We start from the raw sequence: 144,179 nt of genomic DNA on the forward strand, positions 1-144,179 counted from the left end.
AACTGAAATTGCCATGCTGTCCATTAGCTTCCTGGCTTCTGGAATTCATTCAGCTGGCATGCTATATATATAGATTTACATCAATAAATGCATCCGTAAATGGAGTGAGGAACCATATTCTTAAAGTAAGTTGAGGCAAGTTTATCTTTGGATAGAAGAATCTTTCTCTTGTCTGATTGGTTTTGTGCAGGTTTTATTTTGTTGGGTTTTTTTCCCCCCATTTTATCCCCCTGCTGTTCACATAAGCTGTATTTTCTTACTTAGGATTGCTCTGGCAACTGCTTTATGGTAATAAAATCTGTGCTTTCCAGAGGATTTTAGGAAAGTGGACCATGGAATGGTTAGCAATTTTTGTGTACACCCCAGCGAATATAAACTGAAGATCACTCTGAATTCTCTTCCTGTTGGACTGGCAGAAAGATTGAGAGAGGACAGTCTTGAGTGGGGATGAGTAATGAGATATGAAGTCTTTGCATCAAGGAAAGTATGTGTGAAGACCAACAAAGCCAAGTGGAGTTTAATGTGGGGCTCAAACCCACAAGCCTGAGATTAAGACTCTCATTATACTGTTGTGGTTTTAGCTGAGATAGACTTAATCTTAGGTGGTACAAATGCTGTGTTTTCGATTTATTATGAACATAACGTTGCTAACCTCCAATGTTCTCATTGCCAAGTAATGCTTACCTGAAGTCAAGGACTTTTCAATGCTCTGCCAGTGAGGAGGAGCACAAGATGGGGAGGGCTTCAGGCTTACCGGAGCTGTGCTACTGAAATAACAATGCACTGATAAGCTACTAGATAGCAGACTGAAGGCCTGAAGAAGGAGACTTGGGATTTTGAAGTATATACATACAGACAGACATTTTCTTCAGAAGGCAGTAGATTTTGCAGACCTCAAACAGAAGCTTAGTCACTCTTCCCAGCGTGTTTGCATTTGCTACTGCAAAAGTGTCCTAAAACTTATTGTGCGGAAAAATGGTCCTTAAAAAGTTTCCCAAAGAGTACTTAATCCCAGTAGCATTAATTTGCATGATCTTCTCATCTACATATCATGTATCCTACAAGTCATACCATCCATGACTTTGATCTCCCTAAAACGTAGCAAGCTTTTCCTAAGTCTGTCCTAACAGAACAAACAATGAGAACGTTGTTTGCCTGTGTATTTCTAAATTACTATATAATAACAGCATAGACTCAATTGTTGCTTGCTCCAGAAACTGTGGACACCTGAAACTGAACAGTGGAAGTCACAGTAGTGGCCTGTCTTTTCTCTTCTCTAGCCTTGGAGGATGTTGATGCACTTGGTGTTACTTCTGAATATTGACTTGTTATTCAAGACATTTCAGCCATCGGCCACTCTCTGAAAGTGTCAGGGGACAACAGGGCATACACCATGTCCTCTTCCTTTGCTTTCCTGAAAGGAAGGACATGCTTAGGAAACACAAGCTTGAAATAAGGTAACTTGTGTTTAAAGGAAATGTGTTAGCTTGAAAGAACTGTGCACTGAGGTCATAGAGGAGTTCTGAAGATAACAAATTTCACAGCTCACGGTTTGTGATCTAACAGGGCACCCAGGGATGTACATGGTCACTTGGCATGGCAAGGGTAGCTGCTTAGGTGACAGAAATCACATTGGTTTTTATTAAGAGGAATAGCAGCCTGCCTTTCAAAATGTACTGGTTAATCCCCACCGAGCCAATCCATCTCTTCAGTAGCACACGAGACAGGTTTGCAGTTGTGTTTTTACTGTGCTGTTACAGTTCACCTGTTTGTGATGGGTATGTTGGTAGTGAACAAGCCATGTGAGTGAAGTCCTATCTTCTGATGCATTGCAAATCTTACTGGTTTCAGATGCATTAAACAACACCGATGGCACCATCTGCAAGTGGAATATAACCCTAGGCTCAGGGCAGGGTGGCTCATTCAGTGTACTTCTTTGTTTTATTGTGTGACAGCCTGGACATTGAGTTTGTCTTAAACATGGCTTACGTTGTATATAGTGTGAAAGCCAGGAAACTGAGCTTGTCTCAGGCACCATTTACATTCTACCATGGGAGGCCTTGCAAGAATTAGTACAAATGAAACAAACATTAAGGACGTTAGCTCCAAATAGTGCATAGACAGGATTGTTGTGACCCCTTGATTTGAAGCTGATAAGCCTCCTTTCAGATCATGACATATTGCTATAGGAAAATTCAAGTATTGTATGTATTTTCTTGTATGTCACTGGTCTTGGCAGAATTACGGCCACAGAGAATGGTACTTTTAATACCAGCTTTGTTCTGTGTCTGTCGGTTCAACTCATTTAATAAAAAGCCTTTCTGCTATCCTTCCACATTTGATTTGTAAGAGGCCTCCACTGGCTCTTTGTCAGGATCCTGATTGAAACATTTTAAACAAGCTTTCAAGTTTGATGGTCATTTGCACAAGGTTTGCATAAATGTCCTTAAGTCTTCATTAGTCAGTGCCCGAAACTCAAATATTTATCTGTGTGATTGCACTCCTGCCTTTACCTTTGCACCCCCTTCCAGCCTGGATTTCAGAGGCCAGTTTCAGCAGGTGGAAGCTGCTTGGGCAGACTTTTATCAAAACCACTGTTAAAGGAACTGTTTCCAGAGGGGTTGCTCTTGCTGAAGGAGTTGACAAGTCCCAATGGGCATAGCAGCCTTCCAGTATCTGAAGGGTGGCTATAAGGATGCTGGGGAGGGACTCTTCATTAGGGACCGTAGTGATAGGACAAGGTGTAATGGGTTGAAACTTACACAGGGGAAGTTTAGATTGGATATAAGGAGGAAATTCTTTCCTGTTAGGGTGGTGAGGCACTGGAATGGGTTGCCCAGGGAGGTTGTGAGTGCTCCATTCCTGGCGGTGTTCAAGGCCAGGCTGGACAGAGCCTTGGGTGGGATGGTTTAGTGTGAGGTGTCCCTGCCCATGGCAGGGGGGTTGGAACTGGATGATCATAAGGTCCTTTCCCACCCTATTCTATGATTCTATGTGATCAGAGGAGGAACTGCCGCAGCCCATCAGCAGCCTCAGATTTTAGTGCTGCTAAACCAGTTGGTGAACTGGGCTCTGGTGGTTCTCCTGTTTAATGTTCACAGAGAATGTGCTCTCTGAAAACATGTGTAGGACATTTGTGTGAATGATCCTCCAGTCTCTCTCTTGGCAATAGCAGCAGCTACATGCAGCTGATGCTTAAGGGCAGCTCAGAGGAGTCCGCATAGCGAAGTCTGTGTAAACCCGGGCTAGCCATCAGGGAAGGGCTGGTGAAAAGCCATTAGCAGCGTGGACGGCAGCAGCACCTCCAGCTGCTCTGGGAGCGGCGTGTTCCATAAGCTGACAAATCAAGGCTCCAGTTGCTCTTCTGTTCCCGCAGCAACAAAGAAACCAAACTCAACCACCTCAGACCCAGCGCCGCCCCTCCAGGCAGGGACGGGACGGGACAGCGGCGGCGGCGCAGGCCGGGCGGAGCTGCCCTCCCTCAGCCGCCAGGCGGCGCCCCGGCCCCACCACCGGCTCTCCGTCCGTGCGCCGGCTGCGGCCATGAGCCCGCCGCGGGCAGCGGCCCGCCTGCTGTCAGTCCCGCAGCGGGCCGGGGCCGCTCTCCAGCCGAGGCGAGCGGCTGTGCGGGCCGCGGGGCAGGTGAGGAGCGGGGCACGGCCGGGAGCCGGAAGGCGGGAGGGACGGACGGACGGACGCTTGGGGCGCTCGGCCCCTTCCTGCGCGCCCCGGGGCGGGTGCCTCTCGGCGGGCCCGGGCCCGTACGGCAGCCCGGGGGAGTGCCGGGTGAGGCAGCGGCCTCCCCTCTCCTTCCCTTCCCTCCTCTCCCTGGGCGGGGCCGAGGTTCCGTCTGCGGGCTGAGGGCGACGCTTGTCGGCGTGCTCCGGAGGAGGGGGTGGCTAGGGAGGCCTGGCCTCGGGGGTGCTCCCCCGCCCGGTCGTTACCTCTGTGGGTTTCGAGAGCTCTTCTATCCCCGTGCTGCGTTCGCCGCCGCGCCCGGTACCAGGGCCGGGGCATCGCGGCCGTCCCCTGCAGGAGGTGCTCGGTGCTGGAGAGGGGAACATCGGCCCCACACGCGCACTGTGGTGTCGGGCTGAGGAAGAAGACAGCAGCAGCAGCCGCTCGGGGCTTGGCAGCTCCTTCGGGAGCACCCGCTGCGCGGTGTTCGTGCTCTGAGGGGAGCGGCGCTGCGCCGGACGGGGAGCAGGGAAAGCACGGGGGGGGGGGGGGGGGAGGCAGCTTTGGGGTGGTCCTTCTGAGCAGCACAAGTTTGCTTAGAAACGAAAACCTCTTTTCTTCCCCCCTCAAATTAAGTTGTCATAGGCTAAATATGTATATATGTATATATAGTTCATTCCCCCCCCCTTACTCCCGGCATGTATTCCAGTGCTTTGCAGGCAACTAACTCCCCCTGACTTCCACAATGATTCACATTAACGTCTTTCTTTTAGTTAAGCACACGGGTGCATCTTGGCAGAGGTGATTATAGTGCATGGTCATAATTACGCCTTGCTTATTTTGTATGTCAAGAGTCCTGGCAACCACTGTATTAGTGGCATATTGGATACGGAGAAAGAGTAGTATCGACAAGCTTTGAAAGACCTCGTTGGACGTGGGGAAGAAGAGAGAAGAATAACTTGTTTGTTCTCTGAAACTTTATGTGTGATGTGACCTTGGTATTTGAGCATCCTAATACCATGGGTACTAAATCATAGAATCATAGAATAGTCAGGGTTGGAAAGGGCCTCAAGATCATCCAGTTCCAAGCCCCCTGCCATGGGCAGGGACACCTCACACTAAACCATCCCACCCAAGGCTTGGTCCAACCTGGCCTTGAACACTGCCAGGGATGGAGCACTCACAACCTCCCTGGGCAACCCATTCCAGTGCCTCACCACCCTCACAGGAAAGAATTTCCTCCTTATATCCAATCTAAAATGGATTTAAATGCCTAAAATATCCTGGCAATTCTGATGCAAACTAGGGAGGGTTTAATTTGCTTTTATTGCCTTTATTTTTTTTTTCTCCCTTCTCTGAAGGTGGAAAGTAAAACAAAAGGGAAACCTCAGAAGCAGATTTGTCAAGTTGTCCTGGATCATTTTGAGGAGCAGTACACAGCGGAACTGGGAGATGCCTGGGCTGGTGTCAGGTCTGTTGTTTTGGGGAGGGAGGGGAGGTTTTGTTACTTTTTCAGGTGCTTCTTAAAATAGCTTTGAAAAGAGCCATGGACTGTTAACAGCTGCTTCAGTTTATTTTCAGTTTAGAACTAGCATCAGAGCGTGAAATAGCAAAAGATTAAAACTTGGAATTTTTAATTTTTTTTTCCTGGATGTGATTCTTGTGGTGTGATTTTGCTGTTCTCCTGTATGCATATACGCTACAAGGAGACTGACATCTTATGTATGTGTTGACTGCTTGTAACCACAGGGTCCAAAAAGCATCCATTTATATATTTATATTATATATACTTATATATATACTTGACTGCTTGTAACAGCAGGGTCCAAAAAACATCCCTTTATATACCCTAACAGCTGGTGTTAGGTTTGGTTTTGAGGTTTTTTTCTACAGCTTTATAATATCTGGAGAGACTGGGACAAAGTGGTAGGAGATAATTCCTATAAATACAAATCCACTGATTTATTTCCTTAGAAGAAACTGAACATTAACAATGTGTACAGAAAAGGGCATCACCTGATTTGGGCCTTGATCACGCAGAATCTGCTAAAGAACGGGCTGTGGTATTGAGAGGAGAGGTGTTCTCTTCCCTGCTGACTGGTGGTTGTTGCCCATGGGGACAACAGCAGAAGAGCCCTTCTGGAGAAGTTACTGCTTAGCTTACATACTTTTCAATGGGAGCTTGTTCAGAAGCTGCTATTGTGATCAGAGCCACAGTTACTTTGAGTGGAAAAGCATCTTACATGTTCAGAGTCGTAGAAGCCATGTGGTTCCTCTGAGTGCTCTCTCTGGTTTAGCCTCTTTGGATTAAAAAGTAGTTTAAAATAAGTGTCTCCATTGTTTTGTTTTGGTTTTATTTTAAAATAGATGTATAACATTCATTTAAGTGAATTAACTTTTAAACTTTTTAAGGTTGGGTCAATGTGTATTTCTCTTTTAGGCAGTGAATATTCTTGAGGAGTGTTTTTTGAGGTTAAATGGGGAAAAAAAGTACTGAGAGGAGTTCAAATAGAACATGAAGGAAATTCATGTAACAGAGGGCTGAGAAACAGAACTGAAATACAAACAATATATTCCTACTGTATAAGCACTGCTTTTTGGTTCTCTTCCAGGAATATCTATTTGTTTAAGTTTTTCTGGCCAGATGTTTGCAGAATAGAAAAGGAAATTTAGAAAAGAACGTTTGTAAAACCCGCATTTTATGGTGTTGGCTGGAATAACCTTTGCAGAGCCAATGTGATTCTTTCTGTTGTGAAATTTACAACTAATATTACGGTTGTTCTTTGAACTTAGGGCAGTACTTTATAGTCAGAAAGAGCACTATGCTTCTACAATCATTTGTTAAAGAATTAGCTAAAATAGAGAACATATTATTTCAGGACAAGTTAGTGCTTTAAGTGCAGTCATTAAGGGAAACGCTGGCTTGATTTCCTATTAAAACTATTTTCCTGCGTACGTTTCTTAATCATATCTAATCAAAATGTTTCCTTTTTGAATATACCAGAATGATCCAAGTTATTACCCTTGGTAAGAAAAGGCTTGCTACACTATGGAAAGCTCATTTTGTTTGTCAAGTTATTAAATAGCTTTTTCTCTCTCCAATCTAGAGATGTGCTCACGTACCCATTGTGCTGGCAGTACGCGGTTCTGCTTAACAAGTTCAGCCAGTCCCCGGAACTGGAGAGCACCTTGGCTGTGAAGGGATATCATCCTGCCTTTCATGGAATTTTGCCCTATCTTCCATCCTCATTCAAGTGTTACATTAGGAGAACTCCTGGGAGATTCCCTGCACAGAAACACCAGGCTGGGAAGCTGAAAGAGTATTATCTGCTGAATGCCGCTTCGCTGTTGCCAGTGTTGGCATTAGAAGTGAAAGATGGGGAAGATGTTTTGGATCTCTGTGCTGCACCAGGGGGTAAATCAGTAGCTATACTGCAGTGTGCCTGTCCAGGTAATGTATCAAGGTGCTGTTAGAAACCAGTTCCTGGCTCTGTGCCTGGGCTGTTTCAGTTTTGCCTGTTTTCTGTGCAAGATTTGCACTGGGGTCAAAATCCCAAACAATGTATATTCTGAGTAGTTCCATGCTCTTTAGTAAGATTTTTATGAAGTCTGTTTACCTAAAAGAGGGTGAAAAATACAGTAGTTATTTAAATGTAGGTTGCTGCAGACAAACAGGCAAAAGTGGAATAGTTCTATGTTTTTCTTCCTCCACTGGTTCCCTTATTGTTACTTGTGAAGAAGTTACTTAAAATCATGCAGACTTGTTGGCACGGGGCGGCAAGTAATCTGCAATCTACCTCTCTGGCCAGTGCTATGCAAATAGTATTAGTAAACCTGTAAGTGTACTGATGTAAAATGGAGCATAACAAATTAAAAGTGCTACTGCAAAAGCTTATGATGAGGAATTGTTCTGTATCGGTACTTAGCTCTGTGTCACAATCCACTTAGGTGTTGCAGAAGAGCGCTAAGATAATCACAGTGTTTGGAAGGCAACAGCAAGCAGCAGCTCAGTTCTTCCAGGCGAGGGAGTAAAAGCAAGCTGTGATTGGTGTTTCCAAGTTTATACATTAGCTTGGATAGTAATTGTCTCAGAATGTTCACAGCACCTTATGTTCTTACTGATGAGGCCATCGCTATAACTGCCTGCACTTGTTGATTACAGCTGGTTCTCCCTCCCTCTTCTAGAGGCATGAGGTGATGCCATTAAGATGATTAAATATGGACTGCCCTTTCAAGAGGTTTGGGGAAAGAAACCTACACTTTCATCCCATGACTGCTTCTGAAGATAGATACAAATTGTTGCTGAAAACGTAAGGTGTAGGAAAACTTCTTAATATACCTCAGTGAATGCTAAGATGTACCTTACTCTGTGTGGCAAACATGGTGTGGGACAATGTGTGGAGACATAACATAGAAATATTATTAAATTAGAAAACAGGACTAAGAGGAAAAAATGCCTTGCTGTGTTTCTGTTCTGGGTACAAGCAAGAGCAGTGTTTCTTCTGAGGAGGTAACTACTCTGGCCACATTGTTAAAATAAGTGCAACCAGAAGGCTTTTGCTAAAAGCTTCTAGCTTAAATTTCAGATAAATAAGGCGTTGGGCTGCTCAGCTTAGGATACACAAAACTGATGTTTTATTTATTTAAAAGACAATAAGGGGCATGTACGCCTTTTAGACAATCACTCAAGGAGCATAGAAAGGCACTGGCCTAGCACTGGTCTTTGGGTCTGGATCATGTTTAAAGTTAGTTTTACTAGGGAGGTCTATTGCTACAGCAAGTATTTGCTAGTAAATATTTATGGATGGCTTTGTTAGGAGCATGTGGAAATTTGCTCGGGCCTATAACATTTCAGCAGTGTTCTAAAATGTGCAATAGCATAAACAGAAGGTGTAAACTCTGTGGCAGTCATGGCAAAACAGTAGAACTTCTGAAATTGGTATAGTTACTTATATTTGGGGAAAAAAAGCCAAAACCAACAACCAAACATAAAGACTTCTCTTAGGGTGTTTACTTTTTTTTTTCTTATTCTTTTCTAAGGTCAGTTTCACTGTAATGAATATGATGATTTGAGGTCAAGATGGTTGAAACAGACAATAGAATCCTTCATCCCAGAACCTTTGGTTAACTTGATAGTGGTCTCTAAACTGGATGGTAGACAGATTGGAGATCTTAAGCCTGAATTATATGATAAGGTAAAAATATTATTTGTTTGCAAATTATGTTTCTGCATTCTGCTGCTTTTTTTCTTCCTATGCTTCTCTTTCTTTAATTCTTTTTTCTGTCCTCCTCCCTACTCCCCATTTATCTGAGCTATCGAAGGAAACCACTGTCACATACAGGAGGATGTGCAGAGCCTCAGGAATTACTGTATGAAGTATGTTGTGCATTTAATCACCTGTTAGATGATGTTACCCATTTGGCCGTGGTAGTGAATTCTGAAGACCTTGTAGCTATGTTCTTCCAATGATGTGTAATTATGAAGAGGGGAGCAAGCAAGTGAGAGCTGTTCAGATAGAGGGTACTTCTTGAGCAGTAATTTTTTATTTCCTTTGAATAACCTCATAAAAACATTTCAAAATAGTAATTAAATTATTTCTGCCTCTAAAAACCAAGAAAATTAAAGGGTATTGTAAGTGAAAAAGTATGTTGAGTAGATTTTTTTGGCATACAATATTCAGAAATTGAATATCTTTAATGTGAATTGTCTTATTTGCTCTTATTTGTTGTATAGGTACTAGTTGATGCTCCTTGTTCGAATGACAGAAATTGGCTATTCTCTTCTGATACTCAGCAAGCCACACTTAGGCTAATACAAAGGAAAGAGTTATCATCTCTGCAATTCCAGCTGCTAAGGTGAGAAGTGAAAAGGAAACCTGTTAAGGACCTTTTCTTAATAAAAATGACATGGGAGCAAGATTTATCATATTTAATAATCAAAATCAGGTTTCACTGTGTGAAAAGAATGTGAAGAGTATGTTGCTGCAATGCTGGTTAGAATAAACAGTTGACTGAGGTTAATGTGAATATGGGAATTTGTATGGGGCAGTATGAGCAGTGAAGCTTAGATCCTGAAGCTTCTAAACATCTAAACCAAAACATTTTTCTGCAGTCCTCATCTCGCATATATATCCTTTTTCAGATGACTCGTAACAGTTTGGTACCATATCAAAGTGTTTGTGGTGGACACAGCTAACATGGTCGCGGATACATTCCTCAGCTGAAGCAAAAACTTGCATATCATTTTTAATAGCATTTGTTTTAACATTTTAACATTTATCTGTGAAAATAGTCTATAAACCTGGCAAGCTGGGTTTTTTTTCCTAAATTCCCTTTGTTGTTGTTCGTGTTGTTTTACAGAATTGTCCCTTATCGTTCTTTATCACCCTTTTTTGATAACTGAGCTGTAATTCAGGACTTAACAAATGACCGACCATCATTAGGTGATGCTGGCCATTAGTTAATGTTGCTTCAGAATTTGCTTTCTGGGCTATTTATATGAAAAGATTGAGTCCACTGTTGCACATCCTTGCGTGTTCCTTGAATTTGAGTATTTGTAGCACAGGAAGACTACTGGTCATGATTGCTAAGGTAAAAAAGTAAAAGCATGTGGGGTTTGGTGGGGAAGAGAAGACTGTTGGTTTATTTTTCAAGCACATCTACCCAGTAATCCAAATGAAGGTTGTCATGTATTACACTTTTTAATGATACCAGCCATAGGCTGGCATTTGTGAAGCATTTCAGACCCTACAGTTTTTCTCATTGGGCAAAAAAAAAGTGGCTTCCCAATAATACCTTCTAGACTTGAATGTTTCTTCAGAAGTAACAGTCATGCCTGAAGTCCATATGTCAAGGCAAATTGAGGGAAAAATAACATATTATAAGAAAGAGAAAGAAAGTTTTTATGGAAAGTTCCCATTGCAGCAGTTCAAGATAGTTTTGCATGACTTCCCATTGAAAAAGGCCTAGCGGAAGCCTATGATTTATAACAGGAATATGAGTATCTTATTGCAGTAATGCATCATGTCACCCATTTCCTTTGAAGAAATCAATCACATTTAAAACACTGACCTGTTTCAGTTTTCCCTTTTCAGTATTTGACATATGAAATCCAATTTGTGAACCCCTACCAAAAGAAAGCATATATCATGCAGAGAAATTTGGAGAATTTGCATAAATCACTCCAGATTGTAATCCTGAAGTGGAGAACTCATGACAGCAGGAACCTTGTTTTTAAAAAAAGGAGACATTTCTGTCAACCCAAATAAGATTTAATTGAATTATTCTTAAATCAAGAAGAGAACTGTGCTTCCATTGAAAGCATAATTTACTGAAGCAACAGCAACAGGAATTAGATGGTAAGGACAAAATACTTCTGATACGTAAATTGGAGTAAAAGGATGGTAATTTCAGTTTTGTTGCTCAACATAGGTCCGAGTAGTTCTGTCAAATGACCAATCTATTGTTATGGGCACTGGAATTTTTTTCTGGTTTGGGGGTTTTTTTGAGCGTATGTAATAAATGACGAAGTTCAAGAGTTGGAGATTACAACCGTTATTGGGTAAAATATTTGACATATGCTTAGTTAATGTTATAGCTATCCGCTGCAGTTTTATTGTTCCTTTTATCTGATCTTTTATGATGAATGAATTTTCAATACTAAAGACATCTCAGATCCTGTGTGAAAAGGAAAAAGGAAATGGTAAAATGAGACCAGGAAAGATGTAGCTGTACTGCATCTTGTGTGAGTCAGTTCATGCAGAGCTACCTCTGGTTTATCTGTTCAGATTACCTGGTACTTTGTGCTTGTGGGTGTTTCTCACCTTGGTTCCTGTATCTGTAAAACAAAAACCAAGTATAAAGCTGGATGACAGCAATTTTTTTGAGGGAGTGTGGGCAATACCATGTAATTTGAAGATGAAGCTTAAAGTGTAAGGACCAAGCATTATTTCAGTTTAGCAGTAGTATTAAGTGCAAGGATAACACACACGTGCGAAGAATGAAATGCAAAGGGGAGTTGTGTTTTCATTTCTGTCAAGTGGCACTCTGCCCAAAACTTAAGATTCCTTCTTTCTTAATTGAGAGGAAGTGAAGGAAGGAAAAGTATTTTTTGCAGTACAGTGCAATTTGTTAAGTACACAGAAGCTTCAGAGAATGAAGAGCTGGGACAAGTGCTGAAACTGATGCAGTGCTCTTTCTACTTCAGTCTGAACAAAATCTGAAATGTAAATAAGTGGCAGAAATGCTGAACATCAGATTTCATAAGCGGTGAGGGCACCATTGATTTGAAGGAAATTGAGACTGTAATGATTGTTAATACCGAAACCAAAGCATCCCTGCTGAGTGCTATAATCCAAGAACACATTGCAAATCTTGTTATTATTTGGATTGTTCATGCAGAAAACAAATCGCAAAGTAAGGAAGGAATGTTCATTTCCTGATACTGAATGCTAGCACAAAATACAGCGATTGCTGTAAGTGAATTTACCAGTGTTATCAGTTCTTAGCTAGAAATTAAATTTTGGGTTAAGCTGGAGTGCATAACAACTTAGTGGTGAAACTATTGCAGATGTTGTGATTATTCCTAGACCAGTTACTGCCTTTGAAAGAAACTGTGGTAGGGTTTAGCTGAAACTAAATCCAACAGAACACAGTTTAGAAAGTGCAGCAAAGGCTTTCAGACTACTGCAACTATTCTCTCCACATCTCTTGGTAGTTAAATAGTTCTAATTGGTGTTTAATAGAGTTCTGGTCCACAGGAGCTCAGACTAGAAGATACATATTGGCGGAGTTTCCTTCTTCACCTCTTTTTCTCCCTAGTAGTTAGCTTAAAGGGAGATTGTTTTGAATACATAAGACATGCACATGCGAAATCAAGAGTTTTGGGGGAATTCAGGGTACGTGAGAGGTTTGAAGTGTGTTTGGGATTACTGGCAGCAAGATAAGTCACACAAAATGCTTATGTTCCTAGTTGTTCTCTTTTGTGTTGTATGCGTTCTCTTTTTTCAGAACTCAGGATGAAGCCTTAAACTGGGCTTGAGAAAACCAGAAAAGCCTTTATGCTTCCTAGTTAAGGAAATGTTTCAGTATCTGTTTTGCTTATAATGATTTTTAAGGAACTGTTCCTGGTTCTGTATAACATACATACCTCCTCTTACAAACATTATGCAGCTGGCATGCAATAGCCAGATAAAATGAATGTTTCCCTCTGTACAAGGAACTTTTTTGCTTTGGTTATCAGTCAGAACAGGGTATTTGAAATTGGTGATCTTTTTTAAAGGAAAGATTTCCGGAAGTTTTGAGGTTACTGTTTTTGCTTTCTCATTGAATAGTTTAGGGGGTAGCAGGGTTGTGCACATGCTTATACTTGGAAGGAAAAAGAAAAAGAATAAAAACCTTAACTCAAATATTCTGAACCTAGTCTAACTAACCATTAGTTAATGCTGTGTGTAAGTAACCAGGTGTTGCACAAACAGCTTCATAAAACTGTTGTTCTGTCTTTGTCTTCCCGGAACAGAGGCTGCTGATCGTGCAGCCGCTCTGCATAGTGGTTTACCAGTCTCCACACATGGGCTGTAAAATGTTCATCCTAAGTCATCAGGTAGAACTGGCAACCTTAGGTCTTTATAGGCTAATCTACGTGCCACAGGACCAGCTTTATTTTCTCTAGTCCAAACCTTTGAAAGTGTGCCTTGCCTTACTTAGAATAAATGTTAAAGGTTGTGACGAAAGTGTAGGCCACAGATATAACAAACCTCACATTACAAACTTCTCTTTTTTTCTCTGGTATGTGAAAAGTAGTGGTGTGGTTTCATGGAATTACATATAGTTGTAGATTTATTTGTTGAAAAAGTCTTTTTCACATAGTGTGTAGTAGATAGTGTGATTTACTGGAAAAAGTCCTGGTGCTTCTCCTCCCGCATTCAGTGTCACCTCTATGTTTTCACTGAAATGTAGTTTTCTACACGTACCTAGAATAGGAATTGCGTACTCTTAATTGTGGGGGGTTGTGTTGTTGTAGAGTGAAGGTAAAATCTGGTTTTGTAAATATACCATCATAGAAGATGGTACCACTGTGCTATTTCTGCTTTGTTTAAGACAAAAGCTTTTATAGCACATGGGCATGTAATGATGAAGTACAAAGGAAGACACTTGGAATTAGCTCGTTGTTCTCTTTCAGTCAAAGCAATCCAGTTTCATTTGTGATTTGCTACTGACAAACCAGATTCGTAGCCTTTAATGTTCATTGTAAAGGTAAGGAGAGCCAGTGTCTTGAAACCTTACAAAAAGTTACTGTCATAGAAGTTGCTTGAGTTTCAGTGTTGTGCATTAAGAGGATGGCAGGGATGATCATGGGGTAAGGAGAAGTGCAAAGGAGTTCCTCCAGAAATGCAGCAGCTCTCTTGTGCCACAGATTTATGTTTTGTGATGTCCTGGGCTCCTGCACAGCAGCTCCCTGGGTGGAATTCGGGGGTGGTTTGGAGTGACCTCAGGGAATTCCAAATCATGGTACCAGATGGAGAGAAGTAAGCTGAGGAAAGAAATGAAGTGGGTGCTGTTTTCTGTGGACAAGGGAAAGAAAGAACATGGGAAAGTGGACAAAACTATGGTGAGGATTGCTTCATCACACTGCTTCAGCTCTTTCCCTGGAATTTTTCTCCTTGCTCTTCAGTAGCTGCCTATTTAATCTACTTGTTATCCATAACCATCTAGTCAGTTTATCTGGGAATTTTTTAGAATTGCAACTGCTGGACCAACAAGTCTGTAGGTTGTGTGGATGATTCCTTCTTAAACCACTTTCTACCTTAGAAATGAGATGTTAAACGGTTTCAGATTTTAGCTACTTCCTGGTTCCTTAAGTTGTTGGTAGTGCCCTGGGAGTAATATATGGATCAAGTCCCTTTTGACATGTTGCAAAACAAAGTTTATTGAATCAATAAATAACTTGAATTAATTGAGTTAATAAATGCATGAATAACTAAATAAGATACCCAGCAGCTAGCCAGTTGTTTTGAGATTGTGGATCTACATTCAAACACAAATTTTACTTTAATTCCACTTTCAGTCCTTTCAATGAATATGTGTGTTTCATAAGCTGTAAGGAAATAACACTAAAGCTGTATGGGAAAGTCTGTAGTAGGCTTCAAAGGTCTCTTGTTCTCCCTTCTGTAGATGAGAAGGACCTGCTTGGGCTAGATATGTTTTTCTTCTTGTAAACAGTAAGTTTAAGTTGGGAAGAGGGATGGAGCTCTGAGAGTGTATAAGGTAAGAAAGTAATCCCGGGGTGACTAAAGTGACGGAAGGATTGAAGGTTTGTCACAGGGGACTACCTCTGGCTGCTGGAGGCTAGCCAGCTATGAACAACCTTGCTGTTGGTGATACTGAGCATGCAGAAACCCAGCACATGAGTGTGCAAGGCAGCTGCAATGTTGGGAGTGGGAGCAAAACTCTTGAGCGTTGCACTTGTGGCTCTTGAATCTGAGAACAGGATGTAAACCAGTCTGTTACCATTACTGAGGACTGCAGTTCTGGTAATGCAAAGGATATCTCATCACCCTGTCTTAACAGGATGACTATTTCAGAAGTCACTGTGCCTTAGAGGAGAAAGCTCAATAAACTGAAGGTTTGGTCGTTGCTTTAGAAGAATTTGAAATTATTTGCTAAACCAATGTTACTTCTCACAATTCTGGGGACAGATTTTGGCTAGAGCTGAACAGGTTGGGGTTGGGGTTTGTGGTGTTTGGTTATTGGGGTTTTTTTGGTGGCTACGTCTGCTTTTCTTTGTAGTTCAGTCTAATGCCAAAAATAAGCAGTTCACTTCAAGTTTTTCCTGTTGTTACCATGCTATTCTGAATTGTAATGTCTTTCCACAATAGCAAAGCTTACTTAGAGAGGAACAGAGGGAGTATATGCTTGGGATATGGAGAGAATATTTGAACTAGTGTCTCTGTCACCTGTGCACTTCTGTCAGTGCCTGTCACAAAGTATTATAATAATGGTATTTTGACAGAGGAGGAATTTCCTTATCATTTTCAGTTGGTTTGGAGAAATAAAAGGAAAACCTTTAACATGCAGGCCATGTTACCATGATTTAGATGCACTCTTGTAAGAGGAAGAAGAAAATGTGTGATATGTGTAGTCAATAAAAAGAATAGGATTGAGGGTGAAAGCAAATACATCTTGACAGGCTTTGTCTCTTGAATAGCTGATTAAAGGGTTGGCTGTTTTTATTCTGATCAGACTTTTATCTTGCATATTGAGCAGAAATACATCCCAGTTGCCAAAAGATGGCACTGTTGAAGTGTTGTATTATTTTTAAATTGCCCTAAAATATACATAATCTTTTTACTTTAATAGTGATAATGGTTGAATGATTAACATAATTAATGCTGACCCTTCTAATGGCATGCAACATAAACCCAAGCACAGGAGGAATAGGTTGGACATGCAGGTACTAGCTACAGTGTGAAATATATATTTATTGCTTGCCTATTTTTAAAAGGATGTTTGAGACATCAGGACTTTTAGAGTGAACAAAATGTCAGCCTTTCATGTGTATTTTTCTCTAATTTTGAATATCCTCTTTTTGAGCTCTGGCTAGCTAAGTTTTAGAGGATATAAGTGTTTCTTGGTTTTTGAGTTGTCATGTGACTCTAGAATGGTCTTTTTACCCGTAGATATTAAATAATAATACTGTTATGTTTTCCCCTAGTTTATTGTTATCTCCTCCGTTGTTAGATTTAAAGTAAATCTTGAGAAATAAACTAAATAATACTGGTTTTAAAAGAATATATTTCTTTAAAAACCTTATCCAGTACTCCTGTAATGTGAGGGGTTAGGGCAGACCCTGCAAAAATATGAAGTATTGCTAATTGATTTTTTTAAACCTCATTTAGAATGAGGAGGGGAGCAATCTGCATCTATTAAATTGTTTTAGAGTACTTCCTGAATGGGGTGGACATCAACCACCCTCTTGTTTGGATTGCAGAGGTGCCTTGTGCTAATGTGCTGGAAGGATTTAAGTGTGGATACGGTGGCTGTAAAGCGATAATGTCAGTAGTTCAAGTGTGGAGAAGCATCAGGCTAGTATCTGTAGAATGATGTGCCAATGATCTTCAGTCTATCCTGCAGTTATGTAATTACTTCTTTTGAGTACTGTTTTATATCATCTCCTGGCAGATCTAACATTGGAGATCTTGTATACAGGCCTTACCTGGTAAATATGACGTTAATGGATTGTCGCGTATTTCACTTAGTCTTTTCTGCTGTGCCTTGACTATCTTATGGCCCTAAAACAATAACCTCGCGCTTCTGCAGTGGTGTAGTATGACAGCATGTAGCATAAAAGATTGAGTTACACATATCAGCTGCCAGCAGTGGTGCTGCTTCTTTAGGGCCTTGATTGCAGGTACTAAGGGGTTACCATGTTACTAAAGCAAAACCGGTTGTAGGGAAAGATGAACAAGCTATGAGCCTCAAGGAAAAGTTTCCTATGCTTTTAATATGTGTTCTTACATTTCTCTATATGAACCTTGAAACTTTGCAGTATTAGTGCCCGCAACATGTAAAATTCATTATGGTAAATGTATCTAGCTGAATTTAAAATTATGAAATCGAGTATAACTAGGTTTATATTGAGACTGAAAGTTCTAGTTCTTTAATAAACATTGTACCACTGAAAGAAAAATAACTGCAGATTAATTATATTGAAGTGATGTATTTTATTTTTAAACAATGTATTGTAATAAGAAGAAGGTGAGGAAATATTTTAGGGTCTTTTGCCCTAGCATCCTTTCAATCATTCTAGGTTTGGAGCCCACATTTGGAAGTTACAAAGTACCTTATAGTAGGCACCAAATTGCTTCAGCTAAGAGTTGAGCTTTAAGTAGGAATTTGAGGGATAATCAAGATGTCTAATACAAAAGGAATCTTGCATTCTGGACCATGGAGTCATTTTAGCAGTAGTGGGTTCTGCTCGATGTCTGCAACTTATACTCTAGCTCCAACCTATCCCTTGGATAAGCTTGTTTTCATCCATTGCTTATGAAGGAAGACCGGTTTCTCAGTTTTATTTGAACAGATTCTGTTATGAATGAATCCTCTGTCATGCTGATGATGAGGGGATCAAACTCCCTGAATCTGCTTAGCCCAGCACAGTGTCACCTTTATGACTTTGAGCCCAGCACTTCTTCACTTTGAATTTTGCAGCTCAGTGCAGGTTTATCAAAAGCCAAACACAGCTTAATCAGGGATGGCGGTTGGTTGACTTTGAACACAGCCAGTGAAACAACTGTTGCTGAACTTGACAAGATGGATAGATACATTGATTAACCTTGCAGTGTAAAGTAATCCTCCTTAGATAGTTTAATTCACCACTTGGGTTCAGAATAAAGATAATTGCACTGAACAGCCTGACCTTTCTGGGTCATGGCCAGTGAAGATTCCCAGGCTAAGGAGGCTTAGAGTAGGGGGTTTTGATGTGAGATTTTGGGGATTTTGTCTAGAAACCCGTGCTGCTCTTTCCTCTGAATCACTGCCTCAGTGACTCAGCTGTCGGAGCATGGTGCCTTTGAAAGTGTTATCTTGAATGGTTGTTACTTTATATATGGTAAGAATAGGACTCATAGTGAGTGTCCAGGCTTTTAACCCTGTAAGCTATAGCGATATCTACTTTGGTATATACCTTTTACCTTTCCCACTTTTACATGGTAAAAATACTGTCTTTCTTGTTTCATGTAGTATCCCTCTTATAGGTAAGAAAGCAGTTGCTGTTACCGGCTTCTGTGAGTAAAGTTACCAGGTATGCTAAAAGTACTTCTTGACTGTATTGCAAAAGCATTTTCACGTTTTCAAGCCAACTGGCCGCTCTCTCGTGGCTCAGCATTCCTGTATGCATAGAAAACGTGTAGCTGCAGGGGATAGTCTATCAAAATCAGTAAAGAAGGTGGTTTCTAATAATACTGTGCAGATCAGCTCAACTTTGAGAGCACATTTAGACTTCAGGTCTGGTCTTTTTGAGTTCTAATGTGAAAGTTAAAAAGCAAGCGACATGGGGAAAAAAATGCTTTTATGTTTTCCAGAGCCGATATGAGGTCAAGGAGACAAGGAATCAGTGCACAGTTCTCCTGCTAGCTTGTTAAATGGGCAGCTGCAGCCACAGCAGGACAGCTGCAGACAAGGAGGCAGCTAGAGAGACAGTGGAGACAGTTGCGGTCCTCAGGTCCAGTTCTTTTGCTTTTGTAGCCTGCTAAGAAGTATATGTGTGTTGGGATACAGAGGGGAAGAAGGGTGAGTATCTGGAGCTGGGCAGTTCAAATGAATGCTGGCAACTGCAGAATTTTAGGAAATAAGATCTGGAAGTGATTTTGGAACGACACACGCTCTGGTTTACTGTCTCAAGGTGGCATTGTAATGTCCTGTATCAGCCTGTGTCTAAAACATTCTTAAACATCTTCTCAGGCTCTCAAAAAGCTACTTAGGGGTCTGAGATAAGCTTGCAGTTTTGTGAAGGTATTCAGACTACCTGAGTACTGTGTAACCTGTTCTTCACCTGTAACAGGCTGTACTTGAGCAGCTCACTCACTTTAGCTAAATGTGCTAGCCATCTGCTCGCAATCCAGTACAACAAAGGCATTAAACACTGATTTTTCTTTGAACATTGCAAGTTGAAAGAGTTCTGTTCTTTTATGCTAACTAAAATTGGAGTAGTATAGACTGCAGTAAAATATGTACTTGGCTTGCTGGTTAACGTAACCAGGACTCAGAAGAAATGTGCAAGATAACGTGTGCACTCCACAGAGAAACAAATTTGGTATAATACATAGGAGTTCACCCGGGGAAAGTGAAGAGAGTTGTATTATATCTGTCTGAAAGAGTCATTTTTCCTGGTATTTCCTTCTTACTTTGGACAAGACTTTCAGAGTAGCTTTGATCTGTGATCTGCTTTGGTCCTGCTTCTGATGAGGTTTTTCTTTATCGATCCTTTTCCTGAAAAGGCCCAATCCTGTTGAAAGGAGTTATCTCTTTCCCCTTGTATTTTCTCCTTTCCTTTCTCAATTGTTCTTGTTGAGATATCACAGTTGGCAAGTTCTCAGCATGAGGAGCTACTGGTTTCTTTTTCCCTTAGATTTTTTTTTTTTTCCTTTTTTTTTTTGAGAGGGGAAAACAATGATGCAGTATTATCAGTAATACATAGCAATCCAAGATTATTCAGTGTCTGGCCATACAGCTTGATTATGTGTCACTGTGCTCCACGAGTCCGGGCTTCCAGTATCTGCCTTGCCCTCACGCACTTACTAAATTCCCGGTGACACACTTGCAGTCCCCTGAGCGCCCACCTTGTTGTCTCTCTGCTATTTACAAGCTGAGTAACATCATTCACTTGATCAGATTCTCTTGGTTTTTAAACAAAAGAAGTTTTGGGTTGGGAACAGTTGTATTTTAATGTGATACCTGCTTTAATATGATACTGGAAAACAGTAGTATCTGTTTTCCAGGAGCAGGGAGGTGATCTGTTTAGCTTACAATTCATTCTTTGAGTCACTATGTCCCTGAGGGCTCCAAAATGTCTGATTAAAAGAGATTATCTTAAGAGAGCATTTCTGTAGCAAATGAACTTTTAGTGGAGCTTCCCCTTTCAGTTACGTGGTGGTACCAGAATTGAAGAATGTTCTTCTGCGGTACAAGATCTTGGGATTTTTCTCCTTACTCTTTTAGAAGTTGCAGTAGTTGAATATGGACTGCACGTCTTGTTTCTGTACTCTCATAGGTTGTATTTTATCTGTCTGAAAATGGACCTTGCAGATCTGCTTTAATGGAAAGTAAGCAGTCTGCTTAAACTCGCTTTCGGTGAGGAAGTGGAAAAAAACACTCTGTTCTGTCTGTCTGTCCGCCAGTCATGAAGCTTTCAGGATACTTAAAATCTTAAGCCACTGTTTTGCTTTTGTTTAGTCAAAATTTGTCAACAGGTTAATAGGTGAAAGGCAAATAAGAAGACAGTGTGATCTGGTAAATCATATTTCCGTAGGAAATCGGGTCGAAAAGCAGTGGCTCAGTGAAACCCCCGAGTCCTCTTACCTGCTATATAAGTTGCAGCATTTGCAGAAATGGTTGTAAAGGTACAGCCCAGTAATGAGTTCAGGCTACTACTTCAACTGTGCATTCTGAGATTTGTTCACACAAGGAGCTAGCTTGTGTGATCTGATTAGCACTTTTGATGTGGTGGAACCCATTTTGTATGCACCAGTTGCAGCATTTTTACAGTTGTGCTGTGCATATAAATGTTTGAAGTCTATTTTGCAACTCTGAATGGATGCTGCTTTCTGCTTGTCACTGTTGTATATAAAAATACCTTCAGTTAACTGAAATTACATTAATAAAGGGGAAAGCAAAAATGCATTGCGGGTAGTTTTCTGAACTGTCAATTATATACTGTAAAAACATTTTCATAGAATCAAAGAATGGTTTGGATTGGAAAGGACTTTAAGATTATCCAGTTTCAACTCCCCTGCCATTGGCAGGGACACCTTACACTAGACCATGTCACCCAAGACTCCATCCAACCTGGTCTTGAACACTGCCAGGGCTGAAGCCTTTGTCACTTCTTTGGGCAACGTGATGTTTGTCAGTCACTTATACCTATTTATAACTCTAGATTTATAAATCTTTAGATGTTCCCCCCCCCTTCCCAGTGCTGTCCTAGGACCATTGCACATTCCGTTCTCGCTGTATATCACCAGTATGTCACATCTTGTGTTGATCTGATTTTTTTTTTTTCCCATTATTTGCAGGTCTGCTATTAAAGCCTTGCGTCCTGGTGGATCGTTGGTCTATTCTACGTGCACGCTCTCAAAGGCAGAAAACAGTGATGTAATAAATCTCATTCTGAACTCCTGCAGTAATGTTATGCCTGTAGATATAAGTGAAATGGCCAAAGCTGTTTCTCACGAATTCAGTTTTCTCAGTGGTACGCAACAGCATGAACTTCTGGTTCTCCCAGAGAAAGGGAGAGCATGGGGTCCAATGTACGTAGCTAAATTAAAGAAAGTGTAGTCCATCTGGTGCCTGTTAGTTTTTATAAGGGATATGTGATAAATGAACGTTGATTTCTAATATAATATGTGTATATGAGCATGTCCAAGGCAACTGAATTTAGAGCATTGCCGTTTTGTATCAGCTGGTGCCTAATAAAAGGATAGCTAGACACTTAGTTTAGCTAAAAATGCTGAATGTGTCTTCCAGTGTGGACCTGTGGGCCTTTGTGAAGTCCTTATGAAGTCAACAGAGCTTTGTATTATTTTCAAGGTGGTGCTTTTAAATGGATTTGTATTCCAAGAACAGGAGCCTGATGTGGTGGGGTTTTGCACTTGGCTTTGTTTTCTGCATTTGGGTATTTTTAATTACTTGATTTTAATACATCATGTTTTAAAATAAATGGTTTCAACGGTCTGAAGTCACGGAAATCCTGCATTCTCTCTCAAACACATCTAGAAACCTGTTTTTCTGTAAGAACTGATTTGTATGCAGAGTCTGTCATCTTAAGCACTGACTATTCCAAGCACAGGTTTCATATTTGCTAAGTTGTTTACTGGTTAAAAACTGTCTTTTGCTCACAGTTGCAAAGGTCAGCAGCTGTATCGACAACAGCTTTTTCTGGGTTTTTTTTATATTTTTGAGCTTACAAAAGAACATAAATTGAAGAGTAAATTATGTTGACATGTCCTTAAAACAGTGGATTTAGGTGTGTTTAGCTTTGGTACCCATTTCATAGAATTTCGTGGCATAATGCAGTATATCCAGCAGTCTCTAGAGCACGTATTTGAAACAGAAGCAGAATGATTAATAACCACAATAATAGCACAGTATGCAGAGAGTTTTGTTACACAATTACAGTCACGACGAGCAGAACAGGCAGCCTGGAGAAGTGGCTTATCCACCGAGCTAGGACATGACGAATTCACTAGCATTTATCTGTGGTGTGTGAGGAAAAGGAGTCCCACTGCAAACATGTTCTGATGTTTATGGGTTCCCTCAATTCTGCTACATAATGATGTGAATAAATATGTAGACATATTCATGTGTATCCACATGCCTGTGGTTTAGATGTAAGAACTTTTGATCCAGCAGTGCTTGAGTTATGCCTGTGAGTGGATTGTGTAATGGTGTATGTATCATGTCAGATGCGTGTCTTGAAGTAGAATGGAGCCCTTTCATCCTTTTGGGAGCGAAGAGGAGGCCTTTCTCTGGTTGAAGCTTATACAGATTGTTTTTAAGGAATGATGTTTTAAGGAGTAGTTTGGGGTTTTTTTTCTGGCAGATGAGTTGTTTGTGTGGAAATGCGTGAGGCTGTGCACGTTTATACATTTCATGATTTGGGTGTACATCTCTGTATATGTAATTATGTATTTTTGCAATCACAAATGAGACTTGTTAATGCATATTTGATTTTTTTTTTTTTTCCTGAATGCAAAAGAACATCAACTTGTAAGTACTGGAAAAACTACCAAACAGGTGATTCTGCACCTCATTAACAAAGGCAGGAATGAAGCTGACTACATGAGGTCTCCTGTAAGTACCTCCATGTAACCACCCCGGAAATGCAGTAGTTCTACATTAGTTTCTCCAGTGATTCTTTTGCTGTGAGCTCACAAATACTTGTTACAGCTGTGACTGAGCTGCCTTTTATCTCTGAAAAATTCAGTTGACTTTTCACTGTCTTTATTCTCTGCTCACTTCATTACATTGCTGAGCCTCGACTTTGCATTCACAGTAGTACTTTGTCAGTACACCCATGGTCATGGAGCGCTCAGCATTTGTTCCTCCTCTGAGCATTGTGGCTGCTGGGAAGATCTTGTCCATAGTGACTAGGGCAATGAGAGGGTACTGTTTAGAGGCATAGCACCTGCGCTGAGGAAGACTTTAGTTGCCTAAAAGCAGATGCTGATCCTAAGCAGTAGCTTTGGTTCTTCAGGCTTCTGGGACTAGGAAGAGGATGGGTTGGAGGGTTGGCTCTCACAATGGTGTCCTGCTGGTCCACATTTTACTGAAGGAAATCAATGGATAAGGTACTCTGCCCCAGCTTCCCTGGTTATTCGTTCCCCTACTTTGTGATGAAAATCTTTGAGGTGTCTCTGTAGTAACAGTCAGCAGTGTTTCTGAAAACTTGAGGATATAAAGCACATGCAATTTGAGGCACAGAAGTTACTAATGTATGCAGGTGATATTGTGTTCCTATGAAAAGACCTAACAAACAGCATCTGTCCCAGAAACGTTGAATGTAATATCCAGGTTTGGAGTCATCTCAGGCTGCGGGATGAAATAACAATACCTTTGTCAGAATGCTCTCCATCAGTTTTATTTGCCCTGTGGAAATTGAAATGGAAAGCCAAGAATGTAACTTGCTCAGGGATGGAATTAAAATATGTAGTTAAACTGAATGGCTGAGGAGAACGTGGTCTAGGTAATCACAGAAAGAACAAAGGGGTCTTTGAAAATGGAACTTTGCTCAATTTCAGCATATGGTTGAGTCCCTGTGAACTGTACTGCATGAGACCTAAATTAGGCAGCAAAGCCTCCCAGTGTATGTAAAAGCTGCACTGTGTTCTGCGTAACCCCTTGCTGATCTCCTGGAGTTTCTTTTTAACTAGTCTGAAAATTCACCCAAAAGGGAGGTAAAAATGAGGCTAATTAAGGAGTGATTTCTTTTGCCTTGCAGCAGGTGAATGCTAGTCCAGAGTACTGTGGAGTTCTTCTGTTCTAATCAATTTTGGCTGATGCTGGTGGTATGGTAAGTGCATGTCAGAGAAGAGGGGTGAGAAGTGAAAAGCAGAAAGGATGGGTGGCATACCTGTAGAAGTAAGGGGCAAAGTTTGCTCATGTTGGGAAGCAGCGTCTACTCAAGGGTACTTCTTGAAATGGTTTGTGTCTGTTCAGGCACCTCTTAGATGCTTCTGATGTCCTAAGGTGACTTCTGCTCACCTTAAGGACTAGGCGGTAACATTTTCCCTTTTTACACCTTTCTTCCAGGGAATTGTAGTTGAATTCCTTACTATGTCCAGTCTCCTCTTTGACAAGCAGCACTGATGGAAATGGGGTAGCAAATAAGTCAATCTGGCTTAGAGGAAATTGCAGCCCCAGGGTAAGCAAGATGAGGGAAAAAATGACTATTTTTGTTGGATTTAAGTACTGCTTAAATACTCTCCATCATATGTATCGCACTCATCAGTGCCAGTGTACTTCAGAGGCAGCAGAGAGAATTGGAGCTGAAATACTATCCTGCTTTTCTGCCATTCCCTTTTCAAACATTCCAAAAGCCATTTCCCTGTTAGTTTTTTGGAGGTGGCACAGTAACAAATAGAGGCCTTCTCTAAAGGCAGCTTCCGTATGTGCCAGATTTTATCATTTATTCAGTTACATCTGACACAATTCGATTACGGCTTGCCAAAAGCATTCTCCCCTGTGGAACAGAGTGGAAAAACAGATTACACACAAATGGCTGTGGACTGTTACAGTCAAGTAGGGGACTAATGAACACTTGGCTTTCTTAGTAAGATGTGCAAAGAGAACTTGAAGCACACGCAGAAAGATCAAAGCTACACCAGTGGAAGAAAAATGTGTATTACTGGGGAAGAGATGTCGTGGCTTTAAACCTGGAAGAGCAGCAATGATGCATCCTGCACAGGGAAAGGTCTGTGAGTGTCTGGGTGGAAACGAGCATTCCTTGGGCAGAGAGTCTGTTACCTGTGCTGGGATGAGAGATGCCCCTTAGTTCGTCTGGATATCTTAGGAGGAAAATGTCTTCTGAGAACATCAATCATGAAACTGCAGGGTGCTCGCTTTAAATTTGCAGGGTGTTTAAATTTTCTGTGAGCATTTAAATAGAGCATGGCTACCTGTTTCTTGCAAAATGAATGGCAGTGTTCCTATCGGAAACATTGGTTTTCTGAGAGGAAAGATTGACAATCTGATCTGGCTTAAATAGTCTGTTCTGTAGTAGAATATGGCTTACTGGTAAGATAGTTGAACTTGATGCAATATTGGCTACAAATGAGACTCTTCCAGGGTGATCTTGAGCAGCAGCTATTGGTCGTCTCTTAGCTTCCAGGTAAAAGCGAAACTTAAAGTTCTCAGTTATGAATTTGTCAAACTTGAATCAGAGAGCACAGGGCACACACAGTCACTTGTCTTAGCTTTTAGATGGTGCTGCTGTGTCCCCACCATATGTTTCTTGGCTAAAGATAGGTTTTTATAAGATAGATCATAGCAATCATGAGACATTTGTCAGAAAATGCTTTCATTGGCTGATCTTCCTGGCTGCCTCTTAAGATTTGAGGTCGAGGTCTAATAGTCTTAGAAGGTTTTTCTTTTCTTAGTAGTTGTACATAGCTTTCACCAGGGGCAAGCATCATAGAGCTCCCATGGCTCCATTTAAAAGATGTGTTTCAGGTGGTACCAAAATAACATGCTTCAGCCAGAAAGTCACAACTACTGTTGCAAGGAAGGGATGGAACATAAACCAGGGTTTTGTGTTGGTCTTTGTATTTCACTGAAGAATTTCCACTCCCTACAGCTGTGTTTGAGGCTGGTAATCCACGTAAACATTTTCTTACTGTTTCACTGTGTGATGTTCCTACAGACATTGCAGTACCATTATGACTTACCAGTGTGTCAGGGTGATGTAACCCTTCATGGTCTCAGAGGAAGAGGAAATGGATCTGCTACTCTAAATCCACAGGTAATAATAAATTCCATAGAAAGAAGTTCTCCAAAAGTTGTTGCAGAAATAAGTCTTGTTACAGGAGATAGAAGCACTAGAAGGCAGCACAAATTCAAATGAATCTAGTGCTTCAGCTGATTAGCAATGTTGTTACCTTGTCCTTTCCAAAATGATGCTTCCCTGATGGATGGCTTTCATCTTTAGTGACCATAACTGTTTGGCCTGACCTTACTCTGACAAGGCTAATCAAATAAAGCAGTCAAAATAAGCAAGAGGCATGCAGCATCTTGAGTAGCTCTCCCAGGGAGTCAAAAGAGATTTGAGTTAACTGTCTCTTGGTCACCATAGTATTCTGGTGTAATACTTTTATAGCAGTACCTGTGCCAGATGGGCCCTGATGCAACTCCTGATACTCCCTTTATCTCCATTAACTTTCTTTGCTGGTGGGAAGATCTCTAGAAATGCATGCCTTTTTCCAGTGAGAATCTGTGAATAAATGGCTTTCAAACCATCTTTTGATGTACTTCAGTATGGCACAGACTAACAAGGCAAAAATTCCATCTCTGAGTAGATGCTCTTGCAGCATCTTAACCTGCACAATGTCCCTTGATTTGAAGGCGCATAAAAATGTAGCATGTATTTTTTTGATGACCTTTTTGCCTTTTCTAACATACTCAGTGCTTATTAAACATCCTACTCTAAAAGAGGAAGGAGGTTGGTGCTCTCCACTCTAAGACAAGGTAAAAAGCCCAGAAGTGTGCTAAGAAGGCAATAAGCACAAGGAATGACATGAAAGTAATAATGTAGTGATAGCTTCATTTTTTAATGAATTTAGCCTTATTGAGAACTGTTAGACAAGCATGTGTGTATTACTGGGAATTAAATGGTGGTTTCTACAGTAAACATTTCATTGGATTTTGCCTGGAAACAACTGTGCCCCCGAACTCCTCATTCTGTCTGGCTGACAAAATAAGGACTGCCTGTATCAAAGGATGTGGTGTTGTGTGTCAGCCTTGTGAACGTACTATTGGAAAGGGTCTCCCATATTGTCAGTTCCCTGCTTTGGTGAGTTTCCATTATGCCTGCCATAAACTGCAAGCTTCACCTCAAAGATTTCAGGTTATTTGTCTCCACTGGAATGCAGTTCTGGAATTACACTACTTAAGATTCCAAGAACTAACTGAGAGTTCATCTCCCTGCCTGCTTCTGGTGTGAGACGAATGAGCAGGTACTATTGCCTGCATTTGGATGTGGTGGGCTCTGAAAAGCAGGGGAATGGGTAACTGATAGGGTTCTCAAAAAGTGTATATCTAGTTGTCCCAAAATGAAGTGAGAGGAAATTCTGAGTGATACATCATGGGCTTTTGGTAGAGTTTGGGGTTTTTTTTTCACTTTTGTTGATTTATTTTGTAGGAAAAATCCAGCTTGGCAGAGTGTGTGATTAAGTAGCTGATGGAATAACTCTTTACAGGGAGGAAGAGATGCCAGAACATTTGAGTGGTGTAGAAGTTGACTGCACAGAGGATTAGAAAAGGTACAGGGAGGAATAATTTTGTGTTGGCAGGAGGTAGACTTAATAATACTTTTTTATCTGTAATTCTTGTGATTCTATGGGTAACCAGGGAAATGTTTAATGTTCCTGGTACAGAAACTGAAGGTAGAAAAAGGAAGATTGACATACCCAGTACTGTTATAATTCATTTCAATACTTCACACAGGGCTTTTATATTGTCACGCCCATAAAACGCCAGTGTGTGCGCTTATAGCCAATTCATCTTTATATACTGCTGCTGATCCCATTGAAGTGAATGGCAAAACTCCCATCAATTTTAATGGCAGTGGGATATGGCCCATTTTGTAGATATACAATGTGTATTTCCTGCACACACTATTTTTCCTGTATGACGTGCCTTTCATCTGAGGTTCAGAGAACATTTTATAAAGCCGCTAAGTCACAACCATTGATGTAGTCTCCAGCTGATGAGATAACATGGTCTGTCTTCAAAATGAGATTTAAAGGTTGACATTTATTTATCTGCTTATTTATTTATTTTTGGCACTGTCTGCCTGTAGAAGGTCTCCATGTGTAAAGTACTGTCTTTAGAAAATTTGCCCAAATAAATTGCAGGAGGTAACTATGTCAGAAATAGATACTGCACTTGCAAGGTTAACATTATGCTTCGGAGTGTGAAAAATAGTAGGCATCAAAGAAAATTGAAGGCAGCGTGGATCAGTGGGTTAGTACATTACACCACTGTCTGCAGCACCAGAGGCTAAGAAAGGTCTCTTTCAGAAAGCATCTGTTTGGATAGCGACTCACTCTATTAGCAAAGTACAAACCAAATAAACCCCATTTAAGTATTGATTCTTTGGATATTTTAGCTTATTGAGAGATGTTTTAAACAGTGGTAAGGTATCTCTTTCCTCCAGAACCCATCATCCTTGACCCTATTTAAAGAAAATGTGCAATGCATGAGTCACATTTTAGTAGCTGTAAACCCTTTTGGTTATACATTGGAAGATCTGGATTCATAACAGCATTCAGCATGTGCATACTGGAAATAGAATTGCTTGACAGGCTCATGTCTTAACTCGAGAAGCTTCCTTTCTTCACAGTGGTGTATGCTGGAGAGCAGTCACATTCCCAGCTTAATGAGAGAAGAGGGTTTGTAAAGGACTCAGATAGGAAGTTTGCAGTTTAACTAAAACTCTTAGAAAGTAAGTTATGAACCAGTAGAGGCTAAATAATTCAGCAGGCTGCACTGCAGGTGGCGGATCATTGAGCCTTACTGTACAATGCACGCATCCAGTTAGTGCTTGAGGCAGTCATAGGTCCTGGAGTTGGATTATGCAGAGACTTACAAACTCCCTCCTTGACTGGACGTATGCAAGAGTTTAACCAGCTTGCTGAAGTACGCTCGCCTTTAGTCAGCGCTGTGACATTGAAAAGTATCTCTTTAGGAATGTGTTGCTTCAAATAGCTGTGCTGTGTTGAGGTTGTACAGTACTTGAATAAACACCACCCTTCAGAAGGATATCGGCATCACCTAAATGTACAAGCAGGCCGCTTGCATCCACTCCCTTAGAGCTGCTCTTGGAAACCAGTGGTTATCGTACAGATTAAATGGGTTGGGTTGGCTGGTTTTCACTGTCTTCTATTTTCAGATATTTGTTTGGGTTTTTTAAAATATGTAAGTATTTTAAAGTTGTTGTATATATTAAAGTTTTTTTTTTTATAAATTATAGTTACAAAGTTGACTTGAACTCTTAGGCTGGGTTATATCCCTGTGTGGTTCTCAAGAGAATACACAACTTGAACTCAAGTGCTGAAAGAACAGAGTAAGCGCTGAAAGCAGTTTCACGCAGAGCTATGCCTCCGTGTCTTGGGAAATTGTAAAGCACTTATAAAGCCACAAAGCCACCGCTATGGCTTTGTGGAGAGGATGGCATTGTGGTTAAAGTACTAGCCCGAAGGTCAGGAGGTCAGAGTTCAGTTCCTGCTTTTTCTGTTGATTTCCTTTGGGCAATTTGCTTCTGGTGTGATTTTTAGAAACATTTAGTGTAGGTCTAGCTCCACTGTCAAAATAAAAAGTTCTTCTTGACTTACCTGAAAACAGAGTTAACACTTTTTGAAGGACGTGCTATTTTGTCCTCGGCATCTCCAGGTCTCATTTTTCTGCCTGCCTACTGAGAATTATGTGTTTTAGTCACAGAAATGATGTGAGGATGAAGTCACATATATACAGAAGCCACAGAGAGCGACAAAAGCCAAGCTTGGCCCAGTAGCATTTATTTACTCTGTAAAGGTCTGACTGAGACCCCACCAATTTCCAGAAGCTAAGCTGGGAATTTACACTTAAATTCTGAAGCTACTTTTTAATGAGAAGGATTTGTTCTTTTTGCTGAGATTGTGCAATGCTTTAATAGCAGAGGGTGGGGATGAGGAAAGCTTTTTGCCACTAATTTTCTTCCCATGTCCTCTGTTTAAACACAGAGTATTGCAATCTGCAGCCACTGTCAGTAGCCCGCAAATTATTTCTGCCCTCCTTAGCAGATGTCACGGTAGCGGTTGGCAGTATTCTGTGAACTCCAGAGATGTCAAAGATTAAAGTAAGTGAAAGCTGTTAAACAAAAACAATATAAAGTGTTCATTCTTAGATGAAAAGACATCAAAGTCTTGAGTTCTGACAAAAGCCTGTCTCCCTTACGTTTTCCTTTTGCAGAATACAAAGTGCTCTAACTTCTAAACTCAGCTTTGCTTTAGTCTGAGATATGCTGCTGCTGCTTTAAATTCTTCATCCAAGAAACACAAAGGGCATGCTTTATTTTTCTTGAAGTTGCATCATGCAGAGTGTCTCCCAATGCAGAAGAGAGAGTGTTCTGGAAAAGCCTTTACAGCTTTGGGGTTGCAGAGGCTCTATGTCCAAAAGGGACATTATCAAAGTTCCTTCTCTGAAGGGTAATCTTTGGTTACAGGGATGCAAATATTGCATCTTTGGAGTTGATTTGTAAAGAATTTCCTCCTTATATCCAATTTAAACTTCCCCTGTTTAAGTTTTAACCCGTTACCCCTTGTCCTGTCACTACAGTCCAGACTTAATGTTAGATGTAATTACTATAGTTAAAAGAACTACACAGGAGCTACAATTGGAATGAGTATTACATGTACTGTTAAAAGACAAACGTGCATACGATGGATTTGTAGCCCCGAATTTCCCATGCTGGAACCAGAATACTGCAGAGTGCACTATTTGGAAGAATGAGTAAAACTAATATTAAGATGATTATCCTAATGACTGGAATACCATTGTGACAGTTATTTTCAGGTGTTTTCAAGTAACAGATAACTTGAATCACTGGCTTCAACTGAAAAAGGGTTTCAGGAACAAAACAGAACTCTTAACTGCTGGTTTGTTCCCTTTCTGTGCTCTGATTTGCGTAAATTCATAGATAAGGACCTTCTTAAGCTATACAAGCAGCAAGATCTGTATCATTAAAACTTCAGAAGCTCCAGGTTCAGGAAGCTGAAATTCAATGCCTGTGTTTGAACTGGAACCTCGTTTTCATAAGGTGTGTCTGAGAATGAGGGCGTAATATGCAGTGATTCCGAATAGACAGCATTATTACTGGTGGCCAATTTTGGATGAGATGTTTTAACCTCATGCTTTGGGCAGTCTTTTGGAGAACCATAGGGAAGATAACATGGCAGAGCTGCTCTCTGCCAGCTCTACTGAGTGGATCCACATTTTTCTCTGAAGCGATTGACAGTGACTCTTTGCAGAGATTCAAGGTTGGACTGTATTGGCTTTGTTTGATGCCAAAAGGAAAGATGTGTGTTCCTGTGAAAAATGGTCCAAACGGTAAGCTTTCTACTACACACGTATGTCCACACATGCAAAGCCTTTTAGTTTAGGCTCTTCTGCCTGAAAGATACTTACAAATAGCTAGACTGTGATTAGGTTGATGGGATCAGAGATAAGGCAGTGAAAGCTGATTAAATCCATTGAGGTGTTTTGTTTTGGCTGTTTTATTGAACCTGTTGTATTATTGATTTCTTTTATATATTTTGAATAGTAACATTTGGAAGGGGGGGAAAAAACCCACCCTTTGCTAGGGAGAAATGCCTTAAAAATCTTAAGCCTTCCAGAGTTTTGGTTGGTTGAGTTTTTTTCCTCCTGTTAAAGAAAAGAAGGTGGCAAAATTGCTATTTCTGATGTAGGCTATAAAACAAGGGGAATACAGGAAGCTTTCCAAGAAAGCACATCCTATACTGAATTCTACGTTAAAAAGAAAACAAGAACTCTCACTCTTTACATGATACTTTTAGTCTGTCTGAAATGGAGTAAGGTTAACGGTGGCTAAGTGACCTATGTGTCAAAGTCATATTCACTTCCTTGGAGACTTCAGCTTTCAAAATCACTTCAGCACTTTGAAAACACTAACTTAAAGCTCAAAATAGACAGAGTTTCAGTTAGTTCTGTAAGGCAGCTCCTCCTCCTGCTGTCCTGATTACCTTAGATATACAACTACTACTGCTGATGGTGGATGGGAATTGATCTGCCATAGGGGATTTGAATAAAAATGTAGTGTAGGCTTGTTTTGGAAAAGAAAAGGTAAGGCTTTGTTGGAATATCTGCAACTGGTTTACACCATTTACTTGAACAATGCTATGATGAATAAAGCAGCACCAGGTGTGAGTGGGTAAGACATTTTGGAGTAGCAACTGTAGTGCAGGAAGAACATAGAAATTGCATCATGCCAGCTCATCACTAACAGTCTGTATGTCCACGTTTAATATGAAGTATGTGACAGGGTGTGAAGCGCAGCCCAGCGCAAAGGTCACTCACTTCTCCAGGGCATTTCCACTGTTCTCCTTGGAGTGAGCACACGGGGAAGCTCAGCCAGCCTAAGTCATCTGGTTCCTGCAGCTGGTGCTTGCGGCTCTGCAGCACGCTGCACTTGTGCAGCACCCTGCTTATTTGTAAAGAGAACTGGTTTGTTTCTTTCTAACAGAATCTGTAGGGGAGGTAAAAAGAAAAAACACAAGAACTGTAGGAGAGGCAAAAGCAACTCTGGATGGAGGTGAGCAGGATGGTTTGTTGAGAGGGAGGAGTGCTTTAGGTGATTACATTGGCATCCAGGATAAATTCATTCAATCAGAAGCACTAGCAAGGATCACTCATATGATTGTAAGGAAACTGGAAAACATATTAAATGGTTCTCTCTCTTGCACCTTCTCTCCTAGCAGTCGCTTTTTGCTGTACTGGGAGGCAGGGTATTGGACTAGCTATGTCTCTGGTCTGATGGCTTTAGTTCTCACAGTGGGATGGCTCACTTCACAAGCTACTTCCCCCAGAAAGGTAGCCTTTAAAGAAAATTCAAGGACCACTGAAAACTAGCATCGTTATTGAATTTATAGTAATCTCATGATCCCAGGAAGCTTTTGGGTTTCAAATTTCTGTGGGTAAGTAGTACACATAAAGATTTTCCTTCAAAATGGCAGTGGTGCTTCTAGATCAACAAAATGTATACCTGGTCTTTGTTCTTCTTTCTGCGTTGTACTCCTTTTTTAAATCAGTGTTCAGGGCATTGATAAAGCTGAAAAAGCCAGACCCAAGCACAGCCAGTTTGGCAGCAACATATCCTGGAGAAAGAAATTAAACAAATTTAGCAAGTAATATTAGAATATCACTGTGTTAATGCTTCCTTATGTTTTCTGCCATATGTTTGTTCAGTGAGAGTGAGATCCGATTCTTTCCCCTTTCTGTCTTTAACTCATATGCTGTAATGACAAGCCTATGATGATTTCTTTGAACTTTTGCTCTTTTACTCAGGTCAGGACGTGCATAACCAATGTTAGCATTTTGTCACTCATGGGCTTCAGGTAGGAGTATTTTACTGCTCTATTAGATCTAAATATTATTCAGTTGAGTAACTGATTTTTTCACTTCTGATTATGCTTAAACAAAACTGCAGTGTCTATAATGAATGCCAGCCTAGTTGGTTTACTGCAGGGTAGGAAAAAAGTGAAAAGTGGTTGTTTTCTTTCAAGAATCCATGCAAACTTAAGTAAAAGGGAAGTTATGCATCAGTGCATTGGTTTAACTTATATTTAATCTGAGCTATTGCAGTCTCTACTGTGGAAGAGCTGTCTTGGCTATTATCACATTTGGACACAGAGTCAGCTCTAATCTCACTTAGTTTCACTTGTGTATTTACAGGAGTCTGTTGAGCATTGCATACAGACCTGTCAACTCATTCAACTCATAGCTGTTTCCCAGGACCAGTATTTTAACACATTTATCTCACAAACCTACTCCATTAAAAGATGTCAATGCATATGTTAAAGACTTCCTAGCTGCTCCTACCTTTTAGGAGTCCCTGTTGTTCTGAATCTACGCATCGAAAACATCTCCTGTCCATGTCACGAGGTCTGTTGCTCTGTATTCTTTCCCTAAAGACCTATTGTACTTTGCATGACATATTTCCTCTATCAAGGTTGGCAGGTATGCTTGCAGGTTTATGAAGGTTTTGTTAAGAAATTGTCTCGAGACCCTTGTGTCTGATGCAAATATAAACACGTGAGCTTCATTTTTCCTGTTACAATGGAGATGGCATAAAGGCAATTCTTGAAAGATAGATAAAAATGCATAGCTCATTTATATGTTACAGGAGACAAGCCTTCCTGGGATTGTAGTCACCAGGACTGTTACAAGACAGCAAAACTCTGGAGCAAATCCTTAATAGGTGTAAATGCTGTCTGGGGACAGATGCTCTACTGGTGTAAAGTCCCACAATTTCAGCAGAGCAGTGGTAGCCAATGTGAGCTAGGAGTCAGCACCGTCCTTTGAGAGGGAAAGGGTTAGTGGAACTTACAAATTGCAAGATCCAGGCTTTCACTTTGTCTTGGTTTAGCAGTTAGTTTAGGACCATGATGGTCTGGGGGTACAAACCTCATCAAGTAAACAGTGTGCTTGGAGGAAAAATAACCTCTGAAGGTCACTTTCTTCTCAGGGGAAAGGGAATGGTGCCCTTTGGTTCCCCCCACAAACAGACTTTCTGAAGACATGAATATGTTTATAGCTACTAGGGATTTGGCTGGCTATTCAAAAGGTGGTTGGAATAGTAGCAAACAAAAATTAAGAACCTGGAAAACAAAGCTGAAAGAAGGGAAGAGACACATAAGACCACAATTACCAAGCTACTGACTTGCTTCCCTTTTCAAACATAGAGTTCTCACTTATGCTGTAGGCAAGCCCAGTCCTATCCTGCCTAATATTTTCTGGATTTATTCTTAGAGTAGAAGAGACTTGCATACTATCTGTTTGGTGAAAACTACTGTATCTGGCTTATGCAGTGCTTGCAAGCAAAAGTAGAAGTTTTCTATCTAGTCCTGTTTGAATTCCTGGAACTCTAAGCAAGATTTACTCAGCTTGGTAACAAGAACGGTAGTAAGTTGCATCTCTACACATATATATATGTATGTATACTGGTATGTATATGCATGGGAAGAGTGTATCAAAATGTAGTGACACGAAAGTAATTTTCACTTCAATTTCAGACAATAAAGCAAATCCATCTCCTGTCAGTCATACTTCTTCCGCATTGTCTGCCTCAGAGAATGGGATTTGAATTGTTCAAATGGAATTAGAATGCCACAGCCTTGACCTGAATAGAAACAAGAATTAAAAAATAAATATTTATCTAGAAATGGCTTGTGTAATCTGTGGGGCTTGTAGGGATGCTAATTTGTAAGCATTGTTAATTCAGTAGCAATCACCTCCTATATTAGTGCAGCTGAATGTCAATATTAACACACAGTGTTATATGTATTAAAAAGGCTTTGTTTGCTTCCTCCCACACACCTCTCCCACACACCTCCTAATATGCATGATGAGCTTCAGGTATAACACTCTAAAATTTGTATTATATTCAGTCAATCCTGATCTCATTACATTAGAGAAACACTGTACAAGAAGAAAGTGGATCACATAAATGCCACTAATATTATTCATGAATTTTCCTACTGCACTAGGTTGGAAACATGCTACAATATTCTTTTATAAATGACTTTAAGTTCTTATTTCTGTGGGGTTTTTTTTCATTACTGTTTAAGAGGTTCTGATTCATTTCTTCAGATAAAATTCAATACTTTACTGTTGCTGTTTGTTCTTTACCATTGATGATAATGTTCATTGCTCTTGCCTCCTTTCCACTTTCCTGCTGGTCTCTGGATATCACTCTGTATCGCAGACTGGAGCCTCCAGTTCCTGTAGCTTTTCATAGAATAGAGCTTCCTTTTTTTTCCCTCTCCAGTGTGCTTTGAATCAGCCAATATTTATGACTGTTTAATACTGTTTCAGCTACTGCAGGTAATGATTTTATTACCTGCTGTTCTCTGATATAAAGCTGTTTACATACTTGCAGTTGCTCTTGGACATTGTATTGTAAAACAGCTCAAAATATGGGAATAGAAATATGTAGATTTAATGCATATATATAATATAAAAGTATAGTGTATATATTTTATATGTACAATATGTAAGCAAAATCCATATATTGCATATAGCGCACGTGTGGTCTAGGACAACTGCAGGTAAGTCTTCTGGAGGAGTCTTAGTAATGGAAACCCACCGGTTTTAAACTGGACCACGCTGTACTGTTTAATAAAAATCTTTTCCGTCACATTAATTTCTGTAGAATAATCGAATTTTATCAAACAGATTCTACACATTTTCACAATAATTTCTGTATACATCCATGGGGTTTCTGTAGCATTTTATTGATTTTTCTTTTTTTTTTTCAGGCTATGATTTTTGGGGTTTTTTTTTTAGGATGCGCAAAACTTTCCCATACAAAAGTACAGCATCTCCTACTTGTGGTTTGCTAAAGTCCTAGAGCAACCCGTGACATAAAATGCAGAAGTAACATGCTCTTGGCAAGAACAGGTCTGTATTTATTGAGCATTGTTGATTACGTGTTAATTGAAGAAAGCTCTTGTGTTGGTTATGGCATGTGTATATTGAATGCCCTTCCTGGTCTGTCACTAAGAACATCAAAAGGGTAGCGATATACAGCCTGCCAGTGGGTCTAACTTGCAACAAAGAAAGCATAGCAAAACAAAGCAATATGAAAGTCAATGAGTGCTGTGAGTTCTTGGTGAGGCTGCTGCAGCTGATTCTCTAATCTTTTTCCTCTTCTTTCACTCTCCTGTTTTGGAGAAGCAAGGGCCACTGGGAGAGCTGGCTGATCTTGAGGAACTGCATTATCTCCCCTTAGTTTTGTTCTCTTTATATTTTCATCAGTCTGAGGCCCATCAGGCATAGTTTGCATGGCCACAAGGTCTTGAAAGGTTTTTCCAGTGATGATGAAATTACTGCATTACATCTGTGAATACGGGCTTCGGAAGTTACTGTCAAGAGAGCAGATTTTCTGAAGAGTTGACCTCTTGCTTGACCATAAAGTTTCCACACCGTTTCTTGTTCATGTGTTGGTTTTTCCTTCTATCTGCTGTGGAAGGAAAGGTGAGTAATGAGCTCTGGAGGGGACAGCAGAGGAGATGACTCACTACTGGGTCTTTTGTTTGTTCACCACCACTGTTGACCAGGTCCATTTATCTTTTATTGTGTGTTTGTTTACTTCAAACCGGGGAAGTGATGTGTGATTCCGATTCATTCGGCCAAACCAAATCTCTGTGACTGGCAGTGTACTCTCAATGCATGCCTCCAGTAATGATTAGGCCAGTGTAATTTATAAGCAGTGCTTGAACTGGTATTTACTCTCACATGTGAACATTCAGTGATGTAGTATTTTTGGTGGCACAGGTTGTTTCCTGTACTTATAATAGGCCTGCTTGTCAGATAATACCAATGTATTTATTGGTACAAAATGGCACTAATGAGAGAAACCTGAAAGGTCAGAGATGTGCTGCATATTGTGGGTGTTTATTTCTTTTGACCAGGCTGATGCGAGAACTGGTTTTTCCCTAACTCTGTGGTTAAGGTGTAAGTCTTAATATAACATTGCTATTGGTGTTGCCTTTCTGTTGTCTCTTTTCTGTCCTCTCACGTTTGACATCTGTGCAATAGTTATTAAAACTTTTGTGTGTTCTGGATAAGAACAAAAGAAATAAAAATCTTTATTAGTACCTTTACTCTTTACTACCAGAAATCCACATATTTTATTTCACAGCAGGTTGCTGTGCAGAATATCTTTAGTTATAGTTTTATTTACCTGACTTGTTAATAAATCTCAGCCAAAAGGGAAATACCAGCAGAAATGTGAAAGCACGTTCAGCCTTCATAGAATCATGGAATCATAGAATAGTTAGGGTTGGAAAGGGCCTCAAGATCATCCAGTTCCAACCCCCCTGCCATGGGCAGGGACACCTCACACTAAACCATCCCACCTAAGGCTTCATCCAATCTGGCCTTGATAAGCTCGTTTCAAGTTTAATGCAAGTTGTCTGACATATGAACATGTAAGAGTGACAGAGAGGAGAGCTGAAGGGGGTGGTATGGGGGAAAACCCAAGCATTCAGATGTTGTTTATCTGCCTTATTTCCTGAGCTGTATTTCATTGCTCTCATTCTCTTGCTGTGCTAATTGTCCACAGAATGGCTACAGATTTCCACATTTCATCCTGTTTCAGGCTGTTCTAGCAAGCAAGCCAAGCAGCATAGGGAAGAGCTGTTCTGTAGCCTAGATTATGGCATTGAAGACTACACAGGGATAAAGCTACAGGGCACGAGTCTGTGCAGCCCCCAGGTCAGTCTGTGTGTGTTTCAGTACTGAGGAAAACCATTCTGCTTTCTCCACACAAAAGGATAGCTGCCTTTGTATTCCCATGGGAGGCTGTGGCACCTGAAAACCTTCCTACCTAATAAAATTGCATACTCTTGAGTACCATCAAGCAGGTTTTGAGGTCAGACCATTTACTGTACAGAGGGTATTCAAGGGCATTAACTGTCGTCCTCCTTTTCTTGTGTTTCTGCAAAGTCTAAAATTATCAGGTTCTAGTCCACAGCTATGCACCTAAATACATATTGTGAAATATATATGTAATGAAATACACATAATAGATGCATGTCAGTGTGGAGCTAAATGAGCATTGCTGTAATTGTAATCAGCTGCCTCATTAGGTGGACTCTTGAAGTGCACCATCTGATTGCGTTTCGTTGAAAAGGAATCCAGTTTTCACACTCCAAAAACTAGTCCATAATGTAAACCAAAAGTGCAGTGAGGCAGAGTTGCTCCAAAAGTGCAGTCCTGATCCAGTGATGTACATGCATTTCATACCTACCCTGTGAATACACAGGGAACCAAGTGACTGAGAAAGACAGCTATTGGGTGATCCTCCCTCCATTTAATGAAAAGCCATCCCATCCTGGGCGAGGTTAGCACTGCTAAACTCTGCTAGGTGGCAGGGAGACTGCTTCTCAGCTCACTTCTGCCTGCCTTTTGCTCCCTTTCTTAGCCTCAAGCTGTCAGTAATTTGAGTTAGTTGGACTTCAAAAAGAGTTAAGCCTTCTTACATGTTTTTCAACAGGCTTGAATAATAAAACACACTTGAATATTGGCTTCTCGGTGGATTTTCAGATCTTCAAAGTTCATCTTTTCAAGCTCTACATCGCACTTGTTCTGATACAAATTCCGCTAGCATTTTCTGTGGATCTATGATCCTTCAAGTTTAAGACGATGAAAGTAATTAGCTGAACGGTTGTTCTCTAAATATAGGGAAGCCTTTTAAGTAAAGGCATAGAAAGAATTAGCCTTTTTTTCCCTTCCCATACAGCTTCTTGAGATTTAAACAATTGATTTTACTTAGGCAACATATTTAATAGCAGCACAATGAGTATGCTTAAGGTCTGCAGCTCATTCCACATGCTTCTGAAAGCCAGTGCTTAGGCACGTTATCACTAAGGATTGGTGGCATTTCTGGTAACTGGCATAAACATGGAGGCTGTTTTGCTCCTTTAGCTGTTAGGGTTTTGTTTGGGTGTGGGGTTTTATTTAAGGAGAGCAGACTTTAGGAAGCCCAAACAGCAACTGTTAAATTGGAACATATATAAATGTACAGTCTTTTCAGAGAACATTTCCAGCAAGAATTCCGTCCTCTTTCTGGAGCTGCCAACCAGCCTGAATCTCCTGAGTCTGTTGGGTTGTTACCTGTACCATTAACTAAAGAATATGAGCATGCAGCAAAATTCATTGTGACTACTAAACCTTATTTGTCTTGCTAACTGATTTTGTAAGAGATTTAATGCTGTATAGTCATTAATGTCCCTTGTTTCAGCTCACCCTTTCCACATCAAGGTAGTGTGCTAAACTAAACCAAGATTTTGCTACTAAAATGTCTTGTTGGAAAGTTTTTTTTTAATTGAAGCAAAAGAGTCAAAAAACTGAAAGCAGCCATGGATGTCTAGCAAAACATAGGTGTGCATGTCCTGCTTTTAAATCTCAGAAACATAAATGTGTAAATTGAACCATTCTAAATGGTAGAAAAGTCTATTGCTGAAGGAGTCGCCCTTTAATATAGGAATTTGCAGTAAGAGTCTTACTTCATTAATCTTTACAACTAGCTATTCTCTATAATTAACTATATTTTGAAGAGAGCTGAAGCTCACTGTTATATATATATATATATGTGTGTATGCTTCATATACAGTATATGATTAAACATATGTTCTTTGCCTTTTGGAAAATCAAACACATTATGTGTGATCCAGAAATGGCAGAATCAAGGAAAAAATTGCCTTGACTTCAGGCATACACTTCGATATACAAATGAAGGGGTTTCAGGCTTTGGAAAATAAAGGCTTTTCCTTTGTCCTTTGGCCCTCTATCATTTTCATTCCCTTCATCAGAACAATTAAGTCTTCTAATTTGCAGTGGTGAAAGGACTTGTGCAGTAATGAATTTTGTGCACTAGCAAGTAAACCATTCTACAAGGATGGGTACCACTTCAGTAAGCACATATTGTTTCCTTTTTTTGTCAGTGTTAGTGTATCTTAATCTGTGATGCTTTGTAGTCTACTTGCCACTGTTCTGTCCTATGTCTGCAGAAAAAATGAAACAGTAATATTGAGACTCTTGGCTGCAGCATGTGCTCTATATTTGAAAGGTGAGAGCAGTCCACAAATACTGTTTTCTTCAAATAATAAGCAGTGTTATTTAGGAAAGTGCTTATAAACAAATGTCTTACAGGACTCTTGTGCAGCATCATTTTAAAGGTTCTGCTTTTGTCAGAGAATTAACCTTAGAACCATCTGCTTTCTGTCTTAGAAACATTGGGCTAAATCCGAATCGGGAGACAGTAGCCTCACTTGCACTGAACTAGATTTACTTTAATAGTGTTTGGAGTACCAAGTACCTGTAATTGCCTCCCAAAGCCTCTGAGAGGGGAACAACATGATGTTCTCTCTTCCCCTGCTGGCTACAAGTCTGTTCTGAAGGATGCCCAAAGGCAGAAGCCAGAGTAGAGGAATTACAGTGGGCTTTTCGCCCCATACAGGCTAGCAGTCTTCCCAGTGCTCTTGCTTCATGTGTCTATACCCCCCCTGCCTGAGATCTTGTCTTGTCTTACAGTCAGCTGTGGAAAATTTACCTTCTCCTTTGAGCTCATGCGCCTACATCCTTCACCCATACTTACAGTGTTCTTTCCCAAATTAGTTATAGCTCCTCTCCTAAACCTCATGCTTCCTGCCACACTTATTTAACCCTTTCTTCCCATTGACATCCTCTGTTTTTCCATGCTCCGTCACTTTTCCCGCATAGTGTTACTTGTAGTGTGGGACTGCACACTGCTGCTCAAAGCAGTAACTAGAAAAGCTGTTTGTCTCAAGCGCATAGGACAATGTCACCCCAATGCTGACATGAGCTCCCTGTACAGTTTTCAAAGGCAGAATGGGGAAATTGCTTCTGCAGGAAATGCAAGACAGATGGCTCTAAGTACAGCAAGTACTTACTTGCTGGAGAGAAATAAAACCTGTGCCTATTGCACTCTGACAGCTTGGTTTGAAAGGGTTCCATGCAGTTTATAATCTCCAACCTGGCAAAGAGAAACTCATTTTGCATCAATAACTCCCTCCCATTTAATCCTTACTGTTTCTGTGGGAAGAGAAGGGATAAAATTATAAGCAGACACTTGGTAGCTGTAAGCAACTGTTTTAGCCTTCTTAAATTGGTTCCTCTGTAGCATACGTGGAAGGTGTAGGATGAGGAAATACTGAATGTGAGAGACAGTTGTACCTTTCCATGAACAAAAAGGTCAGAAGAGCGAGCTTGTCAGCCAGGTAGCCAATAAACGTAAATTTTGCCTTGTGTGGATCAATATAAGGTCGTGTGTTCATACCCGATGAATTAAGATATTGGGTGTTATTAATATAATAAAAGGCAGATTTGGCATTGTGATGGTACTTCTTTGTCCTTGAAACTCTCTGGTTGGAGAGGTTCCCGTTTGTAGATGCCAGACGGTTCTTGAAATGTGGTTGCTGAAGTGAGGGAAGATTTCTACACTAACAGGTAGTTTTCCTACTGGGTTTTCTTTGGATATTCTGTAATCCTGGCTTTCATCTGTAATTCTTCTTCGGTATTATTATTTTCAGTCTGTATCCTCTTTTTTCAGGTTTTCTTAATAACCAATTAACCAAGCACAGTAGTTTGGTTCTAAAATCTCTTTGTTTTTACCAACCAGCACCTCTTGGCATGCTCAGAGTTACTGGTATTTTTGTCAGTAATCTCCTCAGAATCGGGAACATTAAAGTGCAAAGATAGGTTTTTACTGAATGTCAGCTAAATTTCATCCATTTGTCATCCATTTCTCCCCATTCCTGTGTCTGTTTTGTAAAAGTGAAAAGAAATCTCTGATAGTTAGTTTCCTCGTTAAAATTAGTCTGTAGTTTAATAATTTTCCTGGTCTTATCACCCTTAGGATAAGGGATCCATTAGGCTCTAATGCCTGCCTTTGCACTGTTGTGTTATGATGGAGGGCTTCCGAGAAATAGCACTTCCTCCTTTCCATGGCACCTGTAAAGAAACCCAGTTCTGTACATCTTAGGGTTTGCATCCATTTACAGGATGGTAGAGGCAGAACAACTGCAAAGGAGTCAGTCTTGTCACTCTCAGTTTGTACCAGAGCATGAAGCCAGTTGCTAAAGCCCTAGTTAGTCATTTCGTCTTTTGGGGTATATCCCCTGGGAATGTAGGATAGAAAAGATAGTGGGGGAAAAAACTCCAAAGCATCATGGTCAGGACATGGTTCTCCTGGATGATCCTCCTTAGGCAATTATTTCAGGCTACAGCTATTATAACTGATCTTGTTTCATGGCTTTATTGTCCCATGCTTTATTTCATCTCTGCTTTTGGTTTTGTTTTGGCTTTTGTTATTCTTGTTGTAGGGATGTCTTTAAGATAAATTATTTTAATTTGTTTTAGAGTATACCTCAGTCTTTGCTTTTTCAGTCTATATGCATTAAATAGGTATTAAATTATTAATTAGTATTTAATATACTTTTTTCCTTATATGACATCTACTAATGTCATCTTCTAAAGATGTTTAGTTTGAGCTTTGTTCCCTTCTGATTGAACCCCTGCTGTAATATGTAGTGGTTTCATATATCTCTTCTCAACACTAGGCCTATGTTTTCATAATATGTATTTATTATAAAAATGTTAAATATTGATTAAAACCCACTACTATCTAAAGGCTGTGTGTCCTGGCACAGCACTTATCTAGTGACTGTGGGTAAGTACTTCTGTTTTTAATCTGCTGTCTTCTGCAATGAAATCCTAATGGTCAGTTGTATTGAATCATTTTAATTGCACCACGATTTGTAACACAGCATTGCTTTAAATCCCACGTGCATATGGAAGTCTCCTGCTCTGCAGTCTCTGATAGAAATGCAGGCGTTTTTTCCACTGAGTAATGGGGCAAGATCAAAATATCCAGCACAAATCATTACTGGATACAGTCCAGCATCACCTGCAGGTATGCACTACACTAGAAAAGTCAGCATAAAACGAGTCACTCTTTCTGTGGCCTTCTTTCACCTCTTGTATCAGGTGAGCTCAGACCTGGGAGGAGGTGGGGGTGATTGCTTGTTCATTTGACTTTGTGATTGTTTTACCTGTGATTAGAAGACAGAACCTAGAGACATAAGCCCTAGATGTCTAACTCCTCAGGGTAGAATTTAGCAGATTACAGTGGCTGAGGACAGGGAGGTTTGTCTTCCAAGAGATGGATGTAACCAGAGCTCTTTTAGTAATGGCTCTTTTAGTTTGGCTCTGGCTAAGAAATGAGAAGTGGTCGTATCAGTTAAATAGCCAAAATGGCTTGAATCAATCTTGCTGCAGCCTTCATGTTGTTTTGCTGCAGGCAGACCCTGTGAGATTGTTTCAGCTCTCAGCATTGGTGGAGAACACATACCAGTCTCACTTTGCCTGGAAAACAAGAGGTCAGGATGGGATGCTGACGTAAAAAACTTCTGTATTCAACTGCTCTCCAGACAATGATCTGATATTCTTCTTTTGTGTTGCATATTCTACAAGGAAGTATATCTTAAACACATTTTTTGCTCTGTGTGTGTGATTTTTTTCTCAGATAGCATGCCTAGTGATTTATCTGAATCTAATGCACTTGTAAGGTGCTAGCTATTGTAATGAATAGAAGGCAACCCAACAGAGTGTTGCTGTTAGAAAAGAGGTTTGGTACTTCTGTAAGCAAGTCTCCTTTGTTACTTCAGATGATGAGTGTAGGAATTAACACACAAGATTAGATCAGCATTTCAGATACTCAAGTATTCTGTCTCCTTACACTCTTTTGACCCTGGATGCTTCACAGACACTGCGAAGTGTCTGTGTTGGTGATACACGGATGGAGAAAGTGGGTGGATTTTTGTTTGTGGGGTTTTGTTTTGATCCTAACTTTGGTGATTGAGGTCCACAAATTATCTGAGAAGTGATGGTTTATGGCCCTTCAAACTTAGGGAGATTTTGTTTTGCTTCCTTATTTTCAGCATGGGTTTGTATGTTTTTGAGAACCACACAAGTGAGATCTGCTTCTAACACCCTCATTAGGGAGGAGGAAATATTTTGTTTCCAAGAGTTTGCATTCTGTTCTTTCTTACTGCAAGCTTAAAAATAACAAGCTTAGAAATATTTCAAAGTTCTCTGGAGAATGGAGCCTGGTTCTGGAGGCTGATGGCCAGATTGTGCTACCAGGTATGACATGAATCAAGAATAACTCTGGCCGTTACTCCAGCATAACCAGGAGCAGAATGTGACCCTCAGTTTAGTTTCTGAAATGGCTTCTGAATTTATTAGAGCTATGCATCTCTGCAGGACTTTTCATGGCTTTGCTGCAGTGGTAGCCCGATGTAAATCAGATTTCCTTGCAGCTCAGAACAGTGCTAATTATATATGAAGCTCAAATAATTTTGGGGGTTTTGTATTCCTGGGACCACCGAGCCTTTTAAACAGCTTATCCTTCTGCCTGTGACCTGAAAAAGGGGAAAGTGTTTTACAGTAGTAATAAAGGGATTACATTAGATGAAGTTATTTTCAGTAGCTATAGCTGGAAGATTGAGAGTCAATTATTTTGGTCAGGTTCATCTTTAGGACACAAGCAGAGAAGAGGGTTGAGGCATTTATACTGTACCAGCAAAAGAAGATTTAAAGGTGCTGTGTTCGCACTGAGTACTTGGACCTTATCAGTGGGAACAACTAGTGAGGTCACTGATCATATTTTGGGAGCTCGAAAGTATTGCTTTGGTCTCTTTTGCGGCGCTCCTTGACCTGTTGGAGTCTTACTCAGCAGAGAAAGCAGGCTGTGTGGCTTTCATCACCTGTGGCAGTGAATATTTGGTTGGGAGAATAATGCTCAGGCTCCTGTTTGTATTTGTGTGTTTGAATTTCTCCTCTGTTACAAAACCTGCTCTGTCTGATTTCAGACAGCTTTCCAATATAGTTCTCTGCTGGCCCTGCCTGCACTCTTACATTTGTATGCAAGTTTTAGATGTAATTTCCCTATAATAAGATGCTAGCTGATATTTTCTCTCTCTCTTCTTCTTTTTAATACTACTTGCAGGATGTAGAAGACCAGCTTACCAGAAGTAGCTTTGCTATTTAAGAGCCCTGGCTTTATTCTAAGTGAAACTTAGCATCATATAAGACAAAAGATACTGCTGTTTCTCGTTTCATCTGCAGGGAGTGAAATTTTGCTAGAAGAAAGACATGCAATGGTATGTCATTCTGGTACCTATTTGTAAGAATTCACATCTCCCCTCATGCTTACTGAAAAGAAAAATGTCTGTTCTAAGAACGTGACAGCTGAATCGGTAACCTCTGCCTCTCAGTTACAACAAACGGATGATCGGATGTGCAGCTGGAAGGTAAGACTAAGGAAGCTCTGCTGATGTAAATCCACTGAGGAGCTTACTCCTTACTTATGTGTCCCAGTTAACTGTCTGCAAGACTTTGTCTATGTTTTGGCACCCTTTAGTTTTCTCATGAAGCAGCTGCTTCTTTCCCTGTGTTCATCTGTGTATCTAGTGCACTTTTATATATTAAAATTGTGCCTATTGGAGCACTGAACTATGTTTTCAATCAGAACAAAGTGAGTGGTTGATTCCTGTTTGACTGCGTGATTGAAATACCAAATCCTTCCAGGATGCAGTGGTGTCAGAGGAGCATTATTATGTTTTCAACAGTTTATATTATGGTGTGCCTGGAAACATACAATATTTTCCTTTTCCAGACCTTTTCCTTCCTTTCTGGGTACTGAAATGCATTATGAACTTGGCTGTTTACAGTGAGGGAATTTCTGTCAGGTTTTACTTCCCCTCAGAATCACAGAATCACAGAATCCCAAGGGTTGGAAGGGACCTAAAAAGATCATCTAGTCCAACCCCCCTGCAAGAGCAGGGTAACCTACAGTACATCACACAGGAACTTGTCCAGGCGGGCCTTGAATATCTCCAGTGTAGGAGACTCCACAACCCCCCTGGGCAACCTGTTCCAGTGCTCTGTCACTCTTACAGTAAAGAAGTTCTTCCTGATGTTAACGTGGAACTTCCTATGTTCCAGTTTACACCCATTGCCCCTTGTCCTATCACTGGATATCACTGAAAAAAGCCTAGCTCCATCATCCTGACACCTACCCTTCACATATTTGTAAACATTGATGAGGTCACCCCTCAGTCTCCTCTTTTGCAAGCTAAAGAGACCCAGCTCCCTCAGCCTCTCCTCATAAGGGAGATGTTCCACTCCCTTAATCATCTTTGTGGCTCTGCGCTGGACTCCTTCAAGCAATTCCCTGTCCTTCTTGAACAGAGGGGCCCAGAACTGGACGCAATATTCCAGATGCGGCCTCACCAAGGCTGAGTAGAGGGGGAGGAGAACCTCTCTTGACCTACTAACCACTCCCTTTCTAATGCACCCTAAGATGCCATTTGCCTTCTTGGCCACAAGAGCACATTGCTGGCTCATGGTCATCCTCCTATCCACCAGGACCCCCAGGTCCCTTTCCCCTTCGCTACTTTCCAGCAGGTCAACCCCCAACCTGTACTGGTACATGGGGTTGTTCTTCCCCAGATGCAAGACTCTACACTTGCCCTTGTTAAATTTCATCAAGTTTCTCCCCGCCCAACTCTCCAGCCTGTCCAGGTCTCGCTGAATGGCAGCACAGTCCTCTGGTGTGTCAGCCACTCCTCCCAGTTTTGTGTCATCAGCAAACTTGCTGAGGGTGCACTCAGTTCCCTCATCCAGGTCATTGATGAAAGTATTAAACAGCACCGGTCCCAGCACCGACCCCTGAGGAACTCCACTAGTCACAGACCTCCAGCTAGATTCTGCGCCATTGACCACAACTCTCTGCCTTCTTCCTTTCAACCAGTTCTCGATCCACCTCACTACTTGATCGTCAAGCCCACACTTCCTTAGCTTATCTATGAGGATGCTGTGGGAGACAGTATCAAATGCCTTACTGAAATCAAGAAAAACTACATCTACCGCTCTACCATCATCCCTCCACCTAGTCACTTCCTCACATCCCTCCACTCCAAGTTAATTCTGGCGGGTGAGTGCCTTTATATACTCACTTCTGGCACAAATTACAGTGGTCTGCTTTTTCAAAGAATGAACCTAAGAAGTGTAACCATCACTCAATCTGACATTCTCAAGCAAGACTGTCCAGTACCAGCTCAATACTTGATTTTGGTGACATTGATTCACCAGAGGTGATTGCACTTTGGTAAACAGGTCACCTATTTCTTCTTCAGTCATTCTATTCAACCACTTTGTCCTAGCAGTAGTGGCTGACAAATAGGGAGACATAAGGAGCTAATCTGAAAGAAATTAAAATGCAGCAGCCCTCAAAGAATTAGCTTACCTATGCATGGATTCAGCACACTGATGTTTGGTGAGCATCAGTTGAATTCCTCCACATCTGCACCTGATGGGGAGAAATCACAGAGTGAAGCAGGATGTTTTTCTATTGAGATCCATAACCTGAGTAAGAGTCATCCCTGCATTGCTTCTGTACAGCCAAACTGCTCTGTTAGCTGCACTTAGTGGTCTGTGGGGTATCCTGTAAATATGTTTCCCCATTTCTGGTCCCAATTGCTGTAAAGCAAAAGCTCTTTTCACTGAACTTGTTACTTGAGTTGATAATACCAGTGCAGGAGAGAAAAGAATTCCGTTTATTACACAGTATTTTTGGCTGTCAGCAAGAAATTCCTGTTTCTGGATGAATTCCTAGACTTACAGTCTATGAGAGGGTTAGATGCTGCTTTAGGTAAAGCCAAGAGAAGTACTGGGGTAAAATTGCTCAGGGAAACAAATCTGTCGTTTCTGGAGTTCTGTCACATAAGTCCCCAGAATCGAGCTACTACTTCCATAAGGATGACTTCCAGTGGCTTTTGTAATTAACAAGTTTTGTCGAGGAAAAGTTAAAGATTGCTCCACGCTTTTGGAGTTTCCCTGAAGATACTGGGTGAGGCTGAGGGGAGAGGAACAGTTTCTCCTGCCTCGGAGAGGACTTCAGTGTTCCTCTGCTCCAGTGTGGGAAAACAACAGGTTGCTAGCAAGAAGGTCTCAGACCCCCTCTGCTCTCAGTTCATTCTGAAAGCTGGGTGTCTTTGCATGCTTGATGATGGCAAAAGTTAGAACAGTCTCACTCTTCTAAATCCCTGCCCTGTTGCTCACCACTGCTTCACGAGGCTGCCCACTGCAGTTTCCAGTTTCTCTCATTACTGAAGTGTGGAATCTTACCAGTGATTTTAATCCCCCATGGAGTTGTTTAGCTGACACTTGGAGGGGAGCTGTTCCCTGGCTCAAGGCATTTTGAAGCAGAACAACAAAGTAAGGAGGTGCCTGTCTGACGTTCAGGTGTTGACAGAGTGCTTCAAATGTCTGGCATGACTATGCAGGGTTAAAAGAGCTTATGCTTAAGAACAGCTTACACTTTAAAACAATGGAATTTACATGCTTCAGAGGTTTCCTATCTCCTTATCTTGTCCATGAGGAATTAATAAGTTAAAGGCATTCTGCTCAGAGTGGTGGCTTGGTTGCATGCCTTTTACTAAGTAGCTGAGGCGTGAGGAGACTGTAGCTGGATATATTTACATAGATTGGAGCTTACAGACATGAACACTTCTCTTTTGATGCACTTCCTTTAATCCTCTGCACTCTGACTTATCCAGCAGGTGATAAAATATACCTGTCCGTTGCAATAAATTATTATGCTTTTATGTACTGACTTATCCCCTGAGATCTCCAAACACTTTGTAAACCTTTTGACTAACCTGTTGTGAAGGGAGAGTCTTTATTGTTATTTCCTACTTAAACAAATTGAGCAAGAAAGGAATGAAGTGATTTGGCCAAGGTTAGTGTGTGAGCTGCAAACGCTGGAGCTGTATCTAACATCCATTTCTAACTAGATATAGTGGTAACTCTCAATATGTTTTAGGTTGTTTTGATGTTGCTTTTTTTCTTCGGCTTAAAAGATATTGTCACTGACTTGCTTTTATCACTTTGGTGGTGGTGGTACTGGTGTTTTTTATTGTTGTTTAGCTAAGCATTAGGGACTTCAAAGATTTGGTTCATGATCTCGCAAAGTTAAAGTTTGGGTGACATGCTCTATTGTGTCCCTGCCCATCGCAGGGGTTGGAACTAACTGTTCTTAAGGTCCTTTCCAACCCAAACCATTCTATGATTCTTATGCACGTAGCAGCTCTCATCTGATGCTAAATATGCTTATGAGCAACAGCTTCATTGCCACATTGCCATAGAGTGCTTTGACTGTTTGAGATAAAGCAAAGGCTAATTTTACATTCTCAGAGTCCTTTCTATTTAGGAGTCAAGCAAGCTACTTCAGTAAGATATATGTATATAATATATAACTACACGTGCTATCTAAAAGCATTTTTAAGAATATAGAAAGACTTCTAGGCTTGTTAGACACAGAAGCCTCAAATTCCATTCATTGTTTTAAACAACACTACCTAATTTATTATTTTTCTTTAATTTTTGCCCATTTCAATGGCTGAGTCGCCTGTGGACTGGGAGAAACATTGTCATGGACAACAAGAGAACAAGAGAATTTGTCTGCAGATACTTCTAAGGCAACATCTGATCCTTCACTTATCTGTAGGTAAGTGTGTTTGTGGTAGCCCTATTAACCTTTGAGGGTGTTTCAGGTTTGTCTCTTCCATTAGCTAGTGGTGCAGCTGATGCAGTGGGTTTGTGTTTGTGTTTTTTTCATCATGTTGCCTTTATTCCTGTCAAAGAAAGGTCAGGAATTCATCATTACATAGTTCTATTAGAATTGCTCACTTGGGATCAAAGTAGAGGGAACCCAAATGGATCTGTATGTAGTTTGCAGCATTTCAAAAATGCTTCTGGAAATTCATGTAAAAATTGTGTGTTCTGGGCAAATTTGGGCACAAGGTGGAAGCTTGTTGGTGTATAACCTGGCGAATTGTAAGCCCTCTAAATACATTACTGAGCAGAGCCTCAACAGTTGCATTGCTTTTTAATGCCTATGTATTTAAATAAGTACTTAAGCCTACCGTGCCATCCTCAAACACTCAGCAAATGAACAGGTCCACTTCTTTCATCTTTTGGTAGTACTTTCTGTCAAGTGCTCCTATTCCATTTTTTCCCCAGTATAGATAGAAGACACAGTCTGCCTGTTTCCTGCATATAGATCAGGAAGAGGAGTAATGAAAGGACCATGACATTTCCTTTTTCCTTATTGATAAGTGAGAAACTTGATTAATTCCATACCACATCTATAAATACAGTGACTAGCAAATAGTGGTCCACTTTGGCTTGTTCACAGATGTATTTTTCATGAACATTTGTACAAACTTGGTATTTCTGTATGCTTTCACGTGTTGTCATTTTTAAACGTCATCACTGATGTTTGTTGGTTTGCTTTGGTTTGTTTTCCTGCACTTTTTCTTCAGAATGATTGATCTATTATAAATGAGATAAATATATGGAAAAGCTCCATGCTCTTAATAATTTGTTGATTCTTCTTCAGTTATTTCTTGATTCTGTTCTTATTTGGACTTCCCATCTTTCTCCCTTTCTTTCCCCTTTCCCCTCAGCCCTGATTAACTCTTCCTCCTACACAGCCTGTGTCCCATTCATCTGTAGTTCACAGGAAGCCAGAAGAAGCAGGACTGGAGGAGTAATTTGTAACTGTAATGCTTTAGTACTTGCCCTTCCTTGGCTGTCTTTGTTTTCCTCTGGAGACTACCTAGTGAGTATGGAAAAGAGGCAGAGACAGGGGAATACAGAATACAGAAATATCCCTGCCAGCTGAGTCCAGTGATTTTAGATGCCTGGAAGCCAATTGCTATGTATTCTCTTTTGGTATGCCAAAATGCTTTGGCTGAGCTCAAATACATGTATCATCAACTTCCTATTCCCCAAAGTGTAGCATAACAGATTTAGAGAATCTGCATATTCACAAGACATATACAGATAATTCATAAAGGTAATTTTAAAGTGCCACTGGCTTCTGCCTTTATTGTAGTCAATTCTGTAGCTGATGTTTCATGACTTTTTAGTACCAATGTAATAGTTTTCAACTCTAGAAGCAACTGGAGGACTAAAATCATATCTTAAACTACCACCAGCATACACATAAGTAATAAACGAGATTTTGACCTGTAGAAGAGGGAAGTACTGTATCCAGTCTGGTGTAGCTACATTTTATGGTGGAAGATAATTTGCTGCTCATGTCATAAGCAGAAACAGAGACTCATAAGGCAGAAATGAGTAGCACTCTCAAAATAAAGGCTGCCTTCATAGTCCTTGAACCCATAATATGGGTTCAAGAAACTGCCCAAGGGGTAAGTAGGAATTGGTAGGTGCAGGATACGTTATCACAGTGGTCCTGTGGTGTGTTTGCAGTGAGAAATGCAAACATGTTAAACTCGAAGGTAATGTTGCTTAAATAATTTGTGTGCTTCTGTATATACATTTACATAGCAGCAGCAGTTATTGGAACTGATACTGGATATTTATGGTGGTTTCCTTTGGCGTAGGGTTGTGCTACTTGTAATTTTGAGATGTGATGACATTAGACATTTCTCAAACGCATGCCAAAACAAGCAGCCCAGTAATTGCTTTTTTGCTTTTCCATTGTTCTCTTCTATGGTAACTGCTTTAATGCTGTTTGTGTTTGCACTGACTTATTTTCATCTGTAGTATTTTTTAAAAGCATAAAAGATACAAACAACTGATCGAGTACACTTGCATCATCCAGCAAAGCGTTGCACGAGTATTCCTTGGATAGCTTTTCTGAATCAATCATATTTATATTGCAGTGATCATCTAAAATAGGTTTCTGTAACAATGTCTTTTTGCTCAATGTGATACTAGACCAACAAAGTTACTGTCAAGAAAAACAAACAATTTGGCTTTCCTGAAAGTAAAATATTACAGAGGAAAAGCAGGTGTGCAGTCACTGGCAATTCTTAAAGCAGAGAATGAAACAGTGCAGATGGGTTTCACTGCCATCTTGGGAATGCTGTTCAGAGGCGTTACAGACAACAGCAGTACTCAAAATGTTCCCAGACACGTTCTGCAATCGAGGGTGAAAGCTACACAAGCTCTGCTTGGTGTGGATTCACAGGCTGTGCAAGGTCCTCAGACCTCTACCCTTGCACAGCCTTTGTGTAAGTTGGGCTCTTCTCTGGGAACTGGGTCATCCACCTACAGAGCTCAGTGCCACTGCCTGTTTCAGTGCTTTGTGTCCCCGTGGTGGGGTGTGTATTTGGTCCCAGGGAAGCACAGCAACTGTCTCTGCAAATGGGGAGCTATGGAAATTGGTGGTGGTGGTGGTGCCCCATAGCACACCTGAAGCACAGTGATGGGGAGGTGTGAGGGGCTGGCCTGAGCACTGCTTTCCATACTTGAAATAGCAGTCTGGAAAGAGCCTCGGCTTGTGCCTCCTTAACCAGGTATCTGGTAAGGGCCAAATTATGGTATGGTTAAATTCAGGTCACTTTACTGCTGGCGTCAAGAGATGTGTGTGGATCTGTGCCAGAAAGGGATCTTGTCTATACAGCCATATCATGCTAACGTTAGATATTACAATACACGGTTTATTACAATGTACTCCGAAGTTACTTCCCATCTGACCAATGCTCTAGAAAATGCCAGATTTTGAGTTTTTTCCTGATGGATATAATAACACTTTATCACCAAATATCTCAAATGCTAATCAAGGCACAAGAAACAATGAAGGAAACATCTCTTCAACTTAATCTAAATCAAAACAATCTGTTCAATTAACAAAACTGCCAAAGAATTTAGGAAAGTGGGATGCATTGCGAAGAATGCCAAGTTTTTCACCTCAGCATCACTGGTTTGTAGGTTGTTAAAGATAAGGAGAGATAGAGACTTTGCTAGATCTTTCCTTGCTTTTTGTTCTATGGAGAGATCAGCATTAGGACAGATGAGGATTAGATCTACTTATGAGGGGAGAAAATAAAAATGGGGAAAATCACTAAGGCAGTCTAGGGGTGTAGCAGCTAGAGCAGAATTTCCTTCCCCTGACAACTGAAGCTAGTCCACCCAATACAGGAGAGAGAAGAGTTACAGCATTTAAGGTTCAGCTCATGAGGTGGTAAGGATTGCTGATGCAGGATCTATCCCATCTGCAGGTAGCTTGGAAGTTGAGGAAGGAAGATCAGCCCATCTGGCCTCTGTTCACAGAGTCTTTTTGGCTACAGGCGTTGTATGTACATAGATAATTTGTGGATTTCCCCCAGAGAGAGCAGATCCATTTTAAAAACCCACTTGAGAACACAATATACACGGCACTGAGCTCCATCTGCTCCCTTATGCAGAGCTGTTCTGTAATGCTTTATCAACACAGCTGAAAACTATAATGGATGGGCCAATGACTGCAGGATGGTGGTAGTTGTTTTTAATAGGCACTTACATGCTTAACATCATGTAATTGTTAACGTAGGTTTTCTACACAGAAATAAATCCACTTATTAATAGAGCCTCTGGGAGAAAATTTCAAATAAGAAATAGTGATGATTTTCAACAAAGCTTGGTGGGTTTTTTTTTAAGGTGGAAAGCAAAAGATTTGCTGCTTAGCAGACTCAAGCCTCCTCTAAGAATTGCTTAAAATAGTAAATGCCATCCCTATATAAACAGAGTCCACTAGAAGTCATTGACTGAACTAGTACCTGAGGGACATAAATATGATATGCATATCTTTATTTGTCATTTAAGAGTCTCTTTGTATGTTAAATGGGATAGCTGATACAGAAATTACTCTGATCTTGTTTTCCAGCTCTATCTATCACTTCAGTCACAAGGAGCTCAGGCTAGCAGTGCTTGGAAGAAGGGTAGTACAAGATTTGAAGATCATAACCCTGGCCTGTTGGGTTTCATGGTGAGCTGGGCCATTCATACAGATTCGTTCAGATGCTTCTTTCAAGATACATTTACAGTATCATACAAAACTGGGCTACATACATGGTACTTTCTCAGAGCAAGATTAGAAGACTATGTGTGTTTTCCCATGGGACACTAAAAAAGCCCTACTGGCAAACAGAAGACCTGGTTTCAGACTTCCTGCAATATAAACAGAAAAGCTACACATAAAAATAAAATGAGCTGTACTTTACATAAAACTTGAAATAACCTTGGCTGGTTCAAAAGCAAATTTCACTACTGCTCATTTCAGAATTGAGGGGGGGTTTAGCAGTGATGAAAAAATCATACATGAAAACGGACAATCAATACTTACCATGTCATCAGCAAAAGCCTAACAGAGTATTAGAATCTGTGGTTTTCAGTCTGCTGGACTGCATACAGCAATAAATTTAACAGAAACCTTGATGAAAACTGATGACTATATAAACATCAAAATGCCTGTTTTCCAGCTGCAGAACTGTCATCGATTACATTTCCTCTTTTGAGGTGGAGATTGGATATTTAATCTTAAACCACACTTTCAGCTGTAAAATTTGTCTGAAATGAGGAATTACACCTTACCAGAAGTCATCACAATCTAGTGAAAGGGGCCAGTGGAATGAATCAGTATCACAGGGATGAAAGGTATGGTGGTGCGGCACCTGCATCCAGGTATGATTTGCCTCCAGGGAAATTTGAAAGTATGTTGTTGAATACGGGTGAAACATTGGCTGAGTCAAACAGCTCGAACATGGGTTTCAAATGCAGCATATCCATTTTGAACATGGTAAAACATCCCAAAAACGTAATGACAAAGAAATTGTTGACATGGGTTTAGCAGTTCCTGCTAAAATGTGTTCTTTATTTGCAGTGGTGGTTCTCTTAGCAAATGGAAGCTCCAGTTCTTCTCCCTCTTCTGGCCTAACTGAATTATTCTGATAATTTACCTGTTTAGGATTCTGTATTATTCATGCGAACAACTGCACCATGTTTATTAAAAGCAGAGAGCAGCAGAACCTGTTATAAACATTATTAACACTCTATTGACTGTTTTCATCACTTGGAAACTCATGAAATGATGTGTTAAAAACTATAACCTGTAGTCTGCTCTGGTAGGAGTGCTCCCATTAGATCCATGCAGTTTCAGTCCAGCTTATTCTTCTGTCTGTTTATATGCAGACATAACACTTAACAAGTGATAATGTGTAAACAAGAGTATGCTTTGTGCAGATAAATGGACTCCTACTGTTGAACAAGTCCTTAGGAGTTTGCATTAAAAATAAATACAGATGCAAACTGGAATACAATATTTATTTTAACAGCAGGACTTTATCACTGGTAGCATTCCCTGATGTTTCCAGGATTAAAGAATTGGCTTTTAAAAGAGATTCACTAGTCCAGAAATTGAAAACAGTTTAAACCTTTTGTTAATAGCACCAAAGGGAAAGATAATAACAATTAGCAGATCTTCACAGTATCAAGAAATAACATCTACATTAACTGACTGAGAATTGCTGGTGTTGTGCAACCAAGTCTGTTTACTCACTGACAGGCATAGTCAGATGAAAGAAAAGAGGCACAATGATTTCCACTGATCTCAGCATATCAAATAATACTGAGGAGGTTTTCCTTCAAGACACAAAATGAATTTGGATTCTGTACTCCATTGGAAATGCAGAGGAGAGAAGTACAAGTATCAGTAGGCTGTTAAATATTTTCAGTAAGTGCTTCTCATTAATTCCAAATGTGCTTAAAAGAAAACTTATCAGAGGTTCAAAAAAACCAGTTCCTGACAGCATCGTATCCCTAAACTTGCCTTCAGCAGTTACCCTTAAATGCTGGACTCAGTCCTGTTTCCCTCACCCTCCTCCCCTATTGGTTTTTTATGTGCTTTAGGTCAGAGAGGGAAATACGAGGTTCAGGGGAGCAGTACTGGAGAATAAAATACTGTTTAGCTCCAGGTTCTAGATCCAAGTCAAGTTCAGACCGCTAAAAGTGGCCTGGTGAAGAGCTTTCAAATAATAATGAGCAAAGCAAGGAGAATACAGCAAGAAATCTTCACAAATATTCCTTTGAATAAAAGATGCACAAATTTTCCTGTTTGGTTCGCTTCTGCATTTAAAGTGTTATAGCAAAAAGGTAAGAAAAATAAAAGCCCTGGAAACACCTGGAAAAGAGCTAGTTTGACTGTGCTTACAATGGCTATGATTGTGGATTTTATGAGACCACCTGTTTAAGGATGTTTTCTTTTGCACAGTCATCCAGTTTAGTCATTCCATGATTTGGGCTACTAGTCAGAGAGTGAGAATGTTAAATGTCTGAATGAATACCTAAGGAATAGTTTTGAGTGAGGTCGTATATTGTGATGGGTTTTTAAATAGGTGTGAGCTATAATGCTGAGCAGAAACAAAATTCATGAAGAGTCACTTGTAACAGCAACATCCAAGCAGTAAATCCACTTGATAAGTTTCTTATTGCTCATCATCTACTCCAGCTTTAAGAAGCTAGAGTTCATTTCTTTGAAGTTCAATATCCAGATCACATAAGGTAACATCACAGTTGTGTGAAAGATAAACTTGTAGAAGCAGTTATGGGATTCATGGGTTCAAAGGTCACTTTTCCTTATTTCTCAGACTGAATATGTAACTTCTCTACATCTCTTGCTGTTTCAACTGTCCCTTTCCATCAAAGGGAATGGTAATATCTCCATGGTATGAAAGCAGCATTGCTCTTATAATCAGTTAAGCCTGTGCAATGCTTTATACTTGTTTGGCTTTCTTCCATCACAGTACCTTGGAGAAAAGTTTTCTTCTTTTTAGTGGCACAAAGGCAAAGAAGGAATTTAGTGGACTGGCAAACTAACGTATCCTCTTATGGTGGCTCTTTCAAAATAGAGCAGCAAAATTATGTGCAAGCATGCTACATAAACTAAGTTTGCACTGCAAATTGCAAATTATCCTTATTAGAACTTACTTTTGCTGTGAAAACTACTCAAGTTGCATATTCTATTGTTCAAAATCTGACCACTCTTATATTTTGAACACTCAAGGGTATGTAGGATATAGAGGAGTATCTTGCATACAGGAGACCTAATTTACTACAGCAATGACAACTTGTTCTTAGAGACCTCCTAAAGAAGTCTCTGATGCTTCCCAATGGAGAACTATTCTACAACACCAAGATCACTCCAGAAGGTTTAGAGTTGAAGCCTGTTAGGCAGCAGCTGTCCGAGGGAAAGGGAGGGAGCTGAGTCAGAACTGCTGACTGAGATCTTTCTTGCTGCAAATTTTCTTATTGTAAAGTGAGTCCTGGAAATAATGGCACTGGAGCTAGTGGGACTTCTCACATCCCATTGGTATATAATTCTCCAAGTTATTATTTTGTCAAGTATTTGTGTTACTAAAGCATTTCATAACATACCTGCCTTAGACTTACAAAATCTCAGTGATGCTAAAGGCAGACTTCCCAGCCATCTCTTTATCTCCAGTTCACACTGAATATTCAGGGTAGTAAGTTCAGGCTCAACAAAAAAGTTGATTAAGACAAGGGGCTCTTTCTGCAAAGACCTTGCCCAGAAGACTTGTCTCCTCTTGGAGGGTTGGTAGTTGAGCATTGTGGATGATGTTGACCACTGAAAGGGGTTGATCAGGAGCTTGCCAGTTGAGAACTCTTGGCAGGCAGGGAACGGGGCCAGCTGGCTATAAAGCTCTGAGGGAAGTGGAGAGTGAAGCTGAGAAGTGCAATGTGGAAGAGGTGTATGGCAAAGTACTCCAAATCCTAAATTTGCAAGCACAATAGGGAACTTCAGGAGTGGTATTCAGCTGTTGTAGTTCTATCTAAATATGGTTATTTCTTGAGCTTTATGAAGAGAGAATAATGAAGCTAAAGTCAGGTGCAAAGAGTTGGTAGAGAGCTGGGTGAAGCATTGTAAGGGGCCTCCTGTACCTTGCTGGGAGCTGCATTTAACTTGGCTTTTGCCCCTGCCATAGCTACATTATAGGTATGTCTGTGTTAGCCATGTACTTTGTTTATCCCAGCTGTGCCTTGTTGACTTCACTTTCCAACTTGACCTTATGCTTGCTTTATCACTACAGAATTGCCAATTAATAGCTCAACTCAACTGATCCTGGTTACAGCCTCTGGACCTGCTCTGCTATCCTTGGGTGGCTACTGTGTGCCTGAGCCCTTACTGGTTTAGTCTTAACATCTGACTCCACTTCCCTGGTAAAGCAGACGCCTCCTTGCAGCCTGATAAGGTAAGTCACAGTGCCTATGACTTTGGGGAAGAATGTGTTCAATTTGGGGAGGGGGGGAGGCTAAATGCAGTTGAATGATAAAGCCATTTTGTGAATAGACAGAATTTCTGTACCTGAGGTATTTGCTGGTGGGGATGGTGAAAATCAATGTATTAATGAGAAGCCTTGCAGGTTAATAGCACGTTAAGACAATGAGCATCCATGGAGTCTGTGCCATCTTAATTGGGTGAGCTTAGACAGAAAGCTGTGACTTGGGTCGTGACAAGTCCAGGGCCACATCTGAAAGGCAATGGGAATGTTTCTGCTAAGATAATCTAGGGGAGGATTTTACCCTGCAGAACTCAGCAGATGCATATGCTGTTAAAAGGCTTAACTACAAGGCTTTCTGTTTTGTTCTCTTCATTCCCTTAGTAAAGTGCAACATATGGTTAACTTTTCTGTTGTATCATGGTCTGTTAATGAAGCAGACACTTGGTGATAATTATACTTCCGAACTCCCTGATTTGGCGAGCTGATCTATCAGTATTCCGGGGGATTGCAAAGGTCTATTTTTCGTTTCCTTAGTGCTCATCATGCATGAAAAGCAGCATATTTGGATTGGTTGGCAGTTGAAAGTTGAATTAAACATTTCAGAAGCTGGAAGAACTTTTGAAGACATTGTTTTTATTGTTCGTGGGTTTTGGTGGGGGTTTCATTTATTTAATGACAGCATAAGCAAGTTTAGTATTTCATTTGGATGATGCCAGCTGTCCATTGTGAACGTAGATGATGAGCCAGTGGAACTACACGGCTGCCTTGAGCAAATACGTGAAATAGAAGTGTGCTGTTACACATCCTGCAGGTGCCTCTGCTGTGGGAATCCATTCGCTCAGAGGACATTTAGCTGATATATTGTACAGCTGGTCAAAGAAAGAATGCCTGTAGGCTATTTGAAAGTTTCCACAGGAAATGCTTTGGAGTTTGCTGCAAAATGTTATTTGATAAAATTAGGCTAATTTTGCAATCATCTTTTCAGACTGCTCCTTCCAGGTCTCTGCCTTTTCTATTCAATTTGCCTCTTCTTTCTATTTTTTATGAAATACACACAGTAAATGTCTTAAGGTTTTTATTTAAAGAGGCAGATTTCCCCCCTCTTCCCCCCATCACAGGACTCATCTACACAATATCTTTTGCTCTGTAGCAGGAAGCCAGAGAGATACTAGGAGCAGGCTATGCTGACTTCAGTAAAGCAGAGGGCACAAGGTTAAAAAATGTGTTGCCGAATCTGCTTAATCCTTTGATTCAGGTGGACTTTTGATTACTTTGCTTCACTCCAGGAAGCTTTCCAGCTTACTGCTGCTGCTTGCTGGAGGATGGCTCTTTTCCTCCTCACTTTTTGTGATTACCTTTCTGTCTAGTCAATGCCATTTCTTGTGGACACGCTCTCTTAGACTAGAATACCCTGGAGAATGTGCTGGGAAGCTGTGCGCTTCTGAAAACTGGAGTGCTAGAGGAATGTGAGATCCTCCACACCCTGGACAAGGGTTGCTTGGATGTTTTTCAGTAACCTTTTGTCACCTAATGACTAAAGAGACAGGGAAGATGTTTGTCTTATTCTCAGAGTGATACTGTGAAAATAAGCTGCTCATTTGGAACTATGATGTTCCACAGGTTGGTAAGAACAAAACGTAGGTCTGTGATCTGTTTGGTATGTGCAGTGTTCATCAGCTGCCAGCCCCCTTCTATCTTATTCTCAGAGAGGCTGGAAATGATTTTCTCAAGCCTTATGGAAATGCCAGGTTTTCAGCACAGGGTAGGCCTAGAAAGAACACATAAATTTGCACTAAGTGGTAAGTGGCCAAGGAAGTACTTTCAGCATGGTATCACTTTGTGACTTTTGACTATAGCCATTGCCAGCACTTAAGTAATGATGCAATTGAATTGTTTGCACTCCGACTCCTTGGGTCTTTGCTAAGTGTATGCCACTTCTTGCCCTAATGTTCTTTAATCTGAAAAAATATTTGGTTTTCCATTGTAAAAGCCATTTCTAGATTTCTATTCCGAGGATACTTCATACACAATGATGGTTTAAACGACTCTATGATAGCAAATGTTAAGGGTTCTGCAGCTTTTTCTGTGCCACTCTGTACTCTGCTAATTACAAATTGCAATGTACTCTGCTAATTACAAATACACTTCAAGGACTGCAGATTAAAGTAATGTAATATGTTCTTTCCAGCTTCAATTTCATCAGAACAATTACACATGCTTTCAAATCCTTTTGTATTCAACAAAGTAGATATGTTCTTAAGAGCCATTGAGTTTTGCGTGACTTAAATGTGTGCCTGAAGTTAAATGCGTTCATAAAAGCCTTGAATAGAAAGGAACACAGTCAAAGCTGTCATGCAGCTTAATTGAGAGCAGGTTGGTTGATGAGGATGGTGCAAAGCACAGACTCTTGGAGACCACACTGAAGAAAAGAATTACAAAGGCCACTAGCATCATCAAAACTTTAAATGCAAGAAAGCTTTCTCCCCATCCTCAGTCTAATCCTGGGGGCAAAGCAAGTATTGGCAGGGGCTGGAAGAGGAGGAAAGGCTGGTGTGAGGAAGAGGCAGTGGCTACATCAGATTGCTTTGCTTCTGATGTAAGGAAACACAGGACTGCACAGAGGTGGGTTTTTCAGCACCATCATCCAATGTGGGATGCAACTGCATGCGTTTTTATATTGCTGTTTTATGAGACCTGATGATTCAGATCAAAGTAGAGCAGTCTTCAAAAGCTCACAGAATCAGCAGCCAATTAAATATGGAAACGGAGAGGAAACCGGTTATGTGATGTAGCTGACTTCCCACATGAGGCTTGGGGTGCAGTATTTTCCCATGAGTGATTTCAATGATTACAGTGAAAAGAAAAATCCTTACATTTGCAAGGATCCTAAGGAGCTCTGACCTAGAATCAGTGAATGAGATAGGGAGACAATGTGGATTTTAGGGAGCTGTTCTTAATTCCTATGGGTGGAGGGGAGGAAATGTCAGTACCTCTCCATGAAATGGTTCCAGCCCGGTAAGAAAGCCCAGCTTGATCTTGTCTAAATGTGGGGATAGAAGATGATGTGAGGAAGATCCTCAGTGCCTTATTAAGCGCTCGGGTACTTGTAGAAGGGAAAGGTTATGCAAATGAGTCCCTTGTTTTCCTAGGCTGCTGACACAAAGCACTGATGAGATTTGGGGAGATGTTTTAAATTAGGAACTTTGGGAAGAGTTGACAGTTGCAAGAGGGCACTGAGGTCACCCAAAGGCATCTGGTAGCACTGTCACTCAGTAGCACAAAGGCAATTTGCAAGTGGAGGGTAGGACAGAAAATTGAGCCGCCCTGGAGAAGGAATAGATGGAGGTCACAGTTGAACCCTCGAGAAGTAGCAAGGTTACAGATGTGAACGACATCAAATTAGGCACGGGGCCAAAAGAACACCTCGGAAATGCTGGTATGCACAAATGCTGATAAAACTTTGTGTAGGTTCTGAACTTAAACATACACCAAGTCAGCAAAATTTACAGGAGAGAAAAAAAAAAGGCACGTATTGAGGGCTATGTTAATTAGAGGTCTTCGGCTGACAGTGAATATAATCATCTCTGTATATTGGGGCCTCTGTTTTCAGGATACTGATTCCATCTTTTCTCCCTTGCCTGTGTCCTTGTCGTGTGTGCCCCCCCCCCCATTTTCTGTGTATTTTTAGGAGTATTCAGCCCATGGGTATAATTCCTTTTGTTTCTTACTATTTGTTTTGTCATCTCTTTTCCTGACTGCCAGCACAGGCTTTGCTGATACCTTGAATTTTAGTGATTGATATTGGGGGAAAAAACCTAGAAGTTGCTAACGTATAAAATACAGGGGGTCTTCTTACTTTGTCCTTTACTACACTGACCTCAGCACATGGTGGTATTTTGGTACACCAGCTGAAGGCCTACCTGTCTAGGGGCAGCTGGTTTGTAAAATGGGGTGGTGTTTCAAGGACAGACCTTTATGGTATGCTAAATAGTCAAACAAATCAACCAACCCGCTCCTTGGTACAACGTGACACAAAATGAAACACAAAGAAGTAAGAGAAAACAAAGCTATGATCTAAATGCTGGAGTGTAGTTGTGTAGTAGCAACACTATGGGTGTTTTTATTCTGGTTTGTTGTGGGGTTTGTTTGGCTTGCTATTTATTAATTCCTCCTCTGGGTACTCAGAATCTGAAATAGTCTTTAAAACTAAATCAGCATGATCTAAAGTGCTCTTCCTGACTAATTAACCTTAATCTAGTGATATGGTCGGTGTTCACAGCACTGAAATTCCTCAATGCAGGAATGTACACAGCTAGAGATGGGTTCGATCCAAACCCCAGATCTGGGCATCTCTATATTTTAGGGCAGTGAGGTATGTGGCACAGCCTTCAGAACTGAACAGTCGTTCTTGTTTACTCAGGTAAACCTCAGATCCAAATCCAAGCAGAATGTGAGCCGCTCTCCCCCCCAGGTGTTATATTAGAAATGCTGGGCTGCAACAGTAGGGATGAAGTGGATAAGAAAATCATGCTGACATCAAAGCACTTTGCTTTAACACGCAAACACCTTGGAATTCAATCTAGCTAAAACTTTGACATGGCTACAATAATATTTCTACAAAAGACTCCTCACTGAGCAATTAGGCATTGGTGCTTCTTGGCTACATTATGAACCTTGATGCTCACAAGGATGATGCAAAAAAATATAGACTATAATGTACGTGTGGAATAGCTAGAAACGAATGAGATTGCGGGAGAGATTTCTGTGTAATGTTCTCATTGCATCAGGACTAGTTACTTTCTGGGGGAATGCAGAATTGCAGCAAATTCAGTACTTGGTGAAAGCTTCATGTATGCAGTTACCTGACAGCCCTTCCACTCCCTGGATCTCTATTTCCTGGCCCTTTCTTGGGCTACCATTCAATGGCAGTAGCATATGAGGTTATTTGCAGGTCCTGTCGTCCTGTCAGGTATTCCCACTGTAGCCTGTTGCACTGGTCCTCTGCCTTCTTCTCCAAGCCTGTCCTGTCTCAAGTTTCCCTTGTTTTTAATTCAAGTAAGTTATTTGGTGACATGGACTGTGTACTTTTGCCATATATATGAGTATGCCATATGTTTGCACTTTTGCCATATGTGTGGGCCTACGTCCCTCAGTAGTTTGCTCCAGTATTACTCGACAGAGTTGTATTGTGATTTTTGTGCTCATCTACAGAGCTCTCACTTGTTTTCCTTTAGGGATTTGATAGCATGCAAAGGTGCTAATTCCTTAAAAGCTGTGTAGGAGTAAGTCCATGGAAGTAAGGTCATTGGAAGTGGACAGCTGGAAAATCATAAAGAAGTCAGACAGGTTTCTCCTTAGGTAACCACTTGCACTATCATCCACAGTGCTTGGGGCTTCTACCCCTTAGTGCTGAGCACTGAGCTGCAGTGCTGCCTCGTAAAGATTAAGGAAGTGTTTTCCTATAAACTCGAGACTATCAGTGTGTGCCAGCAAGCGTGTGAGTGTTAAACCTGAGGGGCTGGGAACACAGGTGCGTGTCCCAGGAGCTATGCATGGCGTGAATGTTAATACTTCTAGTTTCTACTCTTTAAACAAAGTGTGTGTGAAGGGATGTGCGAGGGCTTTTTCCAGCTGCTGCACTAAGGTGTTTTGCACGCTGTGTATGGTTAATGCCATTACTGGAAAAAGTAACTGATAGACGTCAGATGGGATTTGTCATTTGGCTGTATCCTAAGATGTCAATGCTATAAACTGTCTAAAACCTCATGAGCTGGAGGAGTGTTCAGATTTGTGAGGCCAAACTTCATTAATCCTCTTTTCCAGTTTGTTCCTATAGTCCAGTGATTTGTGATTCCCCCAAGAATGCAGACTGAACAGCTCTTTTTACAGGAAAAGGCCTATAAAGAGAGAGAAGCCTGGACCTGAAGCTGCTATGTTACATAGTTTAGGGAGGAAAAGGTGCGGGAGGCTGGTCCTGTTGCTGTTTTTCTCAATGCAAAGGTTCAACTTCCTTGACAAATGATGGACACTACCTCCAAAATTGGAACTCTGATCCCAAAGGGGCCCTGTGTTATTATAACATAAAGAATGGTTATTAAACTGTCAGAGGGTTAATAGTTTCATCTTAATAATCTTGATAGATGGTGCACATTTCGCTAGTGCTCCCAAAGCCCACAATGAGCTTTAAAATATTTTACTATTGGCTTGCCCTTCATTTCCCAAGGAAGTCTAAGGAGAAGTCTTCTTGCTAATAAATTCTTTATCATAACTTAGCTGGTTTTCCCCTTATAGAAGGGAAATATATCCTTTACTCTGCTGTCTGATTAATCGGTCTAATATTATCAGGAAAATTAAATTCTCTGCTTTATCTAGGAAGCTATTTAAAGAGGTCTGAGTAAAATCCCAGCCCATGAGCCTGATGACTTTATTAACTTATTACTTTTTAAGTGATTTCTGTCTGAAGGATTCCTTTCAACTTTGAAGCCCAATTTGTCTTTTGTTCTCGGGATTTCAGCATGACAAATGGGATGTCAGATATGACTTACTGTAAGACCATAAGGGATTTCTATAGGGTAGCTTTTACCCTTACCTCAAAATGCTCTGTATAAGGTAACCTGTCTGGACAATTTCAATGGACAATAAAGCTGGATGATTTTGATGGCCAAAACAAATATCTCAACAGCTTTACAACAATCAAAGTAGCTACACTTGTAACAGAAGTAATTCTTAAGATAGCATGGGCCATTCAGTGAGAAAGAAAGTACCAATAAAATATAGGTGTGTATAGATATGCATGGGAGTCGACAGCAGTCATGGAAATGGCAGTATACAACTCAGGATTAAAACGAAGGACAGGCTTGGCAATTTCAACACAATACAGGCAAATGCTTTGCTTCTCTTTCTTTGGACTTGCACCAGAAAACGAACATATCCCCAGATGTGCAGAGCTGACAAAGATGCACAAGCATTTTGATTTTTATATATCTTATGTACTTTCTAAAACCAGTGTATGCTGAATCCAGCAACCAGGTGGAGGAACTCTGCTAATCAATTCTATTCTAGCCTCATCACTGATGAAAAGGGCAGCAGTTTGCAGTCAGGTAGGACTATGAATGCTATAAATCTTCGTGCTTGAGATCACAAGCCAGTTTGCAATAGCCTGTGTTTAGGAGGAAATGTTCTCATAGGTTTATAGTATTGTGAAGTTATGTTGTGGAACTTCTTGTGCTTTCTGGTAGTGACTGTCTGATATGATAGTTCTGCTACAAGGGCAACACTTTTGTCCTGCCAATTTTTCCTGCACACAGCTCCTAAACAAGATGGGAGATTATAGTGACATGCCCCGTGAAGTGAGTTGAATATTGTGCTTCCTGCTTTAGCTGCAAATGGGCTTGTTATCTCATTGGATCTCTACGCTTGTGTTGTTATTCTTTCAACTAGTATTTCAACATGAATATCCTGCCAATGGTTACAGGGAAGTTACTGGAGTTAGCAGCTTGCTGCTCTTTATACAGAGTTGCCATGGCATTCCAAATAATTCAGTGGTAAGAAAACATTAGCCTGGAATATTTGAGGTTAGAAGGGACCTCTGAAGGTCATCTAGTTCAGTGCCTCTGCTCAAGCAGGATCACCTGCACAGGCTTTCTAGGGCCAGTGGCTTTTGAATGTCCCCAAGATGGCATGCTCCACTACATCTCTGGGCAGCCTGTGTCAGTGCTTGGTCACCCTCACAGTAAATAGGTGTTTCCTGATGTTCAGATGGCACCTGTGTGTTTCGGTTTGTGCCCATTGCCTCTTGTCAGTGGGCATCACTGCAAAGAGCCTGGCTTAATCTGCTTTACACACTCCCTTCAGGGTGGTGTAAACAGCAAGAAGTAGGATGAAAAGAAACAGCCTCAGGTTGCATCAGGGCAGGTTTAGATTGGATATTAGGAAAAAAAATTCTTCACTGAAAGAGTTATCAAGCACTGGAGCAGGCTCCCCGGGAAAGTGGTTGAGTCCCCATCCCTGGAGGTATTTAAAAGATGCATAGATATGGCACTTAGAGATAGGATCTAGTGATGGACTCGGCAGTGTTAGGTTTATGATTGGATTTAATGATCTTAAAGGTCTTTTCCAACCTGAATGATTTTCAGATTCTGTATTCTATTACATATATTGATAAGATCTCCCTGAGCTTTCTCTTCTCCAGGTTGGGCAATCACAGATTTCTCATCTTTTCCACATAATAGCCCCTGATTCTCCAGTTCCTTAACCATTTTAATGGCCTTTTGCAGCTCTCCAGTAGCTCCATATTTCTCTTCTATTGGAGAGCCCAAAACTGGACTCCAGGTATGGGCTCACCAGTGCTGAGCTCTGCTCACCTCCCTCAGCCTGCAACAACACTCTTGCTAATGCTGCTCAGGATATCATTAACCTTCATTGCTGCAAGGGTGTGTTGCTGGCTCATATTCAATTTAGTGTCCACCAGGACACCCAGGTTCTTTTCTGCCAAGCCGCTTCCCAGTTGGTAGGCTCCCAGCATATGCTGGTCTACACGGTTCTTCCTTCCCACTTGCAGGTAATTCCTCCCCCAGTACAGGAGAGATATTCATTGGCAGCTGGTCAGCTTTCTCGGTTCTTCACACAAGGCATTGAGGGATAATTTGCCATTTACTAAAGCAGGGTAAATTATGGCAGTAATGCAGACAACAGCATAGTGTATGCTATAAAGTTTGGAGGAAGACATTAAAACAAACGTGAAAGCCTTTTATTGATTGCCTAAAAAGGGGATCTAGAGATAAAAAATAGCTACAGAAATGGAAGACAGAAAATACAAATGCTACAGAGTTCTGTTCTTGGAGACTCCTCAGTTACAGTTCACTGCTTTCTTTTCAGTTTTAATGCTTCACAATAAATCAGATTAAACACTCAATATTTGTACATAACAATTTGAAATGCATGCTTTTATAAGATTAAGTGTATACTAGAGCATGGAGAAGGTCATCCATTAGTTTTGTTAATAAGTTTGGCATAGATTCAGTGGTCAGGCATAACTATTTACGATACACGCTTGAGGGGAATGCGGTGTGGGGATGGCCATGGTGCCACTGCCTTATCTGTAAGAAAAGGACACTGAAATATCCAAAACCTCACAAAACACCAAGTCTGGACAAGTATCTTCTGGTAAAAGTTGAAACAAACCGACACGTATTCTGTCCTTCACTGTCAACATGACAACTCATAAGTGTTCTTTTTCTCTGCATCTTCCTCCTGTTATTATCACCCTGTCTGAGCTAAATGACCTGTGACAGATGACAAATGTAGGATTGTTCATGGGCAAGTATCACACTCCAAACTGGATGTATTGTGAGAGTAGCCTGCTGTGCTGAAGCTTAACACAAATGCAAAAGAATTCCCTTCTTCAGTCTGGGATAAGTCTTCAGTAGTTAATTCAATTAAGCACAGGGTGAATCCTCATTGTGTTAGGCTTTTTTGATTGAGAGATTGGTTTCTGTGACTTTATATGAAAGGTATCAGCAACAGGAACTGACTGGTGAAATACGTGATGTCAAATGGGATTCAGTACTGTACTCAACACAGTATAATCTTCCTGGCTTTCGCGTTTGATTCCCTGAGGTTTTGGAGATATTTCAAATGTTGATCTTCAGTGTGGAAGTTGGATGCTTGCCTCTTAAGCTGAGGTTGCAACAGCATCTTTATTTAGAACTGAACTTAAAAAGGCTTGAATGCTACCCTGTCATGGAATGGTAGCAATTTTCTTTACTTTAAAGAAAGGAAAGTGAAGGGGAAAAGGTAGGGCCACATTCAGTCTTCAAATATAGAAAACCATCTACAAAGAGGAAAGTAGTAGTTGTCTTTGTACTCATGGTGGATAGCTCAGGAAGCAGTGGGGTTTATGCTGCCCCAAGAAAGACTGATCTACACACAAGGCCAGAGCTTGTTTGTGTGGGTTGTTTTTGGGGGGGTTGGGGAGGTGGTGTTATTGTTTAATGATGAGCTTTATGGAGCAAAGAACAGTTTGGGAAGTCTGTCATGAATGGGCTAAATATAATGGTCCTGTGTTCGTACTGGAGGGGATGAAGTCAATGCTTCTTAAAGTCCCTTCCACCTATATTGTTCTATAAACCTGTGGCATCATTGGAGCTGGGCACGTAGTGAACTCACTGCCAGTTACATTTTTCTCCATGTAAGGTAGCATTTTGCTCCTGCACAGAATTGATAACGAGTCCTTCCTTGTGAGGCCACCTTTGATTCTTTTGCAGGACATCAGTCTGGTGGCAACCTGCCATTTCCTAGGAGCACTTGGATAAACCAAAAGTAGTGCACCTTAGCTGTAGTCCCTGAATTTTGCAGCCCTTTCTGCGTTGTTCAAGTGTTACAGTTACTGAAAGGTGAGGCATATTCTTTTGTTAGCGAGTTCTTCTTTTTATGTGCTGCTTTCAAGCTCTGTGTGGGTTAGGCAGTTTCATTCCTTAAACTGATGCTATTCTCTCCTCTCCATGTAAAACCAGCGTTTGTTTTATCGCTGGTGTCCTGCATGCCTCTGGAATGGGAGTCTCTGATGCTATGGTGTTCCTCCTTTCTGTCAGAGATGGTTGGAACAACAATGGCCTCAATTTAGTTCTGTTTCCTTCTTATCATTCCATGTAAATATTGTTGAAATCTGGGGGCAGGAGAGTGATTTGTTAGAAGGTAATGATAACAGAATGAAAAGATAAGGTAGTTTAAAGGCAGAGTTGAGGCAGAGTTACTCATCTTGTCCAAGGAGTATTCTCCAGCTGCTCCTTGAAATCAGGTCTGTGTCATAAAATTCCTATTCATTTCTATATTTGCTTGTTTGTTATTTCTGTGTCTGGTAGCTCAATGGATGTTGCTGGGGTTTGGTTTTATTTTGACCTGCTGAATTCCTTGTTATTATCCCCTCTTAGAGTACTTTGCTTGAAAAGAATGCAAGACGTGCACTTCCTGACCATTTTTAGCAGCTTGTCAGTGCTAATCCCAAGAATCGTGTTGCATCTTGTCTCTGCCAGCAGCATCAAATTACAAATTGCTTTTACAACAAATTCAAGAGAGCAAGTGAATATTTTACACAACAGCTTGGGTTTTCACTGAGCAGAAGTGGTTTGCTTTGCCATACTTTACTTTCAACACCTCAGCTCAGCTGAGGTTTGCATGGATTTACATTGGGAAGATAAAGGTCTTCAGCTCTGGAATTCATTTTCTCTCAATTTCATTTTCTTTTGACCAAGTCTGTATCTGATGGCCAGTGCTGTATGGCTCATAGCTCTGTTGGTCAGTGGTTTGCATATATTTTACTTTTTGTGTGTGAGAAATAGAGTTTATGTGCTAGGGGGGATAAATTCCCCCATATGTTGGCATAGCGTGTATTCTCCAGTGATTATCCATGCTTCGGGGGTGTGAGGAGGCTGTAAAGGCTGTCTAACGCCTGGCTCAAGCTCCTCTCAGGTGGAGGAAACTTGAGGCATTAGACTCCGTCCAGCTATTTTGGGTCACTGGGTATCAGAAGTGCTTGGACCACGCGCAGCTGGGAGAGCCAAGCTGCCCTGTGTCCACCACAGCTAGTTCCAGATGGCTCCAACCAAGCTGCGGTGGGGCACAGCTGAGCCCTGCAGCCACGGTGGTGATGTTGAGGAGGTTATTGAACAGTTAACACCCAGGCTTGCTAAGGTGTCTTTTGTAAAGGATGCAAACCAGTTATATGAAACCATATTTTCTATTCTCTATACATTTTGGGTTACTGAGGGAATTGCAGAATTCCTATTTCAAGATGACATTGATGATATGGACAGTAAAATTATTGTTAGCGTGATGTCTCAGGCTCAGTATTGGGCAAATGATGCAGAGTTGATTTATTCAGAATTGATAGATAACAGTAAATTCTAGTAGAGGTGAGTTCTTGGAGAATGTCAGTCAGATTCATAGCTTCTTGATTAAGGACTTTGTTGATACCCGTGAAGGTTTAATAGACACTGATGCAGAGTTAGGTATAATCTTGATGTAGCAGTCTTTGGGTTTATCAATGTGCCTTTAATTTACCGGGAACTTGCCAGATGAGGAAGTAGCTGTCAGTGGGAAGACACTACCCAAAATCAGAGTGGCACTGTTGGTGCATTTCAGGTCCATACCAGGTCTATGGTATTTTACATCCCCACTCATCACCTAGAAATAAATGCACTCTTAAGTTTCACTAAACTTGTAGGTGACATAAAGGGCATCATCATTTTAAATGCTGAGGACAAATGGCACTCTTGCAGATCTAGATCACTGAGAAGCTGGGCTCCAATCAAACAAAAGTCACGTTCAAACAATACGGATTTTGGTTCAGCCGAGTATAAAATACCACTGATTTACAGAGAGTGAGCAGTGGTGGTAGCTTTGAAGTGAGGAACTGAAACTACACAAATCGGAAAGGGCTTAGGTGGTGGCATTAGAGAATCTCAAGTCTTCAGTGCAAGGTTGTGTCAAAAAGGCCTGTTGAAATCTGGGGCTGTCAATAAGGCATTAAGGAAAATGAGGGCAAAATACGTGATTTTATTTCTGTGTCGTGCATTGGCAACGACTGTTGAAATAGTTCTGGAAAAACTGTATTTTATGATCCAGTGTTTCTTTTAAACATTTAAACAGCCAGTGTGGAAAACAGGCTCCGAAGTAATCCAGAGACTGGAGGTGCCTTTTGCAATAACAAATGCAAAACCAGTTCAGTTTGTGTAGGTATCAAAAAGATGACTTTGAGATGCCTTGATTGCAAAATGTAAGTGCCTTGATTGCAAAATGTGAGTGCCTTTGAGGAGAGAAAATACCAGGTAGTAATGGGCTCTTCAGACTAGCATAGAAAGACACAGCAGATCAGTTGCTGGAAGCTGATGGCAGACAAACTAATCTGTGGTCATGAGACCCAGTTTTAACTCTGTGTGAGTTGTTGTCAATGGTACAAACTCCCAAGGGGAATGTTTGGGCTCTGAGTTGCTGGCTTTATGAAATCAGGTCTAAATGGCTCTCTGGAAGACATTGTTTAGCAGTAGGAAAGTTACTGGGCTTGTGTCATTGGTAACTGGCTAAAATTTAGTGGCATGCGGTACAAAGGTCATTCAAAATGACAGTAATGGTCTTGTCTGCCTTTAAGCTCTATAAATAAATGTTGAAGTTAAGCTCAGCTCCTTCATTATGTGCAGCACGACTGGCTGCTTGTATTTAACTTTATTCTTATACAAGCCTTACTTTACAGCCTCCGATATTTCTATACATGAATTGAGAAGAGGTGACTCTGCAGTTACTCGTCCCAACATTTGGTTTGTGTTTGTGATCAGGCCAGCCTGACCTGTGGGTGCTTAAGGGCTGCTTTGTGCCCATCAGGTTTTGATAACGCCCAGTCCCGTGCCTTCAAGTACCATGCAGCCCAACCCCCTGTGTTTGGGGCAACAGCTCTTTTATCACTTGCCTGCTCCTTGCCCAGAGAAAGGAGCAGAAAATGCCACTCAGCAAGACTGAGGCCATGAAACTGTGTTAAGCAACACTCATGGCAATGACTGGATCTGCTATTTTAGTGTAAGTGCCTCGATGTTTTTGAAATGGTAATCTTCTTGTGCTGTTATGTGTAAAGGTGACCCCTCTGTGTCAGGCTCTTGGCAGTTTGCTCCAGACAGCTAATCAGCTTGATTCATTTGGCGGGGTGGTCAGTCAGCACCTTCTCTGCAGAGGGAAAGCAGGATTGAGCTCTTCACTGATTTGCAAGGGTATAACAGCATCTACCAGAAATGCAGAACTTGCTGGAGATGCATTAGGGTTTCAGTTTTGTGGCAGCTATATACTTACCAGGGGCACAAAGATTACAACCACTGTTTGGCTTGCTAGCAGCCATGCAGGAATAAGGAGGGACAATGTCACCTGAGGAATCCTGAGCTCCTGCTGGAGAGACAGGCCCGAGTGAATGCATTTCTGCAGTCAGCTCTCTTTCTATCTGGCTTTTATCTCGTAGTTAAAATTGCAAAACAGAACGAAGTATGGTTTGGGATGTTTGGTTGTTACTGCCTTTGGCCACACGATGGCACGCATCAGTCAAATGAGCATTACAGTGTTATCCGAGGGCTACCGCGAACGGAGAGGGCTTACGGCTCCTGTACAGGGCTGTGGCGGTCAGGGTTTCTCCTCCCTAGCTTCTGGTTTGATCCGCAGTTTGCCTTGATCACAGCGAGGGGCTGTGGCGCTGAAAATATACTGCAAGAGAAGGGCAAGAAGGGTCTGAAGCAGGAGCAAACAGCACGTCTGGCAAAAACCAGCTTTTAAAAGGGGCTGGTAGCAAGAAAACCCCTGGTTTTCCTGGTTGTAGTGTTTTGCCTTGCTATGGGTTTCTCTTCAAAGGATCAGTCAACACCCAAGAATCAGGAATCACGTTTTATTTTTCCAGGTTATAGAAGAGAAATAACGTGTTGTTCTATATAATGTGTTGTACTTCCTTTGAGATGTGAGGTGGGGACTGAAAATATTCGTGACTAATGATCTTTGCCTCCCCAGTGCTACGGAGATGGCTGGTGGAAACACGTAAGCGTGCTATAGGCTCAGAGTGGTCTAGTGTGGTATCTGTAACTCAAATAGTGTTTAACCAAAATCAGCCTCAGAAGTTACTATGAAGTTTATGCTTAGTTTATTACAGCTTCAGAGGCGTTAGTTCCTGCATCCTGCATTTATTTCTGCTTCCTAATTACTAATAAAACAGGAAAAGCGTGTTGGTTCCATAGCTCTCACCAGTTTATATATATATATATGTGTCTGTGTGTATATATATATTTTTAACATAATTTGCATGAAGGAGGACTCCCAGTTGAATGGAAAATGTAGAAGTATATTTCATATTAATTCTAGTGGTAGCAACTAAAGACCAGTAGCCCACATAGCAATACTGCAATGTAGGATTCGAATTAAAGACCAAACATTCATGGGGGTGTAGAAAATAAATGCAGGGGCCGTAGCAATCTCCGTGGGCATCTGCATTTTACCGTGATGCAAATACTGAGGACAAAGACAGGAATATAGAAAATCGTTGTCAGGGTATTCGCAGCAGTGACCCCAAGGCAGCACTCGCTCTTCCATGCGGAGTTTCTCTGTGGTAAGTGGTACATGGCTGAAAACAAGATAAGGAAGGACACATGAATCTGAAGGAAGATTTTCAAAGGTTAGGCTGACTGCTGGGAAGAGATTATTTTAGTGTTGTTCTCTACCTCCCATCCTCACCCGATAGTGCCTCAGCAGGGAGATCGAACTACTTCACTTCCAGTTCTTCTTCCACTGCTTGCTTTGTGTGGGCTCGGTTTCTGTGTTGCCATCAGAAACACGCAGAGGTAGGGCATAGCTGCCAGGAGAAGCCTGTCAGGCCACTCTGAAAGATGCTGTATCTTTATTAACAACCATTTGTGGGTGTACTTCTGCTTTTAAGCAAAAAGAAAGGTTGGGCAGGGCCTTGAGCAACCTGGTCTAGTATGAGGTGTCCCTGCCCATGGCAGGGGTTGGAACTGGGTGGTCTTAAGGTCCTTTCCAACACAAACCATTCTATGAAAAACCTGCAGCCCTAAGTCCTCAGAAAGCTCCTCGCTCATAAAAGTGCCGTCAGATCCCTGAATGGCAGATGAAAATTCCCAAGCATCAGACAAGCATTTGACATCTTTGTTAGTAAACACACGCGGCACAGTTGCATTTCTTATGACACTGAGTTACAGCACAGTGTGCTCCACGTTCATCTCTCCCCCCTTCCTTGTGCTTTTCTCTCTTCTCCTCCCACCCCCATTGCTGGCAAGCTGATTCGAGAGAGGCCAGAGATGACACCCGTGCCTCTTTCAAGCTGAGTGCCTTTGTTAGGCATTTGAGAGGGTTGCTTTCCTGCCCTCGGGTACCCTAGCACACAATGTGAAAGGTGCAGGAGTTCAGGGACTGCTGAGTGCTTAGCTGCTGCACTTTGCTAAGCGAAGGCAACTTGCGGGCAAGTACAGCAATTAGAAGGAAAAGAAAATATTTTTTCTATGGGGAATGTTCGTTGACCCCACAGCTGTAACTTAGAATGGAAAATAGATACATAAATAAAGCTGTCTCTCAGAAAGGGAGAATTAGTCTGGTTTTTAAAGAGGCAAAAATGCTTTTCCACACAGAATTCATTGTGCCGCACAGAGGAAACAGCACAATTTGAATGTAGGCTTTTACATGTAAGGTACTTTGCAATGTAGCTTTTCTAAATTTATCTTTTCATAGTAAACTATCACTAAAATGTTAGCTTTGAAAATGCTATCCTAATTCCTACTGGTATCTCAAGCTGTGTTTGTCATGCCTTTCCTAGTGAAGAACTTCATAAACAATCCAGCATCCTTCGCATAGTTATTGTTTTGGCCTGGAATACAGTCAATGCTGTTTTCTGAATTAAAAGTGCAATGCAAATCAGGTGGAATCACAGAATCGTTTACATTGGAAAAGACCTTGAAGAGCATTGAGTGCAACCATTAATCTAACACTGCCAAGTCCACCACTAAAGGATGTTTCTAATCTACATGGCTTTTAAATGCCTCCAGGGATGGTGAGTCCACCCCTTCCCTGGGCAGCCTGTTCCACTCCTTGCAACCCTTTCAGTGAAGAAATTCTTCCTAATATCCAATGGAAACCTCGCCTGGTGCAACTTGCTGCCCAGAATTCCATCTCATTTGGCATTTAGGAAACACAGGCTAACTGCTCAGATTTGCAAAATCCCTTGGGTTTTTCACTCAGCAAAGATGGTTAAGACCTTGAGTTTGTATCTCATCCAATTAAATTATCTTGGGTTCCTGACTGCAACACTAAGGTACTCTACTAATGTGTCTCCAAAGAAAAGTTATATTCCTAATTTGCTTCTCTCTGGTACCCTTTTTGAAGAGCAGTGTAGAGGATTGGAACCAAGTTTCATTGTGGTACTTGTCATTAGGTAATATATTCCAAGGCTTGCGCTGTATTGGTCGCATGCCATGATGAGTATATAAATAAGAGTGAAATTGGAGCCAGATCAAGCTCTCTGTTCTTGCTTCAGATTCCCTGTAATCTGTAGCTCAGTTTTAGGTCTGGTAGTTGTGTTGGAGCTTAATGCAGTTTAGTTTTGATGGTAGGCATGATGCTTCAGGTGGAAGTATGATGTCTGGGTAAAGCAGAAGGCCTTCCTGAAAGATATTTTTTACTTGGAAATTATAAAGAAGCCAAAGAAAAGTTTAGTTCCACATGTTATTGCAGGGGAGGAAATGGAGTGTTGAGCTCAGGAAAGCACAGAAGTGTTACTGTGAGTATAGAAATGACATCCATACACCACAGAAAGTCTTTGTAGGAAGTGCCCTGTGAAATCTTTCAGGCTTAGTCTGCTGGGTGGCTGCAGAATCAAGGAGCCCACTGCAGAGCTCAGTATTTTGTTTCCCAGATGAACATGTTTGAATTAGATGTTGTTTCCTGATGTCCTCTCTGGCGATGCAATGCTTCTGTTGTTGTGTTGGGCCTGCTGGCTATTGCTGAGTTGCAAGGTAGGAAGGTCTCAGGACCAGCCTGTGAAGAATCCAGAATCCGGGACTTAATGTCTCCAAGTGCCAGCTGCCTGCTAAATCTCACTGACTGCTGTGGCAGGAGGCACTGTGACCCTTTAGGAAAGACCCTCATCTTGTCTGCCTAGAACTAGTCCATGGCATCACAACTTAGACACGTGCAGTAGGTCCTGGAGAGCACACAGTCCTCTGTCCCCAGTGTTTCACTCCAGACATGTGCCCTATAGCAGCTTGAAAAGGGTACTGCAGATGAGTCTTGTGGAGCAGCAGACTAACCCACAGATACAGCCAGTAAGGTACAGTAATATGGATTAAGTTGTTCAGCTCCAGTTTGGCCTCAGTTAGTAAGTGAACTTCCTTCATTTCAAATTGTTCCCAAGGCTCCTTTTTCCCCTTCATACCCTTAAAAAGCGGTCATATTATTCTTGGGTTGTTGCATTTGGGCTCGAATGGAATTTAAACTGCCTGCTGACAATGATGAATGAATCGACTCCAAATCCCTTGATGTGGATCAGCTATATACCATAACAATAATATTGTTGTTTAACATTTATGCTGAAGTAATACCATGAGGAATCTCAGCCATTCAGGGCCTTATTTGGTTAGGAACTGAATAAAGCACAGAGCAGAATAACAATCTTGTTCCGAAGACAAGACTGTCTAAAACACAACCTGTGCCAGTAGCAGGAGGCAAAAGAGACGAGGAGCAGAATGATATAAATGACAGTTGCATCTTTATAGAGTTCTGCAGACTGTCTGTGCTGCTTAATTTTCTTGCATGGTTGATCTGTGTTGTTCCTAGATCTTGCTCAGCCTTATCCACTTTCATCATCTGTACCTGTGCTGTCAAACAAACTCTTACACCTCGGGTTTTGATGGCAAAGTTTAGAAAATGTTGAAAAAGTGAAGCTGTCCAAGAAATTCCCCAGGACGCTTTATTATTGCCTTTGGACCATGACTTTTTATTTGGCTTTCTGTACCTTGACATCCAGAATCAAGCTTACTCGAATGAGTTGTTCTGTGCAAGATGTTTGTGAAGCAGTCAGTCAAATTCTTTACTTAGATTGAATTGTACTGAATCTACCACGTTCCCTTCCATTTCTCACTTTGTAATGGTTTCAATATTGTAATTGGACTTGTCTGCATTTTATTTTCCTCAACTGACCCATCCTTGCTCCTGTTCACGATCCCTGTGTCCTAAAGGGGAGGGATTTTGAATCACTTAGCTAATGGGTCTGATTGTTTTCTCTGGGAGACCAATGCCACAGATTTTAATCAAAGTAAGCTCAGACCTCTTATTTCAGGAGGCGCAGAGTATTCTCTTGGCTGCTTGTGCAAGTCCCACCCCACTTGTACAGTGTTATAGATGAGTATTGTTTCAGTTTGGTTTTGCTTTACAGAACATGTCTCAAGGTCTCAACGAGACATTTAAAGTGGGTTTTAGCACACAGATAAAGTTTGTGTATGTCCATGTGCATGGAGATACCAACATGTTGGAAGAACATTGTGGCTGTAAGGACACACTGCTTGAAAACCCATCACATCAAGGTCCTGTATAGAAGCTTAATTTGTATCCCCGTACCCCGTGTGTATTTTGACCCAACATTCAGTTACACGGTCCCATGGCATTGCCTATTGCAGTATCTCTCACTTGGGAATCTTGGGTTCTCTCAAAGTTCTTGGAGTTGAATAAGCTTTACCTTCATCTCCTCCATGCTGGGGCAATGCTTGACCTGCCTATCACGTTTTCTTCCAGTTGTACACATCCAGTCCTGTCTTAGAAGATGCAGTGAGAATGTGCGTTGTCCAAACACTGAACAGAACCACATCGGAGCTGGAAATGACAATGCCCACAGTGGAACCAATCCCTCTATGCAAGTAGGTCTTTTCAAGGAAGGCTGTCTACACTAAAAATTGTGCACAGCATTCCTTGCTTGCACACTCAAACCCCAGAATGCACGAAATCAAAATACAGCCTCCTACTGACCTGGGAACAGAGATTTCCTTCACTAGGATGAACAGGACTCTGCCTTCGTGTAACTGCTTACCTATGAAGTAGTTAGACATCATCTAGACACAGGATATGAATACACAGTTGTAACTTTTTGGAAATCATTCTTCTAGGCTGGATGACTTGTACCATGTTTTTTAACATGATTTCTGTCATTTTGTGAGCCTGTATTAAGCTGCAAGAGTTACTTGATTGCTGTCAAATAGAAACAGGTCCAGGTCTTAAATTTAAATACCCAGGGAAAGGGAGGCATATATACTTAAAAACTCAAGTTGTGATAATATGGTCGTAATTCCAAATGAGAAATGATTTGCTTTTCATATATTCATGTGAAGAGGATGTGACAAGACTAAAATGACAGAGTAAGTGGGGTTAGTGCAGGATTACTGCTATTATCCTGACTTGACATTGTTTTAAGATTAACTAGCATTACTTTAAATCAGGGTAATGCTTGTCAGACTAGCTGTCTTGGACTGCAGTGCCCTCTATCTAGCTGCAGAAATACATACAGGCTTGGCCATTTTAGCATCTATCTGCAGTCAGGGTGTTGCAAAGGACACTTAACTGTGCTTTGGCTATTCATCATCTTATAGAGCCGGAATGCTTTCAGGATTAGCCAGGGCAGAGTGGCGTGTCTCTGCCAAGTAACTGTGCGATTTCTGCTGGGCCAATTGCATTCCTGGGCAATTCTAACAACAATTGCATCTGCATGGAAAGAAGGCTGTTTTGGGGCTGGGTTACATTAAAGGGAAAAGGAAAACAGCATGGATAAAACTGAGCAGAGGAAGACAAAGGAATAGGGAGAAAAATAAGCATATATGCCAGTAAGTTTCTAGAACAGGTTGCTGTGGTTGCTTGAGCAGGATGTCAAAACATACTTTGAAAAATGATGCTCTATCATTCTTGGGAAGAATGCAGTGTTGAGGAAGAATGAAATAATGGGAGAAGGGGATAAATTCCAAAGCCAACCTTGTCCCTTAAAGGACATACCGTGTCCTGCACATCCGGGTCCAACAATGGCATCTTCTCGGAGATGCCTTTTGGCCACCATGACCTTAGTCAGGAAAACATGCAGCGTTTTTCTGATAAAATGTGCTGGAAAGGGAAATTTTGTTCCAGTTTATTGAATGATTGATGGTAATTTATATCCAGTTCAGAAAAGCTGTTATGTTCCTCAATCATTTCTTGGCTAGTGTGCTAATCAAAAGGCATTGTATAGGGCTATTGCTGAATTTCAAACAATGCAATAACAACAACTTGCTTACGGAGGAACAAGAGGGGTCCCTCCAGAAGATGGGTGTATGGTAGTAATTATAAGGGCAATGGACTGGACCTTGCTTATATGTGCTAAACAGAAGGAAGCATTACAAAAGCTTTACTGATTTCAGGAGTGAGTTAAGCATTTAGGAAGCAATTACCTCTTGCTTTAAAGTGAGATTGAGGCATGGAGGGTATTTAAATGTAGTACCAGGCCTAAATAGCAAGAGGAAAGTCGGAAAAAGATTTTTGGCATTGGGGAGATTTCTGTTTCCTCAATGGAAATCTGTAATCGATGGAAATTAGGCTTCACAATGCATAAACTGCACCTGAGAATGCAAATATAACCCCAAAGTCACTTAAGCAAACTAGAAAACATGGTGTCTCGCTTTGCAAAAAAGGATGAAAACTGGAATGACTGCCCAACTCAGAATACTATGATCAGTGACACGAATGGATAGCTGATTGCTAGTGGCACCTCAGAGGTTGACACTAATGCTAGTGCTCTTTAACCTCTCTATTTACAGCCTGGATGATGAGTGAAGTCTCAGCAAATGTGTAATAACTAAGTTGGAGGGATCATTTGATGTGCTGGAGGGCAGGGCTGCCTTTCAGAGGGACCTCAACAAGCTGGATAATAGGGCTGACTGGTACCGCCAGGAGTGCAGCCGCTGCAGTGAGCCCATGCAAAAGCATGGCTGGGGAAAACAGAGCAGGGAAAACAAAGGAGAGAAAACAGCTCTGGAGAAAAAGGTTGATCTCAATGGATACCAAGTTGACAGGTCAGCAGTGCATCCTTGAACCAAAAATCACCACCACATCCTGGGTTGTAGCAGGATCGCTGAGGGCAGCGATCTTCCCCTCTATTTTGGCACTAGTGAGACTGCATGTGGAGCACTATGTCCAGTCTGGGGTTCCCCAGCACAAGAGGGAGGCTGAGGTACCGGACCAAGCCCAGCAGTGGGCTGCCGTGCTGGTCAGGGATGGAGATGCAAGGAGATGCTGTGAGAGCTGGGTTTGATCAGCTGGAGAAGTCAAGGCTGAAGGCAGGGAACTTTTGATTGCTGCCTGCAGCTGCTTCAAGGAGCCAGAGACTGTTCGGAGGGGGACTGTGATGGGATGAGAGACAATGGACAGAAGTTGGAAGTTCAGATTACATATTAGGGAAGTTTTCCCCACTGTGAAGAAGGACAAACACCGAAACAAGCTGCCTGGAGAAGTTGTTTTCTTCATGTTATGATTATCATATGCTCTGAGGTTTGTTCTAATGTACCTTTTGTCCTCACAGGATACTTTGGCTTTATCTTTCTGAAATTTCTAGAGGGAACAGAGTGTTTTGTTGTCACCAGCAGCACTATGAGAATGATCGGGCTCTGAACAGAAAATGCAGTACAATGGACAGGCAGGGAATGAGGCTGAACAGCTCAGTGTGAGTTATTTCAAATACACTGCCTGAAATGCTTTGCTACTCTGGCAAGACAAGCCCCGAAAGATACAAACCCCTCCCTGGGGAGCAGAATTCATGTAGCAAATAGTTTTCAAATGCTTCCGTTGCACAGAATTCCTCCTATTCTGCCTGCCCACATTGGTTGCTCTTTCTACTCAGAGTTAGCTATCCGGGAGTAAAATCCTGACTTTGCCAAAGCTGGATTTGGTATCAGTATAGCAAGAACTTCACTCTGGCTTTTGGGACCCTTTGAAATACTTTGGAAAATGAGCTGAAATTATAAGCAACCTATCATGATTGTGTCTTTTTCCTGTCAATGTCTTCATGGCAAAAGCCCTTTGAGGCTAAAGACTGATGAACATAGGTATCTGTATATATGCTATATATGTGCTTAGATACATGCATGCCCACATGCATGCATACATGTGTATATATATACATATATATATACATATATATATATATACACATGTTCAAAAGGACAGCTCTAAAAGACTAGAATCATGCTTTGGTGAACTCTCTGGTTAGGATGTAGTCCTGAATAGGTGGAATTACAAGGGTATAACCTAGATACTCAGGTAATAACATTTCTTTGTGATGGATGTGTGTTTAAGGGCACTGCTATGCATAGGATTATTTGTTGGGGTTTTTATTCCATGACAATGAATTTGTGGAACATGAACCCGTCACCTCTGTCTTTCATCTGCCTACAGATGTGTTGAAATACCCAAAATAAATAGAAGGAACCAGAGAACTGCAGGATCTGCAAGGTAAAGTGGATGCTTATGTGTTTGGTTTGTCATCTGCTTTACTTTGGACCAAATACGTGTTTTCAGTCCAAAACAACAGCGTATATTTCTTTTATTATCCATGCCCCTTGCCTCATATTTAATCGTCTTTTTTTATTTGATTACAACTCTTTCCAGACATGAATTAAGTTATTAAAAGTCCTCTGGAAAATTCTGAGCACCTCTTCTGTGCCTTAAATATTGCTTACACAATTCAGCAAGCTGCAAAGCTTTATTTATCGAACAGATCCTTATTCTTTTAAAGAGCTGCACTTTGCACTTCTGTTTTGCAAGGAAGCTGTTAAAGGCAAAGAGAAAGCTGGCTGCCGCTGGCTCTAATTATTACAAATGCTGTGACAGTTGTTGCGGCAACAGACAGGTGAAAATTATTTATTTATTTATTTATTTTTAGATCATCATGATGGTTCCACGTCGGAATGAAGCATTGCTAACGACTAGTTTGTAAACCGATAATTCCTATTGGCTTTACTCCGTGAACCACAGGGAAAACACCTGGCAAGCTTCTTGATCCCAGCCAACTCTTGTTAACCTTGTGGCCTTCACAGTAACTATCAGCAGGCACCAAGTCAGTGCTGCTAATAAACCAGCATTAAAACCTCCACCTGCTAATAACAGCTTACTGCTTTTCAGTATCAAATAAAAGGAAATTATCTGTTTAATTACAGTCAAAGAAATTTTGCAATGCTCTGCTGCCTTGGATGGTGATAATAATAATGAAATGCGTTTAAGGACACGGCTACATGAACTGATTGTACAGAGGTAAGCTAGAATGGCAGTAGCTATTGTATGTTAACTTTCTGCTAGGCTTTTTGCCTGTAATAAATGTGGAACATCTTATTCCTAAGTGAAGGTAAGATAAACTGGGGATAGTCTTTTCACAAATGGGTGTAGGCAGTTGTACACAAGGTTGTATCCAAGGGATTTTTTTCTCCTCATTGCTGCTCCCCTTATTATTGGTAATCCTTTGCTAGTTTGGTTTCTGCTGGTTTGCTTGTTTGTTTCTCCACTTCAGCAAAAAGGCTGAGTGTGCATCACTTATTCTTTCCTAAATGAAGTTGCGTCAGGCCAGGTAGGACTTTGATAAATGTTACAAAGCCAGGGTAGTTCAGCTGATATTTTCCTTTCTTGAAGTAACAAGACATTCAGCTTGCATTCAGAGTGTTGTTCAGCCCCCAGTTCAGGAAGGCTGGTCCTCTTGAACTAGCCCAGGTACCCAGCTTGTTTCTGCTTATGAACTTGCACGTGCTGACCAAAACCCTTCTTTATGTTGCTTGTAATATACCATTGCACTAATGTGCTGTATGTAGGCTGAAGACGCTGCAAGAGGGCCTTTTACCATACTGTTTATTTCCTGGAGGAAGGCACATCTGGGAAGAGCACTGGTGAAAGCCCTAAGACCTCTGCGGGCAAAAGAGGAAAAGAAGATCTTGAGCCAGTTGTGCCTGCTACTTGAATATCTATTTATCATTCCCCACAGCTCCCTCACAAGCCATTATGCTACTACTCCTCCTGTTTCTGTGTAACATACTTTTCTCCAATGGGTACTGTGCAGAATCTGTTGATCTTAACACCTGCCAAAACAACTGTTCATCCAGAGGTTTTCTTACATGAATGAATTTTTATTCCAGAGATTTCCAGAGTGCCTGATACAAAAATATATTGGTTGATTCAGCTTCAGATTTCCTTCATCTCATAGGTGTATAATAACTTTCTTGCCCCCCCCCCTTTTCCTTTCTTTTCCATTTGCTTGAGGAAGGAAGCAGAGCACGCAGCAAATGATCTGTTCTACTAAGCATATCTTCTAGGTCAAAAAGAAAGTCTGTGGCAGACCTAAGAAAAGACTGAAGAGATACCTTTAGCCAGAAAATCAATCCTATTCTGGTACTCTATGTGCAGCAGTAAAGCAGGGAGAAGGCAGTGGGAAGTAGCTAATATATTTATTCTGTTAGGAGGGTGTTCTTGCATTCTGATTTTTCTGCCTAACTTTTCAGGAGCACATGGAGGAGCAAACACCTTGCCTGGAAGTCCCATGTGGGTTGTAGGGTGGGTTAGTATTTCTGTCTTTCAGGCATAACATCTCCCTTATGAGGAGAGGCTGAGGGAGCTGGGTCTCTTTAGCTTGCAAAAGAGGAGACTGAGGGGTGACCTCATCAATGTTTACAAATATGTAAAGGGTAGGTGTCAGGATGATGGAGCTAGGCTTTTTTCAGTGATATCCAGTGATAGGACAAGGGGCAATGGGTGTAAACTGGAGCATAGGAAGTTCCACGTTAACATCAGGAAGAACTTCTTTACTGTAAGAGTGACAGAGCACTGGAACAGGTTGCCCAGGGGGGTTGTGGAGTCTCCTACACTGGAGATATTCAAGGCCCGCCTGGACAAGTTCCTGTGTGATGTACTGTAGGTTACCCTGCTCTTGCAGGGGGGTTGGACTAGATGATCTTTTTAGGTCCCTTCCAACCCTTGGGATTCTGTGATTCTGTGATTCTTTGCTTTGTTTTCCAATTCTTACGTAAATGCCTTGAATATTTTAAGGACAGAATTAGCTGGATATTGAAGCACCAGTAACACAATCCCCATGGAAATGTGGTTTGGATTTTTGAACGTTTTAGAACAGAGAACACAAATACCACTTCCCTAATCATACTGTACGTGGAAGATGCAACGCTCTACTGACAGTTGGTCCTCTTACCTGTTCAAATGTTGCCACCTTCGCAATGTGTTTTCAGCAGGAAGTGATTTCATGTTGATAGTACAACCTGTCTGAATTCCAGCAATTTTAAGAACTTGAAATATAAAGATCTATCAAAATCAAGATTATCCTTTTAAAAAGAGGTATAATGTAACGGTACTTTGCTCTTAATCATCTAGCAGAGTCTCTAATATGTGGGAACGTTTGGACCAGCAAGCGTAATTATATAATGAATGGAATGAGGAGATATATATCATTGCACCTGCCACAAGTCAGTGAGTTAAGAAGTCCCACAACATAGTCCAACCTCTCACTACTTCCAGGGAGAGAAATAAAGACTTAGGTGGAGGAACTGTAAAGGCAAGGGGATATCGTTCATGTCAACTCTGTTTCAAGAACTTATTGGCATTATTTATTTCTCCTGCGAGCCTTGGCTGGGTTGGCAGCATTATTGCAGCTTTACTGTGGTGAGCTGCTGAGAGGTGATATCTTCAAAGACAATAAATCTTTAAAAGGACAGGAAAACATTAATGCAGTACATGCTGTTTGGGTGTTTATAGTTTTGCTCTTTTTAATTCTGCTTTGCAGAGAAGCTGTTGTTGGGAATGCTTATACAGCTGCTAGCCTGCTTTCTGTAAAGAAAAGGCATTTCTTACCTCGTTTTTTCCCCTAAGTTTGTTTTTTTTTAATCTCTCCTGATCAAAATGTAGGCAGAGTGCATTTCTGATAGGAGACCATTTTAAAAAGTACTTGTGAACAGTGTGGACAGAGGAATAAAAGGCCGCAATAGACTACATTTTATTTTACATTAGAAGGTCTGTATGGCAATAGTGTCTAGTGAGACAGGAAAATCATTGCCTGGTGCACATCCGACTTTCTGAAGATCGTCAGGTTATGACAGATGAGCCAATCAAAGATAAGAAATGCTAAATATCTGCAAGTCTTTTAAGTCAGTTGTCTTGGATTTGCAGGGTTAGCTGTGTGCCTGTAGCTTAACGAAGATTTTAATTGTTTCAGTCAGTAGGAGTGAACTCAGATATACCACTGTAAGAAGTGCTCGTGTGTGGTCCCTTAGCCCACCGATTTTGGTACAAATAGTTACAAACTGCAAATTTGCACGTTTTCGTGGTACTCATGTTAGGAAGTCAGTTATGCAGCTGTTAATTTGCCTAACACCTCCTTCCTCGTATTCATGTTTCCTATGTGGGGAAATTTCCCACATAGGCCACGTGCCCTCCTTCCTGATTATGGCAATGGCTTATAGCACACAGGCAAAACCTGAGAGGTTTTCTGAGACTGTATCTGTTGGGCTTGACTGTCGCCTTACCTTACTCTTTGGGTCTTGCATACCTTCATCTCAGGTGGGGCATAAATCTTTATCATGAGATTTAAGGGGAGAAAACCTGTTTATCCTCCTTATGGTTTTACCCTGCTGTTACCAAATTTAGGGCAAGGCTTTGGAGAAAAGGGTGTCCAAATGGACATGAAAGGAAACAAAGTGGCTGCCTGTCACTGTTGGTGCCAGAAATCCTAGAAATGTAACTTTGGAACATACAGAAAACTAAGGCATGATGTTTCCCATGTTGTTGACAACTCCCATGTATTGTAGACATCTCCTGTTGTTTGTGTTCTTTACGGCACAACTCAGGACACTGGTACAGAAAGAGCTAAGGCAGTTCTATCTAGTGTCAGTAGCAAGTAGGTTAAAAAAACAGCTGGCATGGAAGAGAGAGCCCAAGTAAGTGTTTTTCTACCACAGTTCTTTCTGTCACTGTAAGAATGACTCTTGTGGCATTGTGTTAGTAGTTCATGTGGCAACTTGACATACTCGATGGGTTTGCTGACCATAATGCCCATAACTTTAAATGTTCTGCCGAGTTTTGTTCAGTGGCTACAGAGAGGAAACAGCACAGTAAGGAAGACTGACGATCATTGGAACTGGCAACCCAACTAGTCCTGAAGATTTTACCAGTATCAGCTGCTTAGCAGAAAGCTAGTACCACTCTGAAGACATGCTAGCATAGTAACTTGGTCAGGTTGGAAGGGGGTACAGTGGAATGTTACTTTCCACTTTAACATGCCTGAACCAACCTTCCCAGGAGAAAAGACACCAGTATAAAGCTTGCTTGTCAGCTAATATAAGTTTATTTTCTGAGGAATTGTTTTTTTCTCTATTCTTTCAGCCAGTTTGCAATCAGGTTTAATAATGTATTTAAAGAAAAGTAGTTACAACAATATTTATAGCTAAGAGACACAGAAAAACACATTCAGTGCTCATAGGATGGCTTGACTTTGAGGGTCACTGAAATCAGAATAGGGTGTCAAATCTCAGAAGAGGTCAGTGTTTTTGAACCAAATGTTGGGCTCCTGTTTGAATGACATTTAGCAACAAACTTGTGCAAAGGCGAACTGTCTGCTATGAGAGACTTGATTGTTTGGGAGACAATAGATCTAACAATGTGCTCATAAAGGGTTGCTTTCTAAAAAGCAAAGCACCACACTCAATGGAGTGGGAAATGGGAAAAGGCATTTTGAGGGCCTGTGGGTGTTCTTTGCAGGGTTTTTTGGTGGTTGTTGTTTGTTCTAACCCTTTATGATAAGAAGGCAGAGAGAAAGGATGCCAAGTTGCTGAAAGTGAACTTAACTGTTGAGCTGGAAATATAATATCCTGGGGAAATTGGGTGGCTTCGTTCATGTGGCTGGGTACATGACGAGATTGGTGAGGAAGCATAGGGAAGTTAGGAATTTGGTGAGCTGGCAGTGTAGTGGAGCAGAATAACAGAGTGTGGATGGAATAAGAATTGGGTTGGTAAAGTGCCTTTGGTGCTGGATTGTGCACTGCAAACCATTTACAGAACAGCTAGTCAGATACCTGTAGTGTAGCATCCAGGCAGTCAAGCAAATCTCCTGTACAATAAATGGCACAAAACATGTTTTTTTTTGTTGGGAGTCGAGTATTTTATCAAGCATCTGGTTAGCCCAGGTCTGGCAGGCAAATCCCTGAAAACCCGGGATAGTGGCCAGCCTCCCACAGGCTGGGGACTCATCAGGGATCTTCTGCATTGCAAGAAACTCAAACCAGAAGGGTTTTGTTTTTTTTCTTTTGAAAAGCTGAGTGGAAACATTTCTCTAAAAGTTCTTCTCTAACAGGTTATTTTTCTTCCCCTTCAATAGTTACAAACAAAGCTGTTGGTTAAAGAAACTCTGTAGGACCCACGCTTTCAGCAGCATCTTCTTTACCACAGAGCTGTGTTAATGGTGTCTTCAGTGTTGTGTTCTTCTCTGTGTGTGATGGGAGATGCAGGTGGCCTGTCATGAGCTGGATCTTGATCTCTATGTAAAGTGTGCTCATCTGAAAACCGATGGGGAGACCAGCCTTACTTTCAGGACTTAGTGAGATGCATTGAAGAGAAAAAAAATGAATGAATGAGTCAGTGAATGAGGGCATACTTCTGGTTTCTATCAGGAAGCTTAGCCACAACTGCTATACCACAGTGTGCTCTAGCTACCATTTGCCCTGTACATTAACATGTATGTATTTCTAACGGGCATCAGTCACATGAAGAACCCATTCTCAGAGCAGTCCTCTGTTCTGACTGGTGTCACTAGCTTCTTTCTTGATTTCTGGAAGACTTTCCAGTATGAGCAGTCTTTTGCCAGTCTGATCCTACATTATGTTGGTTTATAGCTTGCACTCAGGGTTTTGCAGTGCTTACCTAAACCAGACTTCTCAATGCATAGTTACCATAGTGGAGTATGCAGAGTAGGGGTTGTTGTACAAGGAGCCAAATTTACAACTTGTGGTGAATGGGACTTTAGAAATGCTGAAGAACAATCTTTACTAATGGTGTCTGTAAAACAAATGCGGTCCCACTTTCTGTACATTCTTTTGTTTGCAGCACTGGCAAAGGGATAGACATCAAGGCAGGAAGGCTACCAAGAATCTAAAGTGAACATGTACAGGCATGCTGGTGCATTAATATGTATGAAAGACACATGGTTTCTCTTGCAAACAGAAACACCTCCTCTGCAAAGAGTGATAAGCCCTAGGTTGTTGTTTTTTTTTTTCCTGTGACACTGCCTATAATTGCTAGGAAAAAAATAAGCTTAAACGTAAAGTTTCTAGAGCACTGTTCAGTATCCATAGAATGGATTTTCAGCACTATTTTTAGCTATTGCTTGCTGGGTTAGAATGCAAATAGCTGTGTGTGCTCTGAAGCTGCAGAAGTCCATAAAGACAGAAAATAGTCACATTCCAGGGGGAAAATGTGCCATCCCTCTGGTGTCTGTCCTCACAGATGAGTCTTAGAAATGTTTTGCTTCATTACTGCCCAGTGTTCAACCTATTTCTGTTAACAGTATTTGAAGCACATGGGCTTTTGGCTACTGCTGATATATTTCCATTAATACAGTTAGATAATGTTCTTGTATACACCAGTCTATCCTAAGTAGAAGTAATGGTACCAGTGCTACTCTTCGCCAACGCGTTGTCCCTGAAGTAACGATCAGTCTTGAGCAGTGGGGTAAAAATGTCACACTTTTTCATAATGGAATGATGAATTAACAGCTGGAGAGCAGATCTGAAGTGAAATGCGTATCCGAGTTTTTGTTTTCCAAACCAGCTCATTTTTCCTTAAATGATCTTGAGGAGTGACATAACGAATTGACAAAATGAGAAGAACCTTGTTTGGTGCTCTATCCTAAACAGGAAGGTTGTAGCAAGCTGCTGTATGATTATTTACCTGAAGAATTATATAGGTAATATAATATCTGTATTATTATAATATATATATTATATAGGTATTTTCATTCTGAGAAGAATATAAGAGACTCCTTTTGTAAGTTCAGTGGTGCATCCTCTTGTATATTTTAAGAAGCTTTCAAATATTGGGTTATGATTTACAGAAAGGCTGCTTCCAGCTGTGCAATGGTATAATCTGTGCCTGTATATATACATCTAAATAAAGCAGGGCACTGACAAAATGTGTCCTTTGACACTGCTCGTTTCACTTCTGCTACAAGTGCTCCTGGTAAGCTTAAAACAATGCTATGGCTAGGTAATAACCCTAATACTGGTAACAATACCAGTAACAGTGCAGCAGTATTACCAAGCAGAAATCCTGTTGTGTTGGCTGCAGCTATGTAAGATCTTGTGGCACTTGGGATGAAGTATCAGTCTGGTACCCTTTTATTCCCATTGAATCTTGCTCGGAACTTAGGTAGCACCAAGAGCCCCCTTTCTTATGTGTTTCCTCTCAAATTTGTTTTCATTTTGGCTTGGTTACAGCCTCTTTATTGCAAACAGGCTCTTAAATTTCCTAGACTGAAATCATGCTGGGGAGGACACCTGGGAGTCAGTGAAATTTAGTGGTGGCAGTAGGGGACCATTTAAAGGCTCTGTTGAGATCCTTAAGAAAAGGTGAGGCTTTGAGATACAAAGAAAGTGGCTGTATCACATCCTGTATGCTGAATATCATTTAAACGTGCAGCTGCTTCTTGATTTAAGCATCCTTCCATTAACCAGCTGCTTCAGTTCTGGCAGAACTATTTTGGGTCTATTTCCTGCTGCAGACACAATGGGAAAGACTGTCTCTGGGGAGCCCTGGCTTACCTCCGAGCAGGCAGAGGGCAATATGAGAACAGTTGCAAATCATTCAGGGTACTTCAGCTGTATTGCTGATTGTAACTAAAGCCCATCAACACGCTCCCAGTTTGGTAGTGAAGCATGGATCACTTGTCCTGGTTTTTGCAGCAGATTTAATTTCCTTTGCAACTGAAGTGTAAGCATCGTCTAGGAAGAACCAATCCTTTATTTTTAATGTTTCCGTTATAAGACAAGAGTTGCTTTATATACAAAATGTAAACTCCTTCAATTTTATCAACAGAGCGGGTGACAATTCAATCTTGGGGCAGAAAAATAACTGTGTTCTAAAACCGTGTACAGTACTGACTTTAGGACATAGTATCACTGACTTTATTAGGATTATGCATTATTTCGCTGCCTTTAAAGCATTGGTTGGCTATTCAACCTGCAGGTCATTTTCATATTTGCCAAGAGTCTTAATTTCAAGCAATTTTTCTCTCCCTGTGCTTGAAGTTTCTGCAAGCTCATTGTCTGGGTAACACTGCTCCATCACCATGCCTGTGTGTGGTTTGGCCACTGCATATGTAGGTAACGAATAAGTATGTAGGTAATGAATATGTATGTAGGTAATATGTAGGTAATAAAACTCTTTTAAGTAAGTTTCAAAGTCTCCCGACTGCTGTAAGTAACCACCTACCTTTTGAAACCTCTGGACAATGTGAAATAGGAAAGAGCAAATCTTTGACACGTTACAATAGTCAAGGTTAATTCTGAAGCAGTATTTGTGTTTACCATCTCTTAAGGGAGTGTATTGCTGCTGTGCATGCTACTCAGTTGTTTCTGGAGCTGAAGAAACACTGCTTAAAAGGATTAATTTGGCAGGTACTCCGGAGACTTTAGAAGGTAAACAACTGTTTCTTTTTTGTCAATATGGCAATTAAGGTCCAGGAGATTAAAGAAAAGAAAGTAAATGCAGTTTTGGCTCCTACTGTAGACTGATGGCTTGGTGAGCCTTAGAATATTTAATGAGGTGCTTCAGTGGTTCCGGAGTAGCAAAATCCAGATCAGGTGTGAAAGATTAAAGATCAGTGAACTGCAGAGTGTGAGTTAGGTGATGCCCAGAATCAGGCAGATAGGGTTTCTTACACTCAAGATTTTTGTCCAGATCGGTTTGGTAAATAACATGTCTTTCAAATGCAAGAGATGTGCTGAAGATGTCACAGATGCCTGGAGGTTTCTTCATTTGGCCTCTTGTAATAGCATCATTACCAAAACTTCTGCCTACTGCTGGGTTTTGGGCTAAGGAAAATCAGGAGTCTTCCCAAGAAGTTGGCAAAACTGGGAAAAACAGTGTTACCATTAATAGAATTGTGAATTTCAGAGACACAGTTGAGACATGTCGATCCCTTAACAGCCATTAAAGGTGATGGGACAGTTTCATTCTTAGCTGCGCAGATGACACAAAGTAGACACGTCCAAGTGTTTGTTTCCCCCAAGTCTCCTCTTTTGGATGGCATACTTAGTACCTATCCTTAAGGGGGTGGCTGTTGCGTCTATTCAAATATACCTTCAGGGACCTAATTAAATTGTCTTTCCTAAAGTGGTGGGCATTTAGAGGAGGTTTAATTTGAAATCAGAAATTAAAAAGATCTGAAGTTAATTCAGAATGCTGTTTATATGACATTATAGTTGGAGATGTTGGCAGAGCATTATCTGTGTGTAGCGCAAGGACAAATCTATTTGCATCATTTTCTTCCCTATCTTTCCCCTCGCCTCAGTGCTGTTCCCACTGTTTTCAATCCAAAATCTGTTGCTCTTGTTGGACGTTGGAGTGGAAAGAGATGATCCTTTGAAGAAGTTCTTGTTTTGAACAAGACCCTAATATATTGCTTAGGGAGCCTTTATTTTGGCACACCAATGTGTCTAAAGTGGCAGCGTTGGCTTCAAGTCCTCTGGACCTTCTCCATGACAAATGCAGGGAGAAATAAATGAGATTGCTTTTCTGGCTAAGTGAAGAATTTAATCCATTCTGCATTGTCTCCATTGAGCTGCCCTGCTCTATCAATTTAAACAAAGGCAGCCATACATCACTTAGAGAACAGCTCAGTTGTTTTCCAGAGCAGCCACTGGTGGACGATTAGATCACACTGCAGAGCCCTCTTCCTCTGGAAGTGCTATCTACTGTCTGAATAGTGATACCTATGGAGAGAATATTGAACATACACAAGTCCCTGAGCACAAAAGGATTGCCAAGGGAGCTGGCCAATGTCACAGTGAGGGTGCTATTTATTCTATCAGGAAGGTCACGGTGATTAGCAGTTTGCTGGAGGAAAAAAAAACTCCATACCTATTGTCAGGAAGGGAAAGAAAGAGGATCTGGGTAGTTACAGTATGGTTACCTTCTCTTCAGGCCCTGGTAAGATTATGGAGCAAATCTTGGAAGCTGTTTCCAGGCACATGAAGAATGAGAATATTCTTCTTCAATGAGAATATGAAAAATAGAAACAGCCACTTCAGATCTGCCTTGGTAAATCATGTTTGCCCTAAGTACCTTGTATGATGAAATGAGAGATTCTCCGTAGTACCACTGTAAATTGGAGAGATATTGGTTATTCAAGTGGATAGTAAAGTGGGTGAAATGTGGCTGTATCATCAGGCTAAAAAGGTGGTGATTATTCACCTGATGTTGAAATAGTGGCTGGGTATGAGTGGTCTCTAATACTGTTAATCTATTTGCAACCTGGATGATGGGATATGTTTCTCTCGGCAAATACATGCATGATACTAAACAGGATAGCAAGCCAGCCTTTCAGAGGGGCCTGAACAAGCTGAAACAGGCTGTCAGGAGCCTCCTAGAGCTCAGCAAGGGCAAATGTGACTTTCTGCAAAGGCCAGTTGCATCCTTGGCTATCAGCAGGAGTATAGCCAGTGGGCTGTGATCTTCCCCTTTATTTGTCACTAGTGAGACTGCGCCTGGAGCGCTGTGTCCAACTGGGGCCTCTCCAGTAGAAGAGGTGCTGCATGGAGCCCAGGCATGCTGGGCAGGGCTGGAGCACAGGGTGTACAAGGAGATACTGCAAGAGCTGGGCTTGATCAGGCTGGAGAAGGATGAGGGGAGGGAGACGTTATTGCTGCCTGCAGCTACTTGGGGAGGCAGAGGCAGGCTGGCGTACAGTGATAGCACAAGAGGCAAGAGCACAAGCTGTAACATGGGACATGTCAATTGGATATTAGGGAAAATCCTGGCTGTAGCAGGGTTATATGCTCATTTCCTATCCTCGCTGTTAGTTCTTATGCTTTTATTTCTGCTTCACAGAATCAGAAACTGGGTTAGAAATGTATCTCTGTTCATTTTGATACTTCTACATAGACTACATACAATGATTTATCTGTACATTTGTAATTTTCCAGTTAAGGTTGATTTAGACCTCTATTTTCCCATCCTGCCCCCCTGCCCTTCGCATATATAACATCTGTTTTATATCATTTTATTCTCTAAAAAGAGTGCAGCACACTCTTTGAATTTCTTCTTAATTCCATTTCCAAAAGTGTTCTCTGGGAGGAGCGTTTTGTTTGGGATCCTAATCTGGATCTATATATATGTTTTCTACTGGCATTGCTATTTCTGAGAGGGGTGCAATTGTCTTCTCTCCTACCTGTTGAGCTTATTGCAGAACAGTTGAACAGCTTTATAAAACCCCCTACCAGAAATATATTTATAACATGCTTTGGTACCAATATTCTGCCTTTCCTGTGTGTAAGGAACCTTTTGCAGGCAGTTTTGCGTGCTGTAACCGCTCTCAGCCTGTTGTGGATTCACCTTCATATTTTACCTGTGCTGAATTCCTTGTGCTCTTCAGCTGTCATTTGTAGACAAGCCCCAAAATGGGATTTTATTTTTCCTTTCTTTTAATATAATGAAAGCTCTTTTTCCAATAGCAATGTTGTCCTGGGTTCAGCAGTAGCAGTCAGTTTTTCTCCTTCTGAGTAGCTGGCGCAGCGCTGCGTTTTGACTTTCAGCCTGGGAACAGAGCTGGTAACACCGATGTTTTTAGTTGTTGCTAAGTAATGTTTACTCTGGCTAAGGACTTTGCGAGTGCTGCGGGTGTCCTGTCCCCTTCCCCAGTGACTTGTCATACAATAGAATCATTGATCATGAACCTGATCTGGCTTATGTTCCCAGCGTGGTCACCACCTTTATACTTTGGGAGGTATATAATAAAAGTGCTTAGCAATTACACATCTTTTTTCTCCTTCTCGGGTGGTCAACCTGTGAAGGAGACATTCTTTTATCCTCCCAGCCCCCCCCCCCCCCCCGCCCCCGACCCTTTACAGCATCATTTGAGAGTTTTGAAGTTCTTGAATGTCCTTTTAATACTGTTGAGACCTGTTTGTGATGGGGATCATCATGTTGGCACGCATACAGAGTGTGTTTTGCCCAGAACCATTTCGTCTGATTTCAAGAGTTAAGCAGAGTCAGGTTTGGGCCTTGTCTGGGGTTAAACGACGATATAGGAGGACCAAGAGATTTTCCCCGAGGCTGGACAGCCATGAGTGGCAGGGTTTGTGGGATAGTATGGGCAAGTATCTAGGTCAGTGGGCCCTTCCAGTACTTTGGAATTTCACCACCGAACAAGTGCAAAATCTGGAAAAATTAGTAAAACGCTTAAATGAGGTGTGTGGTCAGTCTGGCCATACCAGAGACAGGACACCTGACCCAAACTAGCCAAAGAGGTATTCCATACCACAGCACGTCATGCCCAGGGAGGTAACTGGGAGTTATCCAGAAAGGCACAGGCTCTCTTCAGGGGGGTCGAACTTGTTCGGCAGTGGTATTGTATTCTCTTCCCTTGTTATTTTCTCTTATCATTATTGTTATTGGTGGTAGCAGCAGTGATTTGTGTTACACCTTAGTTACTGGGCTGTTCTTATCTAAACCCATGGGAGTTACATTCTCTCGATTCTCCTCGCCATCCCTCCGGGGTGGGTGGGGAAGAAAGAAAGAGGGAGAAAAGCGGGGGGGAGTAAGCGAACGAGCTGTGTGGCTCCGTTTAAACTACGACAGTTCTTTTTGGCTTCCCTAGCACTCACAAACTCCTTAGCCAGAGTAAACATTACTTAGCAACAACTAAAAACATTGGTGTTATCAGCTCTGTTCCCAGGCTGAAAGTCAAAACACAGCGCTGCGCCAGCTAAGAAGGAGAAAAACTGACTGCTACTGCTGAACCCAGGACAAACATACAGCAAATCTCAAGGTGTAAGTATGAAATGGCCACCTACCATTTTCCATATGTTCATCCAAAGCCAAACACACAGCCATGTTCTTACTGCTAGCTACGTCAAAGTGGTGTTGTCCTAAATAAATGCTCTTGAGATTTTAGTGTCCATTGGGAAAGGTGACTGAGGTTACAGCCCTGGTTTATTAAGGTGTCCCTGTGTCGTACACAAACTCAGTTATGTAAAATGTAAAAGATAAGCAGGTAATGGAAGAGTTTGCCCCAAGTATGAAGTTTCTTTCTCTGACCAAAAGACACTTATAGAAATAATGTTTGGAATGCTCTGAAAAGAAACATGAATGAGTTCGTAACAAAATTACTGTAAAGCTTGCGTGCATGAAATTGTGAGGTTTTTAACTCAGCAGAAGTTTCCTGGTTCACTTATTTCTAGTGCTTCCACTTTCATTGCTCTTTCCAGTGCATAAAGTCACGGTTTGCTGTTAGAACTCATGACCCATGCAAAAATACAACATTCCCTATTTCCCCAAGTGATCCCTGCACTTCAGCTGTGTAAGAGCAAATGTGTTGGTGCTCTGAAATAATAATATGGAAGAGAAAAAGACAACGACCATGCAGCAGAAAAAGAGGCAAGTCCATGTTTGCCTCTGAAGTGTTCAGAGCGCCTTCTCCTGTCCTCCCAGTGTTGATATGCTTTGCCTTAACTACCTTTTCCACTAATGTTTTCTGCATTCCCTGTTGGGGAAGCTACAGCAAAGAATCTTTCACATGGTGTGTGAAGATCCAGGAACTCATTACAGCAGCAGCCCTGCAAGGCAGTGCTGGGAATCAAACTGTGAAATTGCAATTCCTGAAGGGCAGTATACACGGCGACATGTTACTGTAGTTTTCCAATGGACTAAGCCACCCGGTAGTCACAACAAATGATGCAGCTACCCCGTATTTATTCTGTAATTTATGCTCCAGGGGATATAATCAAAGAAGAAAATTCCTTAAAAGAAGTTTCTCTGCAAAATTCAGCTTTAACAGAGCAACAACATTTATTTCTATGAGTTAACACAGAGATGTAGAAAGGGTTGGGATTTTTCTTATGGTTTCTTTGCCCCTGCTTTCTTTCCCCTACATCTTTAGCAGTTTTTCAGACCAATAAAGAAAGTAATTTAAGAACACTGCAGTTCAGGAAATTGTTACTTGACATCAATACCTACAGAACAGATTCTTCACATAAAGACACAGAGCTGAGGGGATTCCACACCCATGTGGTGTGCAGAAATCCAGGCAGGGTCATACAACATATTGCATGTGGGTGGAGATGAACCATAAGCAGAACGTGTAGTGCACATATTATCAGTTCATTTATATCTGAATTCTCAAAAACATAAAAAAGTTGAAAAAATATATACACATAGTTCAGAAAATGCTGTTTGCCATTTCATCCCACTGTGATTAAATCCTGTGTCTGCGCCTTAATTATGGATGGATCTGCCATGCTGTTATGGAAAGCAGAACTCAGTGTAGATTTTTGGCACTATGCAAAGAGTAGTACTGTAATTCTATCTTCAGAGGGTTTTTTTTCTCTAAAGCCCTTGGAAACAGTCTCCTTTACAGTTGAAGTGTCCTATCTTTGCTTTATTCCTGGTGTGATTTTATTTCAAAAGGCTCCAAGAAAAGTTTTTAGTTACTGATTAACCTTCATGTATTTGTGCTCTTCTCCTAGCAATAAAATGGCCCACATTCCAAAAATATTCCATCTCGGGTGGAAAACCAGCATCCCAGGAAAAATGCTGAAGAATGCACAGAGAATGTGAATAATGGTTATGGAATACCCCTGTTTGTGTGATTGGTTTTGAGCAGCTGTATCTTTTTTCATTGATTTGGATAAGTGACCCCAATTCTGTCATGTAAGCATGTCACAAAAAAGTCTTCCTTTTTTAATGGAGACCACTACTCTAGGAAATCTCAGGTAAATGCTACACAGTTGTTGGCTAGGACCTCTGATGCTGCATTTGGAATTGTGTTTCTGAAGCAAGAAGGAGGGTGACATTTTTATTTGCCAATTCCTTCCATGTTGCAACAGGAATCGCAAACCATTTGCCTACAACAGGTTTTTAAATACAGATAGGAGGCAGCCAGGATTAGGGAATCAATCTGATTTGTGTGTACGTGCAATTATGAATGTGCTTGACAAAGTATTAATTTGTTACTCACTATACATGAAACTAAATGAACATGCAAAATAGGGGAAAGGGAACTAAAGCTTCCTGAGCCACCGCGCCTTCAGAAGTGAAGGTGTCAGATGGTTCCACTCCCTATTGTAAGCATTTTTATAAAACTATTTCCATGAACAAAGAGGAAGCAAATTGGTGGGGCTATAAAAAGAAGCTGCATTATATGGGTGCCTGTTGGAGGACAAAGGCATGAGAGGATTCCAGCAATGCAATTAAGACAGTTAGAAAATTCCAAATAAACAGGCTTTTAATTGTAAATGTAATTAACCACTAGAGCTACCCATCTAAGGATATGGCAGAGCTGCCATCATTTGTTGTCTTTAAATTCAGATATCCTGTGCAGAAAGCAAGATTGAAGGTTGTAACAAGCTCTTATGGTCTTGCAATCTGTATAAGTCCTAGCTTAATACCTCTGAAACACACTGTGAAGGTGAGAGGAGATGCCTGACAGGTTGTGGTCAAAGTGGGATTTTAAATGGTGAAACCTTAATAGAGAAAAAGCCTTTAAATGGAATGCACATCAGTGTGCGGTGGAAAGTAAGACTGCAAAGTATTTTAATTTATCTTAAATACTCCTGCTTCCATGTATTCAAATTTATCTTGCGGATAGTTTTAACATGGAAATTGCATAGTTATTAGTTTCAGTACCACAGGATGCAATTGAATGTACTATATGTTTCACTGGTAATTAGTGAGCATTATTTAGGATGTGTTGCTAGGGAATAATTTATGGGCTCTTGTGCCAAAACTCTGAGTTTGTAGGAATGGCAGCAATGCTGACTGGTCTGGGAAAATGCCGTCTTGTGAATAAGACTCATATGCAGGTATTTTGCTGCTGCTGGAATGGGATTTTTTTCCCAACTGGAAATGAAGCAGCTTGAAAGATTAATTAGAATTGAAGAAGATAAGGGGTTCTCTGCAGGAAGTACATGGCTTCCTTTGGGGTACCAGGTGCTTTTGAAGTTCTTGATTTAAGCCTGTAATTGCTCCGCTTTTGAGGAGTTTGTTGGCTCAAGATTTCCTGCATTTGGAGTGTTGTGGTACGAAGATATTTTACCTCTGTTATTAGCACAGTTAGACTCTGTGTTTCCCAGTGATTGCCAGAGGTCTTCATCTTTTGGAATATGCACTGCGAGTACCGAATAGTTAGGTTGCCTGTGGTGTTTCATATAATTGTGCTCTTGTAGCACTGATGACAGTCAAGAGAGCAGGAATAGTGAGATATAATTAAAACTACAGTATGATTTGTTATTGTATTTGATTCCTGTGAAACTTCTCCTTCATTCCAGGAAATGCGTCTCTCATTATGCTTGAGAAAGCTTCCAAAATTCTTATGTGTTCATATGGATACTTGGGTAAAAGGTGCACAGTAACAGAAGGCATTAAAACTCTCAATAGTGCTTTTTGTCTTCTTCATCCATTTCTTTTTCCCATAAAATCAAGTTAAAAATGGGAGGGTCCCAGCCTTCCTCTGTTTCTGCCTGTGATGAAGACTGGCTGCATGGCAGGCATGGTCTGGCTCCTGAAGAAAGGAACAGAATGAATGATAAGTTATGAATCTCATCATTGCTCTCCGAAAGGCAACCACATGGTGCCTTTTCCCTGATATAAGGAAAGCAAGTGCCTGGAAAACATAGGGTTAAGTACTTTTAACTTAACTTAGGTCTAAGACAGAGAACAATGTTTGTGTTGTAAGCCCGTGGTGTGATAACAGAATTTAGTAGTCTTACTAACAACAGTGAACTATTTCTTTCCAACCTTCTAATGAGTGACCATCCTTCTAATTACCAGTTAGTCTGGAGACAGTGACTCGTGCTTTGTCTCCTTGTCTTTGTACTCCTTGTCTGCCATATCCTGTTCTGCCTGCAATAAACTTTGTACGAAGCTCACACTGTTTTAAATCTTTGCCAGCTATGGGAAACTTGCAGGTACGGTTGGTTTCAGCTAATTTGTGATTACTGGGGCATCCAACTGTGCCAAAGGTGATATGTGCACCATGAGGAAGACTGCTTACTTCATCTTGAAGACCCGTGCCCACATGAGGAAGACTACTTACTTCATCTTGAAGACCTCTGCCCACATGAGGAAGACTGCTTACTTCATCTTGAAGACCCGTGCCCACATGAGGAAGACTGCTTACTTCATCTTGAAGACCCGTGCCCACATGAGGAAGACTGCTTACTTCATCTTGAAGACCCATGCCCACATGAGGAAGACTGCTTACTTCATCTTGAAGCCCCCTGCCCACAACCATGGGAGGGCAGTGCGCAAACGCCAAAAGGAAGGAGCCTTATGATAATGAGTCCTTAAACTAATTGTAATATCCCTCCGAACCTGATGAATATTCATGTTCGTGTGTGATAAAGATCTGCTCGCTTAACCCCTGGGTGTGCAAGTTAGGAGGAGCGATCCCCCTTGCAACCCGGCGCCATAATAAACATACTTGCTTTATAACTCTCTTCGACTTGCAGAGTCTGATTCCGTGCTTCATCCCCACCCTCACTTTGGAGACCTGTGTGTTGTAACGAAACTTTTAAGGAATTGTGTTTATTGCAGGTAATTTGGGGTGGATTAACTGTGCTAAAAAAGCTTGTGTGTTGCAATAAATATAGGGAGATCACTTAAGAAGTAACATATCCCAGGCAAAACAAACTCAACGCGGGGAGGATAAATTTACTTCGTTGCCAGTTAAAAGTAGTTTTAGATGGTGAGAAACAAAGACAAACATAAACCACATCCCCTTCCATCCCTTCTTTCCAGGCTCAGCTTCACAGCTTTCCCCAGGCACTGGGGAGGAGCACGTAGGTTGAAGCCCCTTCCTCTCTTCAGAATGCTTTTGCTAGTTACCTGCAGCTTAGACACGGTTGGGCTGAGCCAGGCATTGACTCCCCTGACGGCCCCACCACATCGCCCTTCCCAGCTCCTCGGAGCCTTGCCCCGCCGCAGAGGTGCCAGCCCCACGGCTGAGGGAGGACGGGCGGCAGGTGGGTTGGATCCGGCTGGAGCCGGCCGCGGCCGGCACGGGGCAGCCGCGGCCGCTCCCCTCAGAAGCTGTCCCCGCAGCCCCTCGTTGCCGGCTGCCGGGCACCCGCTGCCTTACCCGGTGTTTCTGTTAACCCTTTCCAGTCAGTACTGCCCAAACCTGTGCCCTGGTGTCGGCAGCGCTTCCTCGGAAGCCTGGAAGAGTCTTTGACCAACATTAAAAGGTAAAATATATGGCTAAATGAAAACCATCCGCCAACGCCTCAGGCTGCGTGCAGTGTTCCATAGCCAGCCTCTGCCTGTATCACTGCATGCCTTGACTCTCACTGCTGTGCTTAGTCTTTTACTTGTTTCCCTTCGCTGTTACATCTAATTTAAATTCATAACATTTGTTTCATGAAGCCCTGAATTTGTATGGAATATTTTTCCAGACTTTTGTTTTAAATTTGATGGGTTTTGTTGTTGTTGTTGTTCCAGAGGTAATGGCTGTAAGGCACAGATGTTTTCCTACTTGCATTCCAAAGGGGGGGTGCCATCTCCAAAAGGCTTGTTTCCCGTATCATCCTCACTGCCCGTGCGGATATGTACATTCCAGACTCATTTCTTACCTGCTTGAAAAGGCTTTCAGTCCCCTTGTCTCACTGCTGTCCTGGGAGATGCCTGGGAGAAAAGGAGACCTCAACCACTCTGATTCCCGGGAATATGCACACGCTTTCCTGCAAATGTTGCTTTAACCTTGTAAACGCATACGCCATGGGCTTGGATCTTGCCCGTCTAATACCCAACACATGCAGTAAGGCCCTTCTCTAGGTGGGAGCAGGGTCAATGTGCAAAGCCACCTGCGCTCTGGGTTGCATCTCTAAACAGGGACATGGCATTGGAGAGTCTCCTTCGTCGGTGCACAATGAAGGTGAAAGTACCAGCCTTTAAATAAAGCGAAGAGGCCTTCATGCCTAAAGGGACAGTAGAAAACACACTGGTTGCCTGACAGTCCTAAATGTGATGAAAATTGTCCACCGCAGGGGATATTACTGTAAATCTTTGTCTACCTGACAGATTTACATCTACTGGCTTCCATAAAATCCACTGTTAATGGCACAACACCTATTAAGCTGAGGTATTTCTAGGTATACTATATCACTGTATTTTACTGGAGAGTTTACATTATTCCTAGCATTTCAGGGCTTATATTATGTGGTGATTCAGGCTGAAAATATAGTAACTTTTTCTTGCTTCTCAAGGACAAGCTTTTATTCCTGAGAAATCATTCAAAAATGACAGGCAAAATATTGGAAATAATAAGGCTGAAAAATACTGTACTCCAGAATGGATGGGATTTATTGAGACGTGCATTGGGCTACCTGAAGGAGGCATTAATAAGGTGCCAGCCAGATTCCCGTGTTTTGTTAGTTGCTTTTCTGCCTTTTTTTTCCCCCTGTTTTTTCCCTCTTTCTTTTGCCTGTGTGAATAATAATCGGAGGATTGCATTGAGAAGGTTATATACGGGGCACATGATGAATATTGACAGCAAGCTAATGTTAGCAGTGAAGAGCTTGGAACAGCAAGAATTCCTGCCTCAACATAAAAACAAGGTGAAGCAACTGAAAGCATGTGCTGTCAACCAGTGTCCTGTGCTGCAAACTGTTGAGGGTGGATACTGGAAGACCCAGGGAGAGTCTAAGTTCCCTCCCCTTTAGCTTCAGCATGATTGATGGCATCCACATTGTATGTGAAGAGAAGCTGTGGCATCAGTTATGTATGGAACTGATGGTTAGATTGATCCAGCTTTCATCTAAATTTAGCAGAGGAAGTAGCAGAATTCAAGAGAACCTTGCAAAAGGGTAAGCTCAGTGTCCTGGAAGTTGCTTCCCTGGTAGTTGGGTGAGGAAGCATCAGTGAGAGATGTGCCTGTCTCTCAGTTTTTAAACCCCATATGGTATTGTGATGTGTTGGAAAGACTTTTTGTTTCTTTAGTACCCGTCTCTTTTAATGCAGCATTGCTTTCTAAGGCTGCCAGTATGTTCCCAGATTTTCTTGTGAAACTAATCCTGCATCCTGTGCCATACAGTCCTGTTCACTGGAAAACTATATTACACAGGAACGGATTAAAGGCACTCAAATCTTTGAAGGCATAAAATATGATACATCTCACCATATGCCCCCAGCCAACAAAAATCAACAAAACATAAATGAGTTCCAGCTATTTCACTCCAAACTCGCAAATGGATTTTACAAATTCACTTCACGTTGCAAGCTAGTAAGGTTCATCTGGCACGAAAGGAAGCGCTGGTAAGGTTTCATACTGCCCCTTAGCAAAAATGTGTGATTTCAAAGCAACTTGCAACAAAGAAGTTTCAGTGGCCAGTTTCTGACAAAGCCCTGTTGAGTGGCTTTCAGCCCTGGCACTGTGGTTAACTCCTGATGGTGACCATCCGTGCATCTGTGTGGTCCTGCCTGGCGAGGCATCTCACGTATTCTTTTGACTGCCCTGCAGGCGAATCGAGCCTGGTCATTCCTTTCTGTTAGATCGAGTGTATGAATGAATTCTAAGCTATGAATTAGCTTGAAAATAAATGTAACTATCTGGTTTTGGTCTGGGTTGCCAACTTCAAAGTGAAAAATACTGTGACCTGGCATCTATATTGTTTTCCTTCCTTTTTTTCCCCTCGTATGCTCTTTGTCCATCATAATTTTGATTCATATAAATGATATCACAAAAGATTTATTATTGCCTACTCTTAATTCTTTTGTGTTCTCTTCAAGCTTAGAATGAAACATTCTTCTGTGCCATTTGGGCTGATCAGTTGTTTTTCCTGTTAAGTGGCATTTGCTACTCTTCGTTGAGGTTTTTCTGGTTAATCCTTTTTGCAAACACAGTTCAGTAACCTTCCAGCAAGATGTGGAAAGAAACCCCGTAAGAAAAACAATGTATGTTGGAGAGCAGCAACAGCAGTTTTGGGGAAAAGGAATTTCATATTTAAAGAGCGTGATAGTTGTTTCCCAAGTGCAGTACTCCAATACAAAAAGTAAATGTTATGTTTTCTTTTCACAAAAGCTGACATACATAGGCAACCTCTATCGTAAGGTTCCGCCCCTTGATTCAAAAAGAAAGCTCAGTGAGCATAAAGAGTATGCATACTGCAACAAGAGAAGCTTAAAGGTCAGCACAAAGATGAATGCAATAATAACTGTGGTATTCTCACCTATGCATCAACTGGCTTCTGCACAATTTAAGGTAAAAAATGCATTCTGTTATGCAACAGCAGGGTGGCCTCCTGATGGCCCCAGGGGCAAGTCTGCTGGCAAAAGAAATGAAGAAGAATTGACGCGACATTGTCATGTCAGGGGAAAGATTTGCCAAATTTGGGTCTGAATCACTGACCTGTTGCATAAATCTGCAGATAGTTTGAAAATTGGACCATATGGGAACAGGTAACACATTCCACGGTGCCAGTTAATGAAAATATGCAGTGTGAAATGAGCTAACGTGGATGTCCCGTATACTGGAGAGACTTAGATTTTTCCCTTGGGGAGTTTAATCATTCTAACAAATTGCAAGCTTAATTTGTAACGATGACCTTGGGAAAGATTATGTGCTCCACACTTCTAATAAAGCTAATCCAGATACTGTGGGGGTGTGGTTTAAAATATCTTGACTTTTAAATCTGTAATTTATGGATTCCTCAATTCCGTGAGCCATTTCAAAGACATTGACAAAAGGGGTGTAGCACATCAGGCAGCTTTGCTTTTAAACAGAAAGATTAAATCCGCTGTTCTGGTTTCATACCTTCATCGTAAACTTTTGGAAGTTTGAAAATCTAAAAGTTTTGCTCATTAGTGACCAAGATCATAAGGTGGGGTAAGAATTCCTCTTTGGAGGAATTTGGATGTTTCAGATGGGTTTAGATGGCCTGTAGTGCACAATAACGTCAAGAAGTTCACCTGTTCTAGTCCACATGAAGATGCAGTGTTTGTGATTCCTACTTACGTGAGGGATGGTACTGAGATCAGAAGAGCTGGTAGGGAAGGTTTGTACAATTGCACTAAAAGTGATAAGGCATTAAGAAATTCTCAAGGAGGACTGACTAATGCTGTTGCAGATGGGCTGTCAGTGTGTAAGGTACGCCTAAACTATAGAATATCATTTGATATTTGGAACATAGTAAAAACATAGACTTTCAGACCTTTTCCCTAATCTTGCTGAACAGAGCGTTCTCTCTTCTCAATGAATCAGGCAATTTTGTATATTACCTCTGTTGCAGCAGTCTGAAATGACTTCAGAAATATGTGCTACCCAGTAAGATATAATTTTCCATTGTATCCCGATGACTACTGTGGAAATTGGAGACTTGGCTGCAGCTTTCTGACCCTATGGCAAATTCTTTGACCGGTTGTCTTATTGACTAGAACAGCCCCAAAACGCTAAGCAGTAGTATCTACCAGTTGTCCAGAAGAGGCCATTTATCAGAAGGCAGTTGGCTGCATGAACTGAGGTTGTGGCTGAAGCCTTGCCAGTTTATGACAAACCTGGGCTGCTGCAGGCATCCCAAGCTAGTTTTCAAGCTGCACATGTTCTGCTCAGAACTTTCTTCCTAGGGAAGTTGAGGGATGGGAGAGAAACAATGCTTTCAGGAGAGCTTAATGTGTATTGGCAAACTCGCATGTAGTCTCTAGCTCCTTTGTTCAAACTGATGCTTCATTCACTAACTTGCATCTCCCCTTTGCCCTCCATGCTCCCTTTGCAGCCATCTTTGTGCAACTTGCCAATTCCTTACAGCAGTTATCATGCAAATTATTTGCTTGGCATTGTATGCTTCTTCCGGTACCTGATTCCGTACTGACCTTGCAGTAAATTAGCTTACCTCCGTATGTGTTTGCCTTCCCTATGACACATACCCAGTTACCTTGTCAATTACCTTCTTTGCTAGTCGTATTATTTTACCTAAAATGTGTAATACAAGTGTTTCCTAGAATCATTCCTTAAATCCATGCTGCTTTGTGAACAGAGATCCTTCTGAAGGTAGGTTAGCCCTGAGCAAAAATGTCCCTGCAGCTCTAGAGCCAGGCTTACCTGTTCGAACATGAAATGTTTTTAGGCTGTGCCGTATCCTCCTTAGGGAAATGGTAAAAATGCTGTTACTAGCAATTAACTGGGAAACAGGTGTCTGTAACTTTATTGCTAAGACTTATCTTCCTTAATGAAAGGAAGAGGAGAAGCAAGCAGTGGAAAGATGAAATATGTGTAAAGAAAAAAGGAAAGGGAGGAAATCCTTTATCCTTTTTTCTTCAGTATGTGAGGCATGCTGTGCTTTATCTGTTTATGCTGCACTGCTGTCATCAGGAAGTTTATATTTTGAAAGAAGAAAATACTGCCTTTATGAAGTAGAGAAGCAATCTCTTTTCATTTTTGTTTGTATTTATAGTCCTGGGTAGAATATCTCAGGTCACATTCCTTTTTCCTAGTTTACTTTTGGTTTGTCTTATTTGCCTAATTTCTTTGGACTACAAAGCAATGGATTATGGCAATTATAAGGCAAATACTATTATCCTTTCAGGAAGACTCACCAGTGGCAGTAAGCAGCCGACACAGGCAGGTAGTCCTAGTGGATTGTGCTGTCAAAGGACTTGGCAAATCTGGCATTTAGTGCTTATGCTGAAACAGACTTCTCTGTGACCTTGAATAGGTCATTTAGTTTCTCTGTGCTCAGATCCCTACTTGTCAAACAGCAGTAATAGTGTTTTCCTCTTCACAAAGTTGTTGCGAGGATAAATGCAATTAAATAATGCAGGATGCCTGGATACTATCAAAGTGATGCCACTAAAGAAAGTAAACAAAATTAAATGCAGGATTAACTCTTTTCACAGTTATATATGTTTAGATTGAGAGTTGCTTTGCTGAATTTATTAAGATTAATGTTGAGTGGCAGAAAATCAACACTTCCCAAACTTGTTTGCTCCCAAACTTGGGTAATCTGCCTTGTTTACCCCTTCTCTATTTAACTGCAGATATGATGCTGTCTTGTTGCTTCAGGAGCAGGGATAAATTTGCACTGTGCACTGGAGGAAAACCAGCCTAGACAGGGTCTGCTGCAGGGTTCTTAAGCCGCAATGCACAATATTGGCAATTCCCTATGCACGTCCCAGCAGAATACACAGCTCACCAGTCCCACTGCCCACTGAGTACTCTTTCCGTTGTTTTTCCTGGTTTTTTTATGCAGTAAGGCTATGGTAACCACCTAATGGGAAAATACAACTTGTCACAGTTGGGTGGCACTTGACCATTGCTGGCTGACAGACCATTGGTATTGATAGAATAATATACAGCTTTTGAGGAAAAGGATTCTGTAGTGGGACAAATGATTTATTTCTACTATAGAATGTTTATTTGCATAGTGTGGGAAATAACAAGATTTATTCGCAGAGTTGGAATCCCTCAGGTAGAGTATAAATATAATTACAAGAACATATAAATATATTTATACTATGCTATCGGGATTTTGGCACCACAAATCTCATTTCCTTGACTGTGAAAATAAATGTTTTGAAAGAGAAATGAATCATTAATTCCTACCCTTGACTCAAGAGTAGGAAATACGTCAGTTATTGGCCAAAAAGACAATTGATCCATTGCCCTTTTACATCCCAATGCAATGGGATATCTCAAATGATATTTGCAGACCGTTCTAGTCCCTGCAGAAGGGTGAAGTTTAGGATTATACATAAAAAGATACTTACAAAACAATATTTTATGTTCAACTAATTCTACTTTTTAAAATATTGGACGTGTTTTCCAGAGTGAGTCTCAAAAACTGTAGAGCTCTGTTAAAAAGTGTGTGGGATTTTATTTTGTTTTAATACTTCTTAATTGTACAGACAGTAAAGTGGATTATGTAGCATATTCCGGTTCAGCACTGTCAGATGAATTCTGGGAAAGCTTCTGGAAGGTGATGTCTGAAAAGGATACCTGTTGCAATATGGGTGGTTGGGAAAAGTGTAATCCACTGACACATTGACCAAAAATCTGAAGTGAATTCTTTCTATGTGTGTGCTGAATGTAGCATGTGTTGGTTGGTTCCTTTACTCCTTTGCTGTATAGGTAGGGCTTTGATACAAAAGGGGCTTTGAAGGTTCTGTTGTCCTTGCACAGCATTGATTCAGTCAACCACAACCTAAGGTTGTCTAATTAGTTCTGATAAAATAAGAGTTAATATGACACCAGTGTTAACAGTGAATTGATTCATATTTTGGGGCCGGCCGTGTCTTTGGGAAGGCTGGGACTCACCTTGGACAAAGTCATCTCTCTTCGTTGTGCATCTTCCTCTCTGTAAATGAGACCTGTTCTACCTGTGGAAGTGTAAGTTGATACGCTGGAGGGAAGGGATGCCATCCAGAGGGACCTTGACACGCTTGTAAGGTGGATGGATGCCAACCTTATGAAGTTCAACCACGACAAGTGCAAGGTCCTACACCTGGGTCGGAGCAATCCCAGGCACAGCTACAGGTTGGGCAAAGAAGAGATTCAGAGCAGCCCTGCAGAGAAGGACTTGGGGGTGCTGGTCGATGAGAAAATGAACATGAGCCGGCTTCACAGTGTGCGCTCGCAGCCCAGAAACCAACCATATCCTGGGCTGCATTGAGAGGAGTGTGACCAGCAGGTCGAAGGAGGTGATCCTGCCCCTCTGCTCTGCTCTTGTGAGACCTCCCCTGGAGCATTGTGTGCAGTTCTGGTGTCCTCAACATAAAAAGGACATGGAACTGTTGGAACAAGTCCAGAGGAGGGCCACGAGGATGATCAGGGGACTGGAGCACCTCCTGTATGAAGATAGGCTGAGGAAGTTGGGGCTGTTCAGCCTGGAGAAGAGAAGGCTGCGTGGGGACCTAATAGCAGCCTTCCAGTATCTGAAGGGGGCCTATAGGGATGCTGGGGAGGGACTCTTCGTCAGGGACTGTAGTGACAGGACAAGGGGTAACAGGTTAAAACTTAAACAGGGGAAGTTTAGATTGGATATAAGGAGGAAATTCTTTCCTGTTAGGGTGGTGAGGCACTGGAATCGGTTGCCCAGGGAGGTTGTGAGTGCTCCATCCCTGGCGGTGTTCAAGGCCAGGTTGGATGAAGCCTTGGGTGGGATGGTTTAGTGTGAGGTGTCCCTGCCCATGGCAGGGGGGTTGGAACTGGATGATCTTGAGGTCCTTTCCAACCCTAACTATTCTATGATTTTATGATTCTATAAATTGGGGACAGAGCAATGCTTTCTGTTCATTTTTGTATTATATGGGGCTGGAATTTGAGCAGACAATTTTGAAAACCATTGGCAGTATACTTGACCGGTGACATGGATGTTCAAATAATAGAGGCCTCCAGTAAGACTTCCTGAGTTCTTTGCATCCAGAGATACAAAGTCTGGGTCTTTTTACTTAAGCTATTTAATTGTGATTGCTGTACTGAATGAGATATTTTCCTTACTTGACAATCCTTTACCATGTATTTATTCATCAACATTTATATTTTTTCCCTTGTTTGCAATGTGTACCATCTACCACATGTAAATAGAGCATTAGAAAAGTAGAAAGAAACAGCTCAGTTTTGGCTACAGCTCTTAATTTTTTTAATGTGAAGTAGTTTCTGAAACAGTTTCTAACCAATTACAGCCTGACATTAACAATAGGTGAATGACAAATTTCCACAACTGATATCAGTTCAAGCAGAATTATGTCAATAGCACTTCTGCCCTGAACTCTGGGGTAACCCATAAAGACAGGGAAATAGCATAAAGGCATATGGGTAATGCACTAAGAAGATACTAGTAATAAATATGTGCAGCCTGTGAGTGATGAACACAAGTTATTTAGAATCATAGAATAGTTAGAGTGGGAAAGGACCTTAGCATCATCGAGTTCCAACCCCCCTGCCATGGGCAGGGACACCTCACACTAAACCGTGGCACCCAAGGCTCTGTCCAGCCTGGCCTTGAACACCGCCAGGGATGGAGCATTCACAACTTCCCTGGGCAACCCGTTCCAGTGCCTCACCACCCTTACAGTAAAGAACTTCTTCCTTATATCCAATCGAAACTTCCCCTTGGAGTGAATATTTAATTCTGTGTGCACAATAACTTTATTGAAAGTGGGCTGGGATTCCCATAGTTAGAAAACATGGGGAAACACAGGAATGCTATTTCCAGCAGTGTATAGAAAGATGTCAAAAGGATGTGTCAGCATCCTGCAAAAACTTCCCAAAAGCTGTAGCTTGGTCTCCTAGACACACAGAACAATTGACTGAAGTTATAGCTATAGAGTTTGCTTCTTTGTATGAACTAGTTCACACAGCTTGGCTGCTTACAGTATATTCTGAAGTTTGTGCAGACTTTTGCTTAAAGTACAGCTGGTTTAATGAACTAGGGTGGGCATATCTAGATGAAGTGAAAACCGACTCATCTCTTCCCGGTAAGTTTTGTGGCAGTTAGAAAATACTTGATCATGATAATTCAATTATTATATGCATATCTGGGCATTACAACCTAGCAACGGGACTGAAACAAGAGTAGATGCTTGTTCAATTTTAAGGAGTATGATTTCTCAGTGACCAGCTCTTATTTTACATTTATGTAGATGCAACAACAAAAAATTAATTGATTAATATCACCATTTCTTGCTGGTATAAGGCCACTAAGTTTTGTTGTTGTTGCATTAGTATCATTATCCTGCCCAGCAGAAGTTATCAATAAATTCCTTGTTGTTGAAAGGATCAGGTGATTAAAGCAGGTGCTTAATTCTCACTGATTTCAGAAATTTCAGTGGGATCTCAACGTTTGGTAAATGTTCTTCTCAATGGGAGCACTTCCAGAAATCAGTTTTAAATGTACATCTGTATTTTTCGTGCATGCCACAGTCCAAATTATCTGCTGATGTAAATGAGTGAAAATTGTTAGCTTAAACCCACTTATATTGGCAGGAAATCTAGTCTGGGATTTGCAGTGATGCACAAATATGGATATATGCTGGAGTTTATTCTACAAAGCTGGCCTAACATTGCTGCCCAAGGGTAGGAAAGCATAAATATCACAATGGGCAGAGATGCAATGTTATTTGAGTATACTTGCTCTTTCAAACAAAAGCCTCAAGAGTCAAGAGCATAAATTGAACAAATCTCGGTATTTTGATATTGTGTACTTATTTTAGCAGGCGGATTAATCACGTAACTAATTTTGAGGCTTGCATCAAGTAGCAAATACCACTGCTCAATACCTTGTGCATAGTCAACAGATAAGACTGTTTGCTTGTAATTTTCTTCACGTATTTCCAAGAAGATGTGCAAATAATGGGGATGGTTTGTGAATATTTCACAACACAAAACCATATCCATATTTACCAGAATCAGTGTTTGGAGAATGCTGTTTGACCATCTCTAAAAATCAGTTACGTTATTTGAACTAAAGTATAGCTTTCAGAAAAGATATACAATGTCAGTAGGGCAGGCATTTAGATTGTGTGCACATTCAGAATTGCATATACTCTATAGTTTTCCAGTTATGTTGCTCTGGCTGGAATATTCTCTTTTTAAGTTGATTGCTTCAAAATACATGCCAGCAAGCATATATTTTGGTTCTGGTTCATCTGCCAATAATCTCATTGAACTGTTTCCAAACTAAAGAATAAGGATAAACAGTAGTTCAGTGATAGCCACGTAATTTTACTATCAGCTGCAGATACTCAAAAGCAAGACTTTTGCTGGGTGTCTGTCTAAGAGATCCATGTGGCCATGTTGTATTAGGTTTTGGCCAGTTTCCTAGAAATTCATCATGTATACATTTGAAACCACAGCCATCCCTGGGCGTGTCTGGTGCACGTATGGAAGAGAAATGCTTATGTCTTCAGTAGCATTTAACTTTTTACTTACACATTGTAAAATTTTATGAACCAGAGCTGTAATACAACACTGCAGTGCACAGCCCATTGGTGCTGCTGTAATCATTCAATAGAGAGGCCTGTATGGGCATGATTCAATAGGTAATGGACTGTATCAGTTCAGCTTGACTGTTGGGAGTTTATTGTTCTACCCACCTTGGTGACAACTGCTTACTACTGTGCAGTGCTTTAGGGAAGTCAGTATAGGAAATGAGCTCTCCAGTCTTTCCCTCATTATGCCGTGTGGGTCAGATTTTTGGTAGATAGGGGAGGTCTTCACCCACCCTCCTTTCCGCTCCCCATTCCATGAAGTTTCAGTTCTCAGATTTGTGTGGTTTCTGTCTTCCAGGCCAAACATGTTAGAAAGCCCATCATCTTACTTTGATTAATGCTAATAGGATTTGTGACTGTTAAGCAATATGCAGTCAATTGAGAATCTATGCCAATGGAATTTTTTCCCTTTATTCTGTTGGTTTATATAGTATCTTTCATCAGTAGGCAACAGAACTCCTTCTGCATAGTTGAAGGAATCAACTTCAGCAGGGGATAAGAAGGTGTCTTCATCAAATTCAAGTCATTTACTCTCACATGCATATGCAACCATTTCTCTGCACCAGGAAATATGTTAATGGATGAAGAGTCTGTCGGCTCTAGGCCATCAATTTAAATCTGGCCCAAGCTGGCAAAGATCAATAGTCTTTACTCTCTGTTGTCTGTACAGGATGTGGTGTGGAACTGAGCTGGCAAGTTCAGCCCACTGCCTCTGCTGGAGTGTGGTGCATGCCATTGCAGTGCATCGGTTTCGTTTGCTTCCTGCACATGCTGTCTTAATTGAGATGAAAGATTTAAAGTCCGATCCCACTTGAGGATGATTTCTGTCAGTGGACTATAACGCAGATGCAAGAATATGTGTGCAATCTGAGTAAACCCGTGAGTTGTATCTAGAGGTTGGTTCAGTCCTGATAATAAAGAGTGCAGATGTTGATGTAATCATTATTGGTTCCTGTCAAAAACACTGAGGCAACTTGAGTGGGATATTATACCATCCTCAAAGCTCTGCTTTACTAAGGATAAATATAAAGCTTTTGTCTTCATTGATAACATGCTACCCTTGAAACAAGATATTACTTAAGGATGTTTAAAAGATTTCATTTGCTGTAGACGTACCTTCAACTAAAAATAATTTAAAATTTCTTGCTAAAAAACTGACATTCAAACAAATTATTAGACTTCCCAGAAGTTCCTACCCACATTGAACTAATCTTGAGCTGTCTTTACATGTAGAAGGGGTAAGTCGAAGCTAACAAACAGCCTGCAGCCTTGTCTTCATTCCAAAGACTGGTCTTCCATGTCACGTGTGATGTGCTGCCATTACTACAAGAGGCAGATTAAGCAATCATCTCAATGAAATACGAATAAGTGGGCATACTCCACTAAGCAAAGTATTTGTGGTACCGATTAAGCAGGATGACAGTAACCAGAATATGTGAACAGAAGGTGCTGTATATTGTTGTTTTTAGAATACCTGGTGTAATTGCCTTTATTATTGAAAGGGGATGGTTTCTCTATCTGAATGCTCACTTCTGTCTTTTTCCCAGTAGTAAATACAGTCTGATTTTTAGTTGCACACAAACACTGCAAAATCATGTAGTAATGTAATGTGTAGGTGTAAAAAGTAGTAAAGGAGGAAATTTGCTCTGTGGTATTTTGTTTCTTTTTTCCTTTTTTTTTTTCTTTTTTACATTTACTTTATTTCAGATATACCAAGTAACTGGGGATAATGTGGTAGTGGTTGGGGGAACATGCAAGATTCCAATTACCCCACATTTTACTATGACTTAGGAAGTAAATATATTAAATAACCCTTTAAGAGCAAATTCACTCATACCTTACAGCTGTCAGTGCCTATTTTTGTGATGTAATGTGGGCATAAATCTAGCAAACTTCAGAGGGACTGCGATATCTGGCTTCTGGCCTGAAACTTATTTGGAGTCTTCAAGCTAAAGGCTGCAAAGGTCCATAATCTTATGATTCCTTGTATCCTGAGGGAGATCATCTCTTTGTAAGCATAATATGCTGCCTCACAGGTGCACAGTATCCTCAAGTTAGATGCTCTGCCGCCCATGACTTTGTAACAAGCATGGGAAGTAAGACAGCAGCACACTTAAAACACTTTCAAGAGCAGTGTGTGTTTCATAGGTGTCTGGCAGTGGCTGAAGCCCCAGTTCTCTGCAGCTGCCAGCCAGACAAGGTGTCATCTGTAGCAAATCAGACAGCAGGGTGACAGCAGTCCGAAACAACTGGCTGCTTGATGTCTGTTTTGTTCAGAGGTACTGTTCTGTGAAAGCAAAAGCATTTTTTTCTCCCTTTCTCTATTTGAAGTTAGTAGAAAAGGGATGTTAGATGTTGGCTCTACTTTGCTGTCAGTTTTTCCTAAGATGCGCTGCTTCTATCTTCAGTAAAATTCCTAAAAATGCTGCCTGTCAGTGCGACTGTTCTTATTGAACATCGTTATATTAGGACACATCAGGCAACTCTGCCTTAGCCTCTTCATTCCTGTGCTGCTGACTTCCTTCTAGTTGCTGGGTGGTGCCGTACTCATGGGTCCACCTTTCCATTAGCCTCCATTAATTGCACCTGGACTAATCATCTGTTAATTGTTAACTCCTGTTCAAGCCAGCTGGGGGCTGTTGCACAAATACACTGCTTTTAGGCACTTAGGTGGCAAGCCATGATTGTACAGAAGTTTGAATAGGGGAAGTTTACGGTGTTGTTCTGCAGTACTTGTATTGTGCATGCACTGTGCAAGCAACTTTTTTGTCACAAAAATGTGGTTGTTTTTCCATGTAACTCCTAATGTAACAGGTATTCAGGAAGTTTCTTCAACATTTAGGTAATCTGCAGGCAATTTCCTTCTCTTCACTGCTGTTAAGAGATCCTGGTTTGGAGATTTATATGTGTTTAGCATCACATTTCTCATCCTCTGAAGCTGACTTCGCTTTCCATGGAGGGAAGACTCTCACAGGCGCAAGCATCCCCAGGTAAGAACAACAACTGGAAGAACTCCCACCCCTTGTTCTGTTTGTACCTAGCAAAACAGGAACCCCTCCTCTTTTCCTCTACTGAATTGGTCTGCAGGTTACATTTTTTTCCTAAAAGGAAAGTTATTTAAAAAAATTCAGCCAAACATGATGAAGTTTGTGTCCCCTTAAGACTTACAGAGCTGCCAATCTAAGGACAGGTGCTTTCTTTGTTGCAGAGATTTATCAATACTAGGATTAATGTAACCCTTTTGTTAGGTCACCACTCTGCTTTTCTGTTGTCAAAAAGACAGATAAAGTGGTAGGGTATTTATGAAGTCTTACAGCATCTTCAGCAATTATACTTCTTAAACATGTTCTGTCTTTCACTGTGTGACTTCTGCTTGTTTTGTTTTGTTTGTGTTCCCTTATGCATCCTCCTGAACCTTTCAGCCTTTAGTAATGTTCAGAGTTAGAGTTAAGCAGTGTCACAAGGGAGCCTGACTATCTTTTGTTCCTAGTGGCAAATGAGTTGAAAGCCAAGAAAGACACTCCTGATCTTTTCTTCAGAGTAATTGTGGAATTGTATTTTAAAGGACAAATCTATCCCTGGTTCATGCAGACTTGAACTAACTGTTTTGTTAATCTGAGGTATGTGGGACTTAGAAAGAAAGGGTTTGATTTCATTTGTGCTGTCTAGGGATCTCTATTGTCTTCAGTTGCTCTTTTTTATGCCAATACGAAAATAACATCCAAGACTTACCAAAACACTGCATGTTTGTCGTGCACAAGGTGACATTAGCTGTTCCGTTTGTGTTTGGGGGATCTTTGTTTGTTTTGTTTTTTAAACTCAGGTGAAACATTACAAACATGCACAAATTCTGTTCTCCGCATGGTTTTAGATTTGTGCAGCACAAAGTAAAGTATCTTACCGTCAGGTGATGGATCAGGTGTGCCTCGACAATGGCTGAGTAGTGGCAGGTTCTGCCCCACCCTGTATAAATAAGAGAGGCTCACAGAAGTTGTTGAGCTGTAATCAGGAAAGGAGATGCCTCAGAAGATTGCTGTAAGAGTCTGCTACAGAAGCAGAGAGATGCAGGCAGTAATTTGCCTTCCAGAACTGGAGACAGATCACTGCTATGTCCAAGGTGAGAGCAAAGACATGGTTCTAAGGGTCAGATGTGTGTTCTGCCTGGAACTGGCAAGGGAATCCATGCAGTATCTGGGGTTTTGCTGCTAACATCTAGCACAGGGGATCTGTTCTCTGCCTCCGTGATACCAGTCCTGTGGGAATCTGTAGTTGGCTAAATGAAGCGCTACTGGTGCAGAGAGGATGTGATGGCTGAGTTTTCAAGGTAACTGTTGGAATGAAGTAGGATTGTGGGCACATTAAGTGAAGTATTTGGAGGAACCCAATAAAAGCAAATGATTGTAGAAGTGCTCTAGATGGGATATTTCATTTGGCTAAGCCCATGTTTCTAGTGTGGCTTGTGCTTTTTGATTTAATGAGAAATTTTTCTGGCTGAAGCCCTGTTTTTAACAGGTGACCTGAATGATGGTTTCTGCTTATCTGCGGTGGTCTCTGGAGAACGCTGTTATTGTGGTTTATGCAGTTCATTAGCTCCGAATTGCCTGTATTTTCATATTCTTTTTTTTACGAAATTGTTCTTTTGCTTTATAACCCTTGATAAACCCTTGAAAACCCCCTCAATTTAAACTCAAGCCTGAAAAATCCCAAATAGTTGAATTGTTTGCTAGATTTTAGAGGAGTAGGCAGCCCTTTCAGGAAGGGGTATGGAGGAGAAAATGTAAAGGATGCTTCTAGAACATTATGTTGTCTCAATAGCTGGTAGAGAGCAAAGCCAGCTGGAGGCTCTGAGAGGTGTTCTGAATTCTGCTGTTGAGGTTTAACGGTTTGGATCTGCTGGGTAAGTGTGTGTAACTAAGAAATTCACATCTGCATTACATAATTACCAGGGGCTTTTGCATATGCTAGCAGTATATTTGGGTTACTGAAAAAGTGCCCTCTAACACCACCAGTCTGGAATTGAAGCGTGTGCAGTTTAAGAAAATCTGTAGAAGCTATGAAAGGCTGTTTTGAGAACTGGTAAACATCTAAGCATTGGATGCATTGTTCAGTCCATAATTTTTATAGTCTTTTATATATGTGTATTTAATTTTTAAATGCTTAATATATGAGAAAATAGTTTGTACTGTTTATACATCCACTTCTATTGGCAACTAGAATCCTGCTATTGATGCACTTGATGGCATTCTTGGATTATTTGTTGTGTTTTGTTCTGTGCTTACGATCATAGAATGGTTTGGGTTGGAGGGTACCTTAAGGATGAGCTAATAAGATGATGGTAGTTTTATGATTCTCTCTATGTATTTAATTGAAATGGGAGAATTTAGATATCAGAGAAACCTATTTATCTGTCTCTTTCACTAACAGAGTTATGATTAATATAATTTTTTTATTAGAATCAAATTATTTAATATTAATCGTTGTATAGGAAATTCTGAGCATTTTATAGGTTGCTGACTTGAAGTACAGTAAAGACAACAATGTAGTTGTTTCCTTTTTTGAGTAGCCTGGTAGTTTGTAAATGGAGGGTATTGTGTATTTTCTCTAAGTAAATCTGTAACTGAATCACAAAAATTGCATTTTTAGAGAGAAATGCAAAGGTATGTGTCATGCTAATGCTGCCCCACTTTTAGTTAACTCATGTTCTAAATTTATTTTAGTGTTAGTTAATACCAACAAATTTACCATGAATGTGATAAAAGGACTATACAACATCTGTATGTTAGTTAGTATTACAGAGAGTAGAATCTAAATTGTAAACCTGAAAACTTGGTAAGTGTAAAATCTGGATTTGAATTAAAAGCAGCGTGTTTACAAATCTGAAAGAAGTTTGTGGCTAATGAAAGCGTATAAATATTCCCACCCCAAATAAGAGAGGAACAGTGAAAAGTCAGTAAAAATTCTGCTTCATAATGGCTTCAGAAGGCAATTTATAGAAGTTGGTAACACTCCTAGAGTAGATGATGTTGGGTAAGATAGCATCAACAGCTTTCTGAGGCGCAGCAGGGAGTTGGTGTCTGCAGGTATACTCCTCTGTTTCTCCTTAAGGTGCTTAGAGCAGTATTTTAGGACTGTGTTAGCAAGTTATTTTTCCTTGTGTAAGGACAATAAATAAAAATGGTCACATGCTCCCCCCTTTTTTTCCCCTGCCTCTGTTTGTGGTTACAAGTGAAAGATAACATGCAGTAAGGTACTCCTCATATAGCTGTGTAAAATCAGACAGAAATGAGAAATCTGATATATATCATGTTCCCGAATGAGTTCATTCTGTTTTATTGGGACTAATGTGCATTGGTACCCATTTCTTAATTTTCTGCAGTAAAGAAGAGGAAGTGGTAGGTTCAGATCTTTGGAGGTTGAAACTGTTGTCCAGGTATGAAAGAACAGCTATAAGTTGTCAGAAAATTTTTTACTTATTCACTCTTGCAAACGTTGCATACTGCATTGCATACTGGGAGGCTAGAATGTATCCTTGTTATAGATCCAGTGATATAATACCTGGTTCAAAATCTGGTTTCACTTTTAAATGTAGAAGCCAGGTCATTTAGTGTCAGAAAATGTGCTATTTGATATGCTCAGGAAAGGAAGGGGAGGAGAAGGGGAGTAACCTGACAGTTTTTTCTCTGTTGTTGTTTTACAATCGTGCAGAGACCACATGAAGGAATCATAACCTCTGAATACTTTCTGAAGTCCCTTTATGTTACAGGAATGTGCTTAGAGCATCTTCCGGTAGCAAGTGCTAGGGTGGAGAGGAAAGATGAGCCACAGTTCAGATAGTTCTAGTATCTTCCTGCTGCTTGTCAGAAGGTGGATCATAAATAGCTGCTTTTCTAGCCTGTGGTTTGAAAATCAGTTGTGAATCCGTCTTAAATCTCTGTCCATAGGGAAAAATTATACTTTTATTAACAATTTTGTTAGTGCTTCTACACAGTTTACCCCACTCCACCACAACTGCCCAGTTATTCATGACCCATATGCAGTGCCTGAGGGTGAATTTCAGCATCTCTGATTTCTCTTCACAAGAAACTTTCAGAATAGCTGGACAGTGCGAACCTTCACACAGCTCCCGCCTACACACACTTCAATCTGCTTGGTAATTGACTTCCTCTGTGATGGATTAAATATCATAAAGATGATAGGAAATAGATTCCAATTTAGGGGATCTTGGCTGTACAGTCATGGTCTAAAAAAACTGGTAGTGGGAACCTCATGTAATAAATCATTGCTGAAGGAAGAGGTTATGGCTCATTGGAGCTGTGCTTACTAAACAGCAGATCACTGTTTGGAAGCACAGAAAATCTTACACATCCTGTGAAGGCAAGTGAAATTTGTCAAGGTGCTTGGAAGAGGAACTTTCACTCGTGATCTAACAAGCAGTTAACTTCTTGAAGGTGGTGACTGGGCTTACTAAAAGGTGTTTCAAGTTTACTGCAGCTGTGTGTTAGCATCTCTTCTAGGATTGACCCCAAGTACTGTACTGAGCAATGTACCCTTCCTTTATTATTCTGTGCAGAGCATAGCAAAAAATAGTTTATGCATACCAGAAAACAGGGAAAACCTTTTCCAAAATAGTCTGTCTTTCTGAGTTTGAGGTACATGTTATGAGTGGGTCATAGAAGCATCTAGCTTAGTACTTCAGCTGTGGAAAGTGCAAGTTCTCCCTTTCCCCAGAGCGGTTTTCTTTTGGTGGTCATGCTGCTTACCACAGCTGGGTGGTGTTTGGAAAGGTTGGGTTGAAGTGGTTAAAACATTTTGAAATGAGGTAAGTTTGCCTTTTAGAGCAAGTTACGATAACCTTCCCTTTTGCATTAATTCTTTCTCAACAGAATCTGTACTCAGGAGTGGAAACTGCATGCAGACTTGCTCTGATAGGGAAAGCTAAGACAGAACATCACATTGTGATCTGTAATTACTACTTTACAGTGATTCCTACCCCCTGCCCCATTATTTCTTTTTTAAGAGCAGTTTAAAAATGTTACCTTTTTATTACTTTTTTTTATATTATTATTACTTTTTTTCCTCTCCTTACTCTTCCCAGTAGCCATTCCTATTGTGCTAGGGAGGAAATTAAATCATGATATGATGTTTTAACTGCTGTGGGGTTCAGTTTTTAACTCCTATCTACTTCTTGTTAGAGTTTACATTTAATGCCTAGTATGCTTACGTGAGACTACTATATTCATGCTGGTATTTGGGGCATGCTTAATCTATGGGTAGCTGTTCTGACTGACTCATCCATCAATGATAAAATGTTAAGGAATGGATATGTGAACAAAAGTTTACTTCTATTCCCAAAAGGGATTTGATAAGGGATTATGGGCTAAGAATCTTCATACTTCTCTCCCCTTTGTTTCACCATTTCTAGCACTCTTCAGAACAAAGCTCAAGCTTGTGTAGCTAGGCAAAACTTTTGTTTTGAACTCACTACTTAATTTTGTAGTATGTAGAATAAGTTTTAGTTCTAATTACACCCTCTTGCACCCAAACAGGCTTATCAAATGGATTGCATTTATTTGCAGAAATGCAGCGTTACTCAAGGTTTTACTGTGACACTGATGTTTCACTGGCCAAAGCGGAAGTATATTGTTTGTTTTGACTCCTGGGGACTGAAGCAGATGCCTCCTTTCCGTGTCTCCCCACTTCCCCATGTTTATGGCAGGTGGATCAATCTCCTCTTACAAACATCTTCAGGATTATTCTGACAGAATTGTTGGAGAAGAGGGTTATGACCTGCTTGTTGTGTGTGTGTGTGTGTGGTTCTGAGACCAGTGACTTGATAAATCCAGCTGCCTGTGCAACAGGAGGCAGCACAACTTTTTCTGGATTTGCTGGGAAGCTACGGGTCTTCCTAAGAAACATTATCAGATGAGAGCCTTCCTTGAGATAATGTAAAAAATACAGAGCATAACAGTGACAGTCTCTAAGTGCATAGTGGTAAGTACCTGAATACAATAATACTTCATTGTAGTTCAGTCCTGAATCAATGTGGGATTTGTCCCTTAGCCACAGTCTGTGTTACCAATAGCACCTTGCCGTCTCCCTTCCCATTGCGTCTTCCCTGCTTGTACTATCTGTTCACCTCACATCAAGTAGCTATAGGACTAACGATGAGAACTACATTACCATATGCTGTCTTTGAGATCTCATCAGTAAACATCTTGAGCCAATTGCATAGAACAAAGGTATGCGGTTGAAATTTTCCTTGTAATTTGATTTTTCCTTTTTTTCTTTGTCTGTTAAATCTCTGAAGTGCTCCCAGTCTATTGAAACTCAAGTGTGCCTCTCAACTTGAAATACTTTATTCACAGCTTTGTGCAGTGGTGTCTGCAGTTATGATAAACTTCCCTTTTGCATGGTTTACTGATAAAGAATATGTTTTTGGTTTAGCTGTTAGTAGCATGAAATGATAGATTCAGTTCCAGTATAACTCAGCTACTGGAATGAATTCAGCAGACAGCCACCAAACTGGTTGGAGGAATTCTACTGTAAAGAGAGGCTGAGGGAGCTTGGCTTGCTATGCATGGGGAAAAGAGAACTTTGGGGTGTATATAGTGGCAGCCTTCCCCTACCTGTGTGCAGGCTATAGAGAAGATAGAGCCAGACATCGCAGCAGTGCGTGGTGGGAAGATGGGGCAATGGACACAGCTTGAAACAAGTGATTCAGACTGGATATAAGGAGAATTTTTTTCCCCAGGAGGTTAGTGAGGTGTTGGGGCAGTTGTCCAGAGCAGTTGTGTAGTTTCTGGCCTTGGGGGGTTTCAAAATCAAAATTAATCAAGCCCTGAACCACTGGGTCTCGGCCTATGGCTGCCCCTGGTCTCAGCAGGTGGTTGCACTAGAGATCTCCAATCTGAATTACCCTATGAATTACTTTCTATTAAAAGAAAATAGCAGCGGATTTTGGCTGCCAGCCGTGATTACAAGAATGATATCAGGAATTAGTTGAGGGATGTTAAATAGGAGATAAATCTTTACTATTTACATTGCTGTTTCTGGTGCTGTTTGCACAGTTCACAGTTGCAACAGCAATTACAGTGGTGATGAAATAGAATATATTTTTGTTGGAAGTGACTGCTTGAAAGACTAAGGAACATCTTTCTTGGTCTGTAGTCCCTGCAAATGTTCTGCAGTGCTTATGGCCTTTCCACCACTGCTTCTGTTTTCATCTCATGAACCTTGCTCTGTGCCTTTGACACTTGAAGAATGGTACTTGCTTATTTGAACTTAATGCAATCTAGTAACAACCACTTCTCTGCCATGTGCAAGTTCTGAAGTGGTATTACAGGGCAGGGAGGATACAGTACATCAGTTGGTGGCACAATGGTTCGCTGTACCTTTGAGTACCTTGCTCCTCTGATTTTTTTCTTTTGAGGTGCTAACAAGATTCAGCTAAAATAATATAAATGAAATGCAGAGGAGAAATATGTTAATCTCATGTAACCCTCATTCCACCTTCGTGGACATAAGGAGAGGAATGCTGGCTGAATAATGGATGCTCGAGATTAGGATTCAGTTATGCATGGAGCTTGCAGATAAAACTTTTGCAAAATGAGAAATGCTTAAAACCGTGTGTGCTTTGAAACCACACCTTTCTCTGCTGAACTAGCCGAGCTATAGCGCAGCAATATTAAAATGGTATCAACTAATTTAATTTTAATGATAATTCAGTGGAGAGCATTTACTACTGACAAAATCTGATGGATCTTGTGTCAGGAAAGGTTGCTTATGACTCCTTGCTCTTAAAAGGGGAAAAAATACTGTGTGCAAAACTCTATTCAATGTCCAAAGTAAGAAAGAACGTGTTGTGTTATAAAAAGGTTATTTTCCATGAAATAATCTCTTGGCTCAAATGTACCTAATCATGCAGCTTAAAGACTGATCACTGTCTTCATCCTTGGGAGGACAGACCTTTGCATTTATATACCAGTTCTGGTCTGGATTACTGATATAGAATACTTTTTTGGTTTAGCTCTCAGTAGCGTGAAATGGTAGGTTCAATTAAGCAAAAAAAAGAGGTATTACCAAAACTAGGTCATCTGGTAGATGTGTTTAATGCAGTATATCAAGATGCATTTAACTTTTATGAGCACTTTTAATAGAATTTTTGTTGCCTCTCAACCTAAACATGGCTGAAAGGACTGTTGGAAGAAATGTCTCCGTAGTAATGTTTTCTAAAGAATTTAACAGCTGTGCTCAACAGAAGGGAGCAACAGACTTTTATTATCATTCTTTTTTAATGGCAACCTCATTCAGCTCTGAGGTTTTTAAGTGTTCCCACATAACAAATGATAAAAGCCAGGACCAATGTCAGCAAGATTATAGGCTGTTTCTCCTTTTGTAGTAGAAATGTGTGCTTGTTTTTTATTGTTGTCTTCTGGTTGATTCGACTCCCTGGCTTGTTTCAAAATAGTTCTTCCTGCTTATTGGTTACCAAGGAACTGTTTGATGGCTTGTTTTTACCATCCAGTTGTAATTCTTCTGAAGGAGATCTCATTGTCACAGTCATGGAAACAGCTCTTGAAGAACCTCTCCCTAGGCCAGCATTGAGACCAGTGGGAAGACTGTTTTTCTGCTGCTTCTAAGTTTTGTTCCTGTGTGAACATCTTGGGAAATATCTTTGCATGAAGGCAGTGTGCATGATACATTCAGCAGCACATCTCTGCTAGTGGTAACTATCAAAGAGAGTTGTGCTTTCACTTGTTTCACAGCAGAACAGCTTTGCTTAAGCCTCACTGATGTTGTCTCACATTAGGACAGAATTATTCTCTTTACCGGGTGGCAGACATGACTGGGCTCAAACAGATAATTTGTTAAAACCTAAGCGCACAGGATGCTGAGTTCCTCTCTTTGCCCCCAGTTCTCACTGATGGTAGTATCTTCCAGATACTACTGTTGTGCTATGATGTGCATAGCCATGGTTATGAAAAATCCTGTAGCTGCATCACATGGCTGAAGAAGGAACTGTCTTTTTCTAAACATCTTCAATTCAAAGGTTAAGGAGAGAGCTGGACCCGTGCCCTGGTCCTCACCTCTGTTTGGGACAACCTCATAGTGAGAAACACAACCCAGAATTAAAATGCAGATTCTGAAAAACATATCTGACTCACTGCCCCTTTTCCTAGATATCCTTCAGTTAAAAGTGATAATATTCTAGCTGTCTGCATTTTAATTTAATATTGTTAAAAACACCCCAAACTGGCCTGATTTGGGTATTTGAGGCAGAACAACTTGACAACTATGAACTGCTGTGTTGTGTCATGGTATTGCCTAGGGACACTTGCATCCTACTGTAAGACATGGTGGGATTCTGCACTTCTGGTGAGAGGTTCTGCTCTTTATAATCATAGAATCATAGAACAGTTAGGGTTGGAAAGGACCTCAAGATCATCCAGTTCCAACCCCCCTGCCATAGGCAGGGACACCTCACACTAAACCATCCCACCCAAGGCTTCATCCAACCTGGCCTTGAACACTGCCAGGGATGGAGCACTCACAACCCCCCTGGGCAACTGATTCCAGTGCCTCACCACCCTAACAGGAAAGAATTTCCTCCTTATATCCAATCTAAACTTCCCCTGTTTAATACATGGTATTACTCTGGCAGATGCATCTAGATTTTAGTTTTGCTATGAATCAACTCACCTAAATATAACCACAGTCTGTCTGCGACCCTCATTCTGCAAATGGACGGCTTGCAGAAGTTCTCTGCGTTCCCTTGCTGTACTAAAATTGGAGCTTTATTTTGGTAGGCTTACACTTTCATTTCAAAGTTTCTTTGGGAATTTGGGATCAGAGGATAGATGTCTTAATCTTCCAGGCAAGAGAAATGTAAAGAGCATCATTGGAAAGGCCATCAGCAATGTCTTTAATTTTCCCAGCACCTATAAAGCTTTGAAACAGATTTTAGTTACTAAATGATATAGCACAAAAGTGGAAAATGCCTTCATCACTGCTTTTGGGTTTTACTGACTGCCTGTCAGTGATTTTGTTTTACTACTGTTTTGATGTCTGAATATTAAAATCGCCATGAGAGGTGCACACAGTGTCTTACCTACTTAGCTATTCTTGAATGCTGATCTTAGTATTTGTAATGGCAAGAAGCCAGAACTTTCAGATTTGATTTGGTCTCTGCTTTCTACCACTGCAAACAGCAAGTGGTTCTGATGAAGTGTCATGTTTTTAAAACTTGAGTAAGCTGTCAAAGAATTGGGTCCTATGGGTGTACATCAGAATATGTAAGTGTATGTGAATATATATGTACATCAGAATACACGTATATTTATGCTCTTATATATATGTGTATATGAATAAAACTCAGCCTGTTATCTTTGTGGGGAAAACTCAACTGAGGCAACCTGAAGACATGACTTTGAAATGAAAGGCACTACATAGGAGCTGTGCTGTCTCCAGTCCAGTGTCATTTAGCATTGGCTATGTCTGCAGGCTTCTAGAAAAGCTCTAAGCTTCTCGGCACAGGTAAGAACCAGATATATTGATAAGAGAAGTTTATACATCTAAGCATCCAGTATTGGATGCAATAATCCAGATTACTTGTATTTGAAAGAAGAGATGTTTGATATCAAAAACTTCCTTTTCTTGCTGGCTGTCTCTGTCCATACAAGTCAATAGTAGCCTCAAATTATGAACAGAGCCAGAATCTTGTCATGGACTGCAGCAGCATGCTCATGCTACAAAGACTTGAGAACAAGAAACCTAAACCTTTCTCTTTTTGATGTGGATGTGTACCTCCTAAAGCTAGTCTGTCAAATTTAACTCGCACAGGAATCCCTGTCCAGTAGGAGCAAGAGCGATGTAATGTCTGTTTGCTGCTTGAGTTTAAGAACTCATTCTTTTAAGCATCTGCTGCCTTTGACATTACATTTTAGAAATACTTTTAATGTGTAATTTCTGTGCTTTAGCCCCATCTTCTGCTCTACCCTCGCTTCAAGAGACAGATTATATGTAACATTTCTGGGCTGCCCTGTGAGCATGTAAAGCTCTGTTACAGATTCCATGGCTGTGGCCATGTCAGCAAAATGCGTTTTAAAACACTCTGTTCGGAATAGCTGGTGTCCTTAAACCTTAGGTTAGTCAATTATGCTTGACCATAATAGTTGAATATCGTTAAATGTTTTGAAGGAATCAATCTTGTAAGGAAAGGGGAAGAGAGATCAGTTTAATTTTGAACAAGTAATTACCCTGTTAAAGTTACGAAAAGGAGGAGTGGGGTTGGATCACGAGCTCTATGTGCTGCTGTGGAGCTGTGGCTGCTTTGAAGTAGCTGCAGTTGCAGCATATTAGTGACAACTGGTAAGCTAATTTCTGCTCTCAAATTCCATTTCAGCATTATGGCTGCTTCTGTTTCCATGTGAGAATTAAACTTACCTCAGTGCCCTGCAGGTGATTTCAGCTGGCTGGTGGATGTTCTCAGTGTGTATTTCTGTGGTGTGCTGAGCATCCCACATCCTCTTTGTGTTGTCTTCTTCTGTAGAAGCTGTGTGAACTCTGGTGTGATGACATCAGAGATAAGACAAAACAAACCCCATCTTTTCTGGAGTAGTGGGGTGCCTAATACTATTAAGTAATATAGGAATTGAGTATTTCATGTGTCACAGGGAAGTTTGTCAGAAGAACTATGTCTCATCACTTGGTGACATACGGCTTCAAACTGATGTACTAATAAAGGCAGGTATAGGGGGTGCTAGCATTTTCTATTTTATCACAAGTTCATACCAATGTAGGTATTAGCATAAGCTCCTATCCTCCAGTCCACGTTAGATGGCGGCCAGAAGCCTGGAAAGTGAGATGCTTGCTCTGTTTGCCCAACTGGCATGCAGGGTCCCAGCTGCCAGCCTGGCCTCTACACCATTGTGAACTGCAGCCTTTTACATGGTGTCAGGTGCGTGGGTTAAGCATTCCCCCACCAAGGGCTGTTTCTGCTGTTGCCCTTTGGTCTGTCTCCCCGAATGTGTTACAAAATATGTGCATTTTGCAGCAGGTAGATACATTAATCTATCACTTCCCTGTTTTCCACTATATATGGTATTATTAGAGCCAGGCAGATGCAGCCAAGATCTCATTTATTTGGGTGGTGCTTTTGAGTAGGCTTCACGCTGTGACACTTATATCTGCAAAAATCTGAACACAACTTGTGGTGTGTTTGGGTTTTCTTTCTTTTCACTTGCTGACATTCCAGGCACAGTTTTTGGCAGAGGGTGCTGCAGAAAATCTTTCAGAGCAGGCAGGCCATCTGTAGGAATGAGAATCAGCACTGAGACAAGAGTGGGCAGAGAGATCTTAATAGGATGCTCATTTTCTCAGGACTAAATCAGCAGCTGTGTCTACTTTTGAAGCTTCTCTGTTGACTTTGGGAATCTAGATATTTTTTTTCTTCCTTTTTTTTTTTTCTTGTGGATGCTTTCTAAGATGTTCGCATGGAAACGGTTCTGCATCCTTAGCAGGATGACTTTGCGTCTCTCTACATGATGGCTTCCCTCTTTAAGGACCCAAAGGTAATACAATGGTACAAAGAAACCAGATTTCTCTAAATAAAGTAAGCTCAAACCACATAAAATTAGTCTTTGGTATAGGTGTGAAATGTGCATGTACCTGTCATCTTGGTTGCATAAAAGCATTACTAATCTTTCCAAGAATGCTAAGAATGAACACTGATGTTAAAAGGAGTAGTATTATGATTTGGTAAGAGCATCTTGTTCTTTCTCCTTCAGTTTGTGAACTTTTCTAAGTTTCTCAGGTTCTGCTGATCCCCATTGGCATCTCATTTCAGCAGACTGTTGAGTTTGAGGTGAGATTAGTTTCCATTCCTCATTTAGACTGTGATGGATGCATTTTGTTCAGAGTCTGTTTTGCTTTTATTGTGTTTATCACACACAGAATTCTTACTGTTTAGCCTAGTATTTAATTATGTATTTATTTGGAGCAGTCATTTGTCTTGCAGTGCTGAATATCTGCCCTGAAAACGACGCTGACACCATTCTGGTTTGATCCCCAAAGTGCTGCAGTGATGGAAGGATGTGCATGCTACTTAGATTGGAACAGTGCCAGCAGCATAACATCCTTTCTGTATATTAATTTGCGGAGGGAATAGTGAGGCAGATAACAGGCCTGTTTCAAACACTTGCTTTTTTAGCTTTACATAATCACTGAAATTATTTGAAATCTACAAAAGGCATCACATTTTATCATCTGATAGCTGTTAGGTGTACTTTTGCCATGCATCAGCTTGGACCGATTTCTGGCTCTTGGATCCTTTCCTTGCCTTATGTTTACAGACAGAGGTTAAGATCTTTGGTCTGTAAAGGCTTCCCAGGTGATATGAGCTAACTGCATCCCTGTAAAGCCTTAAAAATTCACTCGGCAGTGCATCTTCTGTCCAGGTCATTCGGAGGAGAGACTATTCAGAATGTACTGCCATCCACCCTGGGTTTTTGCTGGGATGCTAAGCATGCTTTATAGAGCTTGCACTTGAACCACAGGTGTTTGGTATGTGGTGTGTGTTACAGCAGGTCAGAGCCAGAGGGATTTCTGAGTCTTCTGTTGTTGAGAGTTAATGGCATAATCCCTGCTTTTTTAATAGGTAGAATTGCAATCTTGTCAAGACAAGGAATATGGAAGGCGACTGCCTCTGTAAGAGTGTGGTGTGCCAAGATTGGGATAAAAGGGAACTCATGTGCATGGCTGAGTAGTTTGCTTGCCAGTGATAACCTAAGGTTGATGAGACCTAGGGGTCTTTTACTACTGAGCAGCACCAAGTTCTTTTTGAAAGAGAAAGTAGCATCTTGTTTTTAGAGGTTGCTATTACTCTCTTCTGCTATTTCTTTGCTCCGCTAGTGCGTGTTGTCCACAGGCGACTTGCTCAACCCTGTTATCCTGAAGCTATAACCATGTTATCCTAATCAGTCTTTCCAAAAATGGCTGGAATAAGACTGCCTTTCTGTAACACCCTGCAGACCAATCCCTCTACTTGCTTTCCCTGTGGCTCCCCTCAGGGGGTTAGGTAGATTCCTAATACCTTCTCAGAGGTCTTTTGGAGAGTGTCAGTCTTCAAGAGCATCTAGATTTTCTACACTTAAAAACCCAACTACTCTATTGGAAGTCTTATCTGTTGAGAGGTTAACTAGAGACCAGAGCTGTCAGTATCTTACAGCCTAATGCTCTCTTAAGAGTCAACCAACTTGTTTTTGATTGTTCAGTGGGACTTGACTGCATTATTAGTAGTGTTGTTCACGAACAGTGGATGTCCTCTGTTTTGTTATCCTGTTGCTGCCATTTTAACTCTTTATTTAAGCCACTGAAAAGTCTACATTCTTTGTTTTTGGGAGAGTGTTTTTTCAGTTTGTCTTGCATAATACATTTATCTCTTGAAAACCTGGGTGATTGTGGCTGCTTCTCTATCCCACACTGAACTGCCGTGTTGACTAAAGCAGAACACCCTGACGGAGTGTTTCCTGCACCCCTGCCTTTGTGTGTTACTGTCCATGACTTAGAAGAACTATCTTTCAGGAGAACTGTGAAAGAAACTCAAGGAAAATATACCCTAATGTCTCAAGTGCTTAGGTAGAAGTGGGCTGTGGCTGTGGTGGTAAATCAGGATTGACATCTGGGCTTTTTCAGCCTGGAGAAGAAATGGCCTCAGGAGGACCTGAGAGGAGCCTGCCCATACCAGTAGGGAGGTGGTTATCAAGCAGATGGAGTCGGGCTTAGTGTGTAGAGCAGGATAAGAAATAGGCAGAATTAGAACTGAGAATTTGAGTTCAGACTGGATATAAAGAAAAACTATTCCCCCCCTCAAGGACAGTGAGGTTGAGCAGTTACCTGGAGTGTTTTTGCAGTCTTCAGTTTTGCAGGGTTTAGACCTGGCTGGTCAAGCCCCGAGCAACTGCTCTGATCCAATGGCTGAACATACTCTGGGCAGGAGGTGGAACTAGGTACCTCTTGATGTCCCTAATAAAGTGAATTAATCTATGATCGTATTAGTTGCAGACCTTCTGAAGACATCATAAGGCAGGCACTTGGTTTTCTAGCATGCAGAGTTCAGGAGTTCAATTTTGATCACTTGTGGGGGAGTCCACATGGCCTTTTCCTGGTAATTAGATGCTGCCAAGGCCGAATAGCACAGACTTCCTATAGGATGCTGTGTGCAGTCTATACCCATCAGAGAGATGGACAGTAGTGGGGGTGCCCAGGGGCAGATATGCCAGGAGGAGAACCTATGCACCCTGAGGAGGGGAGGTGTGCGTGTATAGCCCACATGGCCCGTGTGCGTGTTTGAAGGGGGTACAGCTTTTTGGGACTGGTTACAGGAGGGTGTTTAGATATTTATGGGTGTTCATTAACATTTTGAAAGTGTCTTGTAGTTTATCTGTTGTTTTGTTGGTATTGATTCGGAATATGTATTTTTCTGCTTCCCACTTAATTACATGTTATTAATATATCAGTATGCCCCTTCGGTCCTGATTTAAGTCCCATGAGCTGAGCAGCTTTTTCCTACAACAGTGAAGACTTTCATCTTCACTACTGCATTTTTATGGAGTGGTGGGATTTCAAGTTACTTAGCACTTTTTGATGGTTCTGTTTACAGTTTTCTTCAGTGAGCATCCCCCAAACAGGAAGAGGATGCTAAATTTTGGAAGATGAATTAGATTATTGATCTCTTAATGACATGAAAACTTGCATAGAATAGAAGGTGGCTGCAAACACATTCATTTTGCTCTCCATTGAGTCCTCATGGAAGGGGATCTTTCTGCCAGTTCTTCTCAATCCAATATTCTGGTAATGGCTCCTGAGTAGTGGGAAGGTTACAACATGCTGATGCAAGGGGACTGAATTTTCCCCTGCTTTTCACAGGACTCGCTCAGTGTAGGCTGATGATGACCAATTGAACAAGTGCCTCTGAGTTTCTCTCTTTTCTGCCTGTATTGCCTCAGTTCTAGCTAAGTTTAACCCATCCCTTTACCCAGCTCAGTTTGCAAGTGAAGATGTGCTGACCAGCCACATTTTTCCCAAAGAAGTACAACACAAAGTAAAGAGATGGTGAATGATTTACATGTTTTTATCATAGCAGTCTTTCAGTTTTTCTTTTTTTTTTTTTGAGTAAGAAGGAAAAAAAAAAAGACCATTTTTCTTATCTTTAAAGACTTTTCAGAATGAACAGACTTGTTCATGGAAATGCATTCCCCTCTCCCAGCAAATTTTGAAAAGCTGAATTTGCCATTGTTGCTCTAAGGTGAGGTTTTTTCAAGCTATTTTAAACTGTTCTACTCTTAATTTTTCTGTGGCATTGTTTCTATTGATTAGTGCAATGTGGTTTTTATAGCTTCCAAAGTAACCAGACTTGTGCTATGGTCTAAAACTGTTGATACAAAGTTATGACTATTCAGTTAATTGTTGTAATATTGATTTAGACTTTATATCACAAAGTCCTTGCAGTGTTGCGGAAGGAGTGTTTATCTGCTGTGAGCTGTGTTTTCATATAGATATGCTTTCCTATACTTGTATTCAAAGCAGTTCTTCAGTGTGTCAGAATGAACTTAGCATTTGGAGTGCTGTGTTTAGGCATTCACAGAAGTTAAAACATTTGCAAAATACTTGGATTCCAAAGTAATGAATACTGTAACTTCCTATTAATCAAAATAGGTTTTCTAACTTGTTCATATCTGAATTAAGGGGCTTGCATAACTGACACCCACTTGCAGGAATATATAGTTCTACTTTTATGCTTTCCTATTTTTAGTAGATGAAATCAAAGATTAAAAGGCTCGCTGAATTTTTAAAGGTGGTTGTTTAAAAGGTTTAGAAAGCGCAGCTCTAGTCTGCAGAAACATGGAAAGCCTCAGATTGGTTATTGGCATGCCTTCTGATTGTTGAGCTTTTAGGGCTTTGACTTTTCAAGCTGTCTATAACTTTTGGCTAAAAACATTTTCATCCTGAAACTGAGATTGCTGCATAGCTGCATGAGTCTGTACACGGGGAGGAAGAAAAAGGCCAAATTTTGTGAGTCTTTCAGTGAATGCCTGAGTTGGTAGCATTCTGTTCGGTGTAGATCATCTGTGCCAACCTATTTAGCCTGAGGGTCAAACATACTATTTCAAAAAGGACACAGGCCTCACAATCAATACCTTGTGGCCAACTGGCTGCCCTGCTATGCTCCCTGGGCTTGATCTCTCTCCCATCCAAGTCACTGAGAAAATTCCCAATGACTTGAGGACATGAGAGATCAAACCCTTTATGTGGCGTTTTTCCTCATTCTCGTGCAGAATTTAGCTGGAACAGATGGGTGTATTGAGCCTTTTTTGAAGTCTGAAAATAGGGTTTTGTTTTTGTTTATATTTTATTTCAGCAAACATGGGTAAACAGGAATTCGGAGCTTCAAATACATCAAAAGGGATTAATTTCTCTTCTGAGAGCAGAAACCAAGAGATCTGCTCTGAATGTTAAAGAATTATCACTTATCATAGAAGAGGTAAAGCTACAGCACAAACCACAGCTTTTGAGTTAGGATATTTCCTACCACCTCTCATAAGATGTCCCTGGAGAAACCGCAGCATGCAGTCCATCCTGGTGTGATGGTACACAAATGTGGTGTGTCGGTTACAGCACACCATCAGTGATGGCAGGAGTAATGCATTAAGGGAATTATTTTCTGTTCTGCATTAGTCAGTCATAATTCAGTCTAAGTAATAGTAAGAGGGAAATGTTTTAGTACTGAGATGGTTCAGCACTGCTGTTGTCTAATCGTGTGAGATGATGCAACCTGGGTGATTATACACGTGTAGGAGATGATGCAGCACTTGCTAACAGTCATTAACATAGATTGCCTTGGATGGAAGTTTACTACTCTCATTAAAACTGGCAGATACATGCTGCATTCTGCTGTTCCTGCTTAGCTTGTGTTCGAAACTCCTATGAACTACATAAGGAATAAAGCTCAGCCTTTGAAAGGTGATAGAAGATCCAATTCTGTAGCTGCTTTTGTGATATTTTTTTTTTTTGTTGGCATCCTCTACTTGTCTAGGTGAAGAATACAATAGCTTTATTAATGCATTTCAGCTAAGTTTGCATTAGATAAGACATCATGCCCTTAATTTCCTCCACATGCATCTGTTGTCTGGCGCTATTTATATTTCTCTGTGTATCTTGAAGTACTTCTTTAAACCTCTTTTGTAAATTCAACTTTTCATTTTTGAGAGACAATAGAATAAAATTTCTTAATGCTTAGGGTAGTTAAATTACTGGCCAATGGTTCTGCTTGAAAATGAAGGGAAGTCCTTGCATCATAGTTTTCAAATGCCAGTGCCTGCTGCTGTGGCTTGTATAGCCAAATAATTTCCTGATACATATAAAAGCCTTCTGGGATGCAGTGAACCTTACAATTGTAAATTGAAAAGGTTTTAGATTTGCATGGAAAACTGGTTACAAGATTCACTATTCAGAAAGTGTTTGGAGACTAAACCAGGAAAATGCATCTGTGCTAAGGTAACTTAAACTGGACCAAATTCCTTCATTGCCTTACTTAGTGAAAGCAAGAATGTTTTCTTTGATCTACATGTAATATTCAGGAACATGTAATTTATAGTAAGAGAAAAACTAGGTTCAATTGACTTTCTGAGCTAGGTTGTGGGTTGTCATTAGATAACCCTATGCTGTGTTTTTTTCATCAATAAATGAATACAGGAGCCGAAAACATTTCAAAAGGTTGGTCACTGATAGTAGGTGAGTAGGAAAAAGTATAAAGATAAAATCTGTGAGACATTGGCTTTGATTACATTTTGGTTTTCTAGGCAGTTTACTAGTGATGCTCATTCAAGCTGGTGTACCTGTCCGTAACATGCTGTCATCTACACTTAGACTCTTCCTGTATTGTCTAAGGAGAATCACTGCCTAAGTCTACAGGGCCTGATATAATTCCTGACCAAAACTGCTACTTACTTTTGGCTGTGGAGCTTTAAATATGAGGGTGCTATAATCATGGTTAACAGGGTGAGAGTTTTCCACTGGCAGTTTGACAATTCCCTGTATCCGTGCCTTCTGATATGTGTGCACAGTTAGGCCTCCTCCTCCGTACGTTCTGCTTAGAAGTATTTTTATTATCTGCCTCATTCCTTCAATTCTCTCGCATATTATTGCAGACTGCCAACATGTAGCATACTGCCATATGATCTAGATGCTAAGAGAAGCATATGGAAAGCCTTGTGAAAACAGGGAATAGTCAGAAGAAGGCAGTTTTAACAGTATCAACAATATGTATTGCTACAGAGATTTTGCGTAATTGTGTTTTTCACTGGGGAGCAATCACCCTTGGCTCTAGTGCTAGGAATAAATGAAATTCTTTGAGCAGTGAGCAAGGTCTTAGCATGCAGATGCCTTGTTTTGCTCCTTTGTTTAGCTGAACTCAGCAAAATGACAGCCTATAGCTTGCAATTCAAAAAGCCTCTTGCATTACACATGGAAGGAATTAGAGGAATTTCTAAGTTTTAAAATTGCATGCCTGTTGACTTAGCAATGGGTTTTAGAAAATGGCCTTTGGAAATTCAAGTGATCCATCTTGAGCTAGAACCCAAGTGATCATTGTAAATGCAGGAGCTGGAAAACAGTACTGATAGCCATATTTCTCCAGGTGGGGAAATTGTGGTTTGGTGAAATAATAAATACCTGACTCAAGGCAATCACAGTTTTCCAAAGTCATGCATTGCGTAGCATGTGCTAAGCTGTTCAAATAAAAGTCTTTGTAGTCAAACTTAGGGAGTTGCAGTTGTTTTTTTCTCTCCTCTTGAATTGCTATGGTCATCTAAAGGTACCAAGAAAGTGATGAGAATGTGATGCATTTCAGTGAAGTGTTAGTTGGGGTTTATTGATTTTTCTGGCTTGCTTGTTTGGCAGTGTGTTTTGTTTCACTTTTCAATAAGAATTAGGATGACTGGGATGTGACTTCTGCGTAAAAGCTGCAAAAACGTGTTTTCCATGACTAAATCAATATGAAGTATTGCTTACTGGTATCTATGCCTCAACTTTTTTTAATTATAATTTGATAACATTGGAAATTCTATTTCTGGTTTATCTCCAACTATTGGGCTTGGTTAAAAATTAGGTTTCCCAGAGGTACATTTGCCTACTCCGGGTACTCTGTCTGCGAGGTCAGTTTACTGGAAACTGAGGCTGCTCTTAAGCTTTGTACCTGCAGAAACACAGTTGGCGTGTACAAGCAGGAAGGGAGGGAAATGGAATAACGGAATGATGCCGAAAGGTACCAGAAGAAAATCTTTAATGTGCCAGAAGGTTTGGCTTTTGACTGTTGGTGTAGGAGGACATCAGCTTTTATGGTTCTGGCTCCATAAGAAACTCAGTTTTGCACTTGTCACTGTGGAGGGGGTGGGTCTTGTAGGAGGCAGAGTCATCCCCGTAGCTTTTAAGCATAGCTGTGGTAAACTGGTTTACAGACATCAGTCTTTTCATTGTCTGACTTTCAAGTGTGCACTTCATTAGCCTGTGTGTGCAATGTGTACACCTGACTTAAGGTGGTCAATGGGCTGGCAAGGGTTTAAGTAGTTCTAGTGAAGATGGCACCAGGCTTTTCTTGGAGGTGCGTAGTGCAGGGATGTGTGGTATAAGATACAAGTTGGAATATGAGAAATTCCAGGTCAGTGTAAGAAAAATATTTTTCACCATGGGGGATGTCAACACCAGTGCAGGTACCAAAATGAGTTTGAAACATCAGTCTTTGGACATACTCAAAACTTGTCTGACCAAAGCCCTGAAAAAGCTGTTATAAATAAGCATGCTTTAAGGTGGGACGTTGGGCTAGGTGACTTGCAGGGAACCCTTCCAACCTGAGTCAATTCTTAGCTTCCCAATAACCAAAGTTCAGGATGAGACTTAATAAGGGAGGCTAGAAAAAATCTTTTGAAATTAAAGTGGCATTCTTGAATATAATGGCCATAAACTAAAACACAAGAAGTTTTACCTCAACATGAGGGAGAACTTCTTCACTTTGAGGGTGGCTTAGCACTGAACAGGCTGGCCAAGAGGGTTGTGGAATCTCCCTTTCTAAAGGCATTCCAAACCTGCCTGGACACGTTCCTGTGTAACAGGCTCTGATGAGATGATCTCCAGGTGCCCCTCTCAACCCTAATGATTCTGTGATTCTGTAACTTGTTCTAGCAGTCAGTTCTTACTTAAAAAGATCTTTTAGGTTTTCTGGTACTAATGCCTTGCAGTATACCAGTTATAAACAATTCCTTCATCTAGTTTGCTTTTTGTTTCTCCTTTGTTTTCTTCTTTCAGAGTCTAGAAAATATGAACAGTGATCATTTAGATTTTCATGAAATGATGTTCTGAGCTTAACAAAGGCAGAGCTTTAGTTGGCAGGCTGCTTTTCAATGCATGTGAATGAAGTTCAGACATTAGAGTCAGTTGATAAAAACAAGTAAACCCCAATTACACAACAGAAGGAGGAGAAGGCATGTTTGGCTGGCAGTGGAGTTCCCCAGAGGTCAATGCTCTGACCTCTTCTGTTTCCAGCCAACATCGACGACCTAGATGTGGGAAATAAACTAATTGAATTTGCTGATGCCACAAAATCAAAAATTGAGGTCACTTCTCAACAGCAGGTAAAATTCAAAACTGATTCAGGTCTGCTCTGTAAGTGGTCTCGAAGAGAGCAAATGAAATTGTACGTCTACGAGTGGAAAGTAAGACACGCTTGGCTTCAAAGGAAGTTCATGAATACCAATTAATGGGATTGAACTAGAGTGGGAGAAAATGGAAAATTACTTTGAAGTAATAGCTCATGTGCAGTGCTGTCAGGCCACGTGACAAGGTGGGTGGTGTGCCTTCAATTGGCGAAGTGAAGATCCCTCAAACTTCCTTAGTATTTAAATAAGAGCCTCGAGAGGCTTCAGCAGTGTAAGTAGATTCAAGTAAGCTTGTCATGGTTTAAACAAAGCCATAAATCATGCAGTCGCTCTCTCACTCCCCCCCTTCCTGCCCTCCCCCTACTCCCAGAGGGATGGAGAAGAGAATCAAAAAGAATGCAACTCCCATGGGTTGAGATGAGAACAGCCCAGTAACACAGGTATAACACAAATCACTACTGCTACCACCAATGATAATAATGATAAAGGATATAACAAGGGAAGAGAATACAACACCTCAGCACCAGCCGAAAGATAACTTGCCCCACCCAGCCTGACCGAGCACCGACCGATACCTCGTCCAACCCTGCATTACCCTAGCCCTTCCGGGTAACTCTCCGTTACATCCTGGGCATGACGTGCTGTGGTATGGAATACCTCTTTGGCTAGCTTGGGTCAGGTGTCCTGTCTCTGCTTCCTCCCGGCCTCCCCTCCTCCCTGGCAGAGCATGAGGCTCAGAAAGTCCTTGGTCAGACTAAAACATTTGTGTTATCAGCTCTGTTCCCAGGCCAAAAGTCAAAATGCAGCGCTGCGCCAGCTACTGCTGAACCCAGGACAAAGCTTCAGCAGTGCAGTGATGAGTGCAATGCCTTGAATAACTTTTCCTTTCTTGCCTGCTAGAAAGACTCCATGTTACTGTTAGTGGAGTGTCTGTAAGAACTTAAATAATTAGGGAAGAAAAAAGCCCACTTGAATATTACTGGGGAGAAAAGAAAACCTCTTCAGGGAGTTATGTTGAGGACAGTTTTTCCTTGAATCATTGTTGGAGGTATTCATGGAGGCATGTAGTGAAGTTTATTCTCCCCTTTAAAAAGGTCCTAAACTGTGGAAACTGCTTTAATTGGAGCCATCATCATTCTGCTTATGGATAAACCACAGACTTCCAGGAGCAATCTTCTTCATATCTCAAAAAAATATCCTGTTTCTTGGAGACCTAAATGCTGCTGCATGCATGTTTTTTGTGCACCTGATAACTCTTTTGTCTGCATTTTGTTGTACAGGATCAAAGCAAAACTCCTGAGAGGAGATCTCTTCTAAACAAGAAGAAAACCAGTATCTTTCTCAGGAGTTCTGCTCTTGCTGCACTCTGACAGCAACCTGTTTCTTCAGTGTCGCACAGCACTAGTACTTCTTAATAGGTAGCTGTAGTTGAAGCGCCTGTCCATGGTCAACAGCAAGCTAAAAAGCTTAGTGCTCCCAACATGCTTCTGAAGTGCTCTTGTATGTTGGTTTTTACAGGGTTGGGTTTTTTTTTGGTGATGTGTTGTGTTTTGAAGTAATGTGCTACAACTTATGCAATTAATGCAACTCGGTTGCTCAGCACTGTGCCTTGCTTTCTGGGTACCACATCAGTGCAGTGACCTTTGCCATCGAATGAATTTCCACGTTCAAAGTAATGCAGTTTTTTGCCCCTTTTGTTTCAATTAGAAAGTGACACCAGAATATCTTTGCTCTAGGAGGTAGAATCTGTCTTCAAGTACTAATGTAATTCTGGTGGCTTATTGTTAGAAATGCCTTAGCCTAACTGGTTAAGCACATATTTCCTATTTTCCTTTCTGTTTGCTTATCCAGTGATATTTAATTAACTGCCTGTAAGAGCACAGCAGCTATAAACTGCCCCTTAACTGTGGTGTGAGGTTAAATAAATGAAAGATTAAATCTCCTTTCTGTTCTCTTTCTCTTCATCTTCCTAGTTTTTTCTGTGAATATGAGTGGTTGAGTGGCTAGAAATTCAGGCAGTGCTCCAGGTGAGGTTCACCAGTATATTGTGCAGTAGGTCAGTTTTTCCTCATCACCGTGATAGAGTTGACAAGGTCTCATTTGTCTCTATCATCACTGCAACAGATGAAACACTACTGAAAAACCTCTGAAACACTGTTTTGGGGGGGTCCTCAACCTGAGTTTGTTCCATTTGATGAGTGCTTGCTGCATTGCTGAACTTTGTGGACACATCATGACTTTGTTTTGATGCCCAAGTCATGTACTAGTGAACACATTAAGAAATACCATATCTACAGCTCTCTTTGATGATCACCACCTCTTCCTAGTCTGGTATTTCTGTTCAGCATACCAGGGTTTATAAGCTCCTTGTTATTTTGGGGGCAAATTTGTACCTGTGGTATATAGGCTTACCCAGGGCCACTATTTTGTGTGGTCTGCAAGTCCTAAGACAGAGTTGCTGTCTGCCTTTTGCTGTTGTATTCAAGAAAAGGATACAGGTAAAATTAAAATGCCCAGTAAACCTTAAAAAAAGGAGGGAATTGATATCCATCATTTTCCCCCGTATTTCCTGCTATAAAAGCCAGTAATGCACTTTGTAAGCTGTCAGGCACTCCATCAAATTATATGGTGCTCTGGATGCTAGTTGTAAATTTTCAGTATATTTTTCTGTGCAAAACTTCTGAAGCATATATTGCAATTGGAGCTTTTAGCAGTGAAAACGTTGCAAGTAATACATTGTGTTCCTCACACACCCAGATTCTTGTCCTCTGAACAATTCAGGCTCAGATTGTTGTTTCCAGTCTTCATCTCCTGTTGCAGTGAAGAGAATCACGTTTGTGTTGCTGATGAACAACTCGGGTGTGACTTTTGAAAGAAATTCTGCACATCAAGGACACGTATAGAATAAGGAATAGGCTTTTAAATTATGGGACCTTGTTAGTCCTTTGGTATGTGGTAGGACTGTCAGTAATTACCTGTGGCAAGCACAAGTGACTGGAGTTGTTGCTCTGGAGTTGAACCTTGGCTCCAGTTGGTGGCTCAGGATCTTCTGTTTAATATGCATCAAGATTTCTGAAGCCTTTGCAGAATATCCTTTCCAGCTCTTAATTGCTTGCTCTGTTTTAACCTTAGCTATGGAAAGGATCGCATCCCTATTTCCTGAAACTATCTCAGGTTTCATAACTGTTTATATGATAGTTTTAGCCTTTAATTTAATTTTAAATGCCACTGGCTCTGTCTGACCTGATCTTCAATAGTGTGTTGCAGTCTTTAAGTGCAATCCAGTCTCACAGAAGTGAGGGAAATACTTAAAAATGGACAAGTATCTTTCTCATTTAGGAGAAAGAAACTACATAAAGAAGGTAATTAAACTCAGAGCATCTCAGGGCGCAGTTAGTTGCACTCTGTAGGTCTTCATCAGAAATGTTTCTCTATATGATGTTTACTTGCTGCTTCTGCTCCATCTGTCATATTCTTGTTAGGCAAATCCACAGACTAACTAGCTTTCCGTCTCAGTAGTGAACAATATGTCATCTAATCCAAGTTTGTGTAACTTGAAAAGAGCAATTCACAAGCTATATTTGATACATAATTTGTAAACTTTTTACTGTTTTATGAATATTTACTTTGGACATACATCATGTTTCAGTATAGTAAGGGATAATAGTAGGAAAAGCTTATCTCTCCATATTTTCTTCCCTGCTTCTCTGTGTTCAGTTGTGGTAGTGGCCTGGGGAAATCACCTTTTGAAGAAGTAAGAGGTAATGTGAAGTGAAATGCTGTGTGTCAAACCAGAAACATCTTGCTCCTTTAAAAAACCACAAAGAATTCAAATCCACCTAGGAGATGCGAAATGGTTTGAAAAACCTAGTGTGCTAGTTGCTGTTGAAGGCTTTAGGAGTTTTGATATTGAGTTGCTACACGGCATGACCATATGTTTATATAAGAATCGAGCTAAAGCCACTTTCATCTGAAATGGACTCTGTATGCAATTATTTTACATGTGCCTTTCAACTACTCCATCATCCATTAGTTCAGTAAGTGCATTTTGTTGACATAGTCAACCAGACCACAAGTGAGATGTGTAATGCAGCCAGCTCCTGTCTATGTAGTCTCTGTTATGCTTCAGGGCATGATGTGGGGGCATAAGGAAATAAGTGGATTTTCTGGTTATATTTCCTCAAGATAGTTTGTGAGTTTGAAATGGAGTGCTGGGACAGCAAACAGTGAGCATGCAATAACACTAGAGTATAGAAGAGTATCAGCTTTTCTGGGAATACAAGAGCTGTTTTGTTTTTTTTTCCATTAAAAGTACTTGGTTTGCCCAGTTTGCCCTCTTTCATTGCTGACACTCCTGTACTTATTGCATCCATTAAGTGTGAAGGGAAGCTCAGCTGGTGAATTTACTAATATAATAAATGGAAATAGTTCAACTATCCCCATCTGTCACTCCTCCTTCTGAGACTGATCCACCAAGCATGAGTTACAGTGATTGTTTCTGTCTTCCAGGTAATTATGCATTAAAGCACCAGTAATCTACAATTTTCTGTAGCTCTTTGTGGACTATTATAATATTTTCTTAGTGAAGTGCATCGTGCCCAGAGATATGGCATATACAACTTGAAAGTAAATTAATACTTAAACAGCATGTTAAGATTAATGTTCCTCTTACATTATTAAGTGCTTTATAATTCCCCTTGGAATAACTGCAAATGCAGTTTGTACACAAATGCTTTTGGCTTTGCTGTAGAGCCAGTAACAGTAATTCTATTCCAAATGGGCTTGGGCTACGGTTAAGGAATGCTGCTTGTAAAGAACACTTTGAAGCACTAATATAATAGATGGGAGATGATAGTTTAAAGGGTTAGGTTGTGTGTGTATAGGTATTAATTCATATTCAGTACAGGGTATAAATGTATTCCTCACAAACCATATGCGAACTGCATAAATTCCCCTTAAAATACACTGGTGGTATAAGATGAAAGATGTGTGCTGCTCAGAATTTCTTCCTGGAGGGGGCTCAGAACCTTTCCGTTAAAGAGTCGGATTTCTTGGGACTGTATCCTGTGCCTGCAAATATGCAGGCTCCCCTTGGAGCTAAAAAAAATGGTACATCTGTATTTCAAATGTGAAATATGCCCAAGTGTTTGGGGTTTTCTTTCAACATATTGAACTCCAAATTGTGAGGTTCTAGACTGACTTTTTGAGATAGACCCCACCTTTTATCTACATGAAGGATCCCAAAAGAAATCAAGGCTTGTTCTAAAGTTCTTTACACTGTGTCTGTGACATAAAAAGGCTCCTCACATACAGAAGTTAATCTCAAACCTGTGAACTTCTCCCTTCTCACGCCCTGAGATAATTGTTTGTAGCAGTTGAAGTAACTCTGTGTGTTCAGTTCAAGAGGAATTCTGTGGAGGGAAGCCACGTGTGAGCGTATTTTATGCTGGCTTTTAGTTTTAACAGTTCAGTCACTTCAGTCCACTCACAATTTCCAAATCACCTGCTGAAATTTCCGCATCTCACTGTATTCCTCCAGCCTGCAGCTGCTGGGAGGGTGAGATGCTGACCCACTGCGCTCTGCATATTCTGTTCTCTTCTGGTTCCTCACTTCCATTCCCCTGCTCTATGCAGCACACACCCTAGTTGGATCTAATATTGTGGTTCAGGAGTAAACTCAGTTAATTTTCCTGTGTCATAAACTAACCGTGGAAAGCTTTGAGTTGCATATTCTTTCAGTGTCCATTGATAATTCGAGCTGATTTTGCATTTGCAATGAAGCAGTAGATCAAGGCAAACTTTATGTGGATTGCAACGGCACGTTTTTCTTAAAGCTGTTGTAATAAATTTGTATAACACAGCTAACAAAATATGTCATTTCCTTCTTGTTGAATAGTATTGCCTATTTACTGCCTTCTTCTCAGGTTTCTCAGTGTGTTGGCTCTGCCGAGGGTTTCAGTGTGAATGTATGGCCACACAAATACGGTTGTGACACGACAGTAAATCTCTGGAGGCTTTCAAGAGAGCCTTTGCGTTGAAATATAGGAAGCTTCAGTAGGCTCAGTTTTAGCTGTGTTCGCACTGCAGACCTTTAAAATACCTAATCCATATGATCACATTAAATAGAAAGCATGTTCTTGCATATACCTCAAATACCTCCAAAGTACAGCAGCAGCAGTTTGAAAGTGTTAATTCAATTTGCAGGAAATAGTGCAAAATATTCTTCTTGAGATGGCTGTGGGGTTTTGTGTTACACTTTGACTCTTCCTCTCTTCTTTAGAAATAAAATGAGAAAAAAGAGGGGAAGAGAGGCTAAATGCTAGAGTGGGACAAAGGTGAGTAGGGTGATTTCAACCACAGAAAGCGGTATATGGTGTAAATTCTATGGTATCATGTATCATATCTAGAAATGTTGTTAGTTTTTATGGGCTTTTTGCTTTTAGAAACGGCCTTTTAGCCGCTCTGACTAGAGAATGGGGAAGGGGTTGGTGTAGGGCTTTCTTTGTGGGTTTGGGTTTTTTGGGTGGTGGTGGTGTGAGGGGTTTTGGGTTTGTTTGGGGGTTTTGTTGGTTTTTTTTTTTTTGTTTATTTATGTTATTTTTACACTAACCATTTTTACCTTTCTTCTGCCACTTTGTTCTATCCCTGCTTTATACGATAATTTGTATCAAGGAATTTTACAGCCTTGTCTAACTTCTGTGGGCAAATGATTGAACTGTTCTGGAGGAGGTAAAGCATTTGTCAAAGCAATAATGATTGCAAGAACGCTGACCCCTGTCCACCCCATACACTCCGAAAGGCAAAGAAGCCTTGCGAAAAGAAGCTGTTTTCCCTTAAGTATGTGAGCTATAAGGGAAACAAAACTCAGTTGAGAGATTCTATTTCTGAGGTCCAAGTATTCCTGCTAAAACTATCGGAGACAGTAGCTGTTAGTTTTATGTAATAACTGTGCTGCGTCTTGTAGTTTATTCTGGGAGCTGCTCCTCAGGAGTTCACTGGAAGTTTCAGGAAATTTTCTGTGTTTTAGTTTCTGTATTTTCTTACCACTGATGATTGTGCAACAGGCTACCCATGTGTCCTGGGTTTACCAGGAGCCGTTTTGCTCCTTCTTAGTAACTGGTGCAAGCTCTGTGTTTTGACTTCCAGCCTGGGCAGAGAGCTGATAATACTGATTGTTTTTAATTGTTGCTAAGTAATGTTTATTCTGGCCAAGGACTCTGTGAGTCTCATGCTCTGCTGGGGACGAGGGAGGCCGGGAGGAAGCAGAGACAGGACACCTGACCCAAACTAGCAAAAGAGGTATTCCATACCATAGCACATCATGCCCGGGATGTAACTTGGAGTGACCCGGAAGGGCTGGGGGGACTGCAGGGTTGGAGGAGGTATCGGTCGGTGCTTGGCTGGGGGGAGTGGGGTGAGTTATTAGTCGGCTGGTGTTGAGGTGTTGTATTCTTTCCTCTTGTTACTTCCTTTAGCACTATTATTATTGGTGGTAGCAGCAGTGATTTGTGTTATACCTTAGTTACTGGGCTGTTCTTATCTCAACCCGTGGGAGTTGCATTCTTTTTGATTCTCCTCTCCATCCCTCCAG

General features: G+C 41.0%; 1 protein-coding gene across 12 annotated transcripts; it reads left to right on the top strand.

The window, feature by feature from the left end:
- Positions 1–3,307: 3,307 nt before the first annotated feature.
- Positions 3,308–100,402, top strand: NSUN3 (NOP2/Sun RNA methyltransferase 3). 12 transcript variants are annotated; one of them, XR_010612077.1, is made up of 25 exons: positions 3,396–3,642; positions 5,040–5,149; positions 6,786–7,129; positions 8,719–8,873; positions 9,413–9,534; positions 21,468–21,546; positions 23,150–23,244; positions 24,392–24,463; positions 24,703–24,814; positions 26,312–26,410; positions 36,727–36,840; positions 45,977–46,280; positions 47,783–47,965; positions 50,437–50,539; positions 54,713–54,814; positions 55,308–55,482; positions 56,390–56,557; positions 58,932–59,093; positions 78,438–78,559; positions 81,238–81,378; positions 82,110–82,166; positions 82,597–82,770; positions 82,871–82,964; positions 84,197–84,252; positions 99,855–100,402. XR_010612077.1 is itself a non-coding variant. In XM_065676041.1 (6 exons), exons 1-6 carry the CDS (start codon positions 3,544–3,546, stop codon positions 21,727–21,729), a joined length of 1,092 nt encoding a protein of 363 aa, XP_065532113.1. In that variant the 5' UTR covers positions 3,308–3,543; the 3' UTR covers positions 21,730–22,139. The 12 variants fall into 12 exon arrangements, 2 of the variants coding, with proteins under 2 accessions (XP_065532113.1, XP_065532112.1); XR_010612078.1 differs by having other exon boundaries at positions 84,197–84,248; XR_010612075.1 differs by lacking the exons at positions 47,783–47,965; positions 84,197–84,252 and adding an exon at positions 95,632–95,738 and having other exon boundaries at positions 45,977–46,130; positions 46,209–46,280; positions 97,433–100,402.
- The last annotated feature ends 43,777 nt before the right edge of the window (positions 100,403–144,179 follow it).

The sequence above is a fragment of the Lathamus discolor genome, chromosome 4 (genome assembly GCF_037157495.1).
Source record: "Lathamus discolor isolate bLatDis1 chromosome 4, bLatDis1.hap1, whole genome shotgun sequence".
NCBI classification, from domain to species: Eukaryota; Metazoa; Chordata; class Aves; order Psittaciformes; family Psittacidae; genus Lathamus; species Lathamus discolor.

Bases quoted from the DNA above. Each gene is read 5' to 3' on its own strand.
- NSUN3 (XM_065676041.1), top strand. From the start codon at position 3,544: ATGAGCCCGCCGCGGGCAGCGGCCCGCCTGCTGTCAGTCCCGCAGCGG. The intron at 5,150-6,785 runs GTCTGTTGTTTT...TCTCCAATCTAG, and splicing joins GATGCCTGGGCTGGTGTCAG to AGATGTGCTCACGTACCCAT. The intron at 7,130-8,718 runs GTAATGTATCAA...TTCTTTTCTAAG, and splicing joins ACTGCAGTGTGCCTGTCCAG to GTCAGTTTCACTGTAATGAA.